This window comes from Lygodium microphyllum, chromosome 10 (assembly GCF_053477565.2).
Source record: "Lygodium microphyllum isolate KBCC chromosome 10, Lygodium_microphyllum_v1.1.10, whole genome shotgun sequence".
NCBI lineage: Eukaryota > Viridiplantae > Streptophyta > Polypodiopsida > Schizaeales > Lygodiaceae > Lygodium > Lygodium microphyllum.
The window spans coordinates 132,273,635-132,417,813 of NC_141144.1; the positions used below are offsets into that span (position 1 = coordinate 132,273,635).

Below are 144,179 nucleotides of genomic sequence, written 5' to 3' on the forward strand. Positions count from 1 at the left end.
TCTATATCCCATGTTACGCCTTCGTTTCATACAGCCATATCGCCAAGCGAAATGCTGGCGAAATTTTTCTAGATGACCACCAATCCTCCATGAACTACTACCACATCAATTTTTCCTGACATCCATAGCTCCGCGAGGTCGCAGAAATTCAAAAAGCTCATTTGAAGCAATGGAAGCAAAGAACGCAGTCGATGGAGAAAATGACATGGTAAAATTTGGAAAAACCTCCGTTACACCAAACCTGAGAGAGATAACATCTCGTGGATTTGAAAAAAAAAATTAATAAGCTTATAGCTATATTTGGCTTTAAATAATTATAAACACATTCTAAATTAAATATATATGAATTGCCACTTAGGAAAATAACCTAAGTAATATAATAATTAACTATTCAATGAAAAGACTCTTTCACTTGGAAAATGATTATATGCATGTCATTAAGAAAATATCGTAATTATAGTTTATTTCGTGATATTTATTGTTATTTCATTAATGATACATGTACTCATAATAACAAAAAAAGGTACACAGTATTAAGGAAGTGAATATTTTATAATTTTTCCTTGGAAGTGACTATCTTTGTTTTATTTTTCTAATGATAAAAAGATGCATATTATTTTTATAATAATTTATAAAAAATAATTTAGATAATATCATAAAATAATCAATACATTAAATCAACAGAAAATTGTATAGAAAAATATATACTAGATATGCATAAATTAGGTGCGTAGTAATATAATTCCACGTCTGAAAGATGAAAGAAAAATTACACTTACGATTTTTGCATTGCCTAAAATAAAGTTTTTAGAAAAACAATCAACATTGCACTTAGGACATAGCTAAATGAAAATTGTTCTTTCTAAATAGCATTGAAAGTTTGGAAAATGGTCTGACATCATCAATTAAACCATAGAATATAAGTAGAATAAAATAAAAATTATTTTCTTACTGAAAACGCATGCAATGTTAATATTAATGATTATATTAACGAGAGCGTCAATATCATGAGTTGACACATATATGAGTCAGTAAGAAAACCTGACCTAAAATGTCGAGAATGTCAAAGCAAAAACAACTATGAAATACTCGACAACCCTAAAACTATAAGTATCAGAAAATTAAATGAATATCGAAAGTCTATAGGACTTGTTGGACATTGATAAGAATTTGTTGATACAAATTCTAAAATCTAAATAGACTTGGAAAAGCATTTGAAATCCTACTAAGTGCAGGTTAGGGTAGGGCAGCACATGAATTGCCTGCCATAGGTATAAATGCCCATATTATCTTTTAGGGTGGAAATACTAAATTTTTCATAAGAATAAAATAGACTTAGATTCAAAATAACTTGCGGGTGTTATGAATTACATAGACTTAGGGTTGTAATAGTACTACTTTAGCTAATTCATTATGGGTCTTAAAAACTTTAGCAATATTTCAATACTTCTTTCTCCTACACTATTTTGCTATGGTGTATAACAACATGTAACCTACCTTTTGACCCCATGACCTCTCAAAAGTAGTTAGAAAACTCATTAGACATGTATTCACCCCATTATCAGATCTTAAACATTCTATGTAAGACCCAAACTACTTTTCTACCATTGCTTTGAAGTCCAAAACCTTCTCAAATGCTTTACTTTTCATTCGACTAAAATCATGAATGAAAGTAATGTAGAACCTATATTTTCACTCAATGACATGTTCTCACATGGACCCAAAATATCTAAATGTACAATTTCCAAAGGATATGTATTGATTCTCCCACCTCTTTGGAAATGGGAGCCTAGACTATTTCCCAAATTGACATGCCTACCATACATGCTCATAATTTACATAGCCAAAGTGTAAAAGACTGTGTATTATCTATCTAGACTACATTTGTTTTAATCTTTGCAAGTTTACATATCCAATTCTTCTATGCTATATTTTCACATACATAGATCTTTGTACAATGGGAGTGCCATCATCCAATGCAAACAATCAACCTTTCTTTCGTCAATTTGCAAACCATCTGATAGGTTTGTTGTTTCTAAGCTCCTCAATGAAGCAAGTATACTTATTAAACTAGACTTGCAATTCTTGATGAGCCATTTTTTCAACAGAAGTAAGATTCTTTGTGATAGTAGGCACATATAATATAGCTCCTTGTTTATTCTAAATACCATCTCTAGTGACCAATGGAACACAACTATTGTGCATATGTAAGAGTGTTACAGACATGTTAGGAACCATACATCCCAAAAATAAGTAAAGGAAGACCAAGGAAGCCCAAATCAAAAAGTGAATAGAGAAGCTCATTCTGCCCAAGCAAGAAAAGCGGAAAAGAAGGCAAGCTCAGAAAAAATGTAGGAGAGCACCCAATATTCTGGCAAGGTGCACCAAATATTCTAGCCAAGGAAAGTGCGAGGCACAATGTAATTCATTTTAGAAAAGAGCACCAGGCTCCCTCCTATGCAAATTGTAAATGTAGAAGTGCAAGAGCAAAAGAACTATGGAAAGAGTAAAGACATGAGGAAAGAAGACCTTGGTTAAGACTGTTAGTCATGTAAAAAAGGGGATGGGTGCCCAAGGGAGTGTAGTGAGCTTACTTGAGTTTGCATCTTGGATCGTGGAGCTACCAGAGTGCTTGAGGAAGGAGGCTACTCAACCAAGCATCAAGGTAAGCTCACTATACTCGTAGGATCAAAAGCACGTACGGCTATCTGAGAGGTGGCCATAGCATTTGGCTTAAAACCATGGAGCAATAAGTGGTTCATGGTTCTTGGTGGATGAGCAAAGGCTCCCACATTTTGGGACCAACAGATTCAAGATTTGACTGCTTGTGCATTCCAAATTGAGCATTAAAGTAGGGTTTTTCTCGAACCGGTGCTTGAGATAGGTAGCAAGCGAGCGAGATGAAGAGGTATTTGATCTCCTTTTTGCAAGTGAATTTTTCTAGTTTTTTGGGTTTAGGAAAGTATATTGGAGTAGTGTGAGTTGCTACTTGCAATTTGAATGCATTTAGGTAAGAAAAAGAAAAAAAACAGAGAAATACACAACAGGGTGTTTGCTATAATAACAAGTTCAAAACTGGAAACAAACATGGAAAATAGAGCTTCAATGCATAGAGAGAAGAAGGGGAGGCCAAGAGGACAAAGAGAGAGGTCATTTGTGTTCATTTAGTTGAGAGAGAGAGCTACATGGAAGGAGCATAGATCCGTTCATTGATTTGCACTCCCACATTCCTGAGCCCTCCAGTATGTTCTGGATGTTGTTTGATGCTTGTTGATCAGTGTCAACACCCTAGTTGCAATCATTAGTAAGGCACGAGTAGGTTTTTTAATGATTTTTTGTCATTCGGCAACTCATCGCTTCACTCAGGCGATGATCGTAGGCCTCCGATAGTCAAGTCTTGAGAAAGCTCAGACATTCAAGTCACTAGTGTCCACTCGAACAACTCGGCCTCAAACAGCCACATTATTTAGACAAGACAACTTAGCCTTGGACGGCCACCCTTCGGACACTCAAATTTAGCCCACCCAGCCATGTGTCATTCTGACAGTAGGACTCGGCCATTCAGCCATTCATCCCACTCGGCCTCAAATGGTCCAAGTCTAGGACTCGAACCTCTACAACTCGAATCACTTGGGCCAAATTTAAAATTGAGAAAATTTGACATCCTCAAACCCTGACAAACATGGACCCAAGCTCAACAAATCTCAAGAATCCCTACAAATGAGTTGAACGGCTTCCAAAAGTGAGAAATGGAAGAAACAATGACCTAACAACCTAGAAGCGACCATAGCTAATTGTTAGTTGTCCACCCCCGCTTAGTGCCCCAAATTGACCTGCACATCCTAATTACACCCTGAACAAGTTGGGAGACACTGTAGAGACCCTAATCAGCCTTGAGAGTGGCCAGCAATCGCGCTTAGATCCATGTTTGGCTAAAATTGGAATGAAGGGAGAGTGAGATCTACATTGTCCATCTAGTATTTGCACCTCACACTATTAGCACTTGAAAGCTAAAAGCACACGAAAAAGAGCACCATGTACACATAAGCTGAGGGTTGTTTGCAATAAGAAGAAACACACCAAGAGATAATAAGCAAATCAAACCCATTACTAGGAGTACGACCAAAGAATCAAACCCCAATGACATCCAACAACTTGTCACACAATACAACAACAAACGAGCATAGCACACCACAGAAGATTAGTGGCAAACATTTTAGCGGACCTTGAGGAAGAGAGGAGACTAGAATGGATGTCATTGCAACTCATGGTAAATTATAGTCGGGAGCAAAAGGCTCAAAGATTACATCATGAGAGGGAACTCAACGAGATGCATAGGATCCTAGCCATACTAGGTAGGAATAGAACGTGGGGCAATGGCAAAAGGGAGAGAATTCTGGAAGCCGAACTTACACTAAGTGGGCTACTCACCAAGAGATTGCTAGACACTACTAGTGCCGAGCAGAGTGGGGCAGCCCTGGCAGTGTCACTGCTAGTAAGGTTGGGAGTCACCCCAAATGCCAGAAGCCAAACGAAAATACCCATAGTGGTAAAGTAGCTTGATAAATACCAAGCAGGGAGTGACCCCTATAGCTTTGTCGAGAAATTTGAGCAAGTGTGTGAGGAAAATAATCTCACAGGCCCCACTCAGCAAGCACAAGTTTTCGATCTGTGCCTATTAGGAGATAAGGAACGAACTTGGTTCACCAGCCTAGATAACATTGAGCACAATGACTTCACCCAACTGAAAGATCTCTTCATCAAGAGATTTTTTGAGGCGACAAGATACTTTGATAACCTCATTGTTAAGCTGATGAATGTCAGCTAGAAGGACAAGGGCATATGAGACTACATTACCCATGTGAGGAGCCTCTATGAGAGGATACTTGCAATCGAGCGACCCAATGAGAGAGCGATCTCAACTGTGTTCATTAATGGGATCTGCAACAAAGATCTATATAAGCCCTGGCAAGCAACTCGAACATGCAGAGAGACATGCTTGTGAGAGTCTTCAAGGAAGCTATCCGAGTAGATAACTTACCTAGGGAGAGAAGCTCTTAGATGGCACATGAGGGTAGCAATGCAATTAGGAACATTGAGGGAGTGGCATCAATTAGTGAGCAAGAAGTCGCTCAATGAATGGGAGAAAGGAAAGAATATTGACCAAACCCAAACTTTAGCCGATCTGAAAGCGGAGGTGGCTAGACTGCAAGGGTCAATGCAAAGACCTATTCGATCCTACATGGTGCATTATGGAGGAAATCACCTACCAGCTAAATGCTCTGATCCTAGAGCAAGGCCTTGCACCAATTGTGGAAGATTCGGGCATGATGCCATGCACTACCAATTGCCAAGATGATTTCCTTACCGGCGACCTTACATGCAACTTTACTATCCAGGGGATAGACAACCCTATTTGGGAAGGGGAGCCCCCTTGGCACTCCTTGCACCCAATGACTCAAAGCTAGTTCCACTAAGGACAGATATTAACCCTACAAGGATCCCTAGACCTCCTGTACCCATCATTACCCATCCACCAAGTGAAGCCCTGTGCACTTAGTAGAAGAACCCTTAAAGGAAGATTCTTATTTGAACCCTTATGTTTCTTATGACGAAGACGGCAATCCAATATTGATGGACTATAGACTAGTGCCAATCATGGCTTAGGTAGAGGAAGAGGAAGAGGCTTAGGAGAAACTCAAAACCAAGGACCCATGGCATGTTAGGCATGTCTCATCTCGCTGCCTTGAAAAGCAGCAAGCAAATAGAGAGAAAGCTGATTTGAGATACGTCAAATGCAGAGTCATACTGATTGCCCTAGGTGGAAGCCCTCCACCAGCTCAGCAATTGTACCATCTATGCCACTCGGGCACTTTTGTGTCGAGACATGTGATGTCAATGCCACACCTGTACCCTTGAAAGTCATGATAGGAGCTCAAACAAAGCAATTCAATATCTCACTACCAGGGCCTAGCAACTTAGATGCATCCTCTATAGAGAAGAAGAATCAATGACGATGAAAGAAAAGAACCGAGGCAACACTAATGGTCAAAACTGAGAGTGAGACCCATTAACCAAATGTAAGCAAGTTGGGGATGTCGAAGCAGAAACATCTACTCCTAAGATGAAAGAGAAGGGAAATGCTAAGGTTGGAGAGTACCTTAACCTCAACCAGTAGCTGAAAGTTACAAATAAGGTCAAGGAATGGATAAGGGAAGCCCATGCACACCTTCAAGAAACCGAGCCTATAGTTCAAGAGGAGGTTGAGAAATTCTCAACCACGAGCCCACCAGCCTTACCTACTTGAGGGCATAAGAGATAACACCACCCCATGAGCAACTACATAGGCAAAGTGAGAGGATCAGGAATACACAAACAGTTCAAGAACATTGGCAAGGAATCCATGAAATCAAGAAGGGAAGGAGGGATAGTGGCTTGATAGCAACATTCACAACGACTCCTATGACATTGTCATTGGGAGAACTGCTTAGACTAAACCCCGCACTTTGGCAAGAGTTGAAATGATGGTAGAACACAATGATAACCATAAGCCACAAAACCTTCCAGACCATGATGCCATGGCATGCATACCTAGCCTAACACTAAATCCCATGTCTGAGTCTCCACAAGTGAATGCCTTTTGGGAGGGCACTAAGATGCATGCAGTCTTATGTGTCGTTGCCTTAGGAGACACTACACAAAAGGGGATAGTGGACACAAGAGCAGGGGTTAGCATACTTAGTCATGCAGTCTTGCAAGCTTGGGAAACCCATTAGTAGAAAGTTCAAGGTTCAATGTCACCCTAGCAAATGGAATGAAGGTTAGACCCTTTTGAGTCCTAAAGGATTGGCCATTAAAGATAGTAGGAATCCAATTCTCTATAAACTTCATAGTCATGAAGGGAGTGGATTATGATATCTTGCTAGTGTGGAGGCCATGGATGGGAAATGCCAGAGTAATAGAGGACTAAGGTAATATTCTAATATTCTTGCACAATAGATCTGAAGTAATCCGAGTAGAAATGGATACTTGGAAGACCTCATCCATGGATTTACACAAGCTATCTCTAACTTGTTGAAGGGGGACTCAAAAGCAAGAAGTGATTGTGGGACTCTAATAAAGTACATTCCTTGACCTGAGGATGAGCAGGATTGGATGCATGTGTTGGCAACCATTGACCTCCCGTTCTTGGAGGAAGAGGACAAGTACATGCAAGCTATGGACTTCGCTTGCAACTCTAAGAGTGCCAACACTTCTAAGCTGCCCACAATACCTATGTGTATGATGGCCAAAAGTCCCATAAGCATGAAATTGGACTCGAATTCAACAATTCATTGGAGTTTAGAGAGTTCCTAGAGTGGCATGGGACTCGAGATTGAGTCCCACAACCTAAATCAAAACTAAGTTCCTAGAGTCCCATAAGCCAATCAATCAATACCTATGTGTATGATGGCCAAAACTCCCATGCCACTCTAGGAACTCTCTAAACTCCAATGACTTGTTGAATTTGAGTCCACCAATTTCATGTGTAAGTGGTATAATTTGTGCCTTTCATGGACCCAAGAGGGACATCAAATCATGACCAATCCAAAACAAAGGTGTGCCATCAAGGCCTCAGTGTACAACCCAACCTATGTGGCCCCCATCTCCTTTAGGTTGTTGGCCCTAACCAGGAATCAGCCCTTAGAAGACAATGTCATGCTTCACCCATGCTTCGATAAAATTCTGACAAAGGAGGAACTCCTTCTTATGAGTCGACTTAACTCAGGTGACCTTGATGGGACCAAAAATGGGATGGCACTGACTATGGCACTAGCCAAACCTCATGCATACAACAGATACCTCCACCACCACCCGGCCTTGCAGGCCAAGAGCATCTGTAATAACTAAATGCACACTAGATACTTCTAATATTGCGTTTATGATGACTGGATAAGATTCCAATGGCACCTTCCCCAAAACCCCTCAAAGGGGGTATACCACACATATTGACAATAAGTGCCACATATCACAAGCATAGGAGGCACCCCACCGGCTGATTATCGTGACCCCACTGCAGGACTCCTAGATCTTGGGGATTGGCCCCTAGATGCGCTGCTTTTACATATAAACACATTCGCACAAGACTCCTCTCTTTATCAGCGAGATCCAGGAGATACCATGTTTCCTCACTAATAATTTTCCCTAAGAAACGAACGACTAACCTACGGCAAGGGAAATCTCACCCTCTCAAACGTGGATTAACTATAATTCAAACAATTGCTATGCTTTTCCAAGAGTTGATACCACATGTATGATTAATGCAATAGTGTATGTCTCATCGCGCACAAACAATTATGTTTCGAAATCAGTCTATGTGCTAGTACGCAAACAATTTTTCCATGAATTCCAACTAATATGCATATGCTTCGTTGCAGGAATCTAGCACTAAGGCAAACCTTGTACTACTAAATCCCTAATTTCCAAATAGGTCGTTTCCTAAATGTTATGTATAGAAAAAAAAATCAAAATTTGTATTATTTCAGCCCTCAAACTGTTGCACAAAATCCTGCTCCCCCTCATCGTTTAAGTTTTGCTTCGTTGCATAGGTGTATAGAGGTTGTTTTGTCATGGTTTAATGTATAAAAAGCAATAAATCACACATTGTGACAAAAAAAAGGGCAAACTTATTCTTTGCCCTACCATACATCCACAACCACTTATTATATTTTTTCCTATTTTTCTAAGGCATTTTCCTATTTTTTCTCTTATTTTTTTCTATTTTTCTCTATTTTTTCTTAAGGGGAGAGAGAGGGAGGAGAGAGAAAGATTGTTTTTGGATCTCAACAACTGGACAACCATTGGAGGAGCGGAGACAAGCGATGAAGAGCAAAAACAGAGTGTAGATCATGCATCAAATCAGTTGGGGGGATTGCTTTCAGCCCACCATAGTCCCCCCTCTTCATCAAGCATGAAGATGGTGCCTTCATCTCTGATCAGTGCCGAAAAAAATGCCCCCCCCCCCCCCCATGAAATTCAAGAAATTAGGGGCCCCCCAAAAGGGAGTCCCCCAAAAGGCACACCCCTTGGCCTAGAGATCATTTACACTTGACCCACTTTAGCCTTGGCCTCCCGGGCACTCCCGTTTCCTCGTCCGACATCCGAATCACACTCTAAAAATTCATGGGCATCCGACTCAAAGTCCCCCACTGTCGAGCATCTCCCAAGGCCTCGTCTGACATGCCAAAAATTTATGAAAATTCACCGACCGTAGTCTAGTGGGTCTTTTAAAGCACTTTTGGTCCTTGTCGCTTAAAATTGTACTGATTGCAGCTGCCGCCTTCAATGAAGTCTATTTTTTCCTTGAAATTTGAAATTTTTTGCTATTTTTAAGCACTTCTCAGAGTCAAAAATCATCTATCATTGGTGACTACAGGATAGGACGACTCAGCCTGTCAAATCCCACAAACAGATTTGCACATAAACACAACCACAAAGAGCATCAAGCTGATACAAAATATAGGCAGCAAAACACATCACAGCTTTCACCCTATCCCCTGACAAAACCAGGGCATGAAATCCACAAGGAGTAGGCCTAGCAGAATGTGATAAAAAGCCAAAAGCTAGGCACTAACCAACTGTTTCAATATAGCCAAGCGAAAAAGAACAAGCAAAGAGGTCATCCTCAGTGGTGGCCTGAACTATCTACCTAACTAAGGGCAACTCAACTAGGAGCTCCTACTAGGTGAGGACTCCTTTAGCCTGATCAACAAATATTATTTTTTAGCTAATTGGTCCTTTAACCTCTTATTGTCCATACTCGAGCGTGTAAAAAGGAGGGACTTGAGTGTAGTGACCCAAGGAGAACAGGGCATCGGCCTCAGGACTTGTCTCAGTACCCAAGAACCTACCAAGTCCTCGCAAGACGACACTTAATTAGTTTCTAACACTCACTTTTATTTTCGCTCCAACATTTTTTTAGTCTTTGATTTTCAGCTAGTTGCCACCCCTAGGAAGACAAGGCATCGGCCCTGGGTCTTCTCTCGTCCCCAGGAACCTACCAAGCCTTCGCAAGGCGATAAACAACCGCTCAAAAAGTTTTCCTTCTTTTCTATTGTATTGTTTTAGGGGTTAGAACCCCTTTTTACACACCTCCATATATTCATATATTTCCTTTCAGATATTTAGGGTTTTTTCTTTTGGGTATTTTTAGCATGCTTGTCTAATTGTCTCACACTAACAAGACCTCCTAAATCAACCGCCTAGCAGGTCAGTAGAACAGGGTCACTAGAACTCCCATCTAAAACATGCCTTTTAGTGCATGACAATGTCGTTGTAGGAGGCAATGACTACTCGGACCTCCCACAAACATACCAAACCTAAACCTGGAACTTCGTGCCTCAATTGCCAGTCCCCAACAAACAAAAAAAAAGTAACCCTCGCATGCATATGTATCATTAATTGCTTAAGGGAAAAAAAACTCAAAAAGGGGATGAAACCACCTGGAATGGCCACACGAAGCTCCTCCGCAGTAAAGGCTCCCTCCAGTGACTTCGTCAACCTGTATGATGCAATCACTAAAAGAAAAACCCATTAAACATACCTACACCAAACAGACATAGGGCCCTCCTGGCCTAAATAAATAGCACATTTTTACTACAAACTAACTGGTCCTCTTGGCCTAAAGAAATCAAACATTAAACCTTTAAAACAACTCGCCCTCTTGGCCTAAAGAAATCAATCAAACTAGCTCATATAGATCCCTCCTTGGAAGAAGGCAGATATACAAAAATACACTCTATTCCAAGGGGGAAAATAGGGCTCTTAGCCCTAAACTAAATGCATCAAGTTGTGACCCATACCTCCTACATACATAGCAAGAGGCGTACACATAACATGTCATCGAATCAACCTGTGGGTCTAGGACAATAGTGGTAGATGGGTCTCGGCTACTCTTCGCATTACCCATATCAACCATCGTCTGCCATATAATGCGTGGTCTGATAACACTCCACAAGTGACCAAGTCCGGTCTCATTATCAATAACAACATCCCAACTAGGACCATAGTTGAAGAAAATGTCCTCTTCATAAGCAAAATTGGCTAATGAATCCACAAACTGATTCCAATAATGTGGAATCAGATGAAGAGAAACGCTCTCAAATTCATCAAGTAGGGTTATAGCAGCTCAATGATACATATGAAGGATAGGATTCCGGATTGTATATGTCCCATTGAGTTGATTTAAGATCAGCTGGGAATCCCCTTTTACTAACAACTACCGAGTACCACCTTTATTGGCAATATTCAGTCCCATAATCTAGGCTTTATACTCCGCCATGTTATTAGTGAATCTTACCCCGAGATAAGCAGCTAATTTCATTATAACTCTACATCGGGGATCTCGAATAACTACTCCAATACTCCCTTTTTTATTAGGGCCCCTAGACGCCCCATCAAAATATAATGTGTACGTCCACAATGGGTTTACACAACCAGCCATCCAGAACTCCCCTATTCATAATTATGATAGTCAAAATTCAACATATTTAGCGAATGAACTGACGGCTGCATCCCACCTTCATCATTAAAGACTATAGGGACTCCCGTCAAAATCTGCAAATAGTGATGACAGAAGACAATCTCCCAAACGAATGCCCGTCATCTTGTTCAATCACTTTATAGCCTTTATTCCATCAGTCGACCCATCAACCTCTATCGTTGTTTCCTTGCAAATATCTGATCAATCGTGCATAGACCTACAAGGCACTTATGTCATTAGTGCAGTCATAAATAATAAGGTTTAATCTTATTAAGATTAACCTTATTCTTAAACTCCACGCCCTCAAGATTTGCCAATAATGCTGTGGATTTATTCTTCCCGATCCTAACAATCCTATATAAGGACCATCCCATTTGGGCTCCAGCTTTCTTGGAAATAATTCTCTACATGCATCATAATACAACACTAGCTATCCTTTCTTAAAAGTGTATTTCTTTGCTTTTAGGTCATGGAGATGCTTCATCTGACGCTTAGTCACCTCCTGATGTAGCAAGCTTTGCAATTTAATCTCATCGAGGTATGCCAGAGTCGTAAAGTGCTCTAAGAGGGCATCCCCGTCACCCAAAGAATGATTGATTGTGAATCTTATCATCGGGAACTCGATATCTAGAGGTAGGACACACTCCTCTCCATATACTAGCTTGAATGGGGTGGGATCAATAAGTAGCTCGTTTGAACATTGTATTATATGTCCATACTGCCACATATAATTTGGTATCCCAGTCCCGTTTCTTTTCGAATACTATCTTGGATAGGATACCCACAAGCTGCTTATTGGTACTTTCAACTTGTCCATTTGCTTGCGGATTATAGGGGGCCATTTTATTATGCTTGATTTTCCACGCTTCCATCAGGCTTTTAATCACCTTGTTTAAAAAATGGGTTCCACGGTCCGATACTATTTCTTTTGGCGGACCAAATCGACATATAATTTGCTCCAATAGGAAACTGGTGGTTTCCTTTGCATCGTCTTTTCATGTTGTGCATGCTTCCGACCACTTAGTAAAATAATCAATCGCTATGATAATATACCTTTTTTGTGCAATGGACGACGGAGTAATAGGGCCCACAAAGTCAATCCCCCACTTCTTGAATGTAAGGATCGACATAATAGGAGTGAGTGGTTGCTTCCTATCTCTCGGCTATCATGCCGTTGACAAATGTTGCATCTTTTAACGTACTCGAATGCATCCTGGAAAATGGCCGGCCACCAATATCCCGCCCTCAAGCCTTTTTGCGCAGTTAGTTGCCAAGTGAAATGACCTCCGCAAGCAGAGTCATGGCACTCTACTAAGATGAAAGGGACCTCGTCAGGCATTACGCATCGGCGGTAGATATCGTCTACCCCTTGCCAATACAACATGCCTGCAATTATTGTGAATTTTAAAGCTTTTTGCTTAATCTTTCACTTTTCTGACTTTGATAGACCAGCTCCAGCCTCTCCTGTCGTTAAATAATGTGTTATCGCTGCATACCAGGAGGGAATAGATGTAGTGTCAATCTTGAACAATGAGTCCCGGTCACTACATTCAACTAGAGCTTCCTTTGGCTCCCCAAAGTCCACAAGGAACTCTATGATACCCTACAATCTGGGTGGATTGCTCTTAATCTCATAGTCAAACTCCTGCAAAGTGATTAATCACTTTGCTAAACGGTCGGGCAGTTGTAGCTTATTTATCAGCAGTCGTAGCCCTTTTGCCTTCGTATAAAGAACAACCTTCTCATAAAGGATGTAGTGCCTGAACTTTTTAGTCGCAAAGACCATCACAAGGCACAACTTTTCCATATAAGTATAATTAACTTCGGATACACCCAACTTCCGACTAGCAAAAGCAATCAGGTGATACCACTTCTCTTCCACATCTGTGCTAAACAGCAATTAATGCTATGCATGGTAGCTGTTGAAAAGATATAAAAATTTTAGCCCCTCTTTGGTGCTTTCAACACAGGTGCTCTTACGAGTTCCTGCTTGACATCCTCGAAAGCCACATTACAAGGGTCACTCCACATAAACAAACAGTTGAAGGATAACAGATTTATCAATGGCAACGTTCTTTCTCCCAATGTGTTTATGAACTGCCGATAATATCCAACTGATGACAGAAAGCTATGGACTTCTTTGGGGGTATGTGGCAGACACATGGCAACTATAGCTTTGATTTTTTCAGGATCCATCGTAATCCTTATCGAGCTAACTACATGGCCTAGCAGGAGCCCATAAGGTACGCCAAAAACACAGTTCCTCGGATTGAGAGCTATGCAAAATTGTCTACATCGCTCAAAACATTTTCGTAAAATAATCAACTACCTTTCTCTCATGGTGGCTGCCCCTAAATCATCAATAAATACCTTCAGCTCCTTAGGGGAAATGTCACCAAAGGTCTTATCAGTAGTTCGTTGCCAAGAACCAGGCGCATTGCATAGACCTTGACCCTGACAATTTCTTGCTTCATTGGCAAACCATATCCCTTTCTTTCTTCCTTGGCCTGAAGCCTAAATCATGAGAACTTTTCCCATGAAATTGGTAGGATTGCCAAAGTGTTTTTGGCCTCTCAAGACTAGAACAAAAATATAGGACACACTGGTTTCATACAAAGAGGCTGTTAGTAGGTGTGATTGTCTGAATCTCAACACCCCTCCTCAATCACAACCAGAAAGGCACAAAGTGTGTAGAGGTTGTAATGAGAACCACCTGCAAAGTGTGGGCACACCACAAATATGGTAGACACCAGAGGCTGTCGCAGAAAAAAGCTAAGTGTGGGCACCAAAACATGGTGGTCATCCAGAGGCTGTAACAAGGGCCTCACAAAGTGTACATGGACTATAATGCCAAGTTACATGGGGAGTTTACAAAGCTTATGTTTGAGACATTAGGGATAGGAAATACAAAACTAAAAAAGTCTATCTGAATAGAAGGACTGATGAGGTTTGTCCTTCTCCTGGTGGTCTTCTTCTTCCTTTGCTCCATTTTCTTCTTCTTCTTTGACTCCAACTAGATAGGCCTTTTGTGACCTCTTTCTTGCGTGGCAGAACTTCTCGGTGTGTCCGGTCCTTTTGCAGAAGTCACAGAAGAGCTTATCCTTCTTGCCTTTGTACCTGTTGCCAACATATAATGCATGCTCATCTCTAGACATACTTGGTTCTTCTTAGTTTTTAGCTTCTTTTCCTCTTCTAACAGTGATGCCTGGATATCAAGAAGTTTAGGATTTGGCATGTTGATTAAAGTTGATGATATATTATTATATTCAGGAGGCAAACTCTTAAGTAGAACACCGATGCAAACATCTTCTTCCATTTTAATGTTGATTCTTGCAAGTTGGGTTATAAGTCCTTCCATGTAATTTAGATGTGTGGAAAGTGATGTGCTGGACTTCATTTCAAGCCTGAAAAACTCAATCAAGAGACCATACTTTGATGATTTAGACTGTGCACCGAACAAGGTGTCAAGTCTCTTCCATGTATCCTGTGAGGTCTCACAGTTATCCACATGGTGGATAAAGCTGTCGTCTAGCTCCAGTTTGATAATGACTTGAGCTTATCATCATTCTTTTGCCAAGTAGTTGCAAGGTCTGCATCCCGAGGTTTCTTCTCTTTGCCATTTGTGATGGCCCAGAGACACTTCTTCATCAAGATGAGCTTGATGTGGGTTTGCCAGGTGTGAAACCCAACTCCCTTGAACCGAGCAGTCGGTGAGTCTTTTCCCATGCTGGAGAGCTGGAGCAACAGCAAATTAGTTCCAAGATTCTCAGATTTTACAAGTGAAAGAGCATATTACAATGTGTCAAGAGACACAAGTAATGGTAGTGTGAAAACACACTATGTCCGACTTGATATTAAGCTTGAATCTTCATGTTCGGGTCTTTGATCCTTTGTCAATCTTTTCCGGGTCCTTCCCCTCCTTGATTTGATGCTGGGGTAGTAGATCACAGTGACAGTGGGTTGCTCCAGGTGGCAGGAGAGAGAAAATGACGAGATTTTTGAGCTTTGATGAAAAATGGCTATGGCTGACAGTTTAGTGTTTCAGACAGGGGCCTGGTTTTTTGCTCTGTGTGGGCTGAATACTTGATCATTTTCCAAACTTTTTTTGTGTAAATAAAGCTTATCTCATGGGCTTTCATTGCCCCATAACCATCGTCAGCATCAGGTCGAGTAGTAGCTGCGCAAGACGACGAAACACAGACAAGCGCAAATTGGGCAGATCTCGATGATTTTGATAATCCTAAGGGCAAAGGTGGCTAATGTCAATGGCTATGGTGCTGAGCTACTACGCCTTAACCAGAGGAAGAGGTCTTTAGAAGGAATCATCAGCTGATATGCTCTATATGAAGAGATCCAATGACTCCAAATGAGCTAGGTCCTATTGGCTATGGAGGACACCCAAGGTAGAAGTTGAGAAGATTGACAATGCTGAGCCCCAGGATGTGCAATGCTTAGATGTGAGATGCCAGGCTCTGGAAGTAGAGGAACATTTTCCCAGAAGGAATTGCAGTGAGATATGACTTGTGGAGAGAGATCCAAGAGCTTGAAGCAAGCAGGGTGCAGGCTGGCTATGTGAAGTAGAGATGAAGGTGAGAAATGGAACCATGAGCTGGACTTGAGTTGACCTAAGGTTAAGACGAGCTGAGAGAGAACAGAGAAGAACTAAGCCAAGCTGAGCCATGCCCAACTGGGCTCTCATACAATGTGAAACTACATGGATCTAGAGCATGGCTATGGTGGTTCAAAGACGGGAAGAAGACTCATGTAGACATAGACTTAGACATTGACTATCACACAAGTGAATTAGGTTTCAAGATTGAGACTTGAACTCATAAACACAATCTTGTGTGTGTGGACAATGAGATTGATGCTTTACTGAAAAGAAAAGAGTACTATAATTGCATTAAGGAAAGGAAGCAAGTACAATGCTTTATAGGAAAGTAGTAAACTGCAATAGGCTCCACTGTGCATATGGGATAGGTAAGCCTGCATGTCCTTAGCCCTGAAGCTCCATATAAAGAGGCTGTTAGTAGGTGTGATTGTCTGAATCTCAACATAAATGGTCCGTGGGTCTTGGCAGTCGAGCAAAGGCTCCCACAAAGAGTGTCATACCCATTGGCTACATACTCGCTTTGCATTTCCTACTTTTGTCCAACCATTCCTCATGATGTGTCATGTGGTTCATAGCTCATGCATCCAAAAAACAATCCTCATCACTAGGTGGATGAGTCATACTCTCGTCATATTGTGAAATATGTATTCCATGGCAAACAAATGTCATCTAGTTGATCCATCTCTAGAGACAACTTGTACATTTATAACAACTTGCATAATGACCATATTGAGTCCTTCCATGACCTCTAGATATAGCATTTTACTTAGGTGGAATTTCTTCTCATAATGTCCACAATTTTTCCACAATAATGACATGCACCATCTCTATGAGGACTAGATTGTCCTCTATCTCTAGGGAAAGATCTCTATCTACCTCTAGGGATGAAATGTACATATCCAAAACATCTACGACTACAAGAAAATGTATCCCCATGGCCAGAAGATCCTCTACCCCTCAAACGACTAACATATCCCCTCTGATTATAAACATGCTGTCACCTTAGTATATTTTCATTGTTGGATGCATTAAGTCCAAGCTTTATTTCAACTCCTCAAAATTAGGCATAAAGCTACCTCTCATAGAAACGAATGTCATCATCATAGAAATAGAAATGGCCATATTGAGCCCATTTAAGGTGATTGAAATGAATTTCATCATCATCAAAAAGTGTATTAATCAAAGCAAGATCCTCTACAATCTACTTAACCTCTACAACATAGTCACTAATGCTCCTATTTCCATGCCATGCACCATGTAGGCTTTACTTTAAATGTAACTTTTTTGCCTTCATATAAGTGCCATACGTGTTTTCAATGATCTCCCTATAATGAAGATGATTAGAGAGGGAGAAGAGATAGAGAGAAGACTATAGAGAGGAGAGAGAAAGAGAGAATAGGAGAGAGAGAATAAAGAAAGAGAGAGAAAGATAGGAAGGTAGTGAAAGAAGGAGAAGAAGCCATGGAGGCTTGGAGAAGGTGAAGAGACTAGTTGATATAATTTCTGGATATACCCTAATCGAGTCCCTTTACACCTTTTATACCTCATCAATATGATTTAGTATTTTTCCATGGTTTGTGTGTGGTCTTATTCTTTACACTCCATCTTGACCCAAAGGTTTTTGCCCATAAACATAAAAGAAAGGGACCTACAGTGGTGGCTCAGGAGTGGGGTTGTAGAGTACTAATTTGATCAACATTATAATGTGCAAAAGTTTGGATAGAAGAGCTCATATCCAAGTGAAATTGGATTGTATAGGTATATACAAAATATTTACATGAAATATGCATAAGGACATGGGAGACTTGGCCACCAATTCATCACAAATGAGGTTTTGAAGACTATGGATAGCATGTTGTTCACCACATGCCTTCTAGGGTGGTAAATTTGCCATAACTTTTGATGGGATGCTTTGAATGGGACATGCCAAATGTCAAAATGAAGCTTACAAAAAGTGCTTTCAATCCATGTATGAAACTCTTTGCTATAATGAACGTAGATTCAAAATTATTCTAAAACAAAGTGCTATTTGCATGCAATCTAGGGTCAAAGTAGGGTATGTCCAAGCTAGTCTTCAACCCATTGAACCTATTTTAAGTAGGTAAGCGATAAGGCAAGTCACCAACTCTTATTATGATCTGATATGGTCCATAGAACTTGTGGACTAGCTTATTACTACTGCCATCCTCGAGAGAGGTGTAACGAGACTTCAACACTTTCAAAAGAACTAGCTCTTCCTCTTGGAAATCCATGGTCCTTCTCCTCTTATCAGCATAGAGCTTTATATGATCTTGGGCTTTCTAAAGATTCACCTTATATTGCTAAAGCAAGGCATGCATGCACTCTAACTCCTCTTTGCTTTGAAGCTTTATCTTATCAATGAACAATACCATATGGAGGGTGACCTTATATCCATATAGTGCCTCAAAAGAAAAAACGCCAATGCTAGAGTGAGTGGAGTTATTGTATACAAACTTAGCCAAGTGGAGCCATAAAACCCAACTATGTTGTATAACATGACAAAAGTGCCTCAAATAGCTCTCAATCCATTTATTAACTCTATTTTTCTAGCCATTAGTCTAAGGGTGGTATGCCATGGATGGAGCTAGCTTCATACCCATATAGCTGAAAATCGCTTATCAAAAGTTGCTCGTAAACTTAGCATCTTTATCATGCACTATGATATATAGCAATCCATGCAATTTAAATGCATGGTCCATAAAATTGAGTGGCCACTTGAGATGTTATATACTAAGGCTTGGTAGGGATGAAGTGGATAGCTTTGGTGAGTATGTCTACTACCCCACATGTTATTCCATCCTTTCTTGGTTGTGGGCAAGCATGTAATGAAGTCCATAGTGAGATATGTCCATTTTCCCTCAAGAATAGACAAAGGCTATAATAAACCATGTAGTTTAAGAGTGTTGTCCTTGTTTGGTTGGCATGGAATGCAACTAGAGACAAAATCCTTGACATCCCACCATAGGCCCTTCTAGTAAAAACTTTTGGTAATGTTATCATATGTGTTAAAGACACCTAGGTGACCAACAGTGGGGCAAGAATGCATCTTTCTCCATGATCTTTTGTGTGAAGAGAGAAGTTTGGGGATGACAATCTTGCCATGGGACCATATGAGCTCATTCTTAAGTTGATATTAGGATTTTTCTTCCACTACCCCATGCTATAATTTCTAAAATATATGGCATAATTCTTCATTCAACAAGTAGGCTTCCTAGAGCTTCTCAATCCAATCACTACAACTAAGTCTAGAAGTACTTGGGGACTCGATGGTCACTCTTTACTCTAAGCTAGCTACCATATAGGTAATGGTGTCATTTCTTAACATAATGAAGGATGGCTAACATCTCTTGGTTATAAAAATTCATCTAATTTTCTATTCATCAAGCTTGGAGCTCTCAAAAGTAAACACACCATGCTCTTGCAGCAAAACAACACCTATATCCCTTTCACTAGCATCACATTGAATGTTGAACTTCTTTGAGAAGTCAAGGCATAGGAGAATAGGAGCTAAAGTGAGCATCTCCTTTATTTGATTAAAGTTGTAATGAGCTGTGGCATTCTAAAAAGATGATTTCTTCTTCAATAGATCCATCAAGAGTGCTATAATTGTTACATAATTCTCGATAAACATTCTATAGAATGATGATAAACCAAGGAAACCACACAGGAAAGTGTTATTGGAAGGTGTGGGTTAGTCCTTTACACACTGTACATTTTTGGGATCAGCATATATGCCATTTTTTTCTCACAATATGCTCCAAGTATGTCAGGACCTAAAACGGACCCAACAATACTACCTATACAAACTCCTAATCACACTAAACAACCCCACATGGCCTCACGACCTAGGGGCATTTGGGTACTATAAATAATTCTTCTAATTGTTGTGTTTGTAGATATAGTTTCAGATTTTATTCCAACTAATTCCCCCTCTCAACTCCAAGCAAAGAAGTTTCCCATATGTAGGTGAATATCTCACCTTGAATCACATATATAAAGGCCACCCCCAATTGACTGTTATGGCCTATATGGCTCTTCTCCATCCCAAGGATTGGCCTAGGATGTGCCATCTGAAATACATAACACATCATAATATGCTCCTCTCTTGATATTTATCATTCTAGGAAGTTGTTTATAACCTCCCACAATTTTTTTTTTCCAATAATAAATGCTCTAACCTATAACTAGGGATTATTTTTCACTCCACGTAGATCAATGGGTTTCCAAATCATTGTACCTCCGTTTTTTGGCGTTTGGTTTCGTCTTCTTCTTCACCTTCTTCTTCTCATTCTCATTCTCTTCTTTCTCTATCTTTCCTTTTTCTTTTCGGCCTTCTTCGCCTAGATCTATCCTTGATTCCTACTCTTCCTTCTCTTTCTTTCCTAAGTCTAACTCATCTTCTGTCTTTTCTTCTTTGGCCTTGATGGCTTGGCTCCTCTTCCTCTTTCTACTTGCACATTCTTCTTCCTAGCTTTCTTCTTCGTGTTTTCTTCTACTTGCTTCCTCTCACTTTGCTCTATCTTTTCTTTCTCTTCTAGTCTCTTTCTAGCTAACTCTGCTTGTTCTTCTATCTCTTTTTTTCTCCTTTCTTATCTCATCTTTTCCTAGATCTTCTCTCTGGCTCCATCTAACAAGTCGTTTTTTTTCTTCTTTCCTATCATCCTCTTCTATCTCATCCCATATTCTCATGATTCTTTCCTTCAACTCTCTTTCTCACCTATCATCATTGAACTTTGTGGGGTTGGTTGGTTGTTGGGGTCACGAGGTGTTCCAAGATCTACTCCTCTTTCTTCTTTTTCTTCTAACTCTTTCTTTATCTCTTCTTGATCAACTATATCATCATCTAAAGTTGAAGTATTAGCTCCACGTAGTGAATGCTCTATCCAAGGTGTTTTCACCCTTCCATCCTCATCTTCTAAGTCTATCTCCTCATCTACTTCCACATCATCATCTTTATCAAAGGTCTCAACCTCAATCTCAGTAGGCTAAGCTATTCCAAGATCAGGATCAAGCTCATCCTCCCCCTTCTCCAACTCTATCTATTATAAGACCAATTCTTCTTTCAGTTGTTGGGCTGCTGCAACCTATGAGTACAAGAGGTCATCCTTCTGACATGTGCACCTATCTTTGTCTTCTTTCTTGTATCCTAACTCTGTCATGATATTTTCTACCTCTGAACTCACGTCCATTCTCCATCCTTCTCCCTTCAAATAATACTCTATATTTTATTATTCTTATTATTATTATTATTATTATTATTATTATTCTTCTTCTTCTTCTTCTTCTTCTTCTTCTTCTTCTTCTTCTTCTTCTTCTTCTTCTTCTTCTTCTTCTTCTTCTTCTTCTTCTTCTTCTTCTTCTTCTTCTTCTTCTTCTTCTTCTTCTTCTTCTTCTTCTTCTTCTTTGGGGTGAAGAGGTAGTCTCCTTTCGAGTAGAAGTCGATAGGAAAATTCTTTGGGATAGTAATGTCTATCTTCTTCAAGAGGGTATTCCTTGTAGAGGCATTGATCTTCGAGGTAGCCTTCTTGGTAGTAATTTTTAAAGTAGTAGTCGAGGTAGTGTCAGTCGACTCCTTGTTAGGGAAGAGGTGTTCCAAGATCGATCATCCTCTCCCTTGTCATCTTCTTCAATCTCATCTAACTAGAACTATTATTCTTCTATCACTTGTTACTTCTTTTCTTGTCTCTTCTGTTTTCTAGCTAGCTTCACTCCATTCTTCAGTTCTTGGAGCTCTCAACTACTTCAAGTATGGTTCAGCTTGCTTCTTTCCTTCTTCAGATCCAGAGGTAAATTCCCAGTCCCACCTCAGCATAATTTCTCCTTGTAGCTCCGTGTCAAGGTCTCATGCCATCTTCACTTGCCACAGCCTATTGGCTCTCTCTCCCACCATGATCAATTGGTAGTCAATCTTCTTCAATTCTTCATCCAACTCTTAAGCCTTTTCTTCAAGATTGTAAAACACATATTTTCCTTACTGGGTCTTCTCTAAGGCTTTGATCATCTTCTTTGTCTACTCAATCAGTTTGAGCCACAACTCCTTGTGATTGATTTTGAGCCAGTAACATAACTCATCCTCCTCTTCAAAGAAAGTGCGTCCATATCATGCCATGGGTCTCTTTCAACTTTTTTTGGCATAGCATGTTCTCTTCCAATTTTCAACAAGTATCACACCCGCCAAGGGTGGGGGGGGGGGGGGGGGGGATCTTGTTGCATTGTGCGACATGTTATGGTAGGATCTCTTCCACGTCTATGAGCCTACTCCCTTCTCAAGCTATGATGTTATGCACTAGAGTCGTTGTGATACCAAGTGTAACGAACCATCACGAGATTTCAAGTCATAACCTGTCATGAGAAATAAAAATGGCACAACGAAAAGGCACATAAGATATATCACTAAGGAATCCTTTGTATTCATGATATAGAAAGATATAACATTGAGCCGCATCTTAGGGCTACACCCTCATGACGTGGCACATGTGAGGGTTCACCATTAAGCATGGGGAATCACATGTAGAAGCACATCCCAAGTAAGGCTTAAGTGACTACCAATCCCTATATAGGTGGTCAGGCAGCAACGACATGGCACACCTACAACGCCACATACACACACACACACACACACTCTCTCTCTCTCTCTCTCTCTCTCTCTCTCTCTCTCTCTCTCTCTCTCTCTCTCTCTCTCTCTCTCTCTCTCTCTCTCTCTCTCTCTCTCTCTCTCTCTCTCTCAAAATCAAGGATAATTAACACAATCATAGATGCCACAAAACAATGTGGATGGATGAGAAGAAGAGAGGGAGAAAGAGTCCTTCGCAAGCAAGTTGAGGAAATGAATAATTATAAAATGAGCATCATTAATGTGAAGTCTATCCATTTGAACAAAGTGCAACTGAATTCCAACATATCCACTCTAATGCTCATAATTCATATATAATATTTAAAACAAATGGTTTTTAAATCTACATCTCTAAGCCTCTATAATTGCACGGCCTTTACAAGTGGGTACCCAATAAAGTTATTAGAGAGAAAGAGAGAGGGAGAGAGACAGAGACACAGAGAGACAGAGAGACAGAGAGAGAATATTTAAAAACCAAGAGAGCTAAAGGATATAAAATCAAGAAAAATGAAAATTAAGAGCAGAGAGAGATAGAGAGAAGGGGGAGGGGAAAGAAAAAGAAAGGAGAAAGAGTGAGAGGTGGGGGAAGAGAGGGAGAGGGAGAGGGAGAGGGAGAGGGAGAGGGAGAGGGAGAGGGAAACAAAGAGGGAGGGCAAGGGCGAAGGCGATGGGGATGTGGATGGGGATAGGGATGGGGATGGGGAAGGGGAAGGGGAAGGAGAAGAGTGAAAGTGAGAGGATGATGATGATCATGAGAAAAGACAAAAAAGAGTGTGAGAGAGGGGAGAGAGGGGAGTTCTAACATCCAAAACTCCAATATATCCAAGAAAAAGTAAGAGAATCAAAGTTGCACTTTCCTTGATACACTTTGCAATAGCTTTGCACGATAGTATGTAGTTGTTGCAAAGTTACCTAATGCTTGTGTACACAAGGAAGCATATTTACATGTTATTTTGGTTGTGGCTAAGGGAATGCCTAAATCTCCGCAAAGCTTCCCAAACCTATAAAAATGTAGCAAAACTCTCAAAGTTTGCATAGTAGCTAAGAAATGTGTTTCTTTCAATTTAAAACTTACGAAACGTTTCTTAAACTATAAAATGTTTCTGAGAGTAAAAACATGGGGGTTTTTTTTTTGTGAGTTGGAACCCAAAACATGGTTTTTTTAATAAAAACTATCAAGTAATGTTAAACATGATGCTATTGATTATGTGAAATAACTCATGAGGGCTCAAGATTTTGGATGAGAGACTAATTTTTTTGTGATTTTGTTTAGTTATTGGACTTTGTCAATCTAGTATCTATTCTTGTCTTTAGAGTTGATTATTATACAACTTTAGTCTCATTTATGAGTTATTTATGATATATTATGATTCTTTCTCAATTTTGACATTTTGTCACTTTGTTTTGAAATAAGAATCATGATCTTGCAACTTGACTCGATCCATATTGTAGATAGGCTATTTACATGTTTATTTCAATTTTCTTTGTATGATATAAATGAATCGTAATGTTTGAGTTCTAAACCATATTATAGCTGTCCAAAGACTAACTTTGACATAAGTGACAAGTCAATAATGGATCATAGATATGTAGTGTATTATTCTCAATTGACTATATTATCACTCAAGCTCAATTGGCCATTCTTTGTTTAAGAGAGAGTTCCATAGAGATTTAGAACATCTTTCCTTAGAGGTTTAGAACCTCTTTCCCTAGTAACTATTAAAAATCCCTATATCAAAAAACCTCTGTTTTTTATTTTACCCCCTCTTGAAAAAATATTATGGAACACGTTTCTGACATTTTGTTTCTAAACGTTTCTTGCTGCTATACAAGTTTGAATTTCATCATGTTAAGTGTATAATCATTAATAAAATGATGAATGTCGTATCCTCTCTCTTTTTGCGGATGCAACAACAAGCGCTTCTCCCCCCTTTCCTCTCTCTCTCTCTCTCTCTCTCTCTCTCTCTCTCTCTCTCTCTCTCTCTCTCTCTCTCTCTCTCTCTCTCTCTCTCTCTCTCTCTCTCTCTCTCTCTCTCTCTCTCTCAAACCGATGTCTAACACAAAGCTACGTGTCTCAACAACGATTGATGTATGACGTGAATGTACCTGACCCAATTGTACCGAAGCGTGAATGCTGATGTGAATGTACCTAACATGACTAATGTATTGACGCGTGAATGCAAACATGGATATACTGATAAGACAATGACCACTCTGCCTGATAGTGCGGGCTCTCACTAACTCTGGCTAACGTTAATGTGTTGATGTGACAATGACTACTCTAGGGGTACCGACACGGATACCTATCATGATCAATACACTAACTAATAGACAATGAGTATGATCCTAGCACAACAACGAGACTATTCCCAATAGGGGGTTGCTCATCAGTCAAACAAGCATAAGAACTTGCTTTCTTGGCATTGAGTGGATGTCTTAGATTGCAAGATGCCAGAGACTATTGAAAGAGAAACCAGCGAGCATGAAACTGAACTTCACACACAACCAATTTGGCTGGCCATAGGAGGCACTACATCAGAGGGGTGTTACAAGACTCCAACTAAAGATGAGAAGTTTTACTATAGATAAAACAGAAGGAGAGCTCATGAAAATGCCACTCCCACAAGTGCCAAGTGATGGACAAAGATGCAAAGGCTGATTGTTGCAACAAATGATTTGAATGACGTGAAAGCCCTCATAAGAGGTGAGATTGCAGCAATATGTATACCAATGATTGACAAGGTAACAAGTGACATGAATGTAATGCAAGAAACATGGGGAAAGGAATTAAATGCCAAAATGGATACAAACCTGAAAGCATGTATGAAGGTGTGGGGAAGCATGCAACAAAAAGTGATGAATGACATGGATACAAAGCAAAAAGACATATATGACAATTTGCAAGAGACATTCAAAGGGAGCTAAGTATTTCTCAATGATGGATACACAAACAGCAATGCCAGTTGCACCGAAATTAAAGAAAGAGGTGGAAAGTTTAAAAAAGGACATGCATACATGGGTGAATGTGGTAGAGGGAGCTCAAAAGAACGTAGAAAATGTCGAGCATACAATGAAAGAAAATGCACAATGAATTGAAATAGTCAAAAGAAACAAAGGGATGCCTCATAACAAAGTAGAAATGATGAATGCAACACTAGAAGAGGAAGCAAAAATAAAACTCCGTGCATTAAGTGTTTGTGTGGTGGGATGGACTGAAAAAGGAACCCCTCTAAAGGATAATGCTAAAACACTTTGTGCTAAAATGGGTGTGAATGAGACATGCATTATGGATGCATGGAGGGTAAGTGATCCAAGTGGCAAAAGAGGTCAGATCCTCATGCTGAAATTTGAGAACGTGGATAATAAGAGGGCCTTCCTCTCAAAAAGAAAGACTGAAAAATGTGAAAAGGTTTATCTCGATGAGGATCTCACACCTATATAGTTAAGAGGAGCATAGAAGAGCTAGCATGCCAATGATGTTGGAGGCACGTAAATAAGGCAAGTATGTTATTTATAGAGATGGCAGAGTAATCATAGCAAAACGAAGGTCGCAATGACAATACGCAACCTATAAGACTTTAAGGATGTCCCTTTGGAATTGTAATGGTTCAATGAGACTTGATGCAGGTTATTTTGAGGATGTCTTTCGTGGGACTGATATAGTTATGTATATAGAAACACATCAATGTATAAGTTCTAGATTACGAGATGTTGTGGGATACAAATGGGAGAGTGTTTGTAGGCCTCAACCTCATAGGTTAGGAGAAACTAGAGGGTCAAGCAAGGTTGCTATTCTTTATCATGAGAATCTCCAAGACATGATTCATGTGGTGTCACGAGATGTGCAAGCTAGATATATGTGGGTAAGACTAAGGATAGGGTGCTCGAGGGATCTATATTTTGTTGTATGTTACTTCCCACCTTCCAATTCAACATTTGCCCCTCAGGAGGGATCACCATTTGAAGTACTAGATGAGGACATTATGAGGTATGCAAGCATTGGGGACATACTACTAATGGGATACTTTAAAGCTCGAATAGGAAGTGGGCAATCAAGCTTTTATGATACTGAACATGAGATTTGGCATTGGACAAGACAGTACATCTCAAGATAAGGAGATAACATCATATGAATCCCATTTGCTAGCATTAGGAAGTACTCATGGACTAGTTATATTCAATGGCTTATCCAGATGGCCAGAAACGGATGCTTTCACTTGTTGGAACAACAAGAAGGGAGCCAACATTGTGGACTATGTAATGGGATCACCAGCATTAATTCCAAAAATTAAGCAGTTTGAGATATCTGACAAGCCAATTTGTATAGCAACTGACCATGCAATCCTAAAATTCACCCTAGCATGTGGTCAAATATAGGGAACATGCACACAGGTACATACATTTTCGTATTATGATTTTATAGAGAAAACTTTGCATATCTATATTGATGCAGTACGAGATGGCTTAAGCCAACTAGACCAACATGAACCACTAGAGGATGTCACTAAATCTCTAGCGAAGATTTTACATACAACAGCTATAGAGGCATTCGCATGTAAGATGAACTCTACTGCACCATGCAGATGCACTGCTCCTCAAAATGCTTGGTATGATGATGACTGTAGACAAGGACCCGCCTACAGAGGGATATTACACTAGGGAGATGCACACACAAGCATGCAAGGAATGTCTTCCATCGTCATGTGCGAAAAAAGAAGAGGGATTATCTAGCCCAAACTAGAGTCTAAGATGTATCAGCTCTTTCTGAGCAGGGACAACAAGAAGGCATGGAGGAAATTTCATGGTAGACAACCCCCAATTGAGTTGATGTCACCTACGATATGGCATGAACATGCTAGTGCATTGTATGATGTTCCATCAAAAGAGCAAATTACCTATCCATCAAACTCTAGGCCAACACAATGTGGATTCTTTATAGAAAAAATGGTGAGGTATGCCATTTGGAGGTTAAAGAATGGGAGAGCACATGATCAAGATGGCCTTGTGGTAGAACATTTTGCACATGTATGTTATGCAGTGGCCCCTATCTTGTCAAATATCTTCAATACAGTTGTATGTGAGGGGGTTTCCAACAAGTTGGTGTGACCACACAATAATGCCAATTTTAAAGAGCAGAGATCCATTGGTCACTGACAATTACCACACTATTATGATTAGCCATATGCTAGCGAAGATATATGCCTCTATTGTGGAGCATGAGTTGAGTTGGTGGGCTGAAAAAAAGGGGATATGGTGTGCAAGACAAGCTGGCTTCCGCCAAAAGTACTATACATTAGACCATTTATTCACACTGAGGGCCTTGATTGAGGGATGATCACAAAGGTAAAAAATATATATTGTTTTTTCATGGATTTCCACAAAGCTTTTAATATAGTACCACGTGCAAGCAAGGTTTTCTTCATACGTAGTATGAACTACTAATCCGTACAATACAATACAGTACATATCCGTACGATTTAGTATGAAAAAATAGGCCATTTTTTGCCACTCTCCTTCAAGCCTACAATTTTCTTTTTTTCTTTTTCATTTCTTTTTTTTCTTCTTTCTTTCTTATTTCTCTCCCCCAAGCCTCTCTCTCTCTCTCTCTCTCTCTCTCTCTCTCTCTCTCTCTCTCTCTCTCTCTCTGAAGCTCCTCACGCCCTCTTTTTCTCTCAACTCCCTCCCTCCCTCTCTCTCTCTCTCTCTCTCTCTCTCTATATATATATATATATATATATATATATATGAGCTATAGTTGCACTAGTACCACGTATGAAAGGTTTCATACGATGCCATACTTAAGGTATCATACCTTATGTATTAGTACCATAAGGTACCAACTTAATGGATACATCCTTTCCCATTTGAATTGCACTTTGGGATGAGCTAAATGCTCCTTATATTAATATGATTCTCCCATGAGATTAGGTCATTTGAGATTCAAACAATTTCTCTAAACCTTCTCTCTCTCTCAAACCCACACTTCTCTTATTTGTATGATCATTCATGTATGATGTATCGACTCCCATCTATGTAGTTGTAAGTTGTAGGTAGCATTAGTGCATGTTACCCATATAGAAATTAGGTTTTGGCATTTTACCCTCAAGTATTCATCTTATATACTCTAATAGCATTTCTATTTAGACTTGAAATATCTATTCTATTATCTTTAGTCCAAAATAATCAAGTTTCTTTTTTGTACTAATATTGTACCATACCTTGTAAAATCTTAAGGTACCATTTAGTACCGTATTTTATCATACCGTACCTTTTCTACCTAACAACTATGCGTGCAAAACTCATGCAAAGGTTGCAAACCATTGGGGTCCCACTGAATATGCAATGGTGTATTTATATATCATATGAGACAGTGACAAGTAGAGTACGAGTGCCTGGAAGAACAACATACTCAATGTCTAGCATAATTGGTATAAAGCAAGGCTCTCCACTCTCTCCTTTGTTGTTTGGATTGTACATTGACAAGATTTCAAATTATATACACCGATGGAGTGGTAAGGAGAACTTTGGACCATTGAGACGGGTGATGGACTATGAGGACCAGAGATGTTTGGGTCTTTTCTTATTGGAGCTCCAATGGCACAGAGTAGCATTGTTACAAGATAGGAGCCAATCCCATCCACATCCACCCCTCTAAAGAGTAGTTACAAACTTTCTCAATATAGCTAAACCCCCAACCACTGCCACCTTAGACACTACATCTCCGACTGACATGCGCCATCGAGGGACATCATCAGGTGGCATCACAATAGATATAGCTAAAGTGTTATGCAAAGCATGATGCCCTAGGGTACCTTCTCAACAATGTAGGCATACTCATATGCAACACATTTGTGCCACAATTGCTTGCTACAGACCAAGATTATTGTGCTAACTCAATCGGAGATAGCTGGCAAAGTTTTGGTGGATTCCATAGACTAAGAGGGAGATACTCTATACTCTTTTCTTATTTTCATTTCCCATTTCAGATATCATGTAGATCTAGGCATAATTTTGTTTTTCTTCTCTGATGAGAGATGATGATACCAATTGTATTGGTTATGGTCTCATAGGCCATCCTAGCCTTCTAGAGATGTTAATCTCTCTCTCTCTCTCTCTCTCTCTCTCTCTCTCTCTCTCTCTCTCTCTCTCTCTCTCTCTCTCTCTCTCTCTCTCTCTCTCTCTCTCTCTCTCTCTCTCTCTCTCTCTCTCTCTCTCTCTCTCTCTCTCTCTCTCTCTCTCTCTCTCTCCAAAAAACCCTCCAAAAAACCCTCCAAAACCCCTAACCTACTCACACCCCCTAACTTTGCATGCCACCTTCCTCTATAAGAGAGAGCAAAAGAGAAATCATAATAACATTGCATGAAGCTATCACGAAGCAGCCCAACGTTCCTTACATGCAAAGAATACTACTTTACTTTATTAGAGGCCAACGTTGTTGCCAAATTTAGATTTTCATGTGGATACCATTTCACATGTGCCTTGTTTCATTCAAACTCAAAAAATGTATGTCTTATATGCTATATGATTTGCCCAATTAAAATGCATTAGAGGGATTGGACAAGGTGCATACATCACTTCAAGAAACATCAACTAATTGTAACTATAATCCAAAGAAAACATCTAGAAATTACATGTGTTCCTTGTGTTAGGCAAACATTAGAGTTTCTTTTGAAAGACATAGGGAATTTGCTTTTATCCCATCTACATTATTAGATCCCAACTTTGTCAAATTTGTGTGTGATCATCCTTTCACGCATGCCTTGTTTGGATCAAAATTACAATATGATATTTTGTGCTACACAACTTAAGTAATAGAGAAATCAAATAGCATGCATATAGCACTTTAAGAAACAATAGCTAAACACGAAGCAATTTCAACAAGATAGTGGGCATTATAAAACCATCTTTTAACTTGCTTTGAATGGTTGATTCAAAAAAAAATCATGATTAGTACGATACATTGGAAATTTTCAAAGGCTATTTATCTAATCCATTATTCTCAAGCAATGAACATATTTGAATAAATAGATTAGCCTCATATTGATTGCACTCAATTGCATACATCACTACGTAGAGCATATTTGCATTAGATCCAAAGTATCAACTCCATCTTCGATTGAGTAATAATAAACTTATCAATGACTTCAAGCATGTGTAGTTATTAGGAGGGCAATAACATTTTTAATCAATGTATGCAATCAATTGACAAGCTTGGCATTTGGTGATCCACGGATCTTAGAGGAAATTGATCATCCATTTCCACCCACGTAGTGCAAACAACCTATCAATTTCGCATTTACGATAAAGATTACTTTAAAAAACATTGTTCCTTGCAATGTTCTCTAACAATGCTATGTGAGATTGGTTAAGCCATGGTTTTATTCATACTATGGCGTAGTCACCTTCAAGCATATTTTGGAACGGCCAAATTTATATATACGCCAATATAAGTATATTAACTATGTCAACATACATTGCATGGTGGAAATTTAGTTCATCTCCAATGTTTGACATCAAACATGGTAGGGCAACGTCAACTCTTTTTGGTTGTTGGATGAGTTTGATGCTCAATTTGATCCATAGTACTACATATGTAATAAGTGGTAAGTTATCTATGGCAAGTGATGTGTGTGTATATGTGTTTGTGTGAAAACAAACAAGAGGGGAGAGAGGTGAAGCACTCAAGAGCACGCGCACACACCAAATCAATGGAGACTTAAGAACATAGAGAGATAGTGTTGAAATCTTTTTTTATTTCTTCTTTCACACAAAAGAACTAATTCTACAACATGATAAAAGACTAATATGAAAGTACCACAACCTATGTACACATTGTCACTAAGTGTGAACCACAACCTATGTACACAATATCACTAGGTGTGAATCCGCTAAGGAAAGAAGAGGTGGCACAATGAACTTGCCATAACCAAGGATGGACTACGTGGATGTCATCCAGCTGTAGAATCACTAGTGTATCCTCATGTCAGTCACCTAACACGCCAATGGATAATATCGTGCCACAGCACCAAGGCAAATAGTGGATACTAGCTCATGTAAAGCTCGACATCTTAACACTTCCTCTCGAGCTCATGAACTCCAAGCATAGTCTTGAAGCATTGAAGCTTCTTAGCTCCCAAGACCTTGGTAAAAGTATCAGTAGCTTAATCCTTAGTGTTGACATAAACCAAGTCAATATCACCTGCTAAAACCCGCTCTTAAATGAAATGGCAATGGAGATCTATGTGTTTGGTCTGTGCATGACATACTAGATTCCTAACCAAATAAACGTTGCTAAGGTCCACTTGCATCCCCAAATCACCAAGTAGCTTGTGTAACCAAGCTACCTCACATACTACAAATGCAACACCTCTGTACTCTGCCTCCGTACTAGACAAGGTAATTGTCGCTTGTTTCTTGCTACTCTAAGTAACAGTGTCACTACTAAAGGAAAACATAAAAGAATTGGTAGATCTCATGTATAAAATGCTACCAGTCCAATCTACATCTGTGTATGTAACCATGCAAGTCTAATGGTACATTTGCACCATAGAATAAGACATAGTCCAATGTGGACTTGACATAGCACAATGTACATCACACTGCATCCACATGTGGCTTCCATGAAAGTTGCATAAAATGACTCTTCAACCAATTGTATAGTTTAGATCTGACCTAGTGATCATCAGATAGATAAGGCTACCCACAATCTTCCAATACATAGTGGCATCCTCAATCAAGTCACCCTCAAGTGCACTAAGCTTAGCATTAATATCCAAAGTATAGAAATAAGCTTACAATCAGCTATATCATACTTCTGCAACATATCCAATGCATATTGTCTTTGTGCAACCACATATCCTCTGAAGTCTTAATTATCTCTATCCCAAGAAAATAGCATAGCTCTCCTGAATCATTTGTCTCAAATTCAACCTTGAGAAGACTCTTCACATTGTCAATCTATATCTTTGTATCACCCATAATGATCAAATCATCCACATATATAGTAATGACCACAATACATGTATCATTCCCACATACAAAGCAAGTGATCAATCAGAGCTCTACAAAATCCAATATTGACAATGTATTTTGCAATCTTGACATGGCATACCCTAGATGCTTACTTAAGTCCATACAAGGCCTTACGAAGCATGTATACATAATCTACATGATTGTCACTTACATCACCAAGGGGTTGCTCTACATAAACTTCATCTTGTAACTTCCCTTGCAAGAAGGAATTCTTAGCATCCATTTGATGCATGATCCAACCTTTTGATGTAGCCACCACTATGACAGCTAGTGGCCATTTTAGCCACTAGAGCAAATGTCTCCTCAAAATCAAAACCATGTGTCTACATATACCCTTTGGCAACCAACCATATCTTATAGTGCTTAATAGATCCATCTAACTTTTGTTGGACCTTGTAAACCCATTTACAACCAATACTTACTTGCCTTCAAGTAAGGGCACTAACTTCCATGTGTCATTATCCATAAGTGTAACCATTTTTTCATCCATAGTATGATACCAATACTTATTTCCCAATACTTTCTCAAAACAAGTGGATTCCGCATTCTACACAACCTTAGATATGTATACATAGTAATGAGCTACATAGCTATCATATGTCAATCGCTGCATTGGCTTACACTCTACTTGATCTACGTGGACCTGAAACAAAACCAAGTGCTTTAGCATCCTCTTGTGCCTTCTGCACACCAGGTGTTTTAATAGATGGAATCCCAAACTCCTCATCCAAGCTCTACTCAGAGCCATCTGAATCAACATCAACATGGGAGAAACCTAATGATATATCTATCACAATAAGTGAGTTCCCAACTTTCTCTTTATATTTTCTTGATATTTATGATGTACTTAGTGGTGTAACCTATGACCTTAATCTGGCAATCCAAGATCCATCAACAGAAGCATGACTATGAGACTTTTGTGGTCCACTCGATATTTATAACTGCTGATATGTTTTCTACACAATCATACTCTCATACTTGCCAAATCCAATTTCATTCTACACATTAGTGCATCAACTACTCATTTCATCAAAGACAACATCCCTGCTAAGTCTTAGCTCATGTGTAGCAAGGTTATAACATCTATATTCCTTCTACTCAAGAGAATATCCAACAAATACATGTTTTTTACTTTGGGATCCAATTTACTATGCAACTCATTAAGAATATACACATAAAAAATATATCCAAAAACTTTCAAAAGTGATAAATTAAGCTTTGTACTCATAAGTTTCTCTTCAAGTGTCATACCATATACATCAGCCATATACAACAGCAATGGGTGTCCTACTCATAATGTATACATCTATAGCAACCTCTTCAGTCCAATAGTAATAATGTAAGTTTCTTCTTAATATCAATGCACAAGCCACCTCTCCAATATGCTTGTTTTTTTCTCAACAATTCCATTTTACTATGGAATATATCTACATATTCAAGCAAACTTATATCAAAAGTTTAAAATATGCCAACATGTTTTTTTTTGCAATCAACCTACAATCATTTTTTAGATCTTCTACACAACCACCATCAAATGTAAACCAAACTTGCAGTCCTTGTTTTACAATTTGATTAACATAAACTAAATTTTTAGTAATATTTGATGTATGCAACATGTCAGTCAAGTACTTAGTTTTACCATTTTGAATACTCAAAGAAACATTTTCAACATGATGTTCATGAGAAGTCATGTGATTAGAGACACTTGAATCTACATACCATACATCATTCTTTGATAAACCATTAGTAGTCATAGCATTTATAAAGTGATGTATAACAAACAATTATTCACTTGTCATTATTATATTTGCTACTGAATGCATAATTATCTTAATTTTTTCCATTTCTAATTTTGGTTTTCTTTTTGAATCAATCTTTAGAAGTTAACATTTTTTACCACAATGTCAGTATTCTCTTTATCACCAAAATTTTGTAGTATATTCAAATATGCAACTTGTCCTCTTTGACTCCCTCTTTCTCAAGACTACTATCCTCCTCTATATTGTTGTGTATTATAACATTGACCATTACCACCACCTTGCCCTCTCCCACGACCTCTACCTCTACTAGTAGAGTGAAACACATATTCAGACTTGTTCTTGCTTTGAGAAGAAAATGAATCCAAGCCAAGGTTCTTCTCCTCGAGGATCAGCATAGATATCAAGTGTGCAAAATCAAGGATATAATATCTTATATTCATAGATGACTTGAAGCTATTGTATTCATCTCCAAGTCCATCTAAGCATGCATATACAACAACATCATCATCAACTATCACACTGATAGATCCAAGAGTTTCCACAATACTCTTGATCTTCAAGGCATAATCATTAATGGATTGATTCTCTCTTTTCACTTGATTCAATTCTTGCCAAATCGTTTCATGCAATGACAAGGGTTTTAAATTTCTACAAATAGTCCATCATACTATCTGTGGCACTAACAAACACTAGTACATGACTTTATTCCATATTTGCTCCCAATCTTTCTTAGTCTTTAACTATTCTGTAGTAGCATTCCGTACAAAAACTTCATGTGCTTTTGCCATCTCTCCTTCAATGTAATTACAAATACATTTATTCTTCAAAAAATTTGTCATCCTAAACTTTCATACAAGATAATTATTCTTATCAATCTTCTCAAAAATAATTTGGATAGATTTATCAGACATTTTGATAAAACAAAAAACATTGCAAAAACTTGCATTCTACAAATAAGCTAATAACAAGTGCACCACAATTAAACACTCAATACTTTTCATTAGCAACATAACAATAACTACAATCTGCAATATATATACAAATGTCTTTTTGTATCCACAACCCAACAAATATCTGAAACCTTATAAATTCAAAATATGTAATTTGTGTGCATGTAAACTGCACACATTCAAAACTGCAATATATCCAAAAACTATTTTCAAGACCACTTATAGATTCAGAACGGAGATCGAAATGATCTCAGATGCAAAAAATGACAACATGCAAGGTCTAAAGGGCTTATCTACAATATGTAAATTGTTCTTCTTACTCACCAAGTTTCATTGTAATAGGAGATTGCAACCCTGCCAACCTTAAGAGCCTCCTAAGGCTATAATCTAAGACAAATCAAGCAAGGTGAAAAAGCATCTTACATGTTGCTTGTTTGCTTGCTTTTGTGCTCCAATGCCTTCACCTTGCCTTTCAATCAAGCTTCACACAAACGTGGATGGCTCTAATGCCATAAAAACAAACAAGAGGAGAGAGGTAAAGCACTCAAGAGCACACACACATACACATCAAAGCAATGAAAACTTTAGAACATAAAGAGATCAAATTGAATCTTTTTCTTAAACTTCATTCTTCTTTCACACAAAAGAACTAAGTCTACAACATTATAAAAGACTAATATAAAAGTACCACAACCTACGTACACACGGTCACTAAGTGTGAATCTAGCACAATGAATATGCAATAACCAAGGATGGACTACGTGGATATAGTCCAACTATAAAATAATTGGTGTATCCTCATATTAATCACCTAGCATACCAGTGAATAATATCATGCCAAAGCACCAAGCACGTAGTGGATGCCAACTCATGTAAAGCTTGACATCTCAACTGTGTATGTGATGATCATAGAAAATGAGACAATGTGTATTTTGTGTGTGTGTGTGTGTATATGTGTGTGAGAGAGAGAGAGGAAGGGAGGGAGGGAGAGAGAAGATATTAAAATAATTTCAAAACTAAAAGATGAGATAGAGTTATGTGTGTGTGCCTATGTGTATGTGTGTAGAGAGAGAAAGAGAGAGAGGAAGAAAAATAAAACAAACAAATAGTGTTTTTTTCTTACTTTATCAACAAACATATAATAGAGAAGAACCAACGTAAACTGACCTAAATAAGGTTTTAAAACATAAATATTATGAAAGTGGTCGAATATTAATCAAACCAAAAGGCATAACTAAATAATCATAGTATTCATAACTTCTTCAAAATGCAATTTTGAAAATATTCTAAGCTCTAACTTTAACTAGATGAAAACGTTGCCTAAGGTTAGTCTTTGTAAAATACAATTGTTTACATATAACTTATATTAATGGTTAAAATAAAAGACTTTTAAAAATTAAGGTAAAGAAAAAGATAAAGAAAGGAAAGGATAGATAGATAGCTTGCTTTTTTCTCTATTATACAATAGCTACGATCTATTTATAAAAGAAAGTAACATTCAATCACATACTCAATTATCTAAACTATGTATCAGACAATAAGTTAATTATTCATTGATATGTGATTAAAAAGAGTAATTAACTTAAACCTTAAACATATAGACTTTAAAAATAATCAATATAATTTAGTTAACTTTCTTCACTTTAAAATAAATTCAATTAAAAATTCACCATTATTGGGTTAATTTGTTCGTTGAAATAAAGTATAATACAACATACTATTACTTAATTTATGCTATTCACATTATAATAATTTGCTATCATTAAATGGCTTATTCTTCTCAATTAGTGTCCAAGCTTCAGCAAACAAAAGATAAGGTTGCTAAATCTAGTGACATTTTGGACATTTGTACAAATATGATGTTCATTTGTCTTGGATATTTGTATATACAGTTATGCGTAGAACAACATTTTGTACAACTTGTATGTTAACCATTGTTTGTGACCCGAAATGCCTACACATCAGTAAATTATCTAATCAAGAGTCTAAAGGACTTTTACAATTTTATATTGTTTGAGAATAGGACCAACCTTGGTTTTTGAATTATGCATCTTAGGTGCCTTCAAGTGGAACCATTTAAGTAGAAAGCAACAATGGTGAATGGGAATGCACGTAAGAGATGGCAAGTCTACATTTCATAGACTACAATCACAAATTAGCAATCACTAAATGTTTTTCTAAATCATAATATGGTTGGAGAAAGGTTTTGCTTTATCATAGTAAGGTTGAAGGTGCAATACAAAAATGGTAAGAAAAACAAATTTCAAGAATTCAATATATCGAGGAAGCTCAAAATGACCTAATGATGTCTTGGAAAATCCACAATAACATATTCTCCCAACAAGGATAAATAGTACTTTGTCACCACCTACACCTCTTAAGGGCCCTATACATAGATACATTAGCTTTCTAAAGTCTTCGCAATTTCTAATTTGAGTGTCTAGGTCTAGCAATGTGAAAGAAACCTCTATTTTGTCTCCCTATTGAGTCCCAAAGGAAATTCTTGCATCAAATTTGTACTTCGACTAACTTCCTTTCTAGAACCAATCTCCACTCTAGCAAACATACATCCTCTCAACTACCCATCTGCAACATGGACTTCTCTCCACATTATGTAGATGGACATTGTATGTATCAATCTTTGAGTGTTCTTTCATTTTTCCTTCTCTTCCACTCTTGCATTCTCTTTCTTCTCATTAAGCATGTAGATATGGTAGTGAGTTTGAGACACCATGATTTTCTTAACCTTTGAGCTATTTTCTGTGTTTTGTACTCCACATCTCAGATCTTATGAATCATAGAAACTTCAAGTGCACTCAACCATTGAGAGGAAGCTTCTTCACTTCAGCTTAAGAGCAAGGAAAAGTCTGACAGCTACAAACCCACATAAAAAAGAAACACTAGTGTGCCCAAAGAAGTTTACTAATGACTAAGTGCATGCCTATGTTAAAGAATACATAGTGAGGATATGTGACCATTTTAATCTTTTGAAGAAAACTCCATCTAGCACTTAATAGCAAACAAAGTTTATACAATTGGTTCTTGTTTTGAGTGTATCATCTTGGTTCAATTTTCTTTTTAGGTTTAACTACTTGCTTGGCCCTCTTGGTTAGGTTTAATTCGTAGGTGTAGGATATTCAATGCACCCTCATTTGATACCTTTACAACAATATTCCATTTAAAATATGATTTGTCTTTTCCTTATTGGTTTAATGCCTTTACAACAGCATTCCATTTAAAATATGATTTGTCTTTTCCTTCTTGGTTTAAAATATGAGTGTACTACTTGTTATTTTAAATTACTGAAATGGAAAATAACCAAGCTAACTTTACAAACTCAAAATATTGGAGTATTGATAGTACTAGAGGTGGCACCAACTCCAAACTCTAACAAGTGTTTTTCTTTTTGGGTTGAAATTGCGCCAAATTATGGGCATAGAATGTATTGAATCAAAGAAACTAGCACTTGGTCAACTTGATCCTTGATCCTTGATACCTTCTAGCATACCTAGAAATTTGATTTTCGTAATTAGATTTTATCATACTAAATTGAGTCATCCTAGCCTACCAAAGAAGTAATCCTATGTGTGTGCACACACACGCACACATACAAATGGTGGTGTTCTATACATACATTTTGTGTGTGTGTGTGTGTGTGTGTGTGTGTGTGTGTGTTCGATCAACTTTTTTCTTTGGAGGACATTGTGTGTGTGTGTAGCTTGATAATCTTTAAAATTCCTCCAAGCTTTGCTATGGTACCAAAACAATACTCACATTCTACTTAGTTTCAAGACTCATTTAGGCACGCAAGTGCTAATTAGAGCATCCAACCAGTCCATCTTCCTTGAATGTTCAAACCTAAAAGTATCAAGTCTAGATTCATCTCAATAAGTTAATATGCTAGACTAGATAGAGCCAGTTTTGAGCAAGTTGAAGCTCTCAACAAATTAATATGCTAGACTTGATTAAGCTAGTTTTGAGCAAGTTGACACACAAAGACTAGAGTTGCTTGACCTAAGCCAAATATCTAGTTTGCCTCCTTTTGATCATTACAGCTCAAAACACTACCAAATTCCACTCGTCGATGTCCCGAAACTTTCACCATGTCAAATTGAAAGCGTGTTTCATCAGGCGTAAACATACTTGAAAGCTTTACAGATAATGATGTCTTATGAGGCTCATCTTGGCACAAAGCCTTCTATTGTGCATCTGTGTTGCTTACCTTAAGCTCTTCTACTGGAAAAACAACACAAAGTTGGATGCCAAGGGTATGAAGTGGATTTATTGGATACAAGAATGAATAGAGTATAAACATGCTAAAAAGAAAGTCTTCTTGTTAACAAGGATGTGATCCTTACTACAAATGCAACTCAGCCTCTTTTCTCATGTAAAAGGCCACAAGATTTATCCAATCCATATCTTTAATGTACCACTTTCTTTGCTGTCAAAAGACATCTTGATGAAGAGCATTTGCATGCTCCGAATAAAGGTTGTATGCAATTTGCAGATGAATTCTCCTAAAGGCCTTGAGGTTGCAAACTATGGCAAGATCAGTCAGGAAAAGATTCTACAGGATGTTATGGAGGGCATATACATCAAGACATCCACAGCACTCCCTTTTATCCTCTGCTCGTCAATGTGGCAATTCAAAGAGTGGCAGATAATGAGCTTTCCAAGAGCTTTCAGCAGTAAGGGTATTTGATAGGGAGATCTGGTTGCATTGTGACTCTTGCTAGACCTAAACAGAACCCCTGGTCATTATTTTGTGTGATAATCACATCATGCAGTCCAAGGGAACATCGTAATAACTGTGTGACAACATTAAGACCTCTTGCACCGCTGAATAAAGAGAGTGACCTTCGTAGGTTTGAAGCTGTCACATAATCTGCATCAAAATCTCTATAGATAACAGGGGATTCCTGACATCTCCAATTCTCTGATATTGCCTGATGTGCTTGTCTATTCTGAGCATCTAAATACATGATTATGGAGTTAAGTGCCACGTGTATCTGAGGCTGCTTCTCTAGCCGTCCAGTCATCCAGGATGCTAATAATTGCAGAGTATAGACATTTCACTATTCTATAGCATAATCTTGTAATCAGTGTCTTGAACACACATGACTATGGATCTGGAAGTGTCATGTGTATCTGGGGCTGCTTCTGTAGCCGTCCAGTGATCCACTCAATTTTACTGCTAGCAAAATCATGTCCAGTAAAGATAACCTAGGCCATCACCTTAAATGTCTACCTTTATTGCAAAGTATTGAAAAACTATTCTATAGATATGCTTGTAATCAGTGTCTTGACTGGTAATTATCAACCAATATTTTAATTCAAAAGATAGAGGTCAAGCTCCAAGTGTAGTGGCAGAAAAGTGCACAAGCATCACACAAAACAACGAAAGTGTTGTACTTACTACCAAAAAAACCAAGAATGCTTTCCATTCAACAAGGAAAATGTTTGGTTCTTGTACCTTTAACTCAATTGATACAATTATGCAGATGTAATTCAGCATAGAATGCTATAATGCATAAAATTTATACAGCACCTGGTCAAAGGACCATATGAATGGTATCAAGTTCCTTTAGCATATTTGTATCTACAATTGCAGCAGCCTCCGGACTTCAGTGACCAATTTCTCAAGGTCCTCTTCTTGGCATCCTATGTTATGCAAAGAAAAATCATGCAACTTCTCCAAACATTTTGTAGAAAATCCATGGTAACCTTATACATTATTGTAGCAAATACATTATCTCCCAAATTTCAAAGATTCATATTGTATAACCTACATTACCTATCTCAGAAAGAGATTTGTGTAACATAAAAAGGTAATCCGAATTTCTTCCAGACGGACCTACAGCCCTTGCTATTTGCCTACAGTCAAGGGGGGGGAAATCTTTTTTAAAAACTGACCTTGTAAGCTACTGATATAAGCTTTTCTAGTATACATGCATGCAGGATGTAACCACACCTAAAAAAGCTTAGGAGAGATTAAAAATACCACGCCATCTCTTCTAAGGGAGCCAACCCTAAATAATATTTGTTCTTTTGCTTGTCATTAGACGCAATGTAACTGTCAAAGGTACCAACAAGTAAACTTATAATTAGGACCAGCGATAGTATAACTTCAAATCTCATGCTGTTGCTCTAAAGTTAAGTCAGAAGGAGAAGCAAACTTACACTAAGACTCCACATAAAGCTGGCTCAGTAGTATCCAAGTCCTGCATTTAGACACACAATTGGTCAGTGACTACCACAATCCACAGACCCAGGTGGCCCACAGTTAAGTCACTGAAGGTAGCAGAACTATAATGCATGCAACTAGTATCCATTAACTTGACAATAACTCTTGCCTCAGGTCTTTAGGAATTTAGAGCTATTAAATAGCCACCAAAGTCCTTGTAAAAGTTTTACTCAACTATGATTCTCAATTACATGTTAATTCTGGAGATTGCAAAACTCATGTCAGGACCATCAAAAATGCCACAGAATACTTGCATCTCTTTAAAATTGCTGTTTCCCTCCTTGTTCACTTTTCATTATTACAAAAATAACCAATAAACAGATAATGTATACCTCCTTAATTCAATGATATAAAAGGCAACAAATAAAAGTCCCTAAAGTACCTCCTAACATCTTGTACAACAAAGCCTCCAGTTTGGAAACCCCTTGTCATTCTCCCTCCCTTTCACACAAGGGGACTCCTCAGTTAGGACCAGCCAATTCTTTAGGGATTGGCTTCATGTCTCAAAGATCCCTCACAGATGCAGGTGCAGGGACTAGCAGATTCCAAAACAGTAGGCATGATGAGATCAGACATTGATTATTGAGCAAGCATTCTAAATTGGCTACCATTTCAGGAACCTGCAAAAATAAGCTGATCTGAAATTTTGAACATAATCTTGAAATCTTGTCAGCAATGCACCTAGGGTGATGGCACATCATACTTCGAGGATGATAGGCAGCAACAAGACAGGATACTGATTTGGATAAGTTTCTGTGTTGCTCTAGACAAGGTAGTGCATTCCAGGCCAGCACAGCAAACACCGGTACAATGTTTTCACCTGATTTTAATCTTGCAAAGACTGCATGAGTGAAGCCAAGCTCAAGACACTCTATGTACGTGAAAGAGAACACTAGTCAAAACTCAACTAAACTCAACAAATAGTTCTAATCTTGTAGGATGTATTGGCCACTCTCAAGCATGAGCAAAGCCAAACTCAATGGGACCCCTGCACAGGGATTTTACTGCAACCCTTTTATCCCACAAGATGCACTTGGCACTTGGTCAAGTTGAATCTCAGGATTCATTAGCCAGGATAAATTGGACTCCAAATACTCCAAATTGGATGGCCAACCACAGCATTGGCCACAGGGCCATTCCATGTGAACAGCCCTAAAAGCATGGCAAACAAGGAGCATTGCATGGCTGGGTGGTTCCCTTTATGCTTCTGCATACAGCTTGTGTGATGTCATGCATGCAGGTCGGGCATACATGGGCATTTCAAAAAACACCTTTGAAAGTGTGGATACACAATTCCCAACAGCATCATCGTGTTCTAACACCTCTTAGTGAGACACTTTCACCATGAGTTACATAAATCGAGATCCTTAGTTGCATAAGCATGTGGGTGATTAATCCAATGACAATGATATGTTAAACTTGTAGTCATCAAATTGGAGATTTAAGCATATTCTCTGTGAGAGCATTTTTCATTTTTTAGCTGGTGTGCATTAGGCCTTGCTTTTGCCTAAATGCGACTAGAATTCCTGAAGTCTCCTGCAAGCTTGCTGTCCATTTCACCTTGTCACTCACTATGTTCCAGATCTTAAGGCAACCAAAAGATGCATTTCCCTCAACCGAGTCTTGGGTCATCTTTCAGGTCAGTTCCTCAATTGGAGATCAGCAGCATTTTGCTATTCTCAATTTTGTGCAATGTTAGTCTAAAGCTGCTGTAGTTTTGAGCTCTTCCTATTTTGTTCTCTTCTTCAGGCAGTCCTGAAGGCACTAGCTTGCTGCTTTTTCAACATGACCAGCATACATGCATTTCACCTCATCTCCATACAGCCAGCCAAGTGCTACTCTTTGCCTCGGCCCTCAGCCAACAAGCAGACAAGCTTTATTTTGCTTGTACTAGCAGTACTTGCTGTGTTTTCAGTCAGGCCCCAGGGTTCCCCTGCACTTGCATTTTTCCACCAGGTTCAGTATACTATATACAGTCTGTGAAATTGAATTACGTTTTCTTGCAAACAACTGAGGAACCATTGGTCAGTTGCTTGTGTTGGTTCATCCTTGAGAATCTCTGTTCCCACAGCATCTTGACATGTGGTTTCTCCTACCATTTGAGAGGCTCTTGAGAAGGAGACCTGGTGTCATGCTGTGCAAGAGCTTGATTACATTGAGCAGAATAAAATTGGGATTTGGTTCAAAGTCCTCCATCAAGGAAGGAGATTGGAATTCAATGGGTCTACAAGACCAAGTACTAAGCAAATCTTGTACAAGCATAAGGCTGGCCTTGTTGCCAAGTGCTTTTCTCAAAAGTCAAGCTTATGCATAGACATTTGCTCCAACCGCCTAGATATCTATCAAGGTGGTCCTCTCTCTTTCAACTCACCATTATTGGTCAGCTTATAAGATGGATGTTAATTCAGCTTCCCTCCACAGCATATGACAAAGGAGATCGATCGGCCTCCAAGTTTTAGTATACCCAGTCAAGAGGATCATCAGTATTGCTTATTTATACAGCCTGAGGCATTGATCACATCATCCTTCACAGGTTTCAGGGAGCAAGTCACAAGCCCAACCTCTAGTTTCAGTCGATGGACAGCCTTGTTAAGCCAATCATCTTGTATGTTGATCATTTGATCTTCATAGGTAGTCAATGTGACTCCATCTATGAAACACGAAGGACCAAGGAGTCCATAGCTGTCATCAATATCATCCCCTTCGAAAAGGACCTAGCAATCCAAAGGCCCCAAACGACAGGCAATGAAACCAGCCTTCCTTCCATGGATGGGTGGTACTTCCCTGATTACAACAATAACATTTATTACAAAGCTGAGAGATGCAAAATAACTTACAATCTTGGACAATGGATACCTTGTTGGCCCCAAACCTAGCCCCCCTTCTGATATTTCTTTAGCTTAATTGAAGAAGAAGTTGACGTACAATGGGATTCCCCCAATCCCTTTTGGTATTCCAACTCCCCTTGCTGTCCAAAATGACAAGCAAGTCTTCAATCTAATCTGCCCCTTGACTTGGGCAATCAATTGGCCTTCACTCGCTTTGATGGAGATGGAAAATGCCCCAAATTCATGGATTTGCTAGTCCCTCTTGAATTTGATTGAAAACAGCTCCAACCCTATTGAATCCGAGTCTTCAAGCTTCCAATTTCTGGCACAATTCTTGAGGCTGCTGCCAAATCCTAATTTCTGCCTGCAGATTAGGGTTTACAGCAGAGAAATCTGAAATTTCTTAGCCTCAAGTGATCTCAATGCTGTAATCTTCAAAGCAAGGCTGTAGAAAGGCGGGATATGAGAGAGAATGCTAACGAAGAGAAAATTCAAACTTTCTTCGCGAAGAACTGAAGAAAATCAGTCATTTACTGTTGCTGCACTGTCTCAACAACTTGTAGATGCAAAGAACTGAAAAACATCAGTCATTTATTGCTGCCACGCTGTCTCGATAGCCTATAGATGCTATCACCTGTTGATGATTAGTCTTTCCCTGTCCCTTCCTGCCTCAAAAGGTCCTCCAATGGCTGCAAAATCAAACTAGCAGCATCTCCTACCTCTCTCTTGCAGGCTGAATGCACTAAAATGTCTCTCTCCAGCCTCTAAAGACGTTTTTTAGTCTTGCATGGGCATTTTTGAAAGGTGGCAACCTTTCCAAATGGTTTTCCAGCATTATCCACAATTAGATATTAATTTTCAATCTTTAAATACTAAAAATTAATATAATTATTATTTGAGTGCCCAAAAAAATAATATGACCAAAGAATAATTAAATTACATAGACAACTTCCATCCCCGAATGTCTCTGCACCATCTTTGACCATCATATTGGTATTAGGTACCATTAAACGCCACTTCTCTAGTGTTACCAACTAAAACTTATGGCCAAATGAATGACCTGCGCCAACAATTGGCACCAGATACCACCAAGTACTTGTGCCACATAGCTTATAGCAACTTTTGCCTTTGACATCCCGTGATTTCCTTGGATCTCGAGCTCGTAAATTCACTCTAATCCCAGCTACACCTCACATGTACAACATTTACTTAACCATGTGATTAAAAATTAATCTGCATGTTAAGTAAGGTTTCAAAAATACATGTCCTCATGACAGGCAACCTGACCTACAGCCCTTTGATCGGCACGTAACTATTGTTGGAGGAATTTACTAGTAACAAACTTCAAAATTTTCTCTCCTAAGCCATCTCTCATCTTCCCTAACATTTCCTCAGCCATTCTCAATTTTTCTCAACCATTAAAGGTGGGACGCAAGGCAGATTGCTATCAAAATCCTTATTTGCAGTACAAATTAGGGTTCCTCAAACACCTCAATCATTGTGCCCATTGATTGAAACCCCAGTCATCAAAGTAGCAATTGTAATGGATGTACCTACAGCTAATCTGAAGGGGAATTATCACGAGAACATGAAATTTTATTCATTTGCTTAGCATTTGATTAAAAGTTAATGAAAGGTGCTAATGTGACTTGCACATATAAGATGCAAGCAAATTATTTCACAATGTGGAACCTAAGACCTTGAGTTATTGCTTGGTACCAAAAGCAAAAGTTGTAATAAGTTATGTCTAACATGTACTAGGTCGTACTCAATGTCAAATTTTAGGCATAGACTGATTTATTAGCAACTAATGTCAATGGTAACATTAGAGGCTAGACATTAATCAATTAACTAATGCCGGTATAAGGATCAATAACTGCTCAAGGATACTTGAAAAACAAATTGGCCTAGCCAATTTAATTACTGATTGGCGAAATTTATTTTCCGAGTACTAGAGCAATTAATAAATTAATTTTAAAAATTAATATTCTGAAAATTAATTTAATAAGCTAGATAATGCTGAAAAATGGAATCAGAAGGCTGCCACTTGGCAAAACTTGCCCGTGCAAGTGGAAAAAACGTTTTTAGGGAATGCTAGAAGTCTATTCCAACTATCATGAGAGCGAAGGAGGCTATTAGAGAGCAAGGAGATGCTACTAATGTGGTTTGCAGCCACCATGGACCAGTCCTACAGCACGTGACAACAATTTGAAGCCCTCCGAGAGTAGGTGACAACAGCCCAAGGTCCTTTTGGTACAAGTGACAACATACAGGAGGGGACGGCAACCTTTCTAGTGGTCCTAAGCTATAGATGGCAGCTTCCATGACTATTTGAGTAGAACAACAATAGTTTTTCAACATTTTTCGCGATGAAACTTTGAAATTTCTCTCTATAGCATTTTCTCTTATCCCCCAACATCTCCCAAGTTATCTCAGTATTTTCCAATAGTTTGAGCTATCATTGGAAGAGATTTCAATCAATCTCTACTGTAACCCTAATTTACAGCAAAAATTAGGGTTTTGACAACTGCCATGGGATGCGTGCTTAGAATCAAAGGCCTAGGACATGAATTCCAACAACTAAAATTGAGGAATTTCAAGGAGATTCAAAAGGCCAACCATCCAATATTAGATTCCGAGCTGATTTTGTCTTTCAAGGAGCATGGTAAAGACCAATCCCCAAGCAAACCAAGGGACAAATTGGTTTGGAGACTTGCTGGTTAGTTTTGACAAGAGGTATTTGGATTAGGGAAGAAGATCAAAGGATCTCAATTGTACTCCTTCCATTTGCAATATAAGATAGAGAAATATTGCAAGGGGCGCCAGTTTTGAGGCCAACAAGGCGTCCAATGTCCAAGATTGAAGCGGTAAAGTGTGCATTCAGTTTTGTAAATTTGTTAATTGTTGTAATTAAGTACTTAATCATGTTATCTACCACCCTATTCAAGAAGGAAGGTTGGTTTTAGGAATGCTCATCTACACTTAATTTGGCACACATGCAAGTGTTCTTCGGTCAATCTGTAACCAAATTGTAGCCAAATCAAGGGGCAATTTGATCTTTGATGTTGCTGGTCATTTGTGACAGCCCACTATATTGAAGTTTAAAGAGAGATTAGCCTATATCTCAGTGTACTTCAAATTGAAGCAATACAAGTTAAAGAAATGCCGTAAGGGGTGCCGATTGTTAGGGCCATTCGAGTGTCAACTCTCCAAGAATTAAGAATTTAGTGCTTGCTATAATTTAAGTTAAATCAGGTCATTTACCACCCTGTCCACAAAGAAAGGCTGGTTTCGGACCTAGTAACCTTGCTGCCCTCATGGTTCAGCTACTCTCTCTCTACACAAAACTGAATTGTCCATCCTCAAATCTGCCCCAAACAGCCTCACACAGCCATCTCAAGATCTGAAGTAACTAGGGGAATTTCCTGAGTTAGCACCTCAAAAAAGGGGCCTTTTGGCATCATTGAGAGTATTATACTCGTGGTTGAATTCTGTCCACGTGCGGATTAATGTAGCACAATCCGTCTCATCCACTCAAACTAGTACAATCCATGTGGGATCCATATGGATCTGGACTGATTAAAAATTTGCCTATTTTTTGGATCATTGGAGCTTCTAAAAAGTGCCTTGCTACCCATTTTTTGGCCATTTTATGACAAATTTCTAGCTATTTGTTTCTCATCCCTCAAGTTTTCACCTCTATCTATCACCACAAGCTTCAAGCTCTTCCTCTCCTTTCTCCTCTTCATCTTCCTCTTCAACTATCTCTATCTATACCTTTCTTACCTTCCCTTCCTCTACCTCTCTCTTTTCACCTCCTTATCCTCTATCTCGGTTCTCTCTTTCCCTCATCGACCTCACTCTCTATCTTGACCACCTCCTCTTCCTCTCTCTCTCTCTCTCTCTCTCTCTCTCTCTCTCTCTCTAAGAGACCAATTGGCATAGCAGCAGGTCATGCTATTTTGACACTCATGCTCTCTTGTGTACATATGAAACATGAAACATCATACCTCCCTAAACATCCCAAATACTACTTTACAGAAGACACCTCACACATCTACAGTGGTTCTACGCAGACCAGTTTACATACATTGGACTTGAGTAGATCGTTGGAAGAATGTACAAGGGATTTAGCAGAGGCCATACATGGATCAGCCATGTACGTTGTGCTACTCCACTTTCCCCTTTTGTACTAGCTCTCCCCTCACCTATAAATAAGAGCTCGTTTTTCTTCATTCAACATCATTTTTCTTTGCTGTAAACTCATGTACAGCACCCACAGATAGCCAGAAACTGGTCCCATCCATCCCCCACTTCTCCATTATCAAATTCCTCCATATTCCCTCTTCTATCACTGCTGTTTTACAGGACAACAAGTCTGTAAATTCATTACAGCACCTCCTTCTTGAGCTCTTTCTTCCATTTTAGCAACAAGAAGCAAGCCCTATCCATGTACTACTGATCAACGATGGAGAAAGGCTGATTTCCCCTTTTTCTTCTCTCATACTGTAAAGAAATCAGTTCTTATCATTGCGTCATAGATAATGTATGTGTGTTTGTACATCTTTGCATGATCTTGTGAGAGTGAGAATTACTTCTTCTCACTCTCAAGTTGATTGTAACTGAGCTCTTCCCTAAGGGACTTGGGTTGAGCAGAAATACATTCCTTCGGGGGGGGTGGGGGGGGTTGCCCATCTTCAACCCTCAATCTTGTCTCCATTACTTTTACATTTTCATGGCTGTAATTTTGTGAGTAATTTTCATTTTCAGCTTTAAGTGTTCATTCTCTTTTATATTAAATCTCGAAAACAAGCGAATATCATAATTGTTAAGCATACTACGTTGTTCGGGGCGTTTACAGTGGTATCAGAGCTTTGGCTCGGTCCTCACCCCCAACACTGGTAGTGCTTACAATTATAAGTTTGTTTGTTTTCAGCCCTTGCATTGAGTGCTTGAGCATTTTTTTTTTTCTTAAGAGTCTCAATGGATCAGTCGAGTGCTATCCTTCAAGCCATTCAAAGTCTTAGAGAGGAGAATCAACAAATTCGTGAGCAACTTCTCAAACTAGAAAAAGTTGAGAATCCCAAAGAATTCAGGGAAAGAAGCCCATCTACTTCAAGGAGACAAAGCCATACCAATGAAAGGAGCCGATCAAGAAGTCCAACTACTTCTAAGAGGCAGTCCCATTCTACTTCAAGACAAAGAAAGAGATCGCGTCGAAGCTCATCCTCTTCTTCAAAGTCATCTGGTGCCTATTCTGATGGATCCTCTTCTAGTGACGAAGAGTCACACCCTTCTCGTGGAAGACCTCATCATCGTCAAAGGCGTCGACATTCTTCACCCTCGTCTCCATCTTCATCCCCATCAAGCACTTCATCATCTTCAACCTCAAGATCCGAGCATGGACGAAGGCATAAGAAAAAGAAGAAGACTAAGTCACTATCTCAACTTGAAAAGAAGATCAAGTTCAGTATGTATGATGGTTCCCGAAATCCTGATCTTCTTCTGAAGTTTATTCGTCAATTTCAAATTTTGTATGGTCGTGACAAGTATAAAGAAAAAGAAAAGATTAAGTTTGCAGCTTTACATTTAACCGACTTAGCCCATACTTGGTGGACGGGATTGGAATATGATCATGCTGCCCCAAAATCATGGCGGTCCTTTGTTCGCATGATACAAAGCCAATTTCTTCCTGTTCATTTCAAAAGAGATGTAAAAATGGAATGGGATCGGCTTTGGCAAAGGAAAAATGAGTCACTTGGTGACTATACCAAGAGATTTTGGGAGCTACTTTTGAAGGTCCAACATTTCAAGAAGATCAGCAGTTCGGAAAAGCTTAGGAAGTTTCAAGAAGGTTTGCATTTTAAACTTCGTACTGCTCTTAACCATTATCATTGTTCTAGTCTCAGGGAACTCATAGACCATGCTGAGACATGGGAAATGGAGCACAATGGTAACAAATCATTCCAAAAGAATGATAACAAGAGAGTAGCTGACGATGAGGAGTATTCAGCCCCAAATGAAGGACAAAAACAGCAGCAAAAGCAGCCATCAAATCAAAAGAAGATGAAGCCCTATGCACCTCCTAATGCTCCTCAATTTCGCTCCAATCTATACCCACAAGCAAAGCAACTTTCCGAAGAAGAAAAGCAACGCTTCATGAAAGAAGGGAAGTGCTTTAAACGTGGACAAACAGGCCACATAGCGAAGCAATGTCCAAACAAGGGACAAAGCAAGGTTTCTGACAACAAGCCTAAGTCACCAGTGAAAATCAATGCTATCAGTGATGTAGTTGCAAACACAACTCACACTCCAAAGACGCGCAAATTATTAAAAGCTTGGGGACAGTTGCAAGGTAAGCAAGCACTATTCTTGATAGATCTTGGGGCGAACGAAAATATCATTTCCTTGCAATTAGCTAAAGAGCTTGGATTAAAGAATGAAGAGATGGACACTCCGGCAGAAGTTCGCCAAGCTTTAAATGCTGATGAAGGTGACACAGTGAAGACTGTGATACCCTACATTGGCAAGATCAAGTTTCAAATTCAAGGCTACAGTGACGAAGATACCTTCTGTATCGGAGATCTTGATGGTTGCGATGTGATTCTTGGCATGCCCTGGAATCATAGAGTAGATTCAACCATCCTCTCTCAGGAAAAGAAGGTAGAACTCACCAACAAAGGCAAGAAGTACGAGATCCAAGCTGGAGTTTCTGGAGACACCATACCTATGGTAGGCCATATGCAAGTTTCTAGAGCAATTAAGGATTGTGTTCAATGTTGTCTGCTTTATGTCGCTGATGTAAAAGATAATATGAATGCTGAAAACCAAGAGCGACTTCAGCTCTTGGAAAAGTATAAAGATTGTTTTTCGGAAGATCTTCCTTATCAGCTTCCCCTAGAAAGGCCAGAAGACCATCATATTGATATTATCCCGAGCAGTTCTCCTCCTAATATAGCACCATACCGTGTGAGCCGTCCTCAACAAGAAGAAATCAGAAAGCAAGTCGAAGACCTACTCAACCGTGGGCTAATTAGGCCAAGTAGCTCACCATTTTGTTCACCGGTTCTTCTTGTTCAAAAGAAAGATGGCACATTCAGGATGTGCATTGATTATCAAGCCCTCAACAAAATCACTGTGAAGAATCGGTTTCCTATTCCCAGAATTGACGACATTTTGGATCGTCTAGGAGGCTCAAAGGTTTTCAGCCGCATTGATCTAAAGAGTGGTTATCATCAAATTAGGGTAATACCACAAGATGTACACAAAACTGCTTTCCGCACTTCATACGGTCTTTATGAATTCTTGGTGGTTCCTTTCGGATTAACCAATGCACCAGCCACCTTTAATCGAATGATGGAGCGCATCTTTAGAGAGCATCGACAATATGTCGGTACTTTCTTTGATGATATTCTTGTCTTTAGCAAGAATGAAGAGGAGCATCATCAACACTTGGAAATTGTTCTACAATTACTACAACAAAATCAACTCTTGGTAAATGGTAAAAAGAGTGAATTTTTCATGCATAAAATAAATTACCTTGGGCATGTCATCTCTTCTGAAGGGATTCAAATGGATCCTGAAAAGATCAAGATAATCCAAGAATGGCCTCATCTTCATGATGTACATGAGGTGCGATCGTTTCTTGGCTTATGTTCTTATTACCGCCGCTTCATCAAGCATTTTGCACATATGGCTTCTCCACTTCATGACCTTACAAAGAAGAAGATCTCTTTCCAATGGAAGGAAAAAGAGAAGGCAGCCTTCACAAAGCTGAAAACAGCTCTTACTTCTAGACCTGTTCTTATCATTCCAGATCTGGTAAAACCATTTGTGGTGGAAGCAGATGCTTGCGGTGATTGTATTGGTGCGGTGCTAAATCAAGAAGGCCATGCCGTAGCCTTTGAAAGCCGCCGTCTAAATGATGTGGAGAAAAGGTATGACATTTATGAAAAGGAGCTCTTAGCAGTGGTTCATGCTTTAAAGATATGGAAACATTATCTTTTAGGCAATGAATTCCTTATTAAAACTGATCATCAAAGCTTGAAGTATTTCAAGACTCAAAAGCATTTGCAGGAGAAACATGCAAGATGGAAAAATTTCTTGTCTATGTTTCATTTTCAAATTATGTACACTCCAGGGAAACAAAATGTAGTTGCTGATGCACTTTCTAGAGTGCCTCGCATTGCAACTATTACAGTGGCTCATCATGAAGATTTTCAAACGATGAAGAATACTTATGATGAAGATACTGATTTTGCAGCAATTTGGTCAAATTTACAGCAAGGAGGTTCTCATCCAGATTATTCCATCAAAGACGGTTACCTTCTCATGAACAATCGCCTTTGTGTCACTCTTCCTATTCGACAAAAGGTGCTTAAAGAAAGTCATGAACCCCCTTATGCAGGGCATAGAGGGAGGACACCCACTCTAAGTGCAATTGAGCGCTACTTTTATTGGCCAACATTACAAAAAGATACACATAACTTCATTGAGGCTTGTCTAGTATGCCAAAAATCCAAATATGATAGGCAGAAGATTCCAGGACTGTTGCAACCTCTTCCAGTGCCCAAAGATCCATGGAAATCTATCACAATGGATTTCATCTCAAGTATTCCAAGAACACCTCAAGGTCATGATATGATTTGGGTCATAATTGATAGATTCAGCAAACAATTACATTTTATTCCATGTCATAAAACATTGAAATCCGCACAAGCTGCAAGACTTTTCATTCAACATATCTTCAGATTACATGGTATGCCTTCTGAGATCATTTTAGATAGAGACTCCAAATTCACAAGTAACTTTTGGCGTGCTTTATTTGAGAATTTGGGAACCACTTTAAAGTTCTCCTCAGCTTTTCATCCTCAAACTGACGGCCAAACAGAGGTGATGCATCTCACTCTTTTGGATATGTTGAAAGCTTATGTTAGTGAACATAAGTCACAATGGGAGAAATATCTTCCATTATTGGAGTTTGCTTACAACAATACAGTGCACTCATCCACAGGGAAAGCTCCAAATGAAATAGTACAAGGTAAAGTGATTCCTCCTCCAATTATTCCCACTAAAGATAAGATTTTTGCTGCTGATGAGTTTGCTTCAGATTTAAAAACCACAATGGATCAAGTTCGAGCCACTATCAAAGTTGCCCAAGAGCGACAAAAGAAGCAAGCAGATAAACGAAGAAGACCTTTGGCTTTTGGAAAAGGTCAATATGTCTTGCTAAAGTTTGATAAAAGCAGGCTCAAACAAGGTTCTGGTCAAAATTCATCTTTTCCAAAGCTCTCCAGTAGATACTTTGGACCCTTCAAAGTGATTGAGAAAATAAATGAAGTTTCTTATCGACTTGAGTTTCCTGCTCATTGGAAAATACACAACGTTTTTCATCTAAGTTTGCTAAAACCTTACATAGGACCAGAACCAAAGGAACCCATTATTGAAGATCCCCCAGAAGTTGAAGAAACAGAGCAACTCTTGAAACCTGAAAAGATTTTGTTTCTGAAGGATCGAACCACGAGAAGTGGCCTTGTGACACGAAAATTCTTACTAAAATTCAAGAATCTACCCACAACAGATGCACAGTGGGTAGATGAAAAATTCATGAAGGATTACCCAAATATTCTTCAGCAATATCAAGAAGCTTTTCAGCTGAGGACAGCTGAATAAAAGCTAGAGGGCTGCCACAACTCTATAGAAACAGAATTTGTATCCTTTTTCATTAATTTGTCTATATAATGATTTATTAAATTTATTTCCTTTGCACTAATTAGATATAAAGAAAAGTGCATTGGAGCTGGCCACTGATGAGTGGTCACAGGTTATGGTGGACCCACGCGGTGGGTTAGAGAAAAGATAGTTCACACTTCCACCTATATGGCCCGATTGGGCGCCTGTGACTAGAACTCACGCATATCAGGGTTAGACTCGCACACAGAAAGGATTGATACCTTGAAGTGTGGGCTAGATCCACCAGAACAGACAGTTACAATCAACAAGATGGCATGATCATGAAATGCTTGTATAATGTACATGTGTGGGCTGAAAGCTTGAAATGCACATTTCTTTGCATAAGAAAGTCACATGAAGATTCGGATACCATTTTTGCGATATACACGGAAAAAGCTTTCATATGACACCCATATTGGGGGGGTCCCTAAATTTTAGAAGATCCCTAAATTTTAGAAGCCTCGAATTAGCCTAAAAATACTAGTCTTAAAAAATAGGGATGTCATTCTAAAAATAGTAAGTTCTGTACTCTGACTGTGCTTACTAAATTTGGTTGTTTCTATTCTTGACAGTATTCAACCCAAAAAGGAAGGCCATAGAGAAAAGACAAGTATCAAGACACTTGTCACACAAGTTTCCAAGTGTCCCACCACTTGTCACATCTCATGACATGTGGCTGGACACTTGTCTTGTGCTACTCCACTTTCCCCTTTTGTACTAGCTCTCCCCTCTCCTATAAATAAAAGCTCGTTTTTCTTCATTCAACATCATTTTTCTTTGCTGTAAACTCATGTACAGCACCCACAGATAGCCAGAAACTGGCCCCATCCATCCCCCACTTCTCCATTATCAAATTCCTCCATAATCCCTCTTCTATCACTGCTGTTTTACAGGACAGCAAGCCTGTAAATTCATTACAGCACCTCCTTCTCGAGCTCTTTCTTCCATTTTAGCAACAAGAAGCAAGCCCTATCCATGTACTGCTGATCAACGATGGAGAAAGGCTGATTTCCCCTTTTTCTTCTCTCATACTGTAAAGAAATCAGTTCTTATCATTGCGTAATAGATAATGCATGTGTGTTTGTATATCTTTGCATGATCTTGTGAGAGTGAGAATTACTTCTTCTCACTCTCAGGTTGATTGTAACTGAGCTATTCCCTAAGGGACTTGGGTTGAGCAAAAATACATTCCTTCGGGGGGGGGGAGGGGGGGGGGGAGGGGGGGGGGGAGGGGGGGGTTTGCCCATCTTCAACCCTCAATCTTGTCTCCATTACTTTTACATTTTCATGGTTGTAATTTTGTGAGTAATTTTCATTTTCAGCTTTAAGTGTTCATTCTCTTTTATATTAAATCTCGAAAACAAGCGAATATCATAATTGTTAAGCATACTACGTTGTTCGAGGCGTTTACATACCACAGGCGTCTTAGCCCACTCACTGATCAAATTGGAATAGAGAGGGATTATTATGATGATTGGGATAGCATGGAAAGGCCATTGATCATGATGATAGCATGCATGAGTAGGAGTAAGCCCTCCACCCCACATCCCATTGTCAGAACAGAGCTAGGGACAACACTTATAGTTACGGAGGCACTCTTCAGGGCAGTGACCTTTTGGCACAAACTATGGGAACTTCCACGCCATAGATACTCTAGATTGGCACTAACCTCATCTAGACAACTAGCAACTGGAGGCGAGAAGAACTGTTGGTTTTCACAGATGACTATTTGGATGAGCCTACATGGTTTGGATGTTGACTGTCTTCCACCTTTGGATTATAGCCTTGACTGCCCTACACTTTCTCTCAGCCGATCAAAGTTGAACCAAGTGATCAAAGCTGATATCTTGAAAATTGAAACAGCAAGGACATGGATCCATCCACCACTCCCTCTAGGATCGAGGATGGAGTTCTACAGGAGTCATTTCTTGTGTCTCTCTAATGATGGTTTCACTATTCAGCCAGCATATATGGACACCCATCTCTCCCATAGCGTATGGGTTGCTATCGGACAGATTCGCACCTCCTCACATAGGCTTCAAATGGAGACAGGAAGATGGAACAATACCCTAGTAGAGGATAGGACTTGCCATCTCTGTAGTTGAGAACCTGAGACGGAAGAGCACTACATATGCAGATGCACAGTATACTATGACATATGAGGACGGTGCCACTGCCTCTTCCGTGATGGATTTGGACCCCTTTCTCGCGTCATGGAGTACGAGGACCAGAGATACCTAGGTTTTTTACTCCTGGAGCTCGAGAGGCGCCGAACTGTACTACTGTGAGACAGGAGGCCAGCTCACCCAGAGGGACACACACAGAGAGCAGTGACAGACTTCTTCTACAGAGCCGACCCTACTGACACTACCAACCTAGCAAAGACAGAGCCACCCCGCCAAACACCTTACAAGCCACACCGTGGTGTCACATTGGATAGAGTCACTTCCCTTTGTCGAGCACGACGACCCCGTCTACCAGGACCACGTCCGAGGAGGCCACACCACAGTCGGATAAGAGCCATTATCACGAGACACCGCAGACTCACCACTAGGCATATCAGTGAAGCGCTAGGGACCGCATCATAGCTGAGATCATGTGCAGATCTTGAGATCAGCTACAGCCCATAGTCCCCACCACACTTTTGTACATGGTTCTATCAGTTCTGGTTCTCCTTTCCTTTCCTTTTCTTTTTTATCGATGGAATAACTACACATGGTTCAACCCTAGTATAGTCCCATCATATAGTTATTTTCAGTATTGTTTCATAGGCCACCCATTGATGAGATGACATTAGACATGGATGTACTCTGGATTTTGTCTCATAGGCCACATCGGTGTTATGTAGACGTTAATATATCTTTCTTTCTTCTTCTTCTTCTTCTTCTTCTTCTTCTTCTTCTTCTTCTTCTTCTTCTTCTTCTCTCTCTCTCTCTCTCTCTCTCTCTCTCTCTCATATCCACTACCTCGATCTCTGTTTCTTTAACTCCTCTATTTGGAATTTACATCTATCTTGATTCTTTATCATTACTTTTCTTGTCACTCTATTTAGTTTTCTACCATGGGTCATCATGTTGAAAGCATTAGGTTTAGCGTTTATATGTAGTAGGATAGAATAATTGTTCATATTTTATGTACTTTTCAATTCACCATAAAAAATGGCATATCTTATCCCATTAATTTTTGTGTACATTTAGTATTATACTAAGTCCGTGTACTGAACACATCTTACGAAACATACCTAACTACCATGGTTATAATTATTATGTTCCACCATTGTTCAGATATGAGTGCTTCCTTATCACAAGCACTTTTTATCTTCTAGCTAGAGAAGGGTTTTCCCCCCACATGAACACCCATCTCGAGTATGATACTATAGTACCTTAGGGATTGTACTATCACTCTATCATTCTCACATTAGCAAATGTGGCATTCCAACACTCTACTCTCTTGTTGTTCATTGTTCACTATAAGAGAGAGAGAGAGAGAGAGAGAGAGAGAGAGTGTGTGTGTGTGTGTGTTCACACGTGAAACGGGCCTTCGAAAGCTCTTAGGGTAGTACACCCATATTTCACCTAACACTTAAGTCAGCTTACGAATAAATCGAGCAAGAAAAATTCATGCACAATTGAAGGTCGAGTGCTCCTACACCACACATGATACTTGTTGGCCCCAAAGCTTGGTGTCCCTTTTGGTATTACTTTAGATTACTCATGTACGCTCGAAATTGGTTACAAATGGTACTATTCTAATATTTCTCATGACACGAGTTGTCCAAGGGTGCAAAATGACCTTACCACCTTCAATGTTGACCTCCAACCAACTGTAGAGTATTCAAAACAATGAATGAACACTTCAACCTGCCAAACCCTAGAAATTACAGCCAACATTTGAACCCAATATCGAAGAGCATTCGCCTAAACAACTCTCATGCATAGTTTCCATGCAATCTCACACTGTTCCTCTTACAAACAAAGGGATTTCTTGCAATGAAATTGTGAGATCACTTTCTTCACAAGATGAGCTTGCCCAAAAAGCACACTAGGCTTGAGACCTCTAAAGAAAGAATCTCAGCCCATAATACTATAATAATCTATTTTTCTGATATTTAGTCCCAAAACAGCAACATACCTTACTATAAACAAAGATAGAAAGCTCCCCAATGGATCCCAAGAGGAGAAGATTGGTGATTGTCCACACTTGATCCATGCTATCAACTCATAATTCAAGATTGAAACCTGCAATTTCTAAGAAAAGAAGAGAAGAATGACTCTCTTCTAAACTTGGCTGCTCCAAAAATGACACAGGAGCTCACTAGACCAAACTTAATTGAACTGCTTATGGGTGAAACTTTCAATGTGACTCAATTCAATGGTGCATACTGTAATAGATCTTTTGTATATCAACTATTACTGAGATGTCTAGGCTCAATGATTCAAATTATTTTAATGCTCATATACCTTGAAAGGTAATTTTTATATTATTTGAGTATTTAAAAATTCGATTAAATATTTATATTTCCATACAAGGACAGCCAATGGCCAAAACACCATATAATTCTATTTGGGCCATTATCAACAAGATGCCCGAGAGAAATCAAAAGTTTAGTTAAGTGCTTAGATTGACCAGAAAACCCAAACTACTAAGACTATTTCACTCGCATGGTCACATTGACTATAAGCCCACATAATGAGAGGTTTCAAAAAATGAAACCAAATGCTCATGATCAAAGAAACAAACCATGAACCGGTGAACCTAACTCTCCTAAATCCAAATTTAACAAAACCTAAAATTTAGGAGACTACTATTTTTAAAAGTTATTCAAATGGAAATATTGTCCCCACCAAAGGCTTCAAATTTTCATAAACAACAATTTTATCTTCAACATATCTCAAATTCTTAACCATTTGAGAGATTTTTAGAGTAAAAGGTTTGGAAGCATCTTTTTCTAGAAAAGTGACATGTGACATCTAAAATAAAACATGTGTCATTTTTTCTACTTTTAAGCACCCAAGCTCCACATCTATATATTGGAGGTCCCTCTCTCATTTCTAAGAAGCTCTGACGCCAAAATTTCAGCCACATGCTTTGCACTCTCCTATCTATCACTCTTTCAAGAAGCACTTTGTACTTAGCTTATTCAACTCCAAGCACTGAAAAAGAAATTCAACTTACTGCCCGAAGTATACAAAAATTAGGGTTTTAAAACCTTGATGTGCTGTAAAATCCCTGCGCTCCTGCATAGAAACCTCCCCCCCCCTTAATAATTAAAGAGAAATCAAATTTTTTAAATTCTTTTCCCCTCCCCTGTTGTCGCCGACAGGTGGGGGAGAAGGGGAAAGAAAGGGAAAGACAGTGTGATGGCGGCAACATAGAGAAAGAAGCAGCTGACATGGAGGGAGAAGGAGAAAAAGACATCGAAGGCGAAAAAGGCGATAGCGAGGATGGGGTCAAGGGATATGTTGCAACTTGCATGCCCGAAGGATTACATGGCAAGCAGTTTAGTCTAGAAGAGAATAGTTTTTGAAGCTCTAGACCTTTGTCCAAGCTCTCGCTAATAGCTCATGTTTGATAGATTGGAAATCTTGATGTTGTGCGTAGTTAACACAAATAATGATCATAAGGATTAAAATTAAGATCCCTTGAGATTTGTCCAATAGCTACTATGTTTATCAATCATACTCGAGGTTGGGCTAGATGCAAACAACAACTCTAGGGCAAATGAAGAGCTTAAGGATTAGGAAACCCTAAGTCAAGGGAAAGACTGACGCTTTTGTACTTGTTGAGAAGAAGGTTAGGTTATCGAACAATGCAAGTGACCTATAGAACTTACGTCACGTGCAGTGTTAAGACCCCTAACATATGCCTTAGCCGAAAGAAGGGTGTGTCAAGTAAATTTTACATAGAACCCCTCTTGGCATCAAGAGGGAGAGCAAATACGTGATAGAAAGGTTATCACGACTATTCCTGCAATGTTTAGAAAAGAATACCTATGTTTTGTTGATTAATCAAATAACGTCCTAAATGCTTTTGCATTAAACTAATTGTTGGGATGTGATTTGGATGATTATTGTGATCTGAAACCCCCAAGTCAAAGATCGGGAAGGGGCACAGATAGGTGAGCGCCCCCACATCCAGTGGGCTGGATGGGAGGCCGACCCGGCTCGCACCATCAGGACATGGCGGGAGGTGTACAGGATGGCGGACGAGGAGGTGTTCCAACGAGTATCAGGCTGCCAGAGAGGAGTGGAGTTGAGGAGAAGAGAGAGAGGCGCAGCAATACCTCCGGAGTGGCTTGCTCCCCCGATACGAGAGCCGATAGAGCCTAGGGAGATATGGGCAGCTAGGTTTTCACCAGCAAGCATCCCCCTTCAGGTAGCAAGTAGAGTGGGTGGCACTCCGCAGGGGACTTTCTTCATCGTTCAGGAGGGGGGACATCTGGCCCTTGACAGAGAGCAGCAAGATGAGGGAATTGCCACCCATGGAGGGGTCTGTGATGACAAGTTGTCATGGGAAATAAAGGAATGTTTTCTTGGAAGACGATATTAGGCCGATTACCTTGATTGTGCTTGATTCTTGATTGGATTAATTAAGGAATGATATTTTGCGCGGGTGGATCATCTCCAAGGTCATGCCGCGCTTCAACCCGAGAGGGCACTGCTCAATTCACGGACCGAAGGTCGAGTGGTGAAAAGGCCAACCACGGAAGCTGTGTCTCACTCCTAGGTCGCTTGGGGTCAGTGAAGCTCTGGACACTCCTTGTCTAGTCCAGAACGAGTTGTAGACTGCCATGAGCCCAACATCTAGGGCGTTGGAATATCCTATTCTGGATAAACGATGGAAATTATGGTGCCATGTGATTTGAACCGAGGACTTCTGTTGGACAGAAGGGATACATAATTTCTCCTGTATGGGCAAGAGACAAAGATTAACGTGAAGATAAGTGAGGAATTTGTTTAAACTTGTTTGTCAAAAGGACTGCTTGCTTGGTATTCGTGTTTATGCCGTAAATTACGCCAACGAACCATGTTCCTTAAAAGGCTTAATTAAGGAAGCTGATTTTAAATGTCACACATAAATGTGATACGACCTAATTAGAAAACTAAAGCTATCAAGGGAAGCGGGTGGGTAGAACCCCCGACGAGTCCGTCCTCTGGCAAGGTGGTCCCAGAGAACTGAAAGGCTTCTCACAAGATTTCTCCAACGTTCAACCTTTAGATATTGTTAAGTTAGAACCCGATTCGTGTCGTTTTAGGGGACCAGAATGGGACGCAGAGAGGTTGAGCGGTGCATCCCTCTCGTTTTCCATTCTCCTTGAACCAAGTGCCACTTGGATCTGCTTGGGTATCTCTGCGTAAAGTAAGATGTTTAGGACCCGATGCTAGAATGATGTTAGGAGACCTTGACCACTAGGAACCCAAATTTTAGGTCGATCCTAGTGGGTTTGCGGCCGCGAACATTCCGTTGCGAGACGGACTCGGAAAACCCTAGGCGACGAACCCCGTAACATTCCATGAGAGTGCCAGGTGGCATCGCTTAGATTCGTCTCTTGATGGACCGCTAGAAACGTGCTTGGACAGCCGATAGGCGGGCACATTACATGTGCAAAATTATAGCAAATCAACCCATTGTATACAGTTCATGCACTTGCTACATGTAGTTTATTCTTGTAAAGGGGGAGGGACTAATTCCCCTCTCAATGTAGGGTCTCTCTCCTCTCTTTATCTCGCTCTCTCGCTCTACTTTTTCAATTTCACAGTGTTAAATTGTTCAAGTGGATAGTTCAAATTATTGTTATTTATCACATTTTTCTAGCCCTTACATTGGTATCAAAGCAAGGGCATCTTCATTGTAGAAAGTTTTCTCGGGTGACAAGAACTTTAGGATTAATATCCTCACCATGTGAGAGACAAAGAGGAGAATTTCGGCCAACAACCGAAAGGCTCCCAATACATTGTATATGTATGCTTCTCTAATTATGAGAAGATACAAAGACACAAGGACCTTGAAGCTAATCCAAAAATTCAAGCTTTGATGAAGGAAAGGGAAAAAGTGTGGGCTGAAGTGAAGGTCTTTGAAGATTTCCTTACCGAGAAGGCTCTTGAGACAGATGGTATTATGACCACAAACCTATCTCAGCATGAAAGGTATCAATGTTATTGATGCACTTAATTCTATGAAAGGTGACACACCACCTATCATTGGAGTATCCACCCAAGTGATGACTTGAAAGTCTCATCATACACAAGCTGTCTCCTCTTGTCCCAAAATTTCTCCATGGAGAAAAGCAAGGAGAAAAATTAAGAACTGGCTATTTCCATGCAAATTGAATCTTCAAATATGCTTTTAACAACGGAAAACTATGTTGAAAGAGACTTCAAGCTTGAAGAAAAGAGCGTCAAGTTTTACATTTTCTATGGTAAGAGAGATTCTCAAAAAGCTGTCTTTTACTAGACAATTTGATACTATTTTTAGAGATGAAGATAGTACATAAAAATTAAAGATTATGATAGTTAAAATACATTTGAAGGATACAGCTTTAAATTAGTGCCTCAATGTTGTTTAAGAGAAAAAGAAACCGGAGTCTTGAAAAGAGTTTAAGAAGATGTTCAGCAAGAAGCTTTTGCCTTCATCCTTTAAAGCCAATGTGCAACAAGAATGGGATGAGCTCAAGCAAAGAGACAATGTTGACACATATATTAACAGTTTGCAACTATTTCTCTCAAATTTACATCTCTTAATGAAGTTCCTTTCAATATGGAGATGAGAAAGTTTATCTATGGGTTACATCCAATGATGCAACAAGCTATCAAGATGGCAAAGCTTGATACTTTGGAAGCAGCCCAAATGCAAGCATAGAAGCTAAAAGACTACATATTTCACAATGAAGTTCCTTTCTTTAATAGATAATTATTGATAACCAAAGTGCATAATAAGCTCTTGAAACTTTAAGAATTCCCAACCTTTTGAGGAAGCTATGATATCTAAGTGCCAATTATCCAAATCCACACCCCACCACTCAAGTTTTAACACAAAACTCAAGGTTGTACAAATCCAAGTTGATCATTTCCACTATACAACCACTAGTAGCAATCTTTGGTGTCAATTCTAGCAATGGCAGCCTAGTTTGAATCAACCAAATCGTTCAACCACAAAAGTAATAATTCCAAAAGCAAACTCCACATATCTTGCACTCAAGGACAATTTGCCATCTTAATGAAAGGAGTGTGACCTAGCCACCACATGTCTATACAACTCAAAATTATTTATAGCTATTATTATGTTATACTTATAGGTCCAACATGATACTTTAGCACATCTAAGCTAATTTAGAGATGTATTTATCTATGAAACAACCTCAAATCCATCCAAATTCATGTACTACGTGGATAGCTAGCCCGTTTTAGTTTTGCTAGGTGGGTCTTGGACATGGCGTAGTACAGCTCTCTAACAGCCTCCTCTCTCACAATGGCTCAAATAGACTTCCACCATCCCCTAAAAATGTTTTTCCCTTGCATGGATAAGTTTTGCCAAGTGGCAACCTTTTTATCTCAATTTTCAGTATTATCCAGCTCATTAATTTAATTTTAAGAATATTAATTTTAAAAATTAATCTAATAATTATTCTAGTGCTCAAAAATTAACTTCACCAATCAATAAATAAATTGGCTAGGCCAATTTGTCTTCCAAGTATCCCTGAGCACTTATTAGCCCTTAGACCAGCATTAATCAATTAATTAATGCCTAGTCTCTAATGTCACCACTGACATTAGTGGCCAATAAATTGGTCTAGGCTAAAATTTGACACTAGCAAGCGAGCACCTATGGCTATCTCTCATCTATCCAATGCGCCTTCGATCCTAGCGGGATGTAGTGAGCTTACCTCGATGCCTAAATGAGTTGCCTCCTCCCTCAAGCACGCCGGTAGCTCCATGATTCGTGATGCAAGCTCAAGCACCCTCAAGCCTCCACTTCCAAGCTCCATCCTCCATAGCCGCACATAAGACAAGAGAAGAAAATACTAGAGAATAAGAAGAGAGGAGAAGATGGAGAGCTTCACCTTCAAGATCCCTCACATGACACATCACAAGGACATGTATTTTTTATGCTTTGCTAAGCATTTGACTTAAACATTAATCAAATGTGCACATGTAAGATACACGTAATATAAAAGCCAATTAAGTCACCATGATGGGCCAAGTGTTGGGAATAAAGGCCCTCGTGCCTTTAAATGTGCTCGGGTGTGAACACACCTTAGCACTTGTACTTACAAATATATATCTATCTAAAAACCTAAAGGTACACACTTGTCATGTACCTACAAACGTGCTCACTCTCTACTCTGCTCTATCTCACTCTCTCTGTCTCTCGTTGCGCGTAACGACTGACTGTCTCAATCTCCCTGCCTAACCCGTCACTACAAACTGGTATCAGAGCGGTGGTTACAAGGTTCGCATTTCCAAGGAGTGTAAGTCGCAGAACTTGACAGAAGTCCACTCAACAAGTCAGGCAGAGTGGATCACGTGCAAACAACGTGTGTAGCATAGGTCATGCAGAAGACCAACAGGCAGTCGTATAGAGGACCAACGGTGCCAAGCAAGCAAGTAGAGTAGAAAACTAATAGCACTAGCAACAGTCAGCGACCAACACGCGGGTCCAGCCCCTAATGGGCAGCAACTAACGACCAGCGGGGTGGGACCAGTGGGCGCCGACGACGCACGACGGCAGGCACACGATGGACTGGAACCGCAACGGTGCTCACGGCGCACAACTAACGAATCAATGGACCTGCATCAATTTTTTTTTCTCTTCAAAATCTTTTCAAATTCCCCCCCCCCTCTAACCAAGATTCATGCACACAAGCACAAAATCTCAGATATGTGCAAAATTGAGCCAGAAATTTGGGGCTTTTTTCTGAATTTGGGGATCTTAAAGCAAAACTGGACAATCTGACTCAGAAATTGCAAAGTCGGTGCACATTTGCCCGAGAATTTTGGGGCTTTTCACATTTTAGTGAAATTCTTTCAATTTCACTGAAATTAGAGCACGCAAGACTTGGAAAACTTGGAGATTTGTCCAGATTTGGTGCGAGCAAGATGCAATAGTGATATCTGTCTCAAAAATTGCAAAAATTTGTGACATTTTGCCTCCGACATTTGGGGCTTTTCATGTACATGCACAAATTGGGCTGAAATTTACCCAATTTCTCGACATTGATGCACATTGGACACCGTGCAATTTGGGGCTTTTGCAGCTTGGGTAAAATCTGTGCAGCATTTGGTCATTTTATGTACATGCAAGTTGAATTCCACGCAATTCGGACATCAATGCTTGGTAAAATTTGGGGAATTTGCTGAAATTGCTCTATTTTGGCAAAATTGGCATGTTCTATGCATGACAAAGAAAATGCAGATGTGTGGTTGATGCTTTGAGCACAAAAATTTTGGGGCTTTTGACCATTCATGTCAAATCTTATGCCCGTGGGTACATGTACAACAGAAATTGCAGCTAAAATTTGGGATTTCTCATGTAATGTGATGTATATGCCCTTGGAACAGCTGTAATCCGTTGTGGAATGCTGTAGCACATGGTTTGGTGCTTCTGAAAATTTATTTATAGATCTGAAATCTGTGCTTCTGCGTGGTCATTTATTGTTGATTGGTACTTGTTTGTACCTTGGTCACTTAGGTGACAGTTTTGGGCCTGCATTTGCTGGTTTTTTTGTCACATTTGGGCTGCAAATCATGGCTGGCAGCAATGACAGCAGTAATCTGATGCACATAAAGAAACTTGAAGGAGCACATAACTTTGTAATTTGGCAAAAACAGTGCTACAATATCCTGTTGCAAAAGAAGCCGGCAAAGCCGATCAAAACACAAGGGGCAAAGCCGCAGATATGGAACAGGACGATTGGGATGAGTTAAATGAGCTTGCACACTCAACCGTAGAGCTATCGATTTTTTATGCCTTGTTGTTTAACATTGAGGTTTGGATTCTACATATGCTATATGGACTAGACTGGAAGAACTGTATGCACAAAAGAGTGTTGCAAGCAAAGTGTATTGGTTGAAAAAGCTTATGGATTTGTGTATGAAAGATGGTATAGCAATGTCTACTCACTTGAGTGAGTTTAATTCCATTTTCAGCCAGCTAGTTGCCTTGAAGTTCATGATTGATGAGGAATTTAAGGCTACTTTATTGCTTTGCACTCTACTAGAGAGTTGGGATACATTCAGGACTGCTATGAGCAATTCTAATGTAATCCTTTTGTACGCTGATGTAGAGAGTGCTCTACTCATGGAAGAAATGAATCGGCAAAACAATGCATCCAGTAAGTCTTCCAGTGCTTTGCATACTAGGGGCAGATCACAGCAGAAAGGCAAATATGATAGCAAGGGACGCAGTAAATCACATGGCAAAGATGTTGAATGCCATCATTGTGGCAAGAAGGGTCACTTTAAACATGACTGCTACAAATGGAAGAAAGAGAAAGGAAAGGGCAAGAAGACAAATGATAGCAAGGAAGAGAAGAAGGACAGTCGGCCTAAAAAGAGCAGTGTAAAAATTGAAGAGGTGAATGTAGTCACTCATGACAGTGATAGTGGGAGTGACGTGTCTCTTCACACTTTGGTGCACATGCTTTACTTGCAGATACAGATGATGACCTGCATACCTGGATTCTCGATTCATGTGCTTTCTTTCATGTCACCCCTCATCGTGAGTGATTCTCTGCCTGTACAGGGGGTCGACATGGTGTTGTCCATCTTGGGGACAACTATGCATGTGAGATTGCAGGTATTGGCAGTGTGCAGTTACAGTTTCAGCATGGCTCTATCTTTACACTTCAGCATGTACGGCATATACCTCAACTCAAGAAGAGCTTGATTAGAACAGGGCAGCTAGATGATGATGGTTTTGATACCACCTTTGGTGATGGAAAATGGAAGATCTATAAGAGATCTAGAGTGATTGCCAGAGGTTGCAAGAGTGATACTTTGTATCCACTTCATGTATCTAATGTGCGTGACCATGTTGTTGCCGTGACCGAGCAGCCAAGTGTTTCTTTGTGGCATGGCTGGTTGGGACACACGAGTCAAATAGGAATGAAAGTGCTTTCTCGTTTGGGTTACTTGCCTTGTCTTCGTTATGCTGTTTTTGAGCATTGTAATCATTGTATTTATGGCAAACATGCACAGACATCTCACAAAGAGTCTCTTTCTTTGAAATCTTCTCCTCTAGAGTTAGTACACTCAAATGTATTTCAAACGCCACGATTATCTTTCGGGGAAAAGAAACATTTTGTCACCTTTGTTGATGATGCTACAAGGAAGGTATGGGTTTATCCTATTCGTAGCAAGGATGAGGTGCTTGACAAGTTAAAATTCTTGGCATTGGCTGAAAATCAGATTCATAAGACACTTAAGTGTCTTCGCTTTGAAAATGGTGGAAAATATGTGTCCAAGGCCTTTCAGGAATTTTGTGATAGCAAAGGGATAAAGAGAGAGCTCACTGCCCCTCATAATCCACCCCAAAATGGAGTTGCAGAGCGTATGAATCGGACCATACAGGATAAGGTCAATACGATGCTGTCTCATGCTGCATTACCCCATGGTTTTTGGGCAGAGGCTGTTATGACAGCCGTACACTTAATTAATCAGTCACCAAACAAGTCTTTTGGGAGGGGGGGGGGGGGGGGGAGTTTCCCAAGAAGCGTGGTCGGGGGGACCACCTTCATATGCTCACTTGAAAATATTTGGCTACGAGGCTTTTGTGCACATTCGTAAAGAAAAATATAGCAAACTTGAGCCAAAGTCCTATAAATGCACTTTCCTAGGATATGGTGACAAGGGTGAAATGGGGTATAAATTGTGGGATCCGGAGGAAAGGAAAGTAGTACGCAGCAATGATGTTATCTTCCGGGAAGATCGCATGCATAAACAGCCCAAAAAAACTGAGGAGGTCCATAGGGTTGTATTCCGGGAAGAAATACCTTTTGGACAGCAAAATGTGCCCGCTATACAGCAGCGAATACATGCTGTAAATGAACCTATAAACGCAGAAAATGATGTTGGAAATGATCAGCCAGCTATCGCCCATGATAATGAGCCACCCCATGTGCAGGAACAGCCAAGATAGCAAGCTGTTAATGCTGATTTGCAAGCTAAAATACCAGGACAGCATGCTGAAAATGGAAATTTATAGGAACAGCCAACAAACAATGATCATTGGGTTAGGAGATCGTCTAGGGCTACTAGACAACTTGACAAATTTGTTCCTGGTGCAAATAATGTGGCTGATTATGTCATGATGACAGACTATGGTGAACCGTCTTGCTTCAAGAAAGCAATGGACAAACAGAACAGCAAGAAATGGTATAAGGTCATGTTGTCAAAGATGGAATCTCTTGAGAAAAATGGCACTTGGGACTTGGTGTAGTTGCCTAAAGGGCAGAAAACCCTTCCATGCAAATGGGTTTACAAGATGAAGATCACTTCGGGTTCCTCACCAAAGTACAAAGCAAGATTGGTTGCAAAGGGGTACAAGCAAGAGCATGGAATTGACTTTGATGAGATTTTCTCTCTTGTAGTCAAGATGACTACATTGAGAACCATATTGGGCTTGGTTGCAGTTGAGGATATGGAACTCATACAAATGGATGTAAAGATTGCATTTTTACATGGTGATTTGCATAAAGACATATATATGCAGCAACCTAAAGGGTTTGTGGAAAAAGGGAAAGAGAAGATGGTATGTAAACTCAAAAGGAGTTTGTATGGGTTGAAACAAGTACCAAGAGAATGGTATCATAAGTTTGATACATTCATGCAATCTCAAGGCTTTCATAGAAGTCAAGTGGATTATTGCTTATACACCAAGAAGGCAGCAGATGGCAGCATGATTATCTTAGTTTTGTATGTTGATGACATGTTGATTGCTGGCAAGGATACTCGGCAGCTTTGACATGAAGGATCTTGGTGATGCAAATCACATTCTTGGCATGCGAATACTCAGAAATAGGTCAAAAGGATCACTCTATCTATCTCAGCAGGAGTATATCTCCAAGGTTTTGCAACGTTTCAATATGGAGAGGGGGAAAACGATTGGGGTTCCATTGCCTCCATATGTGAAACTCAGTGCAGAGGACAGCCCTACATCTGATGATGAGAAGGCTGAAATGGCCAAGATACCATATGCTTCAGCTGTTGGCAATTTGATGTATGCTATGGTTGCTACGCATCCTGACATTGCCTTTGCAATGGGAGTGGTTAGCAAATACATGGCAACCCCTGGCAAGAAGCATTGGGATGCAGTGAAAGGTATTATGAGATACCTCAAAGGCACAAAGGAGTTGTGCATCTGCTTTGGGAAGAAGTAGAAGGCATCTCTTGTTGGCTTTACGGATGCTGGTCATGGGACTGCAGAAAGTCCACTTCTGGATATGTGTTTACTTTCACAGGACGAGCAATCACTTGGATCTCCAGACTACAAAAGTGTGTTGCATTGTCTACTACAAAGGCAGAGTATGTGGCTGCCACACTGAGGCATGCAAGGAGGCTTTATGGCTTTCACGTCTAGTGGGAGAGCTTAGCATCACAAAGTTACCTGTTCTCCATTGTGATAGTCACAGTGCTATCATGCTAGCACGGAATCTTGTCTTTCATACAAAAACAAAGCACATACAGGTGAAGTATCACTTCATTAGAGATATACTTAACAGCAAGAGCATTGAGCTTGTCAAAGTGCATACAAATGATAATCCTGCAGACCTTCTCACGAAGGGTCTTCCAACAGAGCGGTTTGCTCATTGCCGACAGATGATGGAAGTTGGATAGATATATGTATTTCAGCTTTGTACATACCTAGACTTAGCTAATTCCTTTCTCCTCTTAAGGCACATTGCCTTTAGGTGGGAGGTTGTTGGGATAAAGGCCCTCGTGCCTTTAAATGTGCTCGGGTGTAAACACACCCTTAGCACTTGTACTTACACATATATATCTATCTAAAAACCTAAAGGTACACACTCGTCATGTACCTACAAGCGTGCTCACTCTCTACTCTGCTCTATCTCACTCTCTCTATCTCTCGCTGCACGTAACGACTGACTGTCTCGATCTCCGTGCCTAACTCATCACTACACCAAGGACCCCGAGATGTGAGTGGGTGTCGAAGACAAAAATCGTAATAAGCTATATTAGTCGAGTGGTGCTTAGTGTCAGTTTGAGCCTAAGGCATTCAATTAGCCATTAAATGTCAATTAGTGACATTAGGAACTAGGTATTAAATAACTAATTAATGACATTTTAAAATATAATTAACACTCAAGACTACTTGGGAGTCAAAATGGCTAGTTAATTGTAGATGAGCATACTTAATTTTATGGGCAAAGATAAGGGCTGAAATTAATTATTTAATAGTTAATTTTAAATTAAATGGCTGAAAATTCCATTTAGCAAGATATCACTTGGCAAACTTGCCTATGCAAGTGAGAAAAAAACTATTACAAGGCTAGTGGAGCCTCATTCGACATTGTGGAGGTTGGGGGAGGAGGAGAGAGAGCTATTGCTGCAATTTTCCAGTCATTGGTGATCAGCCTAGCCATTGAAGACTGTCAAGGAGCTCCCACCAAGTGATCAAGAGGCCACTGGAGACAGGTGACAGCCCCTACATGCCATCTACAAGCAAGAGGCATCTTGTTGATGGTGAACTGCAATCATTCAGCCACTTTCAACAGGGCAGCAACAAATGTAAGCACTTTCTCACAATAGAAATTAGAGATTTCTCTCCTTTATGAGAAATCCCTTAGTAGATTTCAGCCATTTTCAGGCCTTGGTAAAGAACAGCTATGTTTTTGCTACTATAAACTCTAATTTATAGTAGAAATTAGGGTTTAGTAGCCACCTTGGGGCCCATGCCAAGAAATTGAAGGCCTGGTACTTGAAATGGAAAGTGGAGAGAAAACCCTTGTTAGATCAAGGGGCATATTGGTAAAAAGGCTTGCTGGTCATTTATGACACCAAGAGACATTTGATAGTGAAGGAGATCGGAGTCAAATCTTAGTGTACTTCATTCAATTTTAATCCAAGTTAAAGAAATACCACAAGGGGTGCCAGTTTTGGGACCAACCAAGAGTCTTCCATCCAAGATTATTTGGTAACATTTGTATTTTCAGTTTATGTGAATTTCATGCTTGCTGTAATTAGCACTTAATCATGTTATTTAACACCCTATCTATGGTATATGAATCAATGTTGTAAATGAATGAGAGAATGTACAAAATGCCCAAGGGCAGAGCTGTCCAACAACTAGTGGCTCTCGTGAGAGCAGACTGAGAGAGGTATTGATGTGTGTCATCCACTGGAGACAAATCTCCAGTGCAATAATCACTAGTCGGAACAAAGGCTAATGAAGAAAACTGTCGGAAACACAAAAACAACATATTGTGGATGCAAACGCGAACCAGACTGATGCTGGAAATGGAAGGGCAACGGAAATGTGATGGTTGCTCATCACCAATAGCAATGGGAGGCTGGGCGACAATTGTGGACCATGCAATAGCAGTCTCTGGGGGCTATATAGCTAGTGGAAGAGGGATAATGGTGGCTGAAACTTGCAAGACAAGGATGGGTTGAATGGTGGACAGCCTATCTATTTATAGATGTAGAAGGATCCTCCCAAATTAGGGTTTTGCTCATGCGACATAAAAACTCTCTAAACCGCACACCATTTAATGAGACTTTTGGTAATTTACATGTTTTGTGACTGTTTTAAAGAGCTAATCTATTTGTAATGCATTTTTAACTCAGCACATGCAGAGTGATATTCTTTTAAGTGTCTAGTGATGACCCAAAACCTTGTTGTGCATCGAAGACAATGGGTGCTAAGACTAGATAACCTATGGTAGGTTTAAAGTAAGGATCTAGATTGAAAGGAGAGGAATCTAAATGTCAAGTAAATGTAGGAGGGAAGTGCGTGAAATATGAAAGTGAATAGGAAGCACCAAGCTCATACTCAAATGAAAAAGAGAATGAAGAATTACCTTGTGGAACATCTCTAAACACAGAGTTTTCTTCAAAATCATACTGATACCAATCTAGGTCTCCATGGTGACTACAATTGGTTCCTACATAACAGAAGGAGCAGTATAGAAAAAATCAAACTCACACAATGATGGATTGTACGAACCTACCACTGGGCTTGATTGTGAAGAGTTTGAACATTTGTCTATGTCCTAAGTGTTAGTCTTCTCCCTATTGAGAAGTGATCAATCTCGTCAACAGAATGCTCCAATTGAGATGCACCTTCTAAAGGAGTATGAGACGAAGAAGAGTTGGGCCTCAGTGACTAATCCCTACAAGAAAGGTTAGTAGAAGGAGCATTGTCCTCCAAATCAAGACCATAATGCCTCCTCATAGCCTCCATTGAAGGAGTAGCTGAAGAAAGCATCAAAGGATCCAAAAATGGAGCCATTTGAGCCTTCATGAATCATTTACGTCTATCGTTCATGTATCTTGCACAAAACAAGCTCTTTATGGCAGCCACAATATACTCTTTAAAAGACCAGTAACTCTAAGAAAATATAGAATGTACGAACATGACTAAAATGCAATAACTTAGACAGTTGAATAACACAAACCCTAAGCGCAAAACACAAAACACAAAACACAAAATGCAAAAACATAAAATGCAAAAACACAAACACAAACAAGGAAGAAATAGAACTCTAAAGTAAATGAATCAATGCTGTAAATGAATGAGAGAATGTACAAAATGCTCAAGGGTAGAGCTGTTCATCAGAGCTGGTGGCTCTCATGGGAGCGAGCCAAGGAAGATGTCAATGTGTGCCATCCACCAAAGACGAAACCAAAGTGCAGTAACCACCCGTCAGAGCAAAGGATGATGATGATAAGTGTTGAGAATACAAAAACGACCTGTTGTAGATGCAAATACAAATCAGGCCAATTCTAGAAATGGAAGGGTAGCAAGCTAGAAACCAGAACATAGCAGTCTCTGGGACTGAGACTCGTAAACGGAGCAATGTAACTCTACCTGAAGATGATAGCAGCTATGGGAAGTTGGGCAATAATTGTAGTCCATGTAGCAGAGTAGCAATCTTTGGGGGCTGGATAGCTAGTGGAAGAGGATTGATGGTTGAACGTGTCAAAAGTGGTGCAACAATGGAAGCGTAAACATAAGCTGTAATAAACTGCTAAAATACAAGACAAAAGAGAAAGGGAAAGAAAGAACAGAATACAGATGAGAACACAGATGTATGCTCAAGAAATGGAATCCATATATCAGACACAAGACTATCGCATACAATAACGAGTCAACTCCTCTCTCCACAGGACCTCCAGGTGGTGAACTGACCAACTGAGGAGGAGAAGCCCAGAATAAATAGGCACAAATAATGCCATAAAATATGCCAGGTTGGCCAACATTTAAAGCTGGTCACCCAGCAATAAATGCCCAATATGACCATAAAATGACACAATAAAAAATGCCTAAATAACCTAAATAGTGTGCCCAAGATCATAGTAGCTCTCAATGTCTATCAACAATGCCGCTGATGTAGAGCACGTGACCATCCTGTCACCAATGCTACAACATATAAATGACCATGGATCCCCTCCTTTGGCCAAAACCGCCAAAGTGCCCCCTCATGTGAGCTCCAGACGAAAGCCACCCGCTCTCTGTCAAAGAACCAACCCATCATGAACATGGATGTCAATCCTAGCTCCAAGATTTGTACCTGCCAGACTTCGGTCGATGCATCAGGGACGTCCCTCTCTAGATCCTCTGCATCTATATAGAAATATAGATGAGGCAAGGCTGCCCCATCTCACCACCCGCTCACACTCCCTCTCTGGCACTAGAGAGTCGTGAGGGATGACCTCATCACCACCACTAGAAAGCAGCTGAGGAATGGGCCACCAAGCCCTTCCCACGATCCGAAGAAGAGGATCCCTTCCACGCCTTGGATTTCGACGTGGCCAAAGGATCTGAGTCGGAATCTGAGACAGATGATGACTCGTCGAAGGAGTCCGCATCCCACTTGGTCTTCTACTCCTTTTTCTTCCTGGAAGCCGCTAACTCTTTGCAACCCTTCTGTAAATGGCCCTTCTTGCCACAATGGTAACATTGGGCCTTCGACTTCTTCATCTTCGAACCCCTCTCTGAAGCTATAAAGGCCTCACTTGAACCTCCATAATGTGACGGAAGCCGCCCTTGTAGCTGCAACGTCGCCTCATGCTCAAGAAGCATCGAGGACATATGAAGAAAACTGACAAGAGTCGTAGATGTCTGCGCCCAAAAGCATTCGCCACTCCATCAAACTCCCGAGGAAGCTTGTAGAGTACCATACCAACAAGATGTGCCTTTGATAGGGCAGACTACATAGTGCGAAGCTGGTCGTGGAGTCGGGTAACGCCAAGTAGGAATGATTAGTGCGAAGCTGGTTGTGGAGTCGGGTAACGCGAAGTAGGAATGATTGGATCTTCTTGCCACAGTGGTAACATTGGGCCTTCAACTTCTTCATCTTCGAACCCCTCTCTGAAGCTGTAAAAGCCTCACCTGAACCTCCATAATGTGACGAAGCCGCCCTTGTAGCTGCAAAGTCGCCTCATGCTCAAGGAGCATGGAGGACATATGAAGAAAACTGACAAGAGTCGTAGATGTCTTCACCCATAAAGCATTCGTCACTCCATCAAACTCTTGAGGAAGCTTGTAGAGTACCATACCAACAAGATGTGCCTCTGATAGGGCAGACTGCATAGTGCGAAGCTAGTCGTAGAGTTGGGTAACACGAAGTAGGAATGATTGGATCGTATCTTTGGGTTCAAACTTCAGTTGCTGGAGCTGGCCATAGAGGGTAAAGGCCCTCATGGTTGAAGGAGCCTCGTACATCAACTGTAACTTCGACCATACGTCTGAAGCTGTCCTGTAGGAGGTGACCGCCGGTAGGACATCTTTGGAAATACACCTAAGTAAGACCGAATAAGCACGGGCATCATTTGAATCCCATGTAAGCACTGCCTCCTCATGGTTGTCTTCATCAAAATCAGATGGAACAGGAGAAGGTTGTTGAGGATGTACCATAGCTCCGCCAACCACATACCATAACTGCTTTTGGATAAACCAGGCCTTCATCATCACACTTCACGTGTAATAATCAGGTCCATGGAGCTTGTCATCAATGGATGTGCACAGAGGAGTCATCTGTAGAGGATGTAGAAGAGAAGTAGAGAAAAGAAGGTATTTGGAGAGGGAACACAGCCAAAACACGAGCACAGATTGCAAAAAACAAGAGTTCACGTATAGTATAACCCAAAATTTGACCAAAAGATGACAAAAGCTGCTGCAAAAAATCAAAAAATCAATCAAAAACTGCCAAAAACAGCCTGAAAGTACAGTCGCCCAACCAGGAAGGAGTCAAATACACCAAAACGCAGGCTGAGTACTGCCACAAATAGGCTGAAAAACTGTTGCAGCAGCCTGAAAACTCAGGCAGCAGAGGGGCTATAGACAGCATGCATTGGCAAATCTGCAGAAAACGCAGGTAAAACAGGTCACCCGGTTGGAGTAGCAGTCACCTGATCAGCAAGGGTGCAAACAGTCCTAAAATCAGTAAGAAAACACAGCAAGAACACAAATCCTGAAATCTGATACCATGTCAAAAGTGGTGCAACAATGGAAGCGTAAACATAAGCTGTAATAAACAATTGAAACACAAGACAAAAGAGAAAGGGAAAGAAAGAACACAATACAAATGAGAACTCAGATGTATGCTCGGAAAATGGAATCCATATATCAGACACAAGACTGTCGCATACAACAGTGAGTCACTGGCTACGTGGGCACCAGCACCGGCTCCTCTCTCCACGGGACCTCCAGGTGGTAAACTGACCAACTGAGGAGGAGCCCAAAATAAATAGGCACAAATAATGCCATAAAATATGTCAAGTTGGCCAGCATTTAATGCTGGTCGGCCAGCGATAAATGCCCAATATGACCATAAAATAACACAGTAAAAAATGCCTAAATAACCTAAATAATGTGCCCAAGCCTCTGCAGCATAAACTCACACATGAGCTGGCATATCTACTAACAAAACCTACAAAACAAGGATGGATTGAATGGCAGGCAGCTTGTCTATTTATAGATATAGAAGAACCTTCCCAAATTAGGGTTTTGCTTATGGGATGCAGAAACTCCCGAGGACCACACACCATTTAATCAAAAATTTGGTAATTTACATGTTATGGGGATGTTGTAAAGCCGTTCAATAGTTCTGGCGTCTAACTACGTGCCCCATCCCATTCTCAAACAATCACATTTTTAACCATTTTTTCTCATTTTTTCTATGCTCTTCTTGCTTTCTTTTCTCTCCTCTTTTCTTTCTTTCTTTTCTTTGTCTCTTCTCTATTCTTTTCTTTCTATTTTTCTTCTCTCTCTCACACAAAGAGAATACTATAGTTTAAACTAACAAGTTTAAATACTCTCTCCTTCCCTTGCCTCTCTCATCCATCTCTATCTCACATATACTCAATGGCACAATGCAGCCATCCACTCCCATGGGCTACCATTCAAATTTCAAATTTCAAATTCTCTCTCGCTCTCTTGCTCTCTCTCTCTCTCTCTCTCTCTCTCTCTCTCTCTCTCTCTCAACCCTAAATCCTAAAACACTCCCTTTCTATAAAATTCTCTCTCCATCCTCCATCTCATTCATCCTTTGGAGTTCTCCACCCCTCCTACTCCTTTCAAGGTCTCCATCCCTCCTCTCTCAACCTCTCTCCTCCCTTAACCGCTCAACCCTTCCAAGTTTCTCCTCCATCAAGCTCTAGCCTCTCTTTACTCTCTCAAGGCTCAAGCTCTCTACTCCTTCAATCTCTCTACCCTTTCCACTCCCTTCTTCAATCATCTCGCCCTCCACCCATGACCCTCTCTCCATACATCATCAATGGCACCCCCTCTTCATAAGGCCTTTCGCTTGTATCATACCTACTTCGAGTGAGTGAAGGAGAAATCCAACACTTGCAAGTAGCAATGCAAGTATTTCCCAAAGATCCAAATCTCATCCATCACTCGCATTCTCATCCATCTTTGCAAATTAGGAGGGGAGGCCACACCATGTCCCGCTATTCTCAACAATGTCTATTAACATTTTCATCAAAAATACTTGTCATTGAAGCAGCGCAAAGGCCTTTCAAGGGCAAGTGAGAAGATGGTCTCTCCCGATCATGAGGTCTCAGATGCGAAAGAAGATCCCTCACCAATCATCTCTATTTTCTCCATTGGAGGGGCTTCCTCTATCCCATCTAGAAAAAACCATTCAAGTGGTGTACCTACGCCCAAGAGGCAAGCCAATCTTGTCCAAGCAATGGGGCAAGTTTTCAGTCCTCTCTCTTTTCTCAAGGAGAGACAAAGGCAAGTGGAAATAGAGATTGCACACACCATAATTGAACGCAATCTCTCTTTCCATATCCTCAAAATGCATTGATGAAAGCGGACGGTGAAAGCCATTGCCGCCATCGATCCATGCTAGGGATGATACAATGTCACATACAATGACATGCATACCAAGAAACTTGATGACAAGAGAGAGAGAAAGAGAGAGAGAGAGAGAACAAGTCCCTCAAGCCCGTGCGTACCGGTTGGGCGAAGTACAGATGTTCTATCCTATCCCTATGGATGAAGTAACTGCAAAAAGGACGATCATCATCCTTGCTTTACTACTTCTTATGAGCGATGGATACCGGCACAAGGGGAAGGAAAACCATGGGCTCTTTTATATATTTACACGTATGGCAAGCCATCAAAGCCACCATTGAGATAATGCTTCTAAATCCATTATTTTACATTCTCTCTTTTCTTTTAACCTCCCAAATTTATTCTAACTTCATCATGTGTAATCTTGTAGGCCGGTCAACAAAATGTTGTGCAAGTTGTCACGGACAACAACTGAATTTGTGCATCTACATGATGAAAATTCGAGACTAAGTTTCCATCAATGGTATGGACACCATGCACTACACATTGCTTAGATCTTCTTATGGAAGATACAGGCAAGTTAGAGTGGGTGGCAAGGATTTTCAACAACGCTTTTAAATCATTACTTTGTCAACTCCAAGGTCGAAGTTCTTGTGATTTATCAATCATACTCGAACTTAGAGTTGAAGAAGCCTTTAAAGAATCGATTTGCATCCATATGGCTTCTCCTCGAGCATCCCTATGATATTTGCAACAAGCTCTAAAAAACAATCGTGTTAAATGAATTCAAGGAGTAGCTTGAAGGGGAGTCCACATCAAGCCAAGTGGAAGTAAAGGCCCGTTCAACGGCTTTGCTTAAAGGAGGAATTTTGGACGGATGTGAGAGGCATTGTCATTGCCATCACTCCCATCTAGAAGATGCTTTGTATGGCAGACATGAAGGGGGTTACTATTGGCCTTCACTATCATCTTATAGCGGATGCACTAGAGAATATACAATTATCGACCATCTTGAATAGGGAGGTTTTCTCTTCATGGTATTCTTTTTACTTTTATTTTTAATTTAAGATTCATGCTTCTTTTTAGTTTTAGAATTTATAATTCACATTGTCTCGCTCTTTTTTTTTCACCTCTAAATCTCTATCCTCTTACACCTATATAGTAACATCTTGGATACCACCCCTAAAAGAGAGGATATTCTCTTTTTGAGGAAGAAGAGATGTGCATGGATGAAGTGACCCATCCATCGATCCACAGCATTCTTACATCCTACCTTCAAAAAACCCTCTCTCTTCATGGATGCTAATATCCTTGTCCACCATGATACCTCTCTTTCAAAGGCTTTGGCGAAAAAACACTATGGTGCCTTCCTCCAAGAGATCATAAATTATAGTACTCAAAGAGGAACCGCTTTCGCATCCACCATTTATTGGAAGTGGGAATTGTTGGTGAAGCCTCTTTTTTTATGGGAGTCATTTGGCTACCAATCGCACCACCTCCAAAGAGTAGCCTTACGCATTCTTGCATAGGTTTGAAAATCTCTTCTTTTTTTTCATTTGATTCTAGTCACAACTTACAAGTTTGAAGTTTAACATTATTTTCTCTTCATATGGTTTAAGATTGTTCATCAAGTGCATGTGAGAGAAATTGGTCCGCCTATTCCCTCATGCATACCAAAATTTGTAATTAGCTTAGCACACGAGAATTGAAGCAACTAATTTATTGTCGCTCTAATTTACACATGTTATGTAATATGCATGAGACGTCTATGGCAAGACAAGTATATTATATTTTATATTTTTTAGTTTATAACTTTATTTATAAATTATGTAATATATTAAGAGATGTTTCATTTATTTAATCTAAGTTTTTCATCCTTTAAATGTATAGATAAATGTGGATGCACTTAAGCTCTCTACCAACACACTTAAAGATGTGACTCGTGAGAGGGATTTGAAGGAGTGAATATTTAGTGAGCTTTATTTGGAGCTCAAGGAGATAGACCGATGGGTCTCTCGCACGAGTGCACGCCAAGCCCAAGTTGTTATTCGCCCTCACGGCGCTAGTGATGGAGATAATAAAGTTCACATTATCTTTTTGTAGCATGTTTTGTGAAAATGCAACTAATCGATGATTCGTAAGAGAGATGTTTTTCTTTTTGAAAATGGAGATGAAGAGAACCAGGAACAATGTAGATATCCCCCAGTCAAGTCTTAATTGGGACACCCTATCCACAATGAAAAGCTGATCGTATTTGGCTAAAACAAAATGGTTCTCAAATGGAGAGAGATAATGCAGCAAGTTTCTACAAACTATACTCAACCTAATATTTTTCTCAAGTAGCGTCCAAAACTAATGCCAATTCGGAAGTACTTTCCTCTAATTCATTTTTTTAATAAATACTCAAATGCTCACCAAGGGGTCCTTGTCCCGTCATTAACGTTTGATTTAGATGTTTCCAATGTCTGGCCTATGGCCGGCCCAAAGTGGACCCCAACATTTATCAACAAGACAAATGCAACAAAGAAGCATTTCAATGCAGGAAAAGCCAATAACTATAACTTAAACACATTGAAGTCTCATGATAAATAGACATTGAAGACACCAAATAAACAAAAGAAAACCATGATCTAAGGATAGAAACTTACAGTATAAAGATCCATGTATCTACGAACATCATATTCTTTTTCTCTTAGTTCCAAGTACTGAGAGAAAGACATAAAACATGAAATGTCAAATTCAAAACAAAGTATTCACATGTTGAAAAGCCGTACATGAACCAAAAGCCCTAGTGCAAACTGCTATAATCTCTTATTTTGAAGTCCAATATACAAGGCTTGATAACTCAAGAGGTAGAGAAGTAAGGCTTATAACCTTTAAAAACATCAAATGTACAAATATAGTTGTGCTCTATAGATGCTTGGACCTATCAAAAAATCAAACCCTTCTAACTACCAAGCTACATTACCAAAAGAATGTCATACATCGTACAAAATCCTACAATAAAGGATTTATACTACACTTAATTTTGCATGAGCTCAATAAAGGAGTAGATAACTTAAATACATACAATGATAGAGATGCAATATTGGAGACCCAATATAAACTTGGTTGCAAAAGAAGATGTGGCACATAGCAAATCTTGGCTTCAACCACGTGCTTTGCACAAATAATGATAATGCAAATCGCACGAGAGAGCAACCATGTGAGCAATAGATACTTTTCTCTTTCCTTTGGCTCTTGCTAGGAAGAAAAGGGGAGTGAGAGAGAATAGAGGTGTCTCCCAACTCTTAATAGAAGATATCTTAGAATAGATACAATGACAAAGATGCAACATTGGAGACTCAATACCTAATTTGGTTGCAAAAGAAGAAGATGTGGCACATAACAAATCTTGGCTTCAACCATGTACTCTACACAAAAGACGATAAGGTTGATCGTGCAAGAGAGCAACCAAGTTAGCAATAGATACTTTTCTCTTTCCTTTGCCTTTTGCTAGGAAGAAAAGGAGAGAGACAAGAGATGTGTCTCCCAACTCAATCAAACTCTAACATGCAGTCCCATATCCAAGCTGTGCTCAAGGGGATACTATCCTACTTTAACCCATGCTCAAGGTAACGAGAAAATAGAGAAATTGGTAAGCCACCTAGACATTGGCACAAATCTAACTGTCTTTTTTTTTTTTGCTCTAAAAAAAGTCCACAAAAGCATGATTTCATTAAATGTAACATTCTAGATTGGCTCAAAAGGTTTTATATCAGGGAATTATTGGTCATGCCACTTTCATCCGTCATCCTCCCACAGGCCACCGCTCCTTGTTATCCCACTCATCATTTACATCGTCATCATCTCCCTCCTCTAAAGCTGCCACCCTGTTGTCCCAATCACTTAGGTGCTGCTGCCCCGCTGGCTTTTGCCACTCTCAACCATGGCCAGTCTCTGCATACCCATCCAGCTGTTGCATTTTCATCATCAGCCTCTTCTGCACCTACTTTTCAGCCATCAGACTTTGTCACTAGAACCCTAATTGCACTGTGCTTGCTGATCCAGCCCTCCAACTACTGCATTTCAGTTTCCAACCTCACTCCTACTGTAGCATCCATTCCATCCATTGTTGCTGCCTCAACTATTAAGCCACTAAAATCAAAGGCCTGCATCAACACAAAATAGCATGCATTCTCGCCTAATTTTAATCCACAAAAACAGCCCCAATAAGACATTTTTATGAAAAAAGCATTTATTTTATTCAATAGGACAATACCAAAATCTTCTATACAAGGACATGTTGTGGCCATCCATCACCCACCCTTTTCTATCTCTAATCATTATCATTCATTCACTCCTCTTTGAGTGTTCTCTCTCTTATCTCACACTCTCCTACTGCCACGCCGCTTGGAGGAGCTGCCATCCACTCTAGAGGTGCTGCCCTGCTGCCCAACTACCCCCCTAACTTGCTGAGGCAGTCACCAGCCTGCTCGACTGCGGCCCATCCAGCCCCGGACAAGCCATCACCAGCTACTCCTAGCTCACCCTCACCTGTTGCAAAGCACAATACAAAAATAAAACAATGCTACTACTAGCTTCTCCAATGAAAATTTGTGCAAAGTTCTCCCCAATGATGCTGAAGGCTTTAAAACACCTCCCCCTAGCTAGCTTCATTATTGAGGGTACAATATGAAGACAATGCCGGCAAAATGCTAAGGTTTATGATGCGGAGAAATGCTAGGTTTTGCAAAAGAAAATACAAAGTGCACAAACACAACAAAAACACAATTAACAAAGATAGTAACACAAAAAGTAAATTTGAAGAATGAACATGAAGCTAAATAAGTATATAAATGCAAAATGATGAATAAATGAAAGCACATATGCACATGACATCATGTGAGAGTGCGCTGCGGAAGAAGGAATACGAACACAGAGGGAGAGAGAGAGAGAGAAAGCAGAAAATAAGGAAGAGAAATCTGCACTGACTGAAATGAATGCTGAATACAAACGGGAAGGCGGAAGGAGACTGATCAGTCCCTGCACGCAGCCCACAACATCAGTGAGGGCACCAGATCAGGCTGATGATGATGGCAGCACCACCACGGAGGAGGAGTGTCGGAATCTGCAAGAAGACAAGTGATCAAGTGGGGAGGGGGGCTGCCTATAAATAGGCAAAAGGACAAACCCTAACCCGAACCCTAAAATGGGCGCAAACCCTAAAAATGCCCTAAAATGGGCACCCCACAACAGTGACCAAAAAGTGGCCGGGCAGCCAGTGGCTGCCCACTAAAAGAGGCCAAAAAGAAATACACATCCTAAGACAGCTAGTCAAGAGTGACTAGCCTCCCCCATCATAACACATGACAGACATGTCAGAGCTCCTAATGTCCTCGTCTGACTCAGACTGAGGCTCACAGGCAGGAGATGACAAGGCATGACAAACATGACTGCTAGCACCCCCTCTCAAATCCTGGATGTGGCTGAAGGCCGAAGAGGAAATATATCCTGGGGTGGCAAGAGGAATGCCAATGTTGATGAAGTCCGTCGATGTAGACTGCCACTGAAGGAGCTCCTCACGATCCTGGGAATCCCCTCTAAAACACTAGGGGCCAGGGAATCCACAGCCGCATCACCGAGATCGTCCCTCGCTAAAAGGGATGGGGGGTACGAGGGAACCACCGGAGGAGAAGGTGGGGGATGGGAAGGAACCTGTGGAATAGAAGGTGCACAAGCGGGAACGGGTGTAGCAATAGATTGCCGCAGAGGACCCTGCATCAAAGAAGGGGAATGGAGCCTGTAAAGCCCGCTCTCCTGCCAACCTGTAGATAAGACAGCTCCTGTAAAAGAATCCTCAATAATAACGGCATGCTCGGTGAAGATCACTCGTGTGCCAAGCCTCGTAAGGCCATAAATTGAGAGGAGGGGAAGGCCCAAATCTGGAACATGTAGGGCCTGTGAAAAGGAGCTCGAAGGTCAGTCGGTAAACAAAGGCAATGTGCCAACGCCACTAATAGGCACCGATAAAATGTCACCAACAGTGACTGAACCCTCTGATAGACGGAGATCCTGTAACAAATCACCTCGGGGAGTCATATGACTCGAAGCACCACTGTCCACTAACCAAGGCTGCGCAGAAGACACTGTAGCCACGGAAGAAGGATCCTTCTCCAAAGCATGGATATGAAGGAACATTGACTCATGGGTAACAGCTGGTGTAGAGGTAGAAGAAGGCTCCGATGTAGATCCACCCTTCGCTCCCGGACGAAGGTGAGGGTACTTCTTCCAGCATTTCTCCTCGGGATGTGTCCCTTTCCCACAGTGTGGGCACTTCGGTCTCTCTGAATTTGAGTCAGAGCCTGAAGAACTGTCCTTCTTCTTAGCCTTTGACTTCTTCTTCTTCTTCTGTCCTCCCGAACCTGCAACAAAGGCTCTAGTGAAGTCGGATCCACTAGCACTGACCTCTCTGAGTCGCTCGTCATGCTCCAAGACAAGCGGGGATAGCTCCTCCCATAGAAGCTTCTCACGGGTCCTCGATGTAAGAAGGCTGGTGTAGAAAACATCAAACCGAGGCGATGGCAACTGAGTCAAGAGAATCAAAGCCATGTCTTCAGAAGATATCGTCCACCGAGGGATGCAAGCTCATCCCTCATATCCTGTAATCTGTTGATGCGGTCCTTCATGGAAGGACTATCATCAATAGCGAGCATCCGCAACTTCTTTTCGAGAGATATCCGGTGGGCAAACGTCTTCTGTTGATAGAGAGACGCGAGCTTTCTCCACACGTCTGCTGCAGTCTTCAACCTATGAACATGAACAAGGACAGAATCCTGCAAACTCAGAAAGAGGAAAGATCTGGCTCTAGAATTGAGCCGATCCCATAAGGCTGCACGATCCATAGATGTCCCATCTATGGGATCCACCTTAGGCCGGGAAATAGAAACAGAAACAAGCTCCCAAAGATCGAAGGAGTCCAAGATACACTCCACCTTGCAGGACCATAGAGAAAAGTTGGAGCCATCCAACCGGTCCTCTTTGGGCAGCTGAGGAAGTACGGGTACCTGTACAGGGGGTACCAAAGGCTACATCTTCGGCCCACTGGAAGGGGCTCACCAAGATACATGAATAGAAGGGGGACGGGAAAGAGGAATAGACTCCGAACGACGGTCCTCGTGATAGAAATCACACCTCTGTTCAGATGAGTGTTGAGACAAAAGCTGGTCATCTGAGTCATCAAAGCCCGTAAAGTAATGAGAAGACATCTTCGATATCTGCAAACACCAAAACACAACAAGGGAAGGTTGCCGATACCAAAACACAAACACCAGAAGCTCCAGAGCTGGCTGCCTTGCACAAGACGCAAGGATGATGTCAAACGCAAGTGCTAGCGATGCAATCACCACAAAAAACAGCCGCCTGCCTCAAAACGCAAGTAGGAATGAGGTCGTCAACTTGGAGGAGTGCCGCCAGAGGTTGAACGCAGCCACAAAAGCTGAGAATGCAGCTTGGTGGAGTGTCGCCCAGCTAGAGGAGGGCCGCCCAGGCTGAAAATGCAGATTTGGGGATGACACCAGCAGCAAACGCAAATAGGTGGACACCAAAACAGGCCGCCTTGATCAAGGAGATGGTGCAGAAGGTGACGCCTCAGCTGTTGGAGACGTCTTGACCAGCAAACGCAAGGTTGTGGGTGTTCTCCCGCGTAGATCTCAGCTCTGTGTACTCTCCTTCGGCTCTGATACCATGTGAGAGTGCGCTGCGGAAGGAATACGAACACTGAGGGAGAGAGAGAGAAAGCAGAAAATAAGGAAGACAAATCTGCACTGACTGAAATGAATGCTGAATACAAACAGGAAGGCGGAAGGAGACTGATCAGTCCCTACATGCAGCCCACAGCGTCAGTGAGGACACCAGATCAGGCTGATAATGATGGCAGCACCACCACGGAGGAGGAGTGTCGGAATCTGCAAGAAGACAAGTGATCAAGTGGGGAGGGAGGCTGCCTATAAATAGGCAAAAGGACAAACCCTAACCCTAACCCTAAAATGGGCGCAAACCCTAAAAATGCCCTAAAAATGGGCGACCCACAACAGTGACCAAAAAGTGGCCGGGCAGCCAGTGGCTGCCCACTAAAAGAGGCCAAAAAGAAATACACATCCTAAGATAGCCAGTCAAGAGTGACTAGCTTCCCCCATCATAACACATGACAGACATGTCAGAGCTCCTAATGTCCTCGTCTGACTCAGACTGAGGCTCACAGGCAGGAGATGACAAGGCATGACAAACATGACTGCTAACAACTCAAAGCTCTCGTAGAAGAGAACTAAGGGAGGAGTCTCGGAGAGTGTTGTCCTCCAAGAATAGATCCCGAGTGTAGTAACCACCATACCAAGGCAAAATCAATGAGGATACAATAGACTAGCACTGAGGGTGATGAAACACAGCACCCGTGGGCCAAACACGTAGACAAATATCGATGGCAATCAGCAGTACCCAACAAGCAGCAAGATGCATCCATTAACTCTCAACCAAAAGTGTTCTAACCAAACGGCCATAGTAAAGCCGAAGCATAAACCATGGCTAGACTATCAATGGAACTATCAATGGCATCCAGTAAGACTCTTCTGTCCATAAAAACCAGCTGAATACCACTAACAACGGATGATCATCCATTGAAAACCAGCAATGGATACATGATGTACATGCAACAAGCCACTATCAAATAAATAAAAGAAATGTTCATGTCTTTGACCATTGCAAAGCTGTTCATAAACATTGGAAAAGTCCCAACTAGTAGCATACTAATCTTTCATAATATCCAACTCAATGTGATAGACCATAGTAACTTCTAAAATCTGATGCTTTCTTCACTATGTGTCAACTACTACATTCTTTTTGCCATCAATATGCACAATCTGAAAGTGAAACGTCAAGAAAAAGTTTGCCCATCTCATATGCTTCTCAAATAACTTTGTATGGGACAAAAAGTAACTTAACATCTAATGATCTATCTGCACAGTGTAATCAGCCCCTTAAAGATACTATTTCCAGGTGGATTGAGCATGAATTACAGCAAGTGATTCCTTCTCATAAACCAGCAAATTCTTTTCAGCACCATGGATTATCGCTTTGGGTATTAGCACCATGGCATTCAATTTGAACACGACTTCCATAGGCCACCACACGATCATCTCTCATTTAAATGGCCCAAACCTTGTTACCACATGCATTACACTACACTACAATCAAATGCTGAAATTCCCAGTGTTGTCTATCTAAATGGAATACCCTTCTTTTGGAAAGCATGCAATGGAGAAGCAATTTCAGCAAAGTGCCAAACATACCTTCTGTAATAAGAATATAGGCCCAAAAAGTTGTGAACTTCATGTACATTTGGCAATGGCCACGACCGTATTGCCTCAACCTTTGTGGGATCCATGCATACCCCATCAGCCAATATACTATGCCTCAAAAAGTGGATTTCATGCAAAACGAACTCACCCAACCCCCATAGAACATTTAATTGTCGGAATATCAATTCACCTAGGACTAGCATTAATTTATCAATTAATGCCTAGTCCCCCAACGTCACCAATGGACATTTAATGGCCCAATTAATGGCTTAGACCCAAACTGACACCTAGTACCCACAAGTACCTATCCGGCAGAGCTTTGTACAACTTTCACCATTGTCAACCATTGTTCACTTGGGTTACTTTAAACTAAAGCCATCACTGTGACTTGACTAGCTTGCACTTCACATGTGCACCTCACATGTACACAACTTAATAATGCCAAAGCTGAGCATTAAAAATACACGTCCTCATGACATTGAGTGCCAAGCAAAACTCACCCCATTTACCCCAAGAGGTCCTACCCAAAAGACATTGGTCAATGGGTGCACATCAACTGCCCAAAAACCTGCCAAGTCTACAAAGGCGATGGTAATCTTCCCTTAAAAGCCAAAAGGGTCACCTTAGAGAGCCCAAGGCCTTGGACAAAGGGTACACATTGAATACACAGTGACCTACCAAGACCTACAAAGGTATGAATCACTTTGAACTTCTTTTCTTTTTGAGTTTGTGCCAATTGGGGAAAAGGGATGCTTGGCTCTAAAAACTAAGAGCACATGCACACACACCGCAAGGGTGTGATAAAGAAGTATGAGTGAAGAGGTCTTGTAGGTGCAGGCTACTTGGAATCTAAAGTGAGTAGGGATGCTTTGCACAATGAGATGCATAGATTGATGCTACATAATGACAATGTATATGCAACACAATGCCACTTGGATAGTGTCTCTTATGGGGAAATTGTTCACTCCTCAACAATTGCATTGGTGGTAGCTCATCTAGATTCAATTTCGAGATTGAGTATGCACCTAGGAAGGCATGTAGGAGCGAATGCATCGAGTTGGCAACCACATGCAATGATGGTAGTTACTTTAGTGGAGTTTGATTTCTTCACTCCCATGAAGGAGCTCTTTGAAGCTAATCTAGATTTTGGTCCAAGGATACAAAAATGCAAGCTACATCCTCATTCAAATTATGTGATGAAGGAGTGGTGGATGTGCTTCATAACAAAATTTATCTTGTTATTGCTGGATCTCCTAAATTGGACTATCGCAAGGTTGCGCAGAAGCTACAACCATTGCCTATTCCAAATTTACCTTGGTAGAAGATTTCTATGGATTTCATTACTGGCCTTTTGAAGAGCAAGCAGTTACAAAATGATGCCATCTTTACTGTGGTGGACAAGTTCAACAAGCAAGTGGAGTTGATTCCATGCAAATCCAACATGGATGCGGTAGAGATTGCACAACTTTTTATCAAAGAGACCTTCCAAGAGCATGGCTCTCTAAAGAGGATCATGATTCTAAGTTCACTAGAGGGGTTTTAAAAGACTTTGTTCTATGGCCTTGGCACCAAGTTAGCATTCTCTATCACTTTTGCCCACAAATTGATGAGTAGACAAATTTCCAATCGCACTATGATTACCATACTTCATTGCTACTGCCAGAATTATCAACTGCATGAGAGGAGTATCTATCATTGGTCAAGCATGTGATCAATGATACGGCCCAATGGCTCTACCAAGCAGACCCCATTTGAGATTGGTTATGGGTGGTTGCCGATAAGCAATAACTTCTATCATGCTTTAGAGACCTCTATCAAGAGCCATGTGGTGGATCAGCTAATTGTGGATATAAATCAGTTTGTTGTTGAAGCAAGTTCGGAAGAATATTCAGCGGGCACAACAGCAGCAAAAGGAGGCAGCTAACAAACACCGACGTAAGTTGATCTTCTAGGAAGGTCAATGATGCTATCTTAAGATCCAAAAGCAGTGTTTGAAGCAGTTTGGGGAGCTTTCACCTAAGCTTGCATCTTGGAAGAAGGGGCCTTTGCATATTGTTAAGAAGCTTAGTGATGTGACTTATGAATTGCAACTACCCTCTAATTGGAAGGTCCATCTAATGTTTCATGTGAGTAATTTTGCAGAGTATCATGGACTTATTCCTACCACAACCCATCGAAGTTAGTGGATGCTAACACACTTCAAGAGTGGGTGGTGCCAAAACAAGTGTTGCTTCACAAGTACAAGAAGGATACGCAGAGGAAGGAGCTCCAATATTTGCTGAAGTTTCAGAGTTACCCCATGCACGAAGCAATATGGTTGGATCACCAATCTAAATTTGGCGATGCTCTTTACCTTTGCTTTAGATCTACCAAGAGGCTATGCAACTAGGAACAGCCGCAATTCTAGCGAGAGAGGATGTAATGCACCTTCGCACCACCCATATACACATGCTCATACACCCGACATGTGATGAGACAGGTAAAGGAGGATGACATGGTCATAGGAGCGCGTGTGAAAAAGGATCACTCCAAGCGTGTAAGAGAAGGATTGCACACAAGGTGAGACTTGCATACTTGTATTGTACTTGTAACAAGGGTAACGATTTCCTTAACAAAATACACACTTTTTGGCGATAGAAAGAGTCAAAACCCTATCATAAATGTTCTTCGACCATGAATACTTGACCAAAGTTTGACATTTAAAATGGCCCTAGATAGTCATTTGGTCAACAAGTGACTTTTAATGATTTTAAAAGTTTGGCTTACTATTGAAAACTAACTAGCTATGGAAGAGAGAGAAACAAGAGAGTGAGAGTACACAGTGAAGTAGACAATGTGAGCTGAAAACGATAGATTGTACTTGTTGAACTAAAAGTAAGAGTATAAAAGTATAACCTTTGGTCTAAGGTAAACCAAACCCCTAACTTAACTGAAGTTAACTAGCTCTAAAAGTGAGGTCTTAGTCATACAAGCTTTCTGGTTGATTTGATCACTTGACAAATTATTTTTTTGGACACCATAATAATTATTAAATTAATTTTTAAAATTAACCTTTTGAAATTAACTTAATAAGTTGGATAATGCTAGAAAATGGGATTAGAAGGCTATCACTTAACAAAACTTGCCAATGCAAGTGGAAAAAACGTTTTTAGAGGTTGATGGAAGTCTATTTCAACCAATGTGAGAGAGAAAAAAACTGTTATAGAGCTCTAGCTTCATTACAAGCTACAAACATGCATTCCAAAATATCCCAAGATGCTTTGGGCGTCTTGCATGATCGTATATGAGGTATGATGGCTCTCTTAACTAATAAGGCAAGCAGTGACAAAGCCCATGCATCTTTCGAGTCCCATCTTCTTTGATCTACTAGAGGAGGAGCACGGGCAGCAACTGGAGCAACAACAAGGGCAGCTAGCTATCCTCTAGCACCATGCTAAGGTGTCTGACATGCAAGCTCACCCAGTCTCAATAAATCACCTATAACATAGTCCTAGAGATCCTTTGCAACAAGAAGATTGCACACCATAAAACTCCATAAAAGATAGTTGGTGTCATCTAGCTTGTCCTTAGAAGTGAGGACTTCCAAAAATGTTTCTCTGATACGGGGTTTCGTGGTTTGACATTGCTGCAATTTATGCACAAATTGAGGAAATTTTAGGGATTTATACTTACAGCCTCAAAATCTGAGGGAATGTCACCTCTAGATCATATCAACAGCAACCAACAACTCCAAAGGCACCTTGGGATGCATGTTGAATGCAGAAATCACAAAAGCCCCAATTTTGTTGCAAAAACGTCGAAGAATTTGCTCAATAATGGCGATTGCCATGGAGTTGCACACACGAGACTTCAAATCAAGCAAAAGCCCCATATTTTTCAAATGCTTTCACCTCCTCAGGATGAGAGTCGGGTGATTCGACAGTTGTAGAATGCACGGTGGATGCAACTATGGTGGCGCTAGTGGCTAAGCAAGGTGGCACAAAGCGACACAGAGTGGCGCAACTGGCGAAGCAGATAGCAAGACAGGCGTCGCGTGGCACTGCTATAGTGGTGCAAGTGGCGATTGTGCTATAGAGCGGCAGGCGACAAGTGGAGGACAAGGCTCTACAAGCAGAGGAGGTGGCGTTGGCATAGGTTGCACGCAAGAAGTGACGGCTAAGTAGACAAGGTGAATGCAAGGTGGTGCAAATTGAAGCAAAGGCGATGACAACTGGAGCTAGGAGGCGCACAAGCTGATAGTGCATAGGGATAGCATTGGTCAAACAAGCGGCATAGGTTGGAGCCATGCAGGTCTAGCAGACAATGGCGTTGGAGACATAGCAAGCTGTGGGACTAGGTAGAACAGCTTTCGAGGTGGCAAGGGAGGGAGGAAGTTGGCAAGCTCTCAGCATGACCACCTTCTCCAATGACAGCACATCTTCAAGACAATAGATCTATTGTTTCTCTTTCTCGGGTTGAGAGCTGACTAGTGGCCACATGGCCTCAGGCGAAGCGGCACCAGCTGACAATGGCTAAGCAAAATCCGCGAAATGTGTGTTGCTTTAATACCAAATGTTGGAAACCGACCATCTATGGAGGAGAGAGAAACAAGAGAGTGAGTAGATAGTGTGAGCTAAAAACTATAGATTATATTTATTGAACTGAAAGTGATAGAGTGAAAGTACAACCTTTGGTCTAAGGTAGACCAAACCCCTAACTTGACTAAAGTTAACTAACTCTAGAAGTGGTGACACAACTTATGAACGTAGTTGCGTTCACACTACAAACCAACTGACAAAAATATTAGGCACTGCCCATGGCAATGCAAAATTGTAAGACCTACTTTGTAATGTTTTGAAGAGCTTCTAGCTATTTAAAGCCACTCTTGGTTTTCAATCCTTAATTCGTGGTGGATCATCGCAGAGATCATCTTGGTGGCATTTAGCTTTCACATCTTCTTCGTCTTCAGTTCATGCTGACTTGTGAGGAGCAATAAGCTACTCTTCCTTTGCGCTGGAGTACACACGAGATCGAGACAAGCTAGAGTGTTTGAGGCTGGATTGAGATAAAGATTAATCAAGGTAGATCAAGATGGAATGAAGAGTTGTCCCAAATAAGACAGCCATATGGCTTCGTGGATTCAAAGTGCTATATAAAGCTTGGGCTCACAAAGCCAACAATTTTATAAATCTCTATTTTACTATTCTAACAAAGATTTGACGATCTCTTCCAGCTTTCTTGGGTTCTCTTTTCTTTTGACAAGTTGTGCATTAGGATTGTAAGTCTTCCAATAACAGACATCAATTAGAGCCAATGAGATTGCATGCAAACACCCCTCCATAGTATGGGTAAACTAATCTAGAAAAGACAACAAAATCCTACACCTAATCAAAATATATAAGGTCATGGTTGCACAAATTTATCTAAGTGGATACCATTAGAGATTCACTCATCCCCTCGACGAGACATGTAGTGTATTGTTGTACAATTAGTACTCTAGGGCATATTTTTGCATTTCCTGGCTCAAGTCAGATAGTTCCATGCAATCACCAATTCATTTCTGCCTATTCCGAATAGGCCTTGGCAGAGCATTACAATTAACTTTATTTTTAAGCTTTCTAGAACACCTACAAGGAATGATGGGATATTGACTATCATTTGCAAGTTTAGCAAACAAGCCCATTTTATTCCGATGAGGAAGAAAATAAAGACTAAACATACGGCACAATTGTTTTTGCAGCACATCTTTAAGTATCATGGTATACCAAAGTCAATCATTAGTGATCAAGACCCTTGGATGACCAATTTAATTTGAAAGAGATTGTTTGAGAATATGGGTACTATGCTGAAATTCTCATCATCCTTCCATCCCCAAACAGATGGTCAGTCTGAGAAAGCAAATTCCATAGTGTTAGATATTTTGAGGTGTTATATTTTAGACCACAAGAAACAATGGGAGCAATACTTGCCCTTACTCGAGTTTGCTTACAAAAACACAGTGCGTAGTTCCACAGGCAAAGCTCCATTAAAGGTGGTTGAGGGTGGCAAGAAGGTACCACCTATTTTGCACATTGAGGATAAGATCTTTGAGGCTGATCGTTATGTGGAAAACTTGGATGTAGCCTATGCAAAGATAAAGTATGCACTTCAAAGATTGCAAGAAAAGTAAAAGAGGGAAGCTAATCGCCATAGACATGCTTTGCAGTTTGCAGAGGGTGATAATGTATTGTTGCGTTTTGAAAAGGCAAGGCTGAAAAAGATGAAGGGAAAAGAAAGATTGTATCCAAAGTTGAGTATGAGATACTATGGGCCCTTCCAAGTATTGGAGAAGATCAACAATGTGGCATATTGGCTGAAATTACCTCCACATTGGCAAATACACAATGCCTTTCATATCAGCTTCTTGAGACCTTTTCATGATGATGTGTCAAAGGATGTCTGCTGAAATTCAGCTTGAGGTTGAGGAGCTAGATGAGATTTTGGTATGCAAACAAATTTTGGCACACAAGGAAAGAAAGATCAAAGCCAAAAGTTTCTAAGAGATACTTGGTGAAATTTAAGAATTATTCACCAACGGATGCCAAATGGATGCAAGGGGATGACTTGGTAGACCATCCTCAGTTGTTGTAGCTTTATCCAAATGTCTTTCAATTAGAGCTGACTTTAGTTAGTTCGGGCTCCGTCAGGTTCCGCAGAGTAAGGATCCAGAGTATTGCTTGATGCTCAAGGGGGAAGTAGCACTTCTACTCCTCCAGTTATGGACTGCTATCGTATGTAGTGGATCTCAAATATATTCAGCATGCATCCAAGGTATTGTGCTGAGAGTATGTTTACCATGAGGTCACTACTTAGTATACTAGTCACTGTGAGATATATCCAAATAAGTATGAGTTTAACCCAAGCACTGAAACTATATTTTTACATCAGCTTATGATCATTTTGGCATGAATTTTGCCTCAATTTTGAGATAAAAATTCTGATTAGTTTCAGCTCAATTTTTTATCACTTTGAGAACCATTTATGGTCACTTTTGGGATCACTTTTTGCATTGATTGTTGGTCAGTTTTTTCAATGAGTTTGTGATCAGTTTGGGTCACATTTGCAATAGTTTGTGATCAGTTATGATCAGCAAGTGATCAGTTTATAATCAGATTATGCTCAGTTTTCAATGATTTGCATTCGGTTCCGTGGACAACAGTATATGTTATGACGCCATTGATGTTTTAGCCATGGTTTATGCTTGGTTATACTATGGTATGGTTTGGTTTTGCCAGATGCGTTGAGCTCATGAGAAATAGACATGTCACATGATAATCTAGCAATGTTTTTGAGATTCTTTATGAGTCTTATGTTATGTTATGATTGGCTAGTAATGAACATATGGAATGGTTGAGTAGTAGTGTGCGATATTGTGTTAACTATGATACCTTGTGAAAATTCCAGTCCACTATTTTGCTTTTGATGCATCTAGCAATACAATCGAGGACGATTGCAAGAATTTTAAGGGAGAGGGTTATCATGAGGACATGTATCTTTGAAACCTCACTTAACATGTGGATTAGTTATTAATCACATGGTTAAAGTAAATGTTGCACAGGTGAGGTGTAACTGGGATTAGAGTAAATTTACGAGTTCAAAGTCGAAGGAAATCACGAGATGTCAAAGACCAAAGTTGTTATAAGTTATGTCGCATAGATACTTGGTAGTATCTGGTGCTAATTATTGGCCTAGGTCGTTCATTTGGCCATAAGTCTCAATCAAGTGACACTTGAGAGTGACATTTAATGATACCTAACGCCAATCTAATGGTCAAAGTTAGCGCAGAGACACTCGGAAATGGAAGTTGCCTATCCAATTTATTTATTGGCCAGTCTAATTATTTTTCTAGGCACCGAAATAATTATTAGATTAATTTTCTGTAATTAAAGATTGAAAATTAATATTTAATTATGGATAATGCTGAAAAAACCGTTTGGGAAGGTTGTCACTTGTCAAAAATGCCCATGCAAGACTGAAAAACACAGTCTTTAGAGGTTAGAGAGAAAATCATTTTAGAGCATTCAGCCTGCAAGAGAGAGAAAAAAGATGTTGCTAATCTGATTTGCAGCCATTGGAGGACCTTTTGAAACAACCAAGGTAAAGAAAAGACCAATCAACAGCAAGTGGTGACAGCATCTACAACACGCTATTAAGACAGGGCAGCAGCAATAAATGATTGACTTTCTTTACAACTACAAGCTGTTGAGACAGGGCAACAACAGTAAATGACTGACTTTCTTCAGTTGTTCGCCAAGAAAGTATAAACTCTCTCCTCAACATTCTCTCTCATCTCCCACCTTTCTACAACCTTGCTCTAAAGATTACAGCATTGAGATCACCAAAACTGCAAACCATTTCTCGAATCTCCTGTAATAAGAAACCTCGAACTTCATGAATACTAATCAATTCTGGCCATTCTACAATAGCCTTGTCTTTTTTAGATCCATCCAAATCCCATCTTTGGATACAATATGGCCTAAGTAATAAATCTCTTCTAGAAAAAAAATTTGCCATTCACATAAAATTTGTGTTTACGGAGTTCTTAAAACACTATTTTCAAGTATTGCTTATCCTCTTCTTCATCTTTTGAATAACCAAAACATCATCAAAGAAAATATATGTAAACTTCAAGTGCACTCTAAAGATTCTCATTATATTAAAGGTTGCAAGAGCATCCATGAGACTAGATATTAGAACAAGAAACTTATTCAAACCAAAAGTTATCCTATATGCTATTTTGTCAATATCTGAAAAAGCAATCCTTATTTGATGGTAGCCGCTCTTCAAGCCAATTGAATAGTTTGGATCCATCCAATCTATCCAAGATATCATCAATTCTTGGAATGGGATATCTATTTCGAATTGTAATTTTGTTAAGGGCCCTGTAGTCCACACACATATGCTAATATCCATCTTTCTTTTGCATATAGTTGTCAATACGAAAGATATGATATGGTACGGTCTGATAAAATACAATACTAAATGGTACCTCAAAATTTTACAAGGATGATACAATAATAGTACCGGAAAAATATACTTTGATTTTTTTAAACTATAAATGATAGAACACATATTTAAAGTGAAAATAGTAATGCCATTACAAAGTAAGATGAATACATGAGATTAAAAGCCAAAATTGGCATTTACTAGGGCCTAGACCCTTGCAATCACATGCATAGCATGCGATATAACTAATACATACATGAAACATAGTGGATACAATGATACAAAAAAGAGAAAATTTTTGAAGCTTCAACGCAAATAAAAATTTCATTTGAACAATTGTCAAAAATAATAACCTCCTAGATTTTAAAAGTCACCAAATTTAGATTCTAGAGAGCTTAATTGTATAGATTCACCAGTTCATGGTTTGTTTCTTTCATCATGAGCATCTAGTTCACTTCTTGAAACCGCTCATTATATGGGCTTCTAGTTAATGTGACTACTCGAGTGAAAAAGTCTTAGTTATCTAGGCTTTCTGATCAATCTAAACGCCCGACTAAATTTGAAATTCTCTTGGGCATCTTGTCAACGATGATTCAAGTATAATTCTAGGGCTTTTTTGCCATTGGCCACCCTTAAATAAAAAGATGAACATTTAACATTTTCAAATACTCAAATAATATAAATCACCTTTTAAAGTAAATGAGCATCAAATTAATTTGAATCATTGAGTCAATGTCTTGGTAACAGTTGATATATAAAAGATTGGTTACACGGCAACAGCTAAGATCATGGGCAAACTAGATGGCAAACTGATGCAAGTGACCTAGCACACTCTATTTATAGAAAGAACCAACCAAAGTGTGTGGGTTTGCTCAAAGAACTAAAGCACACTAACTGCATTTGAGTTTCAGGGGGTTTTAATGAGCTGATGAAGGTTTAACGTGTAATGCACCTGTTTTACCTATAATGTGACTCTGTAATGATTGATAAACACAGCAGTGTACAGCCTGGCCACAATCTTCAGATGACAAATGATGAAGCTGGAGATCAAGCAGAGCAATTGAATGAACCAATTGGGTGCTGGACAGCAGCAGGGCGGCCTGCTGGAACAGAACGCAGCTGTGAAAATGTCCTCAAGGTGACAGACAGCAGCAGCACAACTTGCTCACAAGAATGCAGCCGTTCCCGAGGTGGTGCTGATCAGGATGGGAGCTGGATACTATTTGGCAAGGGCTGAACAGTCACGTAGGGGCTGATTTCGTGGCAACAGCAGGCTGGAACCAAATGCAGATGATAACAGCTACCAGATGATCAGGCTGGCAGCAGCAAATGGTCACAACAGCAGCTGGAGTGATGGGCAGACTACATGGCAAACTGATGCAAGTGATCTAGCATGCTCTCTATTTATAGAAAGAACCAACCAAAGTGTGTGGATTTGTTTGTAGAACACTAAAGCACACCAAGCGTATTTGAGTTTCAGGGTGGTTTAATGAGCTGATGAAGGTTTGCCTTACAATGTGACTCTGTAACGATTGCAAATCACCTTTTAGAATCCTACATTCCACTTTCCAGCTTGTATTTTTGGTATTTTGCTTTTCAGCCTTTGCATTCCAGCTTTCAGCAGTTTTTAATCATTAAAATTAGGTTTCTCAGCTTTTCAATACTCCTTTGGGGTTCAACAACTTTTCTTAAAAAGCAAGCCTTAAGATGACATCAATTTTAGAAACTAACCACTCTAGATACAAAGCCACTTCTTGCTAGATCGTGATCGTAATCGTTTTCCTTTAAAGTTATCAAAGCTGTTTCTATTGACTGGGGCATAGCCAAATATCCTACTTGAAAACGCGATATTGTCAACAATCCTAGAATAATTGCAAAAGTGGACACTCTATAGCTGTAAAGCCAAAACAAACCAAGTTTGTCAAAGATCCGGGTTTATATATAACTTTGATTAGGCATTTTGCATATCATCACCAAAAACACTAATGTAATACAAGAACGAAAAGTTCAGTCAATGTGCATATCTCAAAGCTAGCGCCCAAAAGTGTCAAGCATGTTTCATACAAATTCATATGTGCGAATGTACTTCTGTACCCCTCAGCATCGTAACTATCTCATGGCTCAAATCCGCACATTTTAGCTACCATATCTACAACTATTCCTTGGATACACTGCGCTCATGATCTTACATTACTGAATATATGATCCCTTAGACCATTCTAAGGATCCCATCTTCATCATCCTCAAAATCCATTCATCCTCTAGGCCATTTGCAGGATCCTCCCTTTGCCCCTTGAGCCATTTAGGATACATCAATACTCTATCAAGTAGGTGTATTGCTAACCTTATTTCAAGACCAACTACATGGTCCTCCCATGTGAGACCCAATTACTAACGGGATCAACTATTTTTATTTCATAGAAAACGGTCTTTCAAGCATCACATCCCTCCCAAAGGTGTAATCCATCCTTATTAATAGGTCTTCCAAGTCGGAGGTGGTGACAAGACCCAAGCTTCGACCCCATTGCAGCCAAAGCTAATGTTTGTTTTGTATCTACGAGCATTTAGAAGTTGCAAGAGGACAATCTTCACTTCCTTTCTAGCTTGAGTTGAGAATGGAAGGCAAGGCTCGATGATACCATTTTTTGAAATCAGAGTGCACAATTGAAGTGAAAGATGGAGCTACGTTGGGTGGAACACTCAATAGCTAAGAAGAAAAAGAGAACTGCTATTTTGCAGATCAATCTCTCCCAATCATTGCTTTTCTTTTTTGTTCTCTGTCTTTGACAGATTGAATATGTTGTACATGTACTGATCGTCCACATCTCCTAGACGCCTAGAATCAATGCGGACTTTGCTGCTTAAGATCTTGTCGCACAGTTCAGACGCATGCAGGTAAAACCAGAAGCAAGAAACATGCAATTGAGCCACAAACTGCAGGTAGAGTAGATACGGGGATCGCAAGAGGTTAACTCACTGTTCGAGCCAGGTCTTCATTTTTACGGCCTGAAACGCAATAGGCAACTCCCCACTGGCATCACAAACATAAAAGCGTCATCAGTCCCAGGAAGAGAAACATCTCGAGGAAAGGAAGTCCTGAAGCAAGCCACGACATGCCATACACATATCGATTTGTCATCTGGTTCTAGAGTGACAGTCCGACCGGGCAGCTCGGGGGTTCCTCTGTGATCGGTGTTGCCTGCAATGCGATCGATGTCTGGTGAATGTACGCAAATGACGCAAAAATCTCTCTCTCTCTCTCTCTCTCTCTCTCTCTCTCATGTGACGCGTGCCCAGTCTCGTCTTTGCCTTGATGAAAGACCCGCTTGTAGCCTTTGATGTAGCCAACGCGTTTGTCATGATACTCGAATCCGGCTCGCCACATTAGAGATCCGTAGCCAAACACCCAAAGCACCATCGTCAGCTGCATGCACCAAATGCGGGAAAAACGCCTAAGATGGTATGTAAGTGTAGAGTATTACATCCCAACAAGAGAATAGTAGCTCAATAAGAGCTCCTAAGCTTAACAAGAACCACTTTGTGGTTCTGTTTAATTCTACGGAGTTTTATGGTTCCATGATCCGCTCCGCCAACCTATCAATATGATCCATACAATTAAGCATCACCACTCACTACGAACCAAGTGCTACATTGAACTGCTTTGATTCAGATTGACTTGTGAATGTAGTGGCTTGAAGACTAACACTAGAGAACCAATAGGTGACCTTAGTCAACTCTAGGAACTCAAATTTAGGTCGATCATTGTGGATTATGGTCAAAATCTTCCATTGTGATGTGGACTCAAGTGAACTTAGGTGACAAACCCCTTATTATTCTAAGGAGTACTAGCGGCATCACTTAAGATTATCTCTTGATTGGCCATTAAAATTGTGCGACTAAGGGCTTCTCAGTTGGGCATGTTACATCACTCGAGTCTCTAAATCTAATTTCACTAAATGTAGATAAGTGTAGGTGTATCGTGTATGCATTCATCAATCTATACATCATGCTAGTTTTTAAAGGAAGGTGCCTCGTCTTTAGCTTTGTCCTTTCTATTCATATGACTAACATGGTAAAGTACTATTGGATGTCATTCATCATCAACCCTCTAATAATGTACTATGAACTATAATATTTTTCTTAGATCGTTAATGAAAGGCAAAGATTTGAAGGGGGTTGGATTCCTTAGCATTGTTCCATTTAATATTCATGATTGTGACAAGCTAGTGCGCAATAAATCTCTTTCTAGTTCTATAACTAAGCTTTTTGTAAGATTTCATTGCCCTCTGAGTAGCTAAGCTTTATGTACACTGTTTGTCTACCTTCTTACTCAATAAGAAGTTATGTGTATTGAGTTCAATCACTAAATAAAATATCTAAGATTTGGTATCAAAGCTATTTGTATGCTTACATGCTTCTTTCCAAAGTTCAATTTTGATAGTTGAAAAGTTTTGCACATTACTACAATGATCAATAGAGCTTGTTGTATTGAGATTGTGATCACGATCATTAAATTTCTTATGTGTTTCTCTTGTGGCATCATGTCTCAAGCTTAACACAAGGATGTTTTTAGAGTGTTATCTCAAGAGGATAAACTTGATGGCATAAACCACTCATTATGGAGGTTTATAGTGAATAATATTTTGATGGCCAAGAGTCTTTTGGACAATGTTTTCAGAGATGAGCCTTGTCCTTGTAACATTACATGCATTACTCCTGTTCATGGGGAAGTTAGATTTGGTGGACAACAATAGCCAACTATGCAACCACAATCAATTCCAAACCAAAAGTATTACAAATGTCAAGGATGCACAAGCTATGGCCATGATTGCCTTGACCACAAAATGATCTATCACACCATACATTAGATCATGTAAGACACCAAAGCATGCTTGGAAAGTGCTTCAAACTATCCAGATTAGGAATGAAGTAAGTATTGCTTACTTGAAGAACCAATTAGATTAACTTGACAAGCAAGCAAAAGATAGCATGGTAGAGTGCCTCACTAATGTGCAAGGCATAGGTGAGCAAAACTACTCGACATTGATAAAGTCATTCATGATTGAGATATCATTTCTAAGACGCTAGAGTCATTGCCTCCTTCTCATCAATCCTCCCACACATCATTTACACTATCCACTTATGGTAATGTGAATCCACTTTCATTTCAAGAGCTAGTGAGTTTGTTGCTATAGAAAGAACAAGCCTATATCTATGTGTGATGATGGTTAAGCTCTTATTACGGGTAACAAAGGTAAGGATAAAGTTGACAGTAACTCTTAGTGGAAAGTTGATTTTGGATGGTCTTTTAGCTAGGAAAAGTCAAGCATTGATAAGTCAAAGAAGAAGAAAAACACCATTATTGTAGAAGGTGAGACACTATATCTATGACTATTGAAAAGGAATTGCAAAGGAGAAATAAAAAGACTCTAGTGGAAAGTTGATTTTGGATGGTCTTTTAACTAGGAAAAGTTAAACATTGACAAGTCGAAGAAGAAGAAAAACACCATTATTGTGAGAAGCCTAGACACTATATCTATGACTATTGAAAAGGAATTGTAAAGGAGAAATAAAAAGAGTCTAGTTTGACTATTGTTGATTTTTCTTCTATGTCTACAACCAAGGATAACGAGTCAGCAAAGCATGTGGCTAATGGATATGCTCTTGTGGTGTGCAATTATGATGAGAGACATCATGCATGCAATTTTCAAGACACAAAAACTATTTGGTATTGAAGGTTTGAGACATATTACATCTTATAAAGCTTTACTTTCCAATGTGAAAGATACTCCAATCAAGAGAGCGATTTCTTGTGCAAATAAGGCCTCGTATCCAACAAAAGGCATTGTTTTGAGGCGATGGTAAGTATGGTTGATGGTACAAAGTTGTATTTCCCATATGTATAATGTGTATTAGGGATTAAGAAGAACTTGCTTTCTATGTCCTCTTTTGCTATACTAGGTTACTTTGTAAATTTTGAGGATGATAAATGCATTGCAAGAATTTGTGGAGAAAATTATGCAATTGTTGCTATAGATACCTTGGAAAATGATTTGTAGAAGCTATATCATTATGGTACACAATAAGAAATTTCATGGATCAAATACAGTGTGAGTCAAGCTATGCAAGATGTTGAGTTATGGCATGCTTAATTTAAGCATATATACTATAGCAAATAGTTATTCATGCGATAGTATGGTATGGTGGAAAATACACCTCTTGTTGAGATTCCATCTAAACATGTAGATGAAGATTGTGTTCAAGTCATGAATACCAAGTGTCAATGTACTTTGTCGTACACACTGCAATAGAATGATGTTGTAGAATAGAAAAAATGAACTCTAATGGAGATGGCTAGATGCATGATTAAGGAAAAGATTTGTGTCACAAGCTTGGATCAAACCAATTCCTTGTGCAATGCATCTTAAATTCATGATCACCTTCTGCACAATTGTTAAAGGTAGCATCTTGTTGAGCCCATGCAAAAAGTTAAATATGAATTGCATAGGTGATTTTTGAGCATCCCATTGTTTCCAAGTGATGAGCTCTCGATCCCAAACTGATCAATAATAAGTACTCCCTTCTCTACCGGAAGAGTATATTTGAGAAGTGGTAGTGAGCTTCCTTCTATTTTTTTTCCACCCATTCTCTTCTTCTCTGCATGGCTTCCATAATATTTTCTGGATTGGTGGGTGCCCTTTCCATTTGTATGGCAGTTTTTGGTTGTAGAGATGTTGCCTGCTCATATTCTTCTTGTTTCCAATCTTCTTCAAGTGCTATATGAGGTTTGATATGATAGAAATGTCTTTATTGCATTGTATGTATGTTTTTGGTTGCTTAGTTTTACCATCTATCTCAACATCACACAACAAGCTTGATGGCAAAGCAATCAAATCATTTTTTGCAAGCCAAAATGGTACTAGAAATGGTTTGAAACTCTTAAATTCTTCTATTTAAAGAAGGGTAGAGACGAGGTATTTATTGAAATTCTCAACTTATCCTTTGACTGATTTTGGTGTACCACATGTACACTCCAAATATATGTTTAAGGGCCTATTTCTATCATGTCCCAATGATGCCTCTTTTCAACCATACAACATCTCAAGTACTAAACATGAAAATAGTTTAGGTTAGCTAGAAAACTGACTCATAAATCCTCAATATTGGGCATATTATAAGGGAATAGGAGTGTATGAGTACACTATATGATTAAGATGAGCCTTACTCTTTTGAAGAAGCTCAAGAACATGAACACTAGCAAGTAGATGTGAAGGAGGAAATTGATGCATTCCTAAAGAATAATACTTGGGAATTAATGGATTTTCCATCTAGTAAAAGTGTATAATTGTAAGGCATGAGGGGAATACCAAAAATATTTAAGACAAAAAATGCACATGTGTCACAACTCTATAGAAACAGAATTTGTATCCTTTTTCATTAATTTATCTATATAATGATTTATTAAATTTATTTCCTTTGCACTAATTAGATATAAAGAAAAATGCATTGGAGCTGGCCACTAATGAGTGGTCACAGGTTATGGTGGACCCACACGGTGGGTTAGAGAAAAGATAGTTCACACTTCCACCTATATGACCCGATTGGGTGCCTGTGACTAGAACTCACGCATATCAGGGTTAGACTTGCACACAGAAAGGATTGATGCCTTGAAGTGTGGGCTAGATCCACTAGAACAGACAGTTACAATCAACAAGATGGCATGATCATGAAATGCTTGTATAATGTGCATGTGTGGGCTGAAAGCTTGAAATGCACATTTCTTTGCATAGGAAAGTCACATGAAGATTCGGATACCATTTTTGCGATGTACACGGAAAAAGCTTTCATATGATACCCATATTGGGGGGGTCCCTAAATTCTAGGAGATCCCTAAATTTTAGGAGATCCCTAAATTTTAGGAGCCTCGAATTAGCCTAAAAATGCTAGTCCTAAAAAATAGGGATGTCATTCTAAAAATAGTAAGTTCTGTACTCTGACTGTGCTTACTAAATTTGGTTGTTTCTATTCTTGACAGTATTCAACCCAAAAAGGAAGGCCATAAAGAAGATGTTGAGATATCGAGCTCCACTCATGATACGCCAGGGTGACCGTTGTGCATTTATGTCACCGACGTGTTAGTTGCAGACGCGGTTGGTACACCGCCCCTGAATAATAGCTACACGATAGCTATCCTTATCTACTCTAGTTTGTGGCTCAGTTAGCATGCCACCTTAGTTAGTTGAGTTTGGTTTGAGACCCATATATACAGGGTTCTTCTATTTCTTTGTAAGAGAGTTCATTTTGGCTTCCACAACTAAGAAGAGGAAAACTGTTTTCAGCCTCCACCCTTGTGTGTATTCCCCCATTGTGCAAGCAAGATAGCTACAAGTGAGACTCCTTCCTTCTCTCCCACAATCTTGACATGGTATCAGAGCCTTGTTCGTGGTAAGGAGCTCAAGAAAGCAAGCCAAGCTCGCGGTGTTCTGGTAAGAGGAGCAGTGTTGCTTTCATTTTCTGTTTTGGGAGCAGATCTCTGCAGGTAGCACAGCCGGAAATTGCAGGAGTGCATTGTCTCAGGTTGAGACGCCCTTCGCGGTGAAGCAAGAGGGCAGCATATGCTGCGGGCAAGAGCTTTAGCTCTTGGCGACCCTGTTTTTTTGATTTGAGGCCATTTCGGGGCCTGTTTTGGAGGCGGAAGTTTTCTGCACGCACTCAGGAAACGTCCCAGTTTTATGCTGTGCAGCCACTGTTCTACAGGTCGGTGAATAGTTACTATAAAAATTGCATTGTATGCTTGTGCGCAGAGACATTGGGAGTTACAGAATCATCCCTGTTGCCTGTTGATGCAAAATCGTCACTAGGAAGTGACTGTGTGGTCAAATACCACCTTCGCCAGTTTTGCAGATTTTCCCTTGTGAGGGTGAAGCTGTGGTTTTTGCAGTGACAGAATTTTTTGCAGTCTTCTGTAATGGCATTTGATTCTCTTTCACAGATTGTCACTGAAAAGCTTCACAAGAACAACTTCCAAGCATGGAAGTTTAGAATGACGAATTTCCTTATGGGAAAAGGATATTGGGAATTTGTTGCAGGAAATGAAGAAGAACCAGTTCTTCCTGATGTTCCCAATCAACAGCAAATGCAGGCATTTAAAGCATGGCATGAGAGAGCCAGGAAAGTTATGTACTGACTGTCTATCAGCATTTCAGACTCTATGATTGTGCATATTCAGGATGCAAGTACGCCAAAGGAGGCATGGGATACTCTGTCAAAAATGTATAGCACAAATACGCAAGCGAGGAAAATGCAGCTCAAGCAAGAGTTGCATAATGTGCAAAGAGAAAATATGAGCATCAATGACTACCACATGAAGGTGAAGAAGATTGCAGATGCACTTGCTTCCATTGGGTCGCCAGTGGAAGATGATGATTTAGTTTCTGTGACCTTGAATGGTCTAGGAAAGGATTATGCGCAGTTTCGGACATCCATTTCCGTCCGTGAAAGATTTCCTGATTTTGAGGAGTTGATTGCTCTTCTAATTTCTGAGGAACAGAGAAATGGTGGTGCATCTTCTTCAGGAGGAACTTCAAAAGAAGCTGTCTTCTACTCAAATGCTGGAAGAGGTAGAGGCAGAGGTAGAGGAGGTCGATTTGGAGGCCGTGATAGAAATCAGAATATGCAGCAAACTCAAGAAAACCAGTCCTATGGAGGAGGACGTGGTAACTCTAGAGGCAGGGGGAGCCAAAGAGGTCGTGGTGGATGGCAAAGAGGTCAAAATGCAAACAGTAATGTTGAATGCTACTATTGTGGTAAAATGGGTCATATGGCTAAAGACTGCTATAAAAAGCAGAATGACATCATGAATGGAAAACTGCAACAAGGGAATTACGCATCTTCTAGCAGACAGGGTGATGACAGAAATGAGCATTTGTTCATGGTGCAGCACATGAACAATTCTGTGACAAGTGGAGAAGAAAGCAACGATGTATGGTATGTTGACTCAGGTGCATCAAACCATATGATAGGTCATGCAGAATGGATGGAGGATGCAAGGAAAATGGAAAAACCAGGATTTGTGGAGACTGGTGATGATACTGCACATCCTATTGTGCAGATTGGAAAATTTCCCTTGTCTATGCAGGATGGGAAAAAGAAATACCTGTCCGATGTATTTCATGTCCCGAATATCACCAAGAATCTGGTTTCTGTTGGTCAAATGGTTGAGCAGGGCTTGCAGGTCAGATTTAATCCTCATGGATGCTTTGTTAAGGATATGAAAAATAAAGGTCGCTTGATAGCAAAAGGAAAGAAGAAGGGCAGAATGTTTACGTTGGATGCAGACATGCCTGAATTGAGTGCAGCAATGTTTGCACATGGGACCGGTGTAGTTGCAGATATTGATATCTGGCATAAACGCATTGGTCATGTTAATGTACAGCGACTTAAATCAATGCAGGCCCAAAATATTGTTGCAGGATTGCCAAAATTCAAGGTTGCAGAAATGCATAAGGTATGTGAAGCCTGTCAGTTTGGAAAACAGGCAAGGAAACCATTTTCTAGACATGTTCAAGAGAGTGAGAAGCCATTGGAATTAATCCACTCTGATGTGTGGACTACTAAAGCTGCATCTCTTGGAGGCTGTCATTATTTTGTCAGTTTTATTGATGACTATAGCAGAAAAGTTTGGGTGTATTTTATGAAAAAGAAAAGTGAAGTTTTTGGGCATTTCAAAACTCTTAAAGCTATGGTTGAAAAAGAAACAGGTCTGCAGATAAAATGCCTAAGGTCAGATGGAGGGGGAGAGTACCTCTCAAATGAGTTTGCAAGGTTCTTGCAGGAGCATGGCATAAAGCAGCAATATTCATGCAGTCATACCCCACAGCAAAATGGAATTGCAGAAAGAAAAAACAGACATATTGGAGAGGTGTCTCGTGCCATGCTCAATGAAAAAGACCTGCCAGATTTTTATTGGGCTGAAGCAGTTGCTACAGCAGTCTACATAATGAACAGGACTCCCACTGCAGCAATACATGGAATGACTCCAGAGGAGAGGTATACTGGTAGGAAACCAGATATTTCTCATTTGAAAATTTTTGGTTGCATTGCCTATGTACATGTGCCAGATGAGTTGAGATCCAAGTTGGATCCAAAAGCTAAGAAGTGCATCTTTATTGGTTACTCTCTGCAGCAAAAAGGGTATAGATGCTATAACCCTTCTACTCGTAAGTTTACAGTGAGCAGAGATGTTGTTTTTGATGAGATGAGTAGCTGGTATAAACCAGTAAATGTGATTGATGATGTAGATGCACAAAATGGTAATGCTGCACAGAATTCACAGCAGCAGTCACAAAATATTAGTGGACCTGGAGCGTCCTCTAGCAGTGGTTCACATTCTTCGCCATGGACAGGCAGATTGAGATCAGGAGAATCTTCTCAAAGTAATACAGATAGTGGTATGCAGGTATCACGAAAAGGAAAAGAGAAGGTTGATCAGCCCATGTTTGATGTGAATGCAGGTCACTCTTATGTGGATGGTGAATCCAGTGGCTCAGAACAGAGCATTGATGATGAGTTGGGTATTCCTTCTATTGTTACACCTGGAGTAAGGAAGACCAGGGATGTTTTGAGGGCACCTGGGAGTGAACCCACTTTGCGTAGGTCTACCAGAGTTAGGTATCCTGTGGATAGGCTGAAATATGATGGATTTACAGCCATTCACTATGCATATATGGTCAAGGTGATACAGGAACCAGAACCCACTTCTTTTGAGCAAGCCATGGGAAAAGAAAAATGGGAGAAAGCCATGGATGAAGAAATGGATGCCTTGGAAGCAAACGCTACATGGGTATTGGTACCTTTGCCCAAAGGTAAGAATGCAATTGGCTGTAAGTGGGTTTATAAGGTGAAGCACAATGCTGATGGTTCTGTGAACAGATACAAGGCAAGATTAGTAGTCAAGGGGTATGCACAAACATATGGCATTGACTATGAAGAAACATTCAGTCCGGTTGCAAGGATGGCAACCGCAAGAGCAGTCATTGCTATGGCTGCATCAAAGGGATGGTCTTTACATCAGATGGATGTAAAGAATGCCTTCTTGCATGGTGATTTGCAAGAAGAGGTCTATATGGAGCAGCCACCAGGTTATGTGCATGCTGTTCATCCTGAGTTTGTTTGCAGGTTGAAGAAAGCCTTGTATGGCTTGAAGCAAGCACCTAGAGCATGGTCTGACAAGATAGGACAGTATCTTGTCACTATTGGCTTTCAGATTTCCAAGGCAGATTTCTCACTTTATGTGAGAAAAACAGAGAAAGGTATTATGCTACTTGCCATTTATGTTGATGATTTGATTATGACAGGTGACAGTGATGAAGATATCCTTCATGTGAAAATGCTATTGAAGCAGAAGTTTGAAATGAAGGATTTGGGAGAGCTGCGTTATTTCTTGGGCATTGAGGTGATTAGATCACCAAGTGGGATACAGCTCTTACAGAGACAGTATGGATTGGACATGCTGTCCAAATATGGGATGACAGGCTGTAAGCCTATTTCAGTTCCTTTGGAGCAGAATGTGAAGCTGAGCGCAGATGCAGGTGAGCTTCTGGAAGACCCTATTATGTACAGATGCATAGTAGGAAGCTTGATTTATATGACTATTACCAGGCCAGATTTGAGCTATGCTGTTGGATTGGTAAGTCAGTTTATGCAGGCTCCAAGGAAACCACATTTGGATGCGGCTAGACGCATACTCAGGTATGTGAAGTCCACATTGCAGTATGGACTATTTTATGAGACTGGGGTTCAGATACAGTTGCATGGATACACTGATGCTGATTGGGCTGGTAGTATTTCTGATAGACGATCTACCAGTGGATATGTGTTCTCTTTTGGGAGTGCTGCAGTCACTTGGAGCAGCAAGAAACAGCCTACAGTTGCCTTGTCGAGCACGGAGGCTGAGTACAGGGGTGCAGCAATGGCTGCATGTGAGGTAACTTGGTTGCATAAGCTACTTTATGATATGCATCAGTCTACAAATGGGCCAGTTGTCATTTATTGTGACAACATGAGTAGTATACACTTGGCAAATAACCCAGTCTATCATGCTAGAACAAAGCACATTGAGGTGCATTATCACTATGTGCGAGAGAGGGTTTTACTAGGTCTTATTGATCTAGTTTATGTCAGCACAGAGGATCAGGTAGCTGACATATTCACGAAGGCATTGGGCGCAGAGAAGCTGCGCAAGTTCAGAGACCTGCTTGGTGTGCAGGAATTGGGATTGAGCTCGAGGGGGAGTGTTGAGATATCGAGCTCCACTCATGATACGCCAGGGTGACCGTTGTGCATTTATGTCACCAACGTGTTAGTTGCAGACGCGGTTGGTACACCGCCCCTGAATAATAGCTACACGATAGCTATCCTTATCTACTCTAGTTTGTGGCTCAGTTAGCATGCCACCTTAGTTAGTTGAGTTTGGTTTGAGACCCATATATACAGGGTTCTTCTATTTCTTTGTAAGAGAGTTCATTTTGGCTTCCACAACTAAGAAGAGGAAAACTGTTTTCAGCCTCCACCCTTGTGTGTATTCCCCCATTGTGCAAGCAAGATAGCTACAAGTGAGACTCCTTCCTTCTCTCCCACAATCTTGACAGAAGAGACAAGTGTCAAGAGACTTGTCATACAAGTTTCCAAGTGTCCCACCACTTGTCACATCTCATGACATGTGGCTGGACACTTGTCTTGTGCTACTCCACTTTCCCCTTTTGTACTAGCTCTCCCCTCTCCTATAAATAAGAGCTCGTTTTTCTTCATTGAGCATCATTTTTCTTTGCTGTAAACTCATGTACAGCACCCACAGATAGCCAGAAACTGGCCCCATCCATCCCCATCATCATCCCCCACTTCTCCATTATCAAATTCCTCCACATTCCCTCTTCTATCACTGTTGTTTTACAAGATAGCAAGCCTGTAAATTCATTACAGCACCTCCTTCTTGAGCTCTTTCTTCCATTTTAGCTACAAGAAGCAAGCTCTATCCCTGTACTGCTAATCAACGATGGAGAAAGGCTGAATTCCCCTTTTTCTTCTCTCATACTGTAAAGAACTTAGTTCTTATCATTGCATAATAGATAATGCATGTGTGTTTGTACATCTTTGCATGATCTTGTGAGAGTGAGAATTACTTTTTCTCACTCTCAGGTTGATTGTAACTGAGCTCTTCCCTAAGGGACTTGGGTTGAGCAGAAATACATTCCTTCGGGGGGGGGGGGGGGGGGGGGGGTTGCCCATCTTCAACCCTCAATCTTGTCTCCATTACTTTTACATTTTTATGGCTGTAATTTTGTGAGTAATTTTCATTTTCAGCTTTAAGTGTTCATTCTCTTTTCAATTAAATCTCGAAAACAAGCAAATATCATAATTGTTAAGCATACTACGTTGTTCGGGGCGTTTATAGTGGTATCAGAGCTTTGGCTCGGTCCTCACCCCCAACACTGGTAGTGCTTACAACTATAAGTTTGTTTGTTTTCAGCCCTTGCATTGAGTGCGTGAGCATATTTTTTTTTCTTTAGTCTCAATGGATCAATCGAGTGCTATCCTTCAAGCCATTCAAAGTCTTAGAGAGGAGAATCAGCAAATTCATGAGCAACTTCTCAAACTAGAAAAAGTTGAGAATCCCAAAGAATTCAAGGAAAGAAGCCCATCTACTTCAAGGAGACAAAGCCATACCAATGAAAGGAGCCGATCAAGAAGTCCAACTACTTCTAAGAGGCAGTCCCATTCTACTTCAAGACAAAGAAAGAGATCGCGTCGAAGCTCATCCTCTTCTTCAAAGTCATCTGGCGCCTATTCTGATGGATCCTCTTCTAGTAATGAAGAGTCACACCCTTCTCGTGGAAGACCTCATCATCGTCAAAGGCGTCGATATTCTTCACCCTCGTCTCCATCTTCATCCCCATCAAGCACTTCATCATCTTCAACCTCAATATCCGAGCATGGACGAAGGCATAAGAAGAAGAAGAAGACTAAGTCACTATCTCAACTTGAAAAGAAGATCAAGTTCAGTATGTATGATGGTTCCCGAAATCCTGATCTTCTTCTGAAGTTTATTCGTCAATTTCAAATTTTGTATGGTTGTGACAAGTATAAAGAAAAAGAAAAGATTAAGTTTGCAGCTTTACATTTAACCGACTTAGCCCATACTTGGTGGACGGGGTTGGAATATGATCATGCTGCCCCAAAATCATGGCGGTCCTTTGTTCGCCTGATACAAAGCCAATTTCTTCCTGTTCATTTCAAAAGAGATGTAAAAATGGAATGGGATCGGCTTTGGCAAAGGAAAAATGAGTCACTTGGTGACTATACCAAGAGATTTTGGGAGCTACTTTTGAAGGTCTAACATTTCAAGAAGATCAGCAGTTCGGAAAAGCTTAGGAAGTTTCAAGGAGGTTTGCATTTTAAACTTCGTACTGCTCTTAATCATTATCATTGTTCTAGTCTCAGGGAACTCATTGACCATGCTGAGACATGGGAAATGGAGCACAATGGCAACAAATCATTCCAAAAGAATGATAAGAAGAGAGTAGCTGATGATGAGGAGTATTCAGCCCCAAATGAAGGACAAAAACAGTGGCAAAAGCAGCCATCAAATCAAAAGAAGATGAAGCCCTATGCACCTCCTAATGCTCCTCAACTTCGCTCCAATCTATACCCACAAGCAAAGCAATTTTTCGAAGAAGAAAAGCAACGCTTCATGAAAGAAGGGAAGTGCTTTAAATGTGGACAAACAGGCCACATAGCGAAGCAATGTCCAAACAAGGGACAAAGCAAGGTTTCTGACAACAAGCCTAAGTCGACAGTGAAAATCAATACTATCAGTGATGTAGTTGCAAATACAACTCACACTCCAGAGACGCGCAAATTATTAAAAGCTTGGGGACAGCTGCAAGGTAAGCAAGCACTATTCTTGATAGATCTTGGGGCGAATGAAAATATTATTTCCTTGCAATTAGCTAAAGAGCTTGGATTAAAGAATGAAGAGATGGACACTCCGGTAGAAGTTCGCCAAGCTTTAAATGTTGATGAAGGTGACACAATGAAGACTGTGATACCCTACATTGGCAAGCTCAAGTTTCAAATTCAAGGCTACAGTGACGAAGATACCTTCTGTATCGGAGACCTTGATGGTTGCGATGTGATTCTTGGCATGCCCTGGAATCATAGAATAGATTCAACCATCTTCTCTCAGAAAAAGAAGGTAGAACTCACCAACAAAGGCAAGAAGTACGAGATCCAAGCTGGAGTTTCTGGAGACACCATACCTATGGTAAGCCATATGCAAGTCTCTAGAGCAATTAAGGATTGTGTTCAATGTTGTCTGCTTTATGTCGCTGATGTAAAAGATAATATGAATGCTGAAAACCAAGAGCGACTTCAGCTCTTGGAAAAGTATAAAGATTGTTTTTCGGAAGATCTTCCTTATCAGCTTCCCCTAGAAAGGCCAGAAGACCATCATATTGATATTATCCCGAGCAGTTCTCCTCCTAATATAGCACCATACCGTGTGAGCCGTCCTCAACAAGAAGAAATCAGAAAGCAAGTCGAAGACCTACTCAACCGTGGGCTAATTAGGCCAAGTAGCTCACCATTTTGTTCACCGGTTCTTCTTGTTCAAAAGAAAGATGGCACATTCAGGATGTGCATTGATTATCAAGCCCTCAACAAAATCACTGTGAAGAATCGGTTTCCTATTCCCAGAATTGACGACATTTTGGATCGTCTAGGAGGCTCAAAGGTTTTCAGCCGCATTGATCTAAAGAGTGGTTATCATCAAATTAGGGTAATACCACAAGATGTACACAAAACTACTTTCCGCACTTCATACGGTCTTTATGAATTCTTGGTGGTTCCTTTCGGATTAACCAATGCACCAGCCACCTTTAATCGAATGATGGAGCGCATCTTTAGAGAGCATCGACAATATGTCGGTACTTTCTTTGATGATATTCTTGTCTTTAGCAAGAATGAAGAGGAGCATCATCAACACTTGGAAATTGTTCTACAATTACTACAACAAAATCAACTCTTGGTAAATGGTAAAAAGAGTGAATTTTTCATGCATAAAATAAATTACCTTGGGCATGTCATCTCTTCTGAAGGGATTCAAATGGATCCTGAAAAGATCAGGATAATCCAAGAATGGCCTCATCTTCATGATGTACATGAGGTGCGATCGTTTCTTGGCTTATGTTCTTATTACCGCCGCTTCATCGAGCATTTTGCACATATGGCTTCTCCACTTCATGACCTTACAAAGAAGAAGATCTCTTTCCAATGGAAGGAAAAAGAGAAGGCAGCCTTCACAAGGCTGAAAACAGCTCTTACTTCTGGACCTGTTCTTAACATTCCAGATCTGGTAAAACTATTTGTGGTGGAAGCAGATGCTTGCGATGATTGTATTGGTGCAGTGCTAAATCAAGAAGGCCATGCCGTAGCCTTTGAAAGCCGCCGTCTAAATGATGTGGAGAAAAGGTATGACATTTATGAAAATGAGCTCTTAGCAGTGGTTCATGCTTTAAAGATATGGAAACATTATCTTTTAGGCAATGAATTCCTTATTAAAACCGATCATCAAAGCTTGAAGTATTTCAAGACTCAAAAGCATTTGCAGGAGAAACATGCAAGATGGGAAAATTTCTTGTCTATGTTTCATTTTCAAATTATGTACACTCCAGGGAAACAAAATGTAGTTGCTGATGCACTTTCTAGAGTGCCTCGCATTGCAACTATTACAGTGGCTCATCATGAAGATTTTCAAACGATGAAGAATACTTATGATGAAGATACTGATTTTGCAGCAATTTGGTCAAATTTACAGCAAGGAGGTTCTCATCCAGATTATTCCATCAAAGATGGTTACCTTCTCATGAACAATCGCCTTTGTGTCACTCTTCCTGTTCGACAAAAGGTGCTTAAAGAAAGTCATGAACCCCCTTATGCAGGGCATAGAGGGAGGGCAGCCACTCTAAGTGCAATTGAGCGCTACTTTTATTGGCCAACATTACGAAAAGATACACATAACTTCATTGAGGCTTGTCTGGTATGCCAAAAATCCAAATATGATAGGCAGAAGATTCCAGGATTGTTGCAACCTCTTCGAGTGCCCAAAGATCTATGGGAATCTATCACAATGGATTTCATCTCAGGTATTCCAAGAACACCTCAAGGTCATGATATGATTTGGGTCATAATTGATAGATTCAGCAAACAATCACATTTTATTCCATGTCATAAAACATTGAAATCCGCACAAGCTGCAAGACTTTTCATTCAACATATCTTCAGATTACATGGTATGCCTTCTAAGATCATTTCAGATAGAGACTCCAAATTCACAAGTAACTTTTGGCGTGCTTTATTTGAGAATTTGGGAACCACTTTAAAGTTCTCCTCAGCTTTTCATCCTCAAACTGACGGCCAAACAGAGGTGATGAATCTCACTCTTTTGGATATGTTGAAAGCTTATGTTAGTGAACATAAGTCACAATGGGAGAAATATCTTCCATTATTGGACTTTGCTTACAACAATACAGTGCACTCATCCACAGGGAAAGCTCCAAATGAAATAGTACAGGGTAAAGTGATTCCTCCTCCAATTATTCGCACTAAAGATAAGATTTTTGCTGCTGATGAGTTTGCTTTAGATTTAAAAACAACAATGGATCAAGTTCGAGCCACTATCAAAGTTGCGCAAGAGCGACAAAAGAAGCAAGCAGATAAACGAAGAAGACCTTTGGCTTTTGAAAAAGGTCAATATGTCTTGCTAAAGTTTGATAAAAGCAGGCTCAAACAAGGTTCTGGTCAAAATTCATCTTTTCCAAAGCTCTCCAGTAGATACTTTGGACCCTTCAAAGTGATTGAGAAAATAAATGAAGTTTCTTATCGACTTGAGCTTCCTACTCATTGGAAAATACACAATGCTTTTCATGTAAGTTTGCTAAAACCTTACATAGGACCAGAACCAAAGGAACCCATTACTGAAGATCCCCCAGAAGTTGAAGAAACAGAGCAACTCTTGGAACCTGAAAAGATTTTGTTTCTCAAGGATCGAACCACGAGAAGTGGCCTTGTGACACGAAAATTCTTGCTAAAATTCAAGAATCTACCCACCACAGATGCACAGTGGGTAGATGAAAAATTCATGAAGGATTACCCAAATATTCTACAACAATATCAAGAAGATTTTCAACTGAGGACAGCTGAATAAAAGCCAGAGGGCTGTCACAACTCTATAGAAACAGAATTTGTATCCTTTTTCATTAATTTATCTATATAATGATTTATTAAATTTATTTCCTTTGCACTAATTAGATATAAAGAAAAATGCATTGGAGCTGGCCACTGATGAGTGGTCACAGGTTATGGTGGACCCACACGGTGGGTTAGAGAAAAGATAGTTCACACTTCCACCTATATGACCCGATTGGGCGCCTGTGACTAGAACTCACGCATATCAGGGTTAGACTCGCACACAGAAAGGATTGATGCCTTGAAGTGTGGGCTAGATCCACCAAAACAGACAGTTACAATCAACAAGATGGCATGATCATGAAATGCTTGTATAATGTGCATGTGTGGGCTGAAAGCTTGAAATGCACATTTCTTTGCATAGGAAAGTCACATGAAGATTCGGATACCATTTTTGCGATGTACACGGAAAAAGCTTTCATATGATACCCATATTGGGGGGGTCCCTAAATTCTAGGAGATCCCTAAATTTTAGGAGGTCCCTAAATTTTAGGAGCCTCGAATTAGCCTAAAAATGCTAGTCCTAAAAAATAGGGATGTCATTCTAAAAATAGTAAGTTCTGTACTCTGACTGTGCTTACTAAATTTGGTTGTTTCTATTCTTGACAGTATTCAACCCAAAAAGGAAGGCCATAAAGAAGAGACAAGTGTCAAGACACTTGTCACACAAGTTTCCAAGTGTCCCACCACTTGTCACATCTCATGACATGTGGCTGGACACTTGTCTTGTGCTACTCCACTTTCCCCTTTTGTACTAGCTCTCCCCTCTCCTATAAATAAGAGCTCGTTTTTCTTCATTGAGCATCATTTTTCTTTGCTGTAAACTCATGTACAGCACCCACAGATAGCCAGAAACTGGCCCCATCCATCCCCATCATCATCCCCCACTTCTCCATGATCAAATTCCTCCACATTCCCTCTTCTATCACTGCTGTTTTACAAGACAGCAAGCCTGTAAATTCATTACAGCACCTCCTTCTTGAGCTCTTTCTTCCATTTTAACTACAAGAAGCAAGCTCTATCCCTGTACTGCTGATCAACGATGGAGAAAGGCTGAATTCCCCTTTTTCTTCTCTCATACTGTAAAGAAATCAGTTCTTATCATTGCATAATAGATAATGCATGTGTGTTTGTACATCTTTGCATGATCTTGTGAGAGTGAGAATTACTTCTTCTCACTCTCAGGTTGATTGTAACTGAGCTCTTCCCTAAGGGACTTGGGTTGAGCAGAAATACATTCCTTCGGGGGGGGGGGGGGGTTGCCCATCTTCAACCCTCAATCTTGTCTCCATTACTTTTACATTTTTATGGCTGTAATTTTGTGAGTAATTTTCATTTTCAGCTTTAAGTGTTCATTCTCTTTTCTATTAAATCTCGAAAACAAGCAAATATCATAATTGTTAAGCATACTACGTTGTTCGGGGGGTTTACAACATGAAAAATTTTCCAATATTAGACCTTGGCATTGGAATAGTTGTCTTGGTAAAAGCCTTAGTCTAAGTACACCAGGATATAGATGCTAGAATATGCAGATGTATGGAAATCATTAACGTCATTTTTTTTGTGCGTAGAAAAGTCTTTTAAGAGCATTCCAATGAATATAAGGATTTATACCAACATTGATAGTAGAAAAATATCTAATAGGGATTTGGCATGCAAGGCCAAATCCCTACCATCATGTTTGCCATCTTGTCAAATATGGAGTACTATATAACATGTATAAAACCCATCAAAGCATGCAAACAAATTTGATATTTATTATATAACAAATTCAAACGAAATATGTAGGCTTTGTATAAACCCCATCAAAGTATACAAACAAATATGATATTCTTATAACAAATTCAAACAAAATACTTAGGCTTTATATAAAACAATGAACATAGTATGAAGCCTCCAATGAAAGCATGTTAAAAATAGAAGTGATACAACAATAGCAAATGAATATGTTTAAATAATAAATGATAGGAATACAACTATTATAACTAAATCTATGTAGGATCAAATGTAACTACCAATTCTAACTAATGGCATAACTAAATATATGTTCATATAAAGTAAAAAGGGATGAGATCTCTAATCAAGATCTCATCCTAATATAATTCCTCCTCTACCCAATGCTACAACTAGGTAAAGATATAGATCATATGCAACCTTGAAGGGAACATAAAATGTAAGCATATAAGCATATAAAAACCAATTACCTCTCCTTGATATGCACATAGCCTCTCCAAGGGTAACATAGTCCCATGGTGCATTGCATACTCCTCTCTAGTTTGGTCACCATGTGACTAGTGTTGTGGCCCCTAATCTATGTGGAATGCATAACAGGACTACAATGCCTCATATGGAAATACATTTCACTACTGTGGGCAATGCATAAAAGACCTAATACCACATCAGGCAACTCATAGAAAACTCACAAAAAAAAAAAACATAGAGATATGTGAATACATAGTACAACACTAATAATTAGCAAATAAAAATATAGATCAAAGAATGTGCTAAAAATGGACAAAAACATAGAGAATCAAGGCGCCAACTGTTAGATCTCATATAGCATCACGAATATCCATCATATAGATCAAAGTATATGCTGAAAATGGGCAAAAACATAGAGAATCATGGCGCCAACTATCAGATCTCATGTATCATCATGAATATCCATCATACGATAGGTCATAAGCATCATGAATGGTACAAAATGAGGTAGACACCCTAGATACCTCTTTAGGCCAGACATAAAAACTACCTACGTAACTACACTTCATGAGGCATCTAATGAATGCTTCACACATAAAACTACTATGACTAAAGTTCTAACCATGCTAAGGGCAAACATAGTGCATCAAGCCATGTCTAACAATTGGCATAGCCCGATGGATGGCTGGTACAGCCATGACTCGAACCCTTACATGTCACGGTGTCAAATGCCTTATCAAGAGTTGACATATCTATTGAGATAAATTATGCCTTCCTCATAGCCTTGCACCATGAAGTAAGCCACAAAGAGTAACAATAAATAGAGCCTCTCTAGTAGAATACTTATAGCCCTCTATTGTAGTTGCATGATCTCCTCAAAAGACAATCACAAAATAGAGGCATACATAGCATAAGCATAATGGAAAAAAGAAAGTCTAGCAGTAGTACAAGAGATCCTCATGAGTTGATGAATCCTATCAAATATAAGCTTCCTTATCTTAACCTATTTACTAATATCATACAAGACTTTAGTGATATCAACCTTCACAACATCATAATTCAAGGACTAATTTTCAACATTATCATGCTGCTTGACACTTTGCAACTTAGTAATTGTACTCAAATCTCAACTTGCATTCCTTCAAGCTTCTCTATAAGAGCATCCTTCTCATGTAGTAAGGCTTCTAAATTTTTTGAAACAAATACCTACTGTTGCAAAACTGTATATGGCCAAGATATCACTTCAAACATTCTCCCTACAATGACAACCCATTAATCATACATAGCTTTGACCAAAGCATTCTTCATCATGGTAACAATAGTCTACATAAACACTGATCTATCAAGATCTACATCCAAATCTTGCAACATCTGAATCCTCTCATTTATATCTTGACTTTATTGCATGGTATTAAAGGTTACTTGCACCAAATAGCTACTTTCCTGCATCAAGTCACCACTTTTCTATATTAGGTTAATTATCACCTGACATTGAACTTTCCACTTACAATGGTACCCTTATTTTCTACTACAATAACCTTGTTTCTTATTGTGGTGTTGCAATCTCCCACAGCATGGTTGCAATTGCCTTCATCAGGATTGTAGTTTCTTGTAACAAGAATGACATCTATTGTGCCCATTCAAGACAAATAAATATTATTACCAGCACTAAAATATCACAAACATAAGTACAACGAGATATCGTCAAAGTTTGAAAGTTATTTATTTCATAAAACTGGCAAATGAGCATAATGTCCCTAGAATTCTGCACTATTACTACATCAGGTATTGCAATAGTGACTTGCATAAAATTGATTTCCACCACTTGTTGCTGAAGCTCTGAATCCTTCTCTAGCTCATCATAATCAACTTGAATTAGTATTCAAAGCCTAAAACCATTAATTGCAAGTTTAACAATGTCTCCTTTCATTATAGCTAGAATGAAAGTGCATGCAACTATTGATAGGTGATGAGTCGTAGTTCTATAATACAACCATTTCAATGAAATATGCAAAGGCTGAGAACTCATCATATACAATGACATCCATAATATATAATAGAGAATGAAGATATAAAACCATAACAGAATGAGTAAGTTACTGCTCCAATTGCAAAGAATAATTGTATTGACTCAAAAATATGTCAATGATGCTCTAGCATTTTCATCATAATAAATGCATAGCAATGTACCACACAATTTGGACCTTGAATAAGACATTGCATCCTAAAAGAAATATATAAGATAATCCACAACAACTTGTATCTACTGATTTTTAAGTTCTTGAAACCGGTGATCATCGTGTAGTTGTTGTATTTACCGTTTTTGAGGTTCCTATAGCACTTTTAATTGTTTTTCAGCTTGTTGTAGCACATTTTGTTGCTATAGGAAGTTTGGTCGCTACTACATGAAGTCAAAGTCCTGCTGCAGGAATTGCTAAAATTTAGATTCTTGTAAATCTTCCTGGAGAATTTTTAGGTTTTTGTAGTCCATTTTGTAATTCTCTTGACATTTTTAGTAGATTTGAATACTTTTAGTTTGCTGAAATCTCTTGAAAACTTGAAAAATCACATTGCAAGTAAAAAAATGGAGCACTTCTTGATACAAAAAATTGTAACATACTCTTGCTACAAGCATCTACCTCATATACAATCAGCACTTTCATGCTCAAAAATCAATCAACATGAACAACATCAACCATTCCTAATGTAACATGAACTGCATACATATCCACTATAGTTACTTTATAGAGATCCTCAAGAATAGCATTTTGACTTGAAGCATAAGAAAATGCCAATTGAGTATGCAAATCAACAATTTCATTATTCTTCTACAGAATAACTTCCTTAAGAGCATTAATGACTTCAAAACAATGAGAAACGTGAAAATCCAATGCATTCTTCACTTGAGAAACCCTCTATTGTAGTAATGCTTTCTCTTCTTGAAGTCGATTGATAACAAACAAAGCTTTAATTGTTGCAATGTTTGCTACATGTCTCTCCTTCTCAAGCTCAACAAAAAGCCAATGCATCATCTTAGTTTGCAAATTGAATCATAGTGTACCTCATGCGAAACTTCAAAAAAATCATACAAACTAATTGCATTTTGCAATTCTTGATATTCAATCAAATCTTACAAAGGAAATGTAGTGCCAATCATTCATATCGTGAATTTTGGTCCATTTCCACTCAGGCTTAGCCAAAAGATCACTTAGGGGTTTTAGATTAGCAGCCATATTGCCCTTCAGTTTATCGGTCAGGTACTCTATGATTTCCTAAAGCTCGAGCTTGTTGGTGGGGATATGGAATGAGGCTAGTTTCCCTGGGTTACGTGAGCTTCCTGCCATCATGCAGAGTGGCACGATGGGCTCCCTTGCTGGCATGCTTGGGGATTTAGCAGCTTGCCTATATAGCTCTTCCTCATCTAAGAACGGTAGGTCAATGGTTGCCAAGACGTGCATCCAATCCCGCTCGTCCTCAGGGCAAGGGATATACTTGGTCAATGACCCATAAGGTTTGCTTGCCTATGCATCACCTTTTAGCCAATCTTGTTTGTTCTTCTTGCAAAGGAATTACAATGCTAATCTTGCAATCCCATAATTCGTGTACTAGAACACTGGGTTGTTCTTCAGATTGAGAAATTCAATGACCTGAAATATTATCTTGAATGCTAGAAACATGCAACATGTTGTGCCACATGGTGCTCAAACAATTGTAGCTAATAAAACAACCATGGGATGTACAAAATCATTCTTTTCAAGATTTATTCTAGCATAGTGTGGCGTTGAAGATATGGAAACAGGCTAACTCGTGCTTCCACTCTAAATATGCACTAAAATCCTAAATGCCTTACTAAGATGCACAAATATTTTACATAGAACCTACCCTTATCCAACCACTTTAACACAAAGTTGCTCTCTTGGAGGTTTCAATTTAACATGGCATAGACTTGTAAGGGCATTCATCTCATTATCATACTTATATATAATAACACTTAATCTTGTTAAGATTAATCTTATTCTTAAATTCTTCCCCTATAAATATGCTAATAATACAATAGACTTATTTTTACATATTCTAACTATTCTATAGGGACCATCCCACTTAGGCTCTAAGTTTTTAGGAAAAAAGCTCCCTGCACACATCATAGTACAGGACCAATTGTTCTTTTTTAAATGTATAATTATTCACTTTCACATCATGAAGTTGTTTCGTATGATGCTTGGCCACCTCTTGATATAATAAACTATAAAGTTTCAGCTTATCGATATGTGCAAAGGTCATAAAGAGTTCGAAAAGTGCATCTTTATCCTTGCAGAGAGAATGGTTGATTGTGAATCTTACTATAGGTAACTTGATCTCAAGGGGTAATACACACTTCTCTCCATAGACTAATTTGAATGAGGTGTGACCAGTAACTTGTTTAAAGATCGTGTTGTATGCCCATACAACCACATACAATTTATTGTCCCAATCTCGTTTCTTTTATAAAATAATCTTTAACAAGATTCCCATAAGCTGCTTATTGGTACTCTCAACTTGCCCATTCGCCTATGGATTATAAGATGTTGTTTTATTATGCTTAATTTTCCAAGCCTCAGTCACGCTTTTTATCACCTTATTCAAAAAATGAGTTCCACGATTTGCTGACACCAACTCTTTTGGCAAACCAAACCGATAGATTATCTATTTAAGAAGAAAGCTAGCAATCTTCTTTGCATCATCCTTCCTCCTCTGAGAGTAGAACTTTACGACCAAAAAAGAGCAAAAAATGTGGCAAATTTGTTAATTTAAGGGAAAAATTGAAGCTCGTTTGAAGTGGCAGATGTAGATCTGATGATTTTAAGCAACCTGGAAGGTGGGATTTAAAAGCGCATTTGAATATGGATCTCATAGCAATCACATATTTTTAATAAAAAATTTAGATGAAAAAATGAAGTGGAACAAGTTCAAGCCAGTGCAGGGCTTTGAGACAATCAATCAAATTTTTTGGATTTTGATACAGTCGCCAGACGTGCATGAGAGCTCTACCTGGGAAAAAGAGGATCACAAAGACCAAAGAGGAATGTGAAAGTAACTTAATGGGAAGGGGGTATGACCTTAGAGGCCTCCCCAAACCCAAAAAAATTATTGATGGGAGGGATGGGGCCTTTTTTTTTCTCACAGAAAAAGAGCCATGGCAACTGCACGAGGTGATGATTTGAGGGGGGGGGGGGGCATAGAGCCAAAGAACAAGCATATGATCTGATTGCTCTAGCCTCTTGCTCAAATTTTTTGCCTTCAATCACTAGTCTCGCATTTGAAAATGGTGGCCTGATCATGGAGATGCAAAATCAGTATTTCTCTCTTCTCTCTCTCTCCTCCAATGAGATGTTCATGCAAGAATTATTTGGAGAAGATTGGGATGGAGATTGATTGTCTGGCTTGAACCGAATTGATATGAAATCATGCCGATGTTAAGAAGTGATGACCCACGCTGTTTGGAGACCAATGGAGGGTTTGGTCACTATTCATAAAATCAATTATTGAGACCTGAAACACAAAAAAATGGTGGTAAGCCTATTTTTAAATAAAACTTTGGATTCTTTTTTAATATTTTATGGTGCGAATCTTGTTCATATGTGATGAAAATTTGTTGGAAGCTTGGTTCTGATGTGTTTGAGGGTTATGAATCCTAAAATGTAGAATTTGTGTGTGTGCGCGAGGTATTACTTTTAAAACCTTGAAATGCTTATTGTAAGAGGAAAAATAATGTTTTCCTTGGTTTCATGCAATCAAAGCATATTCATATGGGATGATATTAAATGAGATGATGGATAGAGTGTGAATATTAGAAATAAAATATTTTACATAAAGAAAATAAGAAAAATACAATAAAATACGGTTTTGAGACAAAGAAAATAGGTGAAAAATAATTTTTGTGTTCAATAAATTATGAAAAATTAGAGATATGTTTATGCAAGTATAATGGAGGTAAGAAAATAAGGATTTTTCTTGATTTACCCCCTTTTGTATGTTTTAGTGCATGTTTATTGCTTTTGTTATACAGAAACATACATAGAAATACCTCTTAACCTACCCATTGCAAGCAAAATTCGAAACGGTAGGGAGAGAGGGGGTTTTATGTGCTAAATATGATTCAAAATCTGATTTGCTGCACTTCTTATATAAGCTTCGATCTGATTTTAAGTATTAAGCAGTACGATGGCACAGAGTAGTCCAACACTGCCTTATCATTGCAACAACATCGTTAGTGGAATAAAATTATGGAAAGAATGTTTGAGCACATTCACAATGTTGATTTCATTTAAGTAAAATATTTGTGCACTCAAAGTCATCCACTTTGCATTGCATTGCATCGACATGATAAAGAGAACTATCTCGTGTGGATGCATAGCACTTAATTTTAACTTATTGACCCACAATGCGTGTAAGGCTCCCTATGTTGTACGTCTAGTATAATTGTTTCCTCGGGGGCTGATTTGGTGAGGAATATACTCTCCTAGAACAAAACTTGTGACAAGTAGACTTTGCGTGTATGTGTTATACGTTGCAAAGGCACATCATCATGGGGCTAATCCTTGGGGTGTAGAAGAGCTGTAGTGGGGCCACATCGATAAGCTAGGGGATGCTCCCTTTGTTTGTGTTATGAGGTGCTAGTCATCACCAATATGTTTGGGTAATCCTCCTACTTGGAGTCGGGAAGGGCATCACATTGGACTACAATCTAGAGATGGTACGTACAAACATGTTTTTTTCATTAAATCAGTTCATAGTGTCTATAGCTCTTGGCCACGAGATCATGGGATTGTTTGGGTGAGTTTAGGAGGCTTGGCTAGAGCACTAGAGCCAATGTTAGGCCCATTTTTTCCTTGAGAGGTGATGCATTGGCTGAGAGCCCCTAATAGGTGGTGGTTTTCAAATCTTGGTTAGTAGGGATTAGTTAGTCAGTTTATGCCAAAGAACATCAAGATAGACTCATTATTTTCCGATAAACACCATCAAGCTAAGATCCAAAAACAAGAAAGAGCTGAAAGGGCTAGACAACAGGCTGAAATCCTTAGGCGGTATTCCCCTCAATGTAGCAACCCGATACCCCTATGAGGGAGAGGTCTTAGTAACCCTAGTTCCACAAAAACTCCATTAGGAGGAGGAGGAGGAGGAGGAGGAGGAAACTCTAGTGCATCCCTTCTCCTAGCAAGTTAGCCCATTTCAAGTGGAGTTACAATCATACTGTTACAAACTCCTATAGCAAATCTGATTGCGTTATGGCGCAACCTATTGCAATTCCTACTAGAATGTTGGATTTGCCAGCCTTAGGTTTCCCTCTATGCATATTTAATGGATTAGCAAAGGAGGATGTGGAGCTTTACATCAGTGAGTTCCAAATACTCATGTTTAATTACTAAATTCAAGATGAAGGACATCTAATGATGTTCTTCAACATGATCCTAATAGGGAGGGCTACAATGTGGTATCATGGCTTAAAAGTCAATACCATAACCACTATTGATTTATTCTTTGTAACCTTTCGAAGGGAGTTTTCCCCTGAGAGAGGTGGACATTATTAGCTGCATATTCTAATAAGAACTCCATGAAAATACCCGAGCATATACCAAGAAGATGAAAGAGGTCTTTCACAAGTTGCAAAATTGTATCCCTATCCCACCGACTGCCCAACTCTACAACATTTCTTGCATGGATTGGACTTCAATATCCAAAGTGCAGTTGAGTAGTGTCCCTCTAGCGGATATAGATACTGCTATAACCCAAGCAGAGGAAGTAGAGTCCCCCTTACAAGCGGCTTAGGCCTCGAGGGAAAATATAAATTTGAGACTTAGTCTTGGAAATAATTTGGGATCGATTAGTGGAGATCAAGGTGCGATTGGTACCTGTGTGACCAACTCAAATGGTAGAGGAAGCATGATGCAGAATGTACCTTTGTTGCTAGCTTCTCCAAATGTTGTTAAGCCAACAATTAGCTAAAGAGATCCTTTTGAAAACCAAGGGTTAGTACAGGTAGCACCCCCTTTGCAAGTAGTGCAACCTAGTGGGGGGTAGCTCCTAAAGCCACTAGTTGTTACTGAGTCCTCTACATCAAACATTGTAGAGAGGAAGTCAAAAATATGATGAAACATTATATGAATATGACAATTGAGAAATACTTCTAGATCACCGTAGATGTTAATTTTTTAAAGCGTCAGCAAAATTTGATGGATACTAGAAAGCCCGATGATGGGGGCCTATCATGATTCAGTTGTAAGTGGTGTGGTGGATAGCATTTCCCTCATAATTATCCTAATGTCAAATGCAATATATGCAAGAAGTATAGTCACTTATCCACTACTTTTTGGAGTAGGTTTAGTTCTCTCCAAGCAAGGTAGTTAGCAACTTGGGCTTGTGAATCATCGTGCAAATAACAAGAATACTAAAGGAGAGAGCCCTAAGCAAATTTTGCGAAGGGGTAAAGTCATACTCGAGGAAATGCCCAATGGGGTAAGTTTGGTTGAAACTTTTCCATCCAATGATTGAGAGTCTATCTCCTAATGATATTAGGGTAGTAACTAGGGTCAAAAATTAAAAAATTATCTAAAAGATGACCATAGTACAAGCAAAGTTAACCCTCAACCAAGTAGGGATGATAAGAAGATGTTGGATGTCTAAGTGGATCCTCTTAAAAATGATAATGTTTTAGAGGAGCATGTGATTAAAAGAAAACAAAAATTGAAAGAAACGGAGGGTACTAAGATTATGAAGAAGCCAAAAGGGCGACTGGTGTGGAAGAAGAAGAGAGCAGTGACCAACTTCTATGAGTTTGACTTAGCAAACACATTACACCAAGTCAAACTAGATGTGAATCTACTATAACTAATCCAACTATTATCAACGAAAATTCATAAGGAGTTTAAGAAAATCCTACCAACAAATTATGCCATAGAACCTTTTGTTGTCCATCAAGTGGGTAGTGAATGGTGGGATCATGTAGAGAAGCACTGCCCTAGGGTGCAAGCATATGTCGATGAAATCTTGATAGACAACGCAGTGGTGGACCCTAGCTCATCTATAAACATTATGAGTATGGATTTATTGGAGAGGTTGGGTCTATCAATCCAAAAGCATGTCACAATAGTCCTAAAAATGGCAAATGATAGCCTAAGGCAATTGGAAGGAATGGTAGCACAAACATGTGATAGTTGCTAATATTGAGTGCATGCTTGACTTCTATGTTATTAAATTTACTGGGAGGTGAAGCTATCAATTGTTGCTTGGATGTCTGTGGATATTACATTCTGATTGTTTGGTGGATATCCCAACAGGTCAACTAAATTTTGGGTGTGGGTTAAAGAGAATAATTCTAGATGCATACCCTGAGCTCCAGTTGGATAAACATGCGTTACCTCCCACTACAAAATGGGAGGCACTCAAGGGAACTTCAGCTATTGGAACCTCAAGTTCTAGTGATTTTGAAAAGGGTTTTACTAACTACTAAGGAGATTTACCAAGTATGTTGAAATGAGCCAATAGAGGCAAAGGACAAGATTCATGATGCTGATGTGATAGAGCTAGATCTTGGGACTCCTAATGATTAGCTCCCCATAAAACTCGGCACTATGTTATCTACTAATGAGTGTGTAGATTATGTAGCACTCCTATAGGAGTTCAGGGTTATATTTGCATGGAGTTATGATGAGGAACTGAAGGGGATTCTCCCCTCTCTTGCCATGCATACAATCCTATTGAAAGAAAGTAGTAAACTAGTGAGGTTAAAGGTTAGACATATGCCTTTTGAGCTGAGGGAGCCTCTTTTTGAGAAACTGATGTATTTAAGGAAGGCTGGTCATCTAATCTTTCATGTTGAACATATAGAATGGCACTCACCGGTGGTAATAAGAAAGAAAAAGAACAATCAAATCCGCCAGTGTGTTGATTTGAAGAAATTGAATAAGAAGACGATGAAGGACTATTATCCTCTGCCCTTTATCAATCAGATTTTAGATCAACTGGTAGGATGAGAGATATACTCTTTCATATACTATTTTACAAGTTATAATCAAATGGCCATAACAAAAGAGGATAAGTTAAGGATCATATTCATAAAAAAATTTGGTACTTTTGCAACCATGCGATGGCTATTGGCCTATGTAATGCTCCTAGGGGTTGGCAAAGAATGGCTAACAAGACATTTATTGATATATCCCCCGAAGAGCTGAAGGTTTTTATAAGATTTGGGAGCAGCTACCATGACCCATCATAGATAGTTGATTGTTCTATGCACATGCTTTGAGTGATGTCGTAAGTATTGCATATCATCAAATCCTCGAAAGTGTGTATTTGGGGTGCCTTATTGTTTGCTATTGGATCATGTTGTGAGTATGATTGGTATTGCCACTGATCCTGAAAAGATGGTTGTTATTGTGGATGTAAGCCCACCCACTTGCCCTAGGGAAGATCACAGTTTTGTTTCATTTGTAGGGTATTATCGTCGATTCATCAATGCATTGGATAAACGTTCATTACCTTTGACGAATCTTTTATCTCACAGCCATGTTTTTGAATGGACAAAAGCATGCAAAGTGGCATTTGAAGATGTTAAAATAGAATTATCCAAAGTGCTGATTTAAAAGCTCCAAAAAGGGTGAGGTTTTCTATATATTCATAGTTGCAACAAAGACAAGGCATAGTATTAGTTTTTGCCTATCTCAAATTTGGGAGGCACAACTTTATCATCCTATTACATTCGCAAGTCGGAAGTTAAGCATTTTAGAGCTTTATTACAACTATTTGGAGAAAGTTTACTTGGCTATGGTGTTCCCCACCAAGAAGTTCAGACACTATATTCTTTATGAGAAGATGGTGTTCTTCACCATGGCAAAGGGATTTCACTTATTACTGAATAAGCTTCAATCCCGTGATTGCCTAGCCAAGTGATTGATCTCTTTGCAAGAGTTTGACTATGAGATTAGGAGTCAGGCACCAAAGTTGTAGGGTATCATAGAATGCCTAGTAGTCCTAATCATGTTGACTTGAACATTTTCCATTAGGAAAAGTTCCTTAAGTTTGTTACTCAAATCTACCTATGCTAACATTTGCAAAGACGCCACATCAGATTGACATTAGAGCAAGGTCCCTCTAGGCAAAGTACTTTCCCTATCGATAAAGCTATTAGGAAATTCAATCTGAAATGAAATCTTGTTGCCCTAGGAAATCATAACTTCCAAACTAGTGCAAGAGGGTAAGTGGCAAGTCACATAACATCCATTGACCATAGGCAATGGATGTTAATAGCTAACTTAAGTAATCCAAGTCAATAATAATAATAGTTGTTCGATAGGTATCTAATAGAAATAAGCCTAGTTTTTAGAGGATTCTATGATTCTCTAATCTAGCCTCTCAGCACTTCAACTAGTAGTCTGGTTTCATGACACAATCCATAGAAAGCTTTGGATTGATATTACTTTATCCAATGTAAAGTCCCTTCCTCAAGAATGTAATCCCCATTACTCAATTCACCTAATAAACAATGTGCATGCACATTTTGTTAAAACAAAGCAAGTATAAATTTATATCTACTTTAAAAACAAGTTATCTTATGTTGGAAAGTACATTATTATGAAAAGTTATCACATTTGCACACTTGCACACTTGCACTTTATTAAACACATGTGTGCTTAGAAAAATTAAATCATAACATTAAAATATGATAAAGACCACACATTTTATACTAAGCTAACCATGTTTCAAAAATGAGAGATATTGTTATTATTAATGAGGTAGTATATGACAATTCAGAAGTGGAAGTACTTGAGAAACCCTCCCAAGCCAAGCTTATTAAGACTATATTGATGGTATAAAACAACAACACGAACTAGTTTTGTGGATAGTCACTTGGCAATTAACTGCACTGAAGTGATGACACTGCTAGGATCGGTGACCTCCTGGGAAGTTTTTCCTACAAGTGAGAGATGGCTTCTCGCACATAGACAATGGCACCAACAAAGCACTCATAGCCCATTACCAAGTATGCCAAGGTCTATACCTTGGTCACCGCCTTGGTCACGGGCCCTAGAGGGATGCCATGATATGGTGCCCATGCCCTCGCTTGATTGTTATGCATCCATGGTCTCTTTTTTAAAAAAAATTTCTAGAAGCTTTTTCTTTTTCAATGACAAAATAAGCTATGTTCCAAAAATGGAGCCCCCACCCAAACCTCATCAATGGCATTATTTAAAATACTAGAGGCAAAATCCCCCTCCCCACACTCTGAGTACTATATAAATAGGAATAGGTATGCCTAAAAAATAGACCCGGAAGATCTACTTTGCCTTCTTTTGTAATAAAGGAACTAGATGAGACACATTGTTAAAATTTTGTACTTCCTCATGAATTAATAAAGATATCCTTCTTCTCTTATAAGTATAACTATGATCTTTTAGGATGTTGGCTAAGCTTATAAATGGTTAATGGTATTCAAGGTCATGTATAATGTCTATCTATCCTCAAATATTGAGGTTTGAGAAAACATGATGATAATTGATCCTTGGAGCCCCAAGAGGAACACCAAGAAAATGGGTAATTTACTGCAAGAAAACTATATTGTCATGTCACCAACAAGCATGATCTTTATACTTTAATCAACCACAAGAAGAAAAAAATACACCAAGTATAACCAATATCCATGCGGCATCATATAGTGAATCTCCCAGGGATTTATCACAACAAAACTTCAACATATCCTTCATAAAAACCATCAAAGAATCAAAATAATACAAAAGGATACTCAACTTTGAATGAAATTCATCACCTACTATGTACACTTCATCATCTTCATAGCCTTTCATAATCTTTCACTCAATCTCTCTCATGTAGATACAATGTTTCTTTATAGAAATTGACTATCTTTCATACATTTTTTCTCTCACATATGCCCTCTATCAATAGTACATGAGAATAACAAATAATCACACTCAATAATCCTCTCTTGGTCATGGATACCCCTCCTAAGATGTATGCCTGATATGAAGAGGCACTAGAGCCATTGCAATGACCCTTGAGAGCTCACCAATGCCACTGTCACTTTAGTCTTCACTTCTTGCTTCTTCAAGCTATTAAGAGCTTCTATTCTTCTCTTTTCAATATTATAAAACATCCCCAAGGTAAACATCCATTTTAAAAAAATACTTACAAAGGCATATAGAAGACAATATAAGGCATACAAAAGCTCAAAATACATTACACAAGGTCTACAGAAGGCATAAAAATCATATAGCTCAAATCAAAACCAACTCAAACCATCAAAAACCATCCAACTCACTTTCAATTATTTCTCAAAGCACTCATCTATAATCATAACCTCTCAAAAATAAAGAAAATAGATCTAAGCAGACCAAAAATAGACCTATTAGGACCAAACAAACACACTATAGAACCAATCAGGACATCATAACTCAACTAAAAACCATTATGAGCTTCTCAAACCTACTCAATCCATTCTAATACTCTTCAAAATACTTAAAAACCATCTAAAAACCAATCAATCTACCACAAAAGCAAACAAAATCACCTAAAAATCTAGCTAAAAATAGCTAAAAATACAATCATTTCAATACTCAACATATCCCTATTGGTATATATCCATTCCTCTTACTTTCAATTAGAGGGTCTATTGGGCCCATGAAGTCAATGCCCCATTTCTCAAATAGCTTCAAAGCTTACATCTACTAAAGAAACCCTATTTGATTTCTTCAAATAAATGGAGCAGCAAACTAAATTATTAGAAGCCCAGAAAGTGAAAATATCCTCTTTGCAAGCCCAACTAACGGATGCAACAACTCAAGTAGCTACTGTTACTAAGAAAAGAGATCATTTTTCTAATGAAAACTAGGAGTTCCAAGCCTTAATTGCTGCGCATATAATAGAATTACAGTCAGCAAACTCTAAAATTGATAGTCACAATACTTAGATTAATAAGTTAAAAGAACAATTGGCTCAATTACGCTCTATTTCACCAAGTCCTAGTGTACCCCTGATCTCTTCTTTATTAGATACAGACTTGGTTACTCTCCAATATAGTATGATTCTATGTTTGCTATTTCAACCTAACGTGGAGAGGTTACAATCTAGAATGGAACTTTTGTGGCTGTTTTGAGCAATGCATGGAATATATCCCACCAGATCGCTCCTTTTTTATGCGTTATCAACAACAAAAGCTAGCCTTCTATATAAAATTAACCACTATGGATTTGTCTCCTTCTAAGGATGGATGGGGTTGATGCTTGGTTAGAATGGTCTTTAAAGCCTTTGTTATACATGACCCCATGCTAATATCTTATATGTATATTCGAGGTGATCTTATGATTATAGAGGACGAGGATTTGTCTTGGTATGTGGGGGATATTATTTTGTAAGATACCCTTTATGTTTGGTATTTGGAGATATGGATATATGAGATTTTCTGAGCTTATTCATCCAAAGTGGCTGACTACCATGCTGAAGTTTCTTGGCATCCAATGATAAATTTTGTTGCCTTGAATCCTCGACAATTAAAAGCCTATGCATGTCTACAAAATGCTAACCAATTGTGGGAGGATCTTTTAGCCCATATTTCTACCCAATCTTATTTTGACATATCCTTCTTTGAAGCTCACAATTGTCAATCTATTATAGGTCCATTAGTGCCTTTATTTATTTATTATCAACAACTAGCCAATATATTTGATTCTTATTTTTCGATACTTTGTTGACTTTCCATATTATTCCTTCTCTTCTTTTTCAATATCAATCGGATCCCTAAATTCCTATTTTTTCACATTGCTTGTTCATTGAAGATTGTGTTTTTTCACCTCCCTCTCCTTGTCGTCTACCGTCTACTACACTTCTTTCTACTTTTCCAGTATATTTATTAATCTCCTTTTTTATCAAACTATGTTAAATTACCTTAATCACCATCTTTAAGCATTTCTTATTTTTATGATTTTGCATATCGATTACTTCATCCTTTAATGTTTGTTCCTCTTCCTTCTTTCATATCTTTCATTCCTGATCCACCTCAATTGGTTAATAGCCACTTACATTTTGATTTACAGATACCTAGATGCAAAGGATGGAATCAAACATATTCATTGATGGATTCCCAAATTAATTTGCTTGTCATTCCATTGGAATGGAAAACTCCTACAAAACCTTATCGGAGTTATTTGCAATTTCCCAAATATATTATCAATATACTAATCCTTCAGTTAGATTAGCTGCTCATTTTTCTTGTACTTAGTGTACATGCATCATCACTCTCATAATGATCAGAAGCAAGTACCTAAATTGTGCCTTAATGCTAATATGGATATTGATTCCCATTAGTTGGACATATTGTACTTCCATTCTCTTTGTCTTTTGAGCAGATATCTTGTACTTGTGGAGAGAATGTGTTGTTTACAGTTCTTTCAAAATCCTCCCAAGACATTTGTGGATGAATCCCTCTCCATGGACAAATTTCAAAACCATCAAGGCGATACGCTCCATCGATCCTTGATGTATTCTTGTTGAGCTATAATGATATATTTTGGAGGTGCCATTCAAGTGATTGCTATATGTCTAGTTTATGTATGTGGTGTGTGAGTTGTGTATAAAGGGGTCGAGGTTTATTGAAGCTGATTGAGATGATGGTTCTTTGGTGATTTCTTAGTTTTGATGAATCGCAATAGATCAATGAAGAAACCTATTATATCCTTTACAAGTTTGCCATGGTTTTATCTTTTTAGGATGAGTTAATGAATAAATATGTTTTCCTTTTGCCAAAATTGTTTCCTAGATGCAGGTTATTAGAAGCGGTCAAATATTTGTTTGAGCTAGAGTTAATGATTGATGATGGTTATTTTAGAGCTTTTATTATTCTCTTTTCCAAGGTCGTGAGGACACTCCCTAATTACAATCATTGAGAGTGATGTGAGCTTTCATCCTAACAAGATGGGAATATGAGTTTGGGCTTTCCTATATATTCATCAACTGAGCGTGAGACAAAGGATGGGATGAGTGACCAATCCTTTTTTCCTTCAATTCAAATGAGAGGTGAGATGTGTGAATGGATCATTGCATACACGGTTGGGCCTCTCAATGCGCAAACCATAATCTATTACTATGCATGGCACTATAGGCTCCGTGGCCTTCCTTTCAGCATTGTATGCCAAAACAAGGGGGTTGCACAGTTGCACCATCAACTGTGCACGAGGCATGCATATTTCACACAAGTGATAGTAAGGATTGCATCAATGGGGATGAGAAACTAGGTTGCCCTCCTATATCTATTACCAGAGTGTAAGACAGAGAGGGAGTCGAGTGTGAGTAATCTTTCCTTCATCCAGCAGATGGATTTTGCAGTATTAATTTTCAATTGTTTTCATATGTGTTTTTTGGTATTTTTCCATGTGAATATCCCTTTTGCTTACCAAAAGAGTCAATTGAGTTATCCATTATGTTTCCCCAGTCGTCCTACCCAGATTTTCTTTTTTTTGTTTTGGCTCTCTATTCACCATTTGATTTGTCCACAATTCATCTTTTTGTGTTTTCATGCTCCCTTTCCCCCTCCTCCTCACTCGCTGCCACTACCTATGGCTGTCTCCTCCTCCTCCTCACTCCCCCTCCAACTAACCACTCCACCACATTCCCCCACTACCCCCCATTCCCACACCCCAATCACATTTTCCCCTACCCCTAGATTTCACCCCTGTCCCTCCTCCCTAACCCCCCCTTCTCACCCACTAGCCACATGCACACCCCCTCCCAAGCCCCTATTTTTACCCTCCCCCCCCCCCCCCCCCCCCACTGATACCATGAAGAAACAAACAAGGCACCAAAATCGTAATCCTTCCCCCCATGGAGATAGCCCCTCCTCACTCTCTATTCACATGTGGGCCTAAACCTCATTTCATGCATGTCCTTGGTATGTATTGTTTGCACGCGGCTTTTCGTGTTTCATGTATGCATGGCTTGTTATTGATGATTCACGTGCAAGGATGCATGTGGGGTTTTGTCCTGTCGCGATGCTATTGCTATTCACGTGTAGTGTAGCAAATTTGGGTACATGCCTTTTCGAATATTTTTAAAATGTTGAAAATCTTCCAAAAAAAGAAACAAAACTTCTTTAAAATACCAAATAAAATATCAAAATATTACAAGAAAATAGTAGAAAATTCCATGAAATTTTTAAAATAATAAATATCATTTTAAAATTAATAAAATATTATCACTTTTTTTTGAAAAACCTAATAAAACATCTAAATTCCATTAAAAATCTTAAAATTTCCATTTAGATTTTAAAGATTAAAAAATATTTTGACCATTTCAATTTTCAAATGGAATTTCAAAGTTTGACCATTTTCTTGCTTATCACCTTGCCCATTTGATTCAATTATTAAAAAAAACCAAAATAAAAATAAAAAACAAAATTCAAAAAAGTTTTTAAAAATTGATATAAATCATAAATAATTTTTTAAAAATACATAATGTATTTATGTTTGTTTTTTTCAAGATGCACCCTTGCAAATTGCTCGATTGTCTTTTTATTTTTGTTTGTGGACATTGCCAAGTTGAGGAAGGCACGTTGTTGGGCTTCTAGTATTGTCTGAGTGGCCTCTTCCCTGCTCTTCGCTAACACTCTATCTCCTTCTACAAGGGCCAAGCGGCTCACTAGGGCTCTTATGCATCCTTCACTCCTTCCTGCCCATTCGTCTGCTCTTCTTTTCATCCCTTCCAAGCTTTCATTATGTCCTTGGGTTAAGGCCGTTATTCTCCGCTCTTGCTCTTGGATTTCTCTTTCTAGCCTTTTCTGCTCTTCTAGCTCCACTTCCACCATTTTCTCTAACTGGTTGGGCCATGGTTTCCTGGTACCCTTGGCCTCTCTCTTCTTCTCCGGATGTGAGCTCCTCCATGGGATCTTGGACTCTCTTCATCTATCCTTGTAGCTCTTCTTACTGTAGGATCAAGAGCTTGTACTCCCTTTGAAGCCCTATTAGCTCTTGATTTTCATCCTCCGGCTTTCTTCGCCAGTTGTCCTCTTCTCCTTAAAGCCTTGAGTGTTGCTTTTAGCTCGCTTATTTCTTTCTAGTAGCTTGCCATTTGGCATGCCTTCTCTAGCTGGAAGGTTGCCATGGCCTCCTTTTCGGCCTCCAGCTCTACAATGGCGACTTTCTTTTCTTATTTTGCCCTTTCGAGCTATGACAGGAGCTCCTGCACATATTCATTGTAGTTTACAGACAACGATAGTGCGGTGGGGGTCATGGTCGTAGATGCTTCTATTTTTGGCCTTTTGGGGTCCTATCTGGACTCTACAACCGCAACAGCTAGCCTTTTAGCTCTAGTCATAGGGGTTCCTCCACTTGCACCTTGAATGATTTCTTTATTAACCAGAAACTGCACCCAAGCCACAAGATTGTTGGCATCCACTGTGGTAGAAGAGCCTTGGGTGGGCACAAATACTAGGGTGGCGGGTACTAGGGTAGGTGGGATGTGGTCAATTAGACCCTTGCCTTTGCCCTCGGCCACTGGGGGTGGCATACTCTTGGGTGCTTGGGAGCTTGTGACAGGGCGTTCCTCTGGTGGGGGCTCATGGCTGCTACCTCTTCTTCCCTTGAAGGCTACTCCACTGAGAGGCGGATGGGGAGGGCTATGTCTTCTTCTTCCTTTCTTCTTAGCTCCTCGGTCTCTTGTTCTATTCTCCTCCTCCTTTGCTCTTCAACCTTCTTAGATTCCTCTTCTATTATTTTCATCTCCTCCTTTTCCCTTTTCTTTCTCCTTTCTTTAGCACTCTTGGACTCACTTTGTGCTCTGATTAGATCCACTTTCTCTTTCTTCCTATTCTCTTCCTTGGCTTTCTTTTGTGGGGTCCTCTTCTTCAACCTCGTGGCTGCTTCCTAGCTAGATGGTGCTTGTTGCTCTCCTTCCTCGTCACTCACTGTTCTTTCGCTAGAGTGCTCCTGTTCTTGTTGGCGCAGGGGTGACTTGTATGGCGTCTCGCCGACTTCCTCATCTTCTTGTGCTTCCCCCAAGGCTTCTCCAAAGAGGGCTATCAAGAACCCTCTGAACTCAATGGTGGAGGCCTTTAACAATGATGACTTTCTAGCTTTGGAGTTCAGGGATTCTCCACCCCCGGGTTGTCCACCGGTGGCCAATGCTTTCGTTGATGTTTCTATTGTCTTCCTCACAAAGCTATTTAGGTTCACCTCATCGAAAGACTTGGTAGCGATGTTCTCCAGCATTGGCACTTGATTCTGCTCATCAATGCATTGTACCTTTGGCTAGAGAACAAGGTGTGCACCATTTTTGCCTGTATTTGGACTTCAGGGTCAGGGATGTCAGCTAGTTCGATGCTCTTATTGGTGTGGACTATCACTTTATCCATTCCCAAAAATGCTGTACACATCTCTTTTTGGCTGTCTTTCAACTTTGTTGGCCAAGCCCAACACCCTTTCCACCAACTTTAGGGTTAGCTCAATTTCCACCTAACGAGCTTCATTCTCTTGATGCATCATGACAATGCCGCGGTTCCTATTGAAAGTTTGAAGGAATTTCGTGCACTTCTTGTAGTTGACAACTTGGCCCACCTTCTCCATGTACTTCTACAGCTTACACTACTTGACAAGTTGCTTGATGGCTGGTTCTTCCATTACTATGTCTTCCAAATTCAGGATGTGCCTGAATTTGAATTGGTCGTAGGCCCTTGTTTCCAACGAGAGGCCGTACTTTGCCTGCTCCTCCTCAAATGGAAGTTTGTTGCTTTAACCTTGTCCTGCCATTGTAGGTACCTGTCATAATACCACAGTTGACTATTAGTTTTCTTTGGATAATTTTTTGTAGAAGGATGCATAGGAAATGGAAAAAATTCTTATGGAGACTGAATTGCTTAAATAAAAAGAGACTTTTCCTTAAAATAGTCCATGCATTCTGCAAAAAATTTCTAATGCTTTTACTCAATCACGAGTTGTTTTTACGCATTATTTTTTGCTTTTGAACGTTAATTGAGGTTTTAGGGTTTGTTTTTATGTTCCTCACCTTTTATGTTCCATGACGTTTCATACCATTCACACTTGCTTTTGGCATTCAATTTGAAGTTCTGAAGTCCAAGTCATGTTCCCTTTTTCTTTTCCATCTACCCCCTCACCCCCTCACCCTCCCCCCCCCCCCCCCCCCCCCCCCGAGAATGAGAGCATTCTTACTGTGCTTTACTTCATCATGAGCCAATCATAGAAGTTTGGGTTGTACTCCAAGTGGGCATGATAGTCCATGCCATCTCTACCATGCTCATGGGAAGAATCCAAACTCATTTTTACAAAAACCTCTTCTATTGTTACTGAAGAGTTGATTACAACTCAAATATCACAAGAGAGAGCCCCTTAGAAATGCTCCATCACCTTCTTCTAGCACATTTTTGTAGAAACTACACCTAATGATCTCATAAATCTCGATAGACTTGTGAAATATGAGTCGCTCTAGTTGTCAAATTATGACCAATGTTGAACAATGTCGTGTGGTTAAAACCTTTAATACGATCCAACTTACGTTGTGCTTCTACATTTTGGGTCCTTGCATTGACCCATAACAGGCCAATTGAGGACAACATTCTACTCTACCCTTACCTAGAAAAACTTTTGAGTGAGGAAGAGCTTCACATTGCTAGTTGAATAGGTTCTGGAAATGTCTTGACATATACGTCGACCTATATAATGCATGTGACATATGCGTTGACCTATATAATGCATGTTGGCATTTGCCTGCACGACATGGATCATTGCGTAGCTTTTGAGTATAACTCTCACTTTAATGACTAGTTTCTCCAATCCTCACCCTGTGACACATTACCTTGTTTGTGAATAAATGTGCAAACATACTTGGATTATTATTTGTAAAGTATTTAATCCCTCCAAAAAAGAAAAATACACGTCATGCATGATTTTGTGATTAAATGCACTAGTTTAGCATTATGAGAGCATTACAAAGTTGATTTTAAAAGTACTAGGACTGGCTCCCTTTTTATCCCAAGGATGAAATTCTAAATTTCCACTTAACCAAAATGTCTTCACACTAAGTGGGGGTTCCTTGTACAAATGACAACTTAAGGATTGCAACAAGGAGTCAAGGCAATCAGGAAAACCAAATATGATAAAAATAACATCTTCATAGTGGAACAACAACAACGGTTTGGCTATCACACCACTTATGTGAGGTGCCTCCTCCAACATACCTGGAGAAGTCCTCTTAGTAGTCGATCAAAATTCATATCCATGCACATCACCATCCCATCTCCCCATGGGAAACCTTGGACTTAGTTAAACATGGGAATCTCAGTTCTACTTCACAAGGGAAGCATGGACAAGTCACCCCTAATAACAATCTAACGCCCACCTAAGAAAGACCACTTTGTAATCAATCAAAGGCAGGAGTGAGGTTAACACCGCACTTGGTTCAAAGAGAGTGAGAGACGGGGGAAAGTGTAACTCGATCCCCCTACCCATAAGGTAAAATCTCAGCTCCGGCCCCCTAAAATGGTGTTAAACCTGGTAAGTAATCCTATCGGTATTGAGAGGGTCACGATTTAATAAGCTCTATCTAGCTAAAGGTTACCGAAAGGTTACCCGACTTGTTGGGTCCACCCAACCATAGACGTCCAATCATCAGGATCGGAGCCTCCCACTTTCCTCAATAGGATTTGCTTAGTTTTCTAATTAGCAAAGCATACTACCACACTGTTTGGACATATAAAATCATTTTCCTTTTGTTACTTTGTTAAATTGGGTTTGTTAAATTCAATCTTTAGCACATAATAAACAATTCAAAAATCAGATACTTTATTTTGCAATCACTCCGTAGAGTGGTACAAACCCACCTTTCCATAGAAAGACACTGTCCAACCTAGGATAGGACCTTCCAATCCCTCAAGATTGGGCTGTATGTGATCGCACTCCATATGCGGTCAACAGTGAATTTACTGGCTCAGAGCCCCTCTAAGACTCCCTAAGCCTCTGAAGCCATCCTATATAACATGAGCACTTATCACTTGGCCCTTTGCCCTCTCAGGTCCTTGAGTGATCAAATATAAAAAACATCTATCTCCCTTAGGAGCATAGGACCCCCACCCGCATGTGAGTTTTTCCAAAATCACCTACCTCTTTTGAGAGCATAGGATCCCCACCCTCAGGTGAGTTTTTCCACACTCTGTAGAGTGTTTAGGGAGCATTGGGTTGGGGACCCCAATGTCCCAAACCACCACAATCCACATCTCATTCGGCTGTGCAAGCTCGGAATCATAAGAGCCATAATTCATCATTCACAAACCCAAAAGCAGTCATAGCCATAAAACATTTTTAACATAGTTGTCAATGTATGCGATGCATAGAATTTATCCCCTTTATCAATTTTCGTGTTCCTTCCTAAAAAGCATTTGATAATACTAACACACTTTTACAAGTTTAAGTAAGTTCTAACTAATTGTGATCCTTTTCTTATATAGTAACTTGATTATCTCCATTTGATCATCCATTGTGATTATGAGTTATAGTTGCAACCTTGGTTTGTTGTGGAATAATCGATCCTTCAGGTTGAATGGATTTGGGGTTAACTTTCGCTTGAGCTTCAACAATAGCAACTACTTCCTCATGTTGGGACGCTCTCTGAGGGCGACCTCACTCAGCATCTCGATATCTCTTAGGAGCCATGGAAGAAACTTGATGGGTTCGGGCAGAGCTTCCGCGCAAGGGTGGAGAGACAGAGAGAGAGAAAGAGAGGCTCAATTGATTGCAGTAGAGTTTCATCATGTCAATAGCAACAGAGAGACTTCCGCATGGATCATTGTGTGTCTGTGTCAGTGTGTGTCCTGACATGATGCTCTACCCCTGTTTATATAGTAACTGGGGGATAAAAAGAGGACATTTGCTTTTTAGCGTTTTTGATGATGTCATCAATGATAAAGAGGGATTGCTTTCTTTTAGTGCTTTTGACGATGTCATTGATGACATTAGGGAGGAACTCCATTCTCGTAGTGCATAGACTCGCAAGGTTGTGGACAGCAATTCGAGATACCATGCAATTTCAGCTGTGTCTGCCGTATATAGGTGCACAGGTTACAGATTTCAGATCTGTAAGTTCAAAGGTGTTTACTAGTAAATAAACACAAGGTTTATCTGCAAACTGGTTGCAGATTGCATATATTATTGAGTAGATAGTGAAAAAGGCTATCTGGTCTATTACTGTGCACTATAGGTTGAGGGTTGCAGAAGATTTGCTTGTTGTTTGGTATTAGTTTTGTGATAATGGCAGAGAACAGTGGAAACCCCATCATTGCAAAGCTCGACAAGAACAAGTACCCTTCATAGAAGTTCCGTGTCACGAATTTCCTTATTGGAAAAGGCCTCTACGAGTTTGTTTTAGGTGAAGAAAAGGAGTCGGAGGTGAGTGATCTTCCAACTGTAGAAGAGACAAAGGCACGGAAGGAATGGAATGCAAAAGTCAAAAAGGTCATGTATTGGCTGTCTGCAGTAATTGACAACAATATGCTGGGACATATTAGAAATGCAGAGAATTCATATGCAGCTTCTTGGACCATACTTCAAAGTATGCTTTTCGTAAATATAAAGGCACGAAAGATTCAACTCAAGCAAGAGTTGAATGCATTGAAGAAAGGGAATATGTCTATCAATGAGTATGCATTGAAGATAAGGAGCATTGCAGATGCCTTGGCAGCGATTGATATAATGCCCGATGATGATGATTTGGTGTTGTCTACCTTGGGTGGACTTAACAATGAAAAGGCTTGAAAGTCTTTTGTAACTTCCGTATATGTTGGAAAGCCATTTTCAGATTTCGATGAGTTGATCTTCCTTATGATCACTGAAGAGATCAACATGTAGAGTGAGACATTTGAAAAAAGTGGTGAACAGGTCCAAGCTTTCTACTCCAGTTCAGGAAGGGGATGTGGCAGGTCCTCTTTAAGAGGCCATGGTACAGGACGTGGTAGTGACAACCAACAAAAAAAATTGAATCAACAATTTGACGATATGCAGGTTTCAGGAGGTCGTGATAACTTTAGAGGCAGGGGGAGCTTTAGAGGAAGAGGTGGATGGCAGAACAGAGGTTTTAACAATTCTGGTATTGTGTGTCACTACTGTGGCAAAACAGGTCATATTGGAGCCCAATGTTATGCTAAGAAAGATGATATTCGCAGTGGTAAGTTGCAGCAAGGAAACTATGCATTGTCTTCACAACAGAATGAAGACAAAAATGAACGTCTGCTTGTTATGCAGCATATGCTGAATGCTGTTACAGGAAAGGGAACACATGATGATGTTTGGTATGTTGATTTAGGTGCATCCAATCATATGACCAACCATGCAGAATGGTTTGGAGAGATGCATGATTTGCAAAATACAGGTTATGTGCAGACGTGTGATGATTCATGCCACCCAATTTCACACATTGGAAAAGTTCCCTTATCCTTGCATGATGGTAAGACAAAGAGTCTTTCTGATGTATTACATGTGCCATCTATTACAAAGAACTTAGTGTCAGTAGGCCAGATGCTAGAGATTGCAGTCCAGGATGGATTTGTTATGGTCTACATTTCAGCACTTTCAGGAGCATGTTCCTCTGGGCCATTCTTTCTTTGTCCACTATCAGTTGCAGAAGTTGGCCTTCTATATGAAGCTTTCAACGATGGATCTTCCTCTTCCAAAGGATGGTTGGACTGGGGCTTGGTCTTCTGATTTGCTGACAGAAGTGATCCGTATGGTCCTTGAAGATTCTATGATGACGGATACCATGTTGCTGTCTTACATGTATCTATGACGTGATCTGTTGATTTCAGATGATGTAGATATGGCCTGGTATGTGGGGGATGTGGTTTTGCAAGCTGTCTTATATGTCAACTATTTGGAGTTGGGCTACAAGTCAGATTTAATGCAAAGGGCTACTTTGTAGAAGACTTCAATGACAAGTGCAGGTTGGTTGCAAAGGGAAGTAGAGTTGGACGTATGTTTACTAAAGGGAAGTAGAGTTGGACGTATGTTTACTCTGGATGCTGGAATTCTTACTATGAATGTTGCTATGTATGCTAAAGGAAAAGGTATTGTTGCAGATATTGACATTTGGCACAAACACATTGGACATGCAAATGTACAAAGGCTGAAATTAATGCAGTCCAAAGGGTTGGTTACAGGTTTGCCTACATTTAGAATTGCAGAATTTCATAAGGTATGCGAAGCATGTCAGTTTAGTAAGTAGGCTAGACAACCCTTTCACATGACAGAGATGTAAGCAGAAATATCCTTGATGTTGTGCATATAGATATTTGGGGGCCTACACAAAATGTATCTATTGGAGGCAGTTCATACTTTGTCACATTCATTGATGATTGTTCTAGAAAGCTATGGGTATATTTTATGAAGGAAAAGAGTGAAGCGTTTGAGCACTTTAGAACTTTCAAGGCTATAGTTGAAAGAGAAACATGCTTGAAAGTAAAGTGCTTGAGGTCAGATGGAGGGGGAGAGTACCTCTCAAATGAGTTCAGTGATTTTCTGAGGTCTCATGGGATAAAGAGACAGTTCACATGCAGGTATACCCCACAGCAAAATGGGGTTGCAGAAAGGAAAAATAGGCATATTGTAGAAGTTGCACGTGCCTTGATGGGACTGAAAAGAATATTCCTAAGCATTTTTGGTCTGAGGCTGTTCATACGGTTATTTATATTATGAACAGAACTCCCACATCTGCAGTTCATGATATGACCCCCGAAGAATTTTTTACAGGTAAGAAGCCTGATGTCTCACACTTGAAAGTGTTTGGCTGCATTGCAGATGTTCATGTGCCAGATGAGTTGCGGAAGAAACTGGATCCAAAGACTGAAAAGTGTGTCTTTATTGGATACTCTTTAGAGCAGAAAGAGTATCGCTGTTATAACCCTGTCACATGTAAGTTCAGAGTGAACAGGGATGTCATCTTTGATGAAATGATCAGTTGTTGGTATGCATCTAGTGGTGATGCATTGGATGATGATGACGATCATGACACTCATATGCAGGCTGAAAAGCAAGAATCACGGACTCTTAGTGGACCAGAGACATCATTTGGTAGTCCTTGGTCTAGGAGACTAAGGAGTATCTCTATATCTTCAGGTGCATCTAGTAGCACTATAGGTAAAGACAAAGGAAAGAATAAAGTGTCAGATGGCATTGATGTAGTTCTTGATGGAGACTCCAGTGGCTCAGAGAGCTTGGATGATGAGCTTGGTATTCCTTCTGTCAGGACCCTAGGTATATAGAGAGCTCATAGTAATATAAAGTCTCCATTGAGTGATCCGGTGGTACGCAGATCTAGCAGGGTCAGATACCCTATTAAAAGATTTAGTTTTGAAGGTTATGCAACTCACCATTATGCTTATATGGTGAAACTAGTTGAGGATGTTGAACCCAGATGTTTTGAGGAGGTTGTTGGTCATGCTTATTGGGATGTAGCAATGGATGAGGAGATGGCTGCATTAGAGGCCAATAAGACTTGGGATCTAGTATCATTGCCGAAGGGCAAGAAAGCTATTGGATGTAAGT

The 144,179-nt window shown here is 39.7% G+C and overlaps 1 protein-coding gene across 6 annotated transcripts; it reads right to left on the reverse strand.

Moving 5' to 3' along the window:
- Positions 1-36,019: 36,019 nt before the first annotated feature.
- LOC148030575 (gamma-glutamylcyclotransferase 2-3-like) lies at positions 36,020-99,611 on the reverse strand. 6 transcript variants are annotated; one of them, XR_015692226.1, is made up of 9 exons: positions 99,409-99,608; positions 99,222-99,298; positions 99,077-99,130; positions 80,449-80,505; positions 41,690-41,730; positions 41,511-41,582; positions 41,304-41,383; positions 41,058-41,170; positions 36,020-39,017 (listed from the first exon to the last, which is right to left on the reverse strand). XR_015692226.1 is itself a non-coding variant. In XM_087686932.1 (8 exons), the coding sequence occupies exons 1-8, from the start codon at positions 99,527-99,529 to the stop codon at positions 41,109-41,111; spliced, it is 564 nt and encodes a 187-aa protein (XP_087543058.1). In that variant the 5' UTR covers positions 99,530-99,607; the 3' UTR covers positions 40,716-41,108. The 6 variants fall into 6 exon arrangements, 3 of the variants coding, with proteins under 3 accessions (XP_087543059.1, XP_087543060.1, XP_087543058.1); XR_015692227.1 differs by lacking the exon at positions 41,304-41,383 and having other exon boundaries at positions 99,409-99,610; XM_087686932.1 differs by lacking the exon at positions 36,020-39,017 and having other exon boundaries at positions 40,716-41,170; positions 99,409-99,607.
- Positions 99,612-144,179: the final 44,568 nt, after the last annotated feature.

What these genes read in the sequence shown, in the direction of transcription:
- LOC148030575 (XM_087686932.1), bottom strand. Translation starts at nt 99,529, where the DNA reads ATGCAGCTGACGATGGTGCTTTGGGTGTTTGGCTACGGATCTCTAATG. An exon ending in CCCTTAGAAGAGATGGCGTG is followed by an intron (nt 41,384 to 41,510) that starts GTATTTTTAATC and finishes CCTTGACTGTAG; the next exon opens with GCAAATAGCAAGGGCTGTAG. An exon ending in CAAATCTCTTTCTGAGATAG is followed by an intron (nt 41,171 to 41,303) that starts GTAATGTAGGTT and finishes TGCATAACATAG; the next exon opens with GATGCCAAGAAGAGGACCTT.